The sequence below is a fragment of the Tachyglossus aculeatus genome, chromosome X2, assembly GCF_015852505.1.
Source record: "Tachyglossus aculeatus isolate mTacAcu1 chromosome X2, mTacAcu1.pri, whole genome shotgun sequence".
NCBI lineage: Eukaryota > Metazoa > Chordata > Mammalia > Monotremata > Tachyglossidae > Tachyglossus > Tachyglossus aculeatus.
Window position 1 is genome coordinate 19,251 of NC_052100.1, and position 136,718 is coordinate 155,968.

A 136,718-nucleotide genomic window follows, 5' to 3' on the forward strand; every position below is an offset into this window, starting at 1 on the left:
AATGGGTTATGGGTGAGCATTTTCTCACTCCTCCTGAGAACTGGTGTGAGAATCAGAATGTCCAGTTCTTCCTTGCTGGGAAACCTCCCTTTCTTCCCCACAAGTTTTCCTTCCCTCGACCCAACTCCGAATCTGAGCTGTTCCTCTATGGCTGAATGGGCATCTTTAGGAAATGGGCTACTTTATCCTTTGGTTCTCCACAGCCTCTGTACTCAGTCCTAAAACTATAGGTCAGGATAGAAGGATAGGGCAAGGTGGGATCTAATCTCACCCATCTCCTCACCCTAGGGGCCTCTGGGTGGCCGTTCTGGCTATCTGGTACGCCCCCCCTCCCCTTACACCCCAGGGAAGAGGAAGGGAGGAGAGAAGAGCAGGAAAATACTAAGACTCCAGGTCAGCCAAAATCTGCCCCCATAAGGAAAGGCTACTCATGGTTAATAAAGTTAATAAAGTGTTATTGAGGTGCCCTGGGAAGCTCACCAAAGGGACAGGAAATCTTTATCTTTAAAATCCCTAAAAGTCTCTGGAGTGCCAGGACCTAGTTAAAAGGACCTAGTAAGAACCTTTCATCTTGGTGGGATAGAAAAAGAGGAGGGAGGGGTTAGAATAGCCTTAACAGCCTCCACAAAACTGGTTGATTTACATACAATAGAGAAAGGGAAGAGCCTGTTTGTTTGACTTTACCCAATTACCCATCCCAAGGACACTGTAATCAGAAAGGGAGGTAAAGGGCCTCCAAAGGAGTTACTATTGATCTACAGGATCTCCCAGCCCCATGGGTTCATTCATAATCTGCTGACTGTTTCGGATGCTAGCTGGGGTTCGACCACCATCCATTCATTCAAACGTATTTATTAACTGCTTACTGTGTGCAGAGCACTGTGCTAAGCACTTGGGAAAGTACGAAACAATCAGAGGGCTTGGGAGGAGGGGTGAAGGTTAGGAAAAACTGGTATGAAATGTAAGGTGGTAAAATCAGATCTTGCTGTCACTGGTATACGATCAAACCCTCTGTTCCCCAGATAACTGAGGCATAGAGAAGATAAGTGACATGCCCAAGGTGGCACAGCAAGCAATTCGCACATCTGGGATTAGAACCCAGGTCCTTCTCACTCCCAGGCCTGTGCTCTCTCCACCTGGCCAAGCTGTACTCTTCCAAGCCCTTAGTACAGTGCTCCGGACATAAGAAGTGCTCCATAAATGCCTTTGATTCCTTGTACACTCCCCAAATGCCTGGAACAGTGATCCGCACTCAATGGATGCTCAGGAGATACTGTCGCTATTGACACTGGATGGTCTTCTCTTGGCCTCAGTGGGGCCCTAAGGAAATGGGTTGTGGACTGGGCCCTCAGCAGGAGGCTGGAGGTTAATTTTAATGAAATGATTCATTTAGTGAAATGATCAGGGGTTCATGATCAGGGCCTGAGACGATAAAGGAATCCAATGAGGCAGTTGGAGCAGAGAATTCAAGAAATTCAGTCTGATATCAATGAGAAGTGAGAGGCGGGACAGAAATTCTGGGTTTGGACGAGCCCAAAGACTGTGGGTTTGGGTTTCCAGGGAGCGCTGGGGATTCTGGGAGTATGGCCCAGAATCCTGGAGAACGTGGATTTGTCAGCTGGGCATTAGCTTTCACGTGAAGAAGCAGGGAAGCTGTGGGAACAGACCCAGGGTCTTTATTAAAAATCCCACTCTGCCAAAATTAACAAAGAGCCATTGTCCCCTCACCTTCATGATCACCCCCCTCCCACCCCTCGTTGGCTGTCCCTGGCTCAGGGATGCTGGGAACTCTGCCCCCCACCCCCTGCATAGGCCCATGTCTCAGGCCTAGATTCCTTCTCTGAATTCTCCAGTGATCATTCCATTTCACTCCTCAGGAGAGAGGAAGCCTCAGGAGAGTCCACCGCACTGTGCAGGAAGGAGAACCCACCTCAGCCATCAGCACATATCTGTTGTCGCACAGTACGACAACCGCAGATAGGTCAAAACCCGAAGCATGTCAGTTTTGAGGCAATATAACAAATCAGAATTTGCCACTTGCAAGTGCACAGTGTCATCATTTAAATAAAATCGCTTGTAGGTGGGAAGGTCGCAAGTCTCTTCCTGAAAAAGAACAAGGTCGATATGAGATGGAAAGCACAGCAGGGAGGCGAGCTCAGCCTGGGAAAACAAACCAGGCCATTGCTATTTTCTACCCCTTGACCTTTCCCTAGGGGACAGTGGGTCTAAGGGTGACTCGATGGGGGTTGCTGCCACCTGAAATCGGGGCCCGTCCTTGTGGGTGTCGAGTCAGAGACCTTGGGAGCAGGCAAGCAGAATGAGGATGGGGAGGGAAGAGTCACACACAGCTCTTCCAATGAGTCACAGTGACTAGGGAAGACTGAATGAAACCATTCTAGCTCTGATGACACCAGGTGACTGGAGGAATGGTGTGCTGGTTCTCCCCTCTGGAGACCTGCTCTCATGATTAGGGAAGGACCATCCCACAGCTCTATTTCTCCCCTCTCATTTGTGGTCAAAAATTTCATTACGAGGATGTATAGGGAAAAGTGGGGAATCTGAGCCCCACTTGAACCTTTTAGAATCCCTAACTTTCCTTTAGTTAAATCATTATGGAATTATCACCCATGCATTTATTCAAAGCCTCTTTGATACTTTTTTACCCATAAAAGGTCCTCAGGTAAAAAAAAAAACTGTCTCCTTAGCACTTACTATTTAAAGATGGACCTTCTTTTGTTTGACTTGGAGCTAACATCCTCAAGCTTCATTGGGTCACTTTTCCTCCAACTGGTCTGGTATTTGGTTACAATTCAGTATTTATGTTGCTCATACTCTTTCCAATGAAGTCAATTTCAGTACTGGCTCTGGAACCTGCAACATTTGAGCCTGAAAGATCCTTGCTTCTTTGATCTGCCCTTATAAGAAAGCTTCTCTATTCCCCCTGATCATCTTGGTGGTCCTGGCCTGTATCTCCGCATCTATTCCAAATCTTCCAAACACCAAGTTCCAAACAAGTCTATTTATCCTGATCCCGCTGGTTGCCAACAATCCAATGCATTTATTTTCTAGGGATAAGTGGATGAATGGAGAAATATTTGCACATTTTGGTTTCACTTTTGGCTAATCGTTTGACTTACTGCTGATTCTACATCAACCCTTCTCCATTCCAAATACAGTAGCCTCCACCTTTTCCTGGAAATGTTCCATTGAGTTAATTCCAGAGACCCTCCTCTTCCTTTAGATCTACCATCCCTAGGCCTTCTTATCTGGTTCAGATAAAAGAAGCAGCATGGCTTAGGGCATGGGACTGGGAGTCAGAAGGGCCTGTGTTCCAATCCCAGCTCCACCACATGTCTCCTCTATGATCTTGGGCAAGTTACTTCACTTCTCTGGGCTTCAGTTCCATCATCTGTTGAATGGGGATTGAGTGTGAGCCCCATGTGGGATGGGGATTGTGTTCAACCTGATTAACTTGTATCTACCCCAGAGTTTAGAACAGTGCTTGTCACATAGTAAGCACAGAACAAGTACCATAATTATTATTATTAACTATTATAAGATCTGACCCTGAGGACCTCTAGGGTAGAGTGTACCCACATAGACACATGGCTCTTTCCGCTCAGTATTTTGGCTCTGGACAAGTGGTCATTTGGTTTTCTGCTCCTGGCCCCACCAGGAAGAAGGGCAGTGTCACTGGCCTTCAGAGCCACAGACCAGAGCTGGAGGGAAAGGTTGAGAACTCAATGAGGATCCTTACTTTTCTCTTCAATGATGCCAGAGGGAAGCCCAGCCCAGGCAGTAGGAGGAGAAGCGTTCAGGTTCCGAAATGAGAAAGAGAGAGAGAAAGAGAGCAATGACGGCCGGTGTCTCTGTCTACATGACGTCATCATCCCCAAGAGAAGAATCCCAAAGGACACCCTGGGGCCGGTTCTAACTGCCTAGGCCCCACTGCCCCAAATTCTCCTTGCCTGAGTGTGGGCATTCTGGGCAAACCCTGGTGTAGGGGCACAGCAACCAGAGCTGGGTAGGCCCTGGCAGGGATGGGCAGGGACAGAAAGTGTCATTTGGTAGAGGCCAGACTGTGCAGAGACCTGGGATGATAATAATAATAATGATATTTGTTAAGCGCTTACTGTGTGCCAAGCACTGCTCTAAATGCTAGGGTAGATACAAGGTAATCAGGCTGTCCCATGTGAGGCTCACAGTCTTAATCCCCATTTTACAGATGAAGTAACTGAGGCACTGAGAAGTTAAGTGGCTTGCCCAAGGTCACACAGCAGACAAATGGTGGAGCTGGGATTAGAACTCCCATCACCTGCCTCCCAAGATCGTGCTTTTTCCACTAAATCACGCGGCTTCATCACCCAATGTCAGCTGGGTTATTCTGGGAAGACCTCTGGGTTGAGAAGAGTGTGAGCAGAGTGGGAGGAGGGGGTGGGCAGGTGGGGCCTGAATAGCCCAAGAAGAAGGAGCCGGAAGGTCGCCCAGGTTGACCAAGTCTTGGCTGCGGAAAGAGAAGGTTGCGAGGAAGAGACCATGCTGGCAGGAGAGGGGGCCACAGTGGGAGCATCTATGAGGATATTAAGGGACAGAGGGAGCCATTAGAAATCTCCACAAACCCTTACCCATCCCAACAGACAGATCTGCCTCCCTATAGACTCCTGGACCCTTGCTTCCACAACCCAACCTCCTTAACCTCCCTTCCCCAAAGCAACTCTCACTTCACATCTCATAAGCCTGCCTCCTTAGGCACTTAGGGCAGTTGTGAGTATAGAAGTGTGTTGTGGAGCACCCTGCCCCCAGCCAGCAGCCGGCCCTGGGCAGGACTATCACCTTCACATAACTCTGGATTCCTTGCTCCAGCAGAAACAGTAGGCTATAGTAATTGAAGACACGATGGGGCACAAGTCCAGGAAGAGGGAGGTCCTCAGAAGCAGTTATCCAGGCTTGAACGAGGTCTAACGCACTCAGCATCAACTGAGGCACCTGCAACGCCATAACAAGCAGCACTGAACTCATTCCATGTCCTTCCCCAAGGCCTGGGCTACAGCAGAACAGAACATACAACTCCAAAACTGTTCCCCCAACCAAGAGTCTCTCTCTCTCTTTCTTTCTCTCTCTCTCTCTCTCTCTCTCTCTCTCACGCACACACGCGCGCGCGCGCGCGCGCGCACACACACACACACACACACACACACACACACACACACACACACTAGTGCAGGTAAGAAGACCATCCCCCAACTCCCTCCCAGATCCTCCCCTAAGTTGGTAGGGGCAGCTCTAGAACTTAACATGCTGCGTGAGGGGAGAATTGCCCTGTTCATCCCCAGGTGTGTTTACAGGGTCCATTGTCCCCCATGATGGAGCATTTCTGTTGCCTGTCTCCCCTTCTAGACTATGAGCCCATCGCTAGGTAGGGACCGTCTCTACATGTTGCCAACTTTTACTTCCCAATCGCTTAGTACAGTGCTCTGCACACAGTAAGCGCTCAATAAATAAATATGATTGAATGAATGAATTTCTGCCTTCAGACCAGAGCCCATGAGGATGGGTGTCTAGAAGGGATCTAGTCTAGTGGTGTCTAGTCCCACCTCTCCCGGTGCCCCTGCAGGTCACGGATCAGGACTGACTATGGTCTCACCTTCCTGGGAGGTTACTCTCCATCTGGAACTCCCAGAAGATGTCGCTTCCTGGCCCAGAGCTGCTCCTGCCATAACCCCTTGGGGCCCTGAAAGACCCTCCATCGAGCTGGAGCCGAGAGAAATGAGCCTCAGGGTGATCTGACTGACCGAGACAGTCCGTCTAAATGGCCACCTCCTCCAGACAGAGTGGCCGGGTCTGGAGAGCGACCCCAGCCCCATGTGAAGAGAAACCGGGATATCTGATTCAACCTTCCAGTGCTAGAGCTCGGCTGGGAGCCGGGAGACTTACAGGTGTTTTTGACACTTCATCCACAGTGCGAGGATGAGGAAGGCCTGCAGTAACACACTCTGGAGGCACTATCTTTTTCATTGTGCTCAAATGGTACCGCTGCATCTGGGAAAATAGCACAAGCACACACAGAAATTTCAAAGATTAACAATATCATACCTGCACCGCAGATGAGAGCTCTTAGTTGTGCTCAAGTCTGTACCCTGAAACAACAGTGCAGGGTCCAGTTTCCCGGTGTCCCATCCCAGTGCAGGAACTGGACCAGAGACATTTGGTGAGGCTGGATAGGGTGAAGTCTAAACTTAGAGAAGTCGTCAGTGGGTCTGTTCTATCTCCCCATTTAACTGCAAGCCCCTTGCAGGCAGGGATTGATGCCTGCCTGTAACCCAGGATCTAGTGCAGGATTCCGTACTCTAGAGGATCAGTCTATCCTGTGACACTGCCCCTGAACGGGATCCAGGAGGATTTGGGTTCCCTGCAGGGATATGCCCCTTGTCCCATCACATCAGGTGGACCTACACACCCAGACAGATATCAGGCCAGTCCTTACTCCCCAGGTCCCTCTGAGCAGGGGATGACCTGATCCCAGATCTGAGAAACCCAGTGTTTCCCCAGACTGCAACCCCAGCTCTGCCCACCCAGCATGAGGCTGTGTTCTCTCCCCACTCCCACTGTTTGGAAGGATTTCAAGATCTTAGACTTGAGTTTCTGACCACACACTCTACTCAGGCACTTACATACTGATCATAGATATCTTCTGAAGCAAATGAAAGCATTGAAGCTACATGCCACATGAAGGAAAACATGTCATTAAAGAGTTCCGTTTCTGCTTGCCGAGGCAGAGTGGTCAGGGTCAGAGCGAGGAGTCCCGAGGACAGGTCGGACCCTGTGAATGAGAAGAGAAACCTTGCCCCGGCTGGGTTGGACAGAGAGTCGCGGACCCCTTAGGCAGAGTGGAGATCCCGGGCATCCTGGGAGACTGAATGGAGGAAAGGAGCCAGGGAACCAGGAGTCGTTTGCTCCTCGGGGGAGCTGTCAGAGAGTCCTCTGGATGCAGGACAGAGAAACACGTCTCCTCCCAGTGACAACATGCTAAAACTTCTGCCTGTTTCCCCACCACCCCCAGAGTTGGAGCTGGGAAATGGGGAAGACAACACAACTGCAATGTGTCCCTGAAGGGCTGTGGAGTGGCAGATGCCCCATCGGCTGGAGCCTGCAGACCGGAGCCCCAGGGCCATGAACCCGGTCCCAAAGGCCTCCTTGGGGCCTTGAGTCCAGTCCTGGATGCCTCCCCCGGAGCCATGGGAAACACCATTCAGGCAGAAGAGCAGTAGATAAGGGATTGTATCTGTTCCACCACTGCCCAAAGTTGGACACTTAGGTCCATTCTGACATCTTGTGGTTGGAAGGACAGCACCCCCTTAGCCTGATGGTCCAGGAGGGCTGGTCACCCTGCCCCGAAGTTCAGTGTCTCCTCCAGACACATCCTACCATCTGGGCCGGTGAAATCATCAGTATCAATTCTTTCTCCCTCCATGGTGCTCCCGGAGGGAGCCCAGTCACCTGGCTCCCACTTGGCTGTCTGTATTCCGGTCCCTTTACAGCTCTCAGCAGTCAGCCCCAGGACCTCCTAGGAGTTATCCTCAGCCTGGGAAGCCCAGCCCACTATCCAGCCATGGTTCCAAGATCCGGGGTTGAAAGTCTCACCCTGGGTTGTGTGGGGACCCTGTACCCCTAGGCCTTGAGCCCCTAAGCCCACTGCAGATACTGCAGCTACTGCTGATGGTTCCCACCACTGAGATGTGGTCCTGCAATCCCCCACCCCCATCAGCATAGCACTGACCCCCTCGGGTACTGTCACAAAGGAATCCAAACACGTCTATCTAGGAAACATTAGCGACTGAAGAGACAAGAAGAGGCAAAATTACTATGTCCTGGGAAGCAGCCACATGCCACCATGGGAAATGCCAGGAGCACCAGGAACTCCATCCTGGAATCAACTCAGAGAGAATCGTGATTCTGACAGACCCGTCTTCCTTCAGGAGCAGATCCAGAGCTGAATGAACAGAAGGGAGATTTTCCCTTATATCCTGGGAAAGCCTCAGGAGGGCCCTCCCCTGGAGGGCAGGGAATGGCCCAGGCCATGCTGCCAGAGCCAACGCTAGGGATCGGAGTGGCCCTACGGTTCCATCGCACCTGGAAAGGCAGGGAGGACCCCAGAATCGTGCGTGAGGGCAACATCTACACAGTCCTGCCACCATGCCCCACTGGGGACACTAGGGCCCATGGGAGCGAGATGAGATGGACGTTCAAGGAACCGGAAAAGATCGAGAAGGGAGGAATTCGGACCATTGGATAACAAGACGATTAATCTGTGGCCATGGTCACCCCAGCAAGTGTTCCCCGAATGAGTCCCTCCATCCATAGCGTCATCCTTAATACTGGACTCAGAGGCAAATTTGCCGGTGGGATTGGGGGTGCAGGGGGTTGAAATAATCGGCGCAGCCCAGGGGTCTCCACCACACATGCTTGCAGGTGCACAGACCTTCACGTGACATGCTCACATGTTTCTTGTTAGTACCACCTGGCCCTGTTATGAATCAGTCATCTATTGATAAATCATGCTTAATGAGTGCTTCCTCTGAGCAGAGCACTGCAACCGTTGTACTCTACCAAGAACTTGAGTTTAGAAACTCCTTCAGGGTAGAGTGTACCTGGAACGTGCAGAGCATCAGTACCCTCTCTCCAGCACCAATGACCACTTGGACACCAACCCCTTGCCTGGGCCTGCTGCACACAGCACAGTGAAAATGGGCCACCGACTGGAGGACCGAGGTCGGCAGGGTGGACACTGCCCATCCCCGATCCCAAGTCCCAACCACAACAACCCCTGTCCATAGAGAACTTTTTTGTCTCGATTGGCTGGACACTGCATTCCCGAGCAGCGGCTTCGCCCCCGGGATCAGCTCTCCTGGGCTCCTGACCAAGTTCATGGTGTCTCGGCAGTTGGGACAGCAGGTGGGGTGACGGACGGTGGACACATGCAGAGCTTGGGCCATGGAGCAGGTCCAGGCCTGCAGAGGGTAGTCCCTGTCAGCTTCCCAGATAGGAGAAAGCAGGAAGCAGATGCTGGCTAGGAAGTGAAATTCAGCAGGGTGGGCTTCTGAGAAAGGCCCTGAGACCAGAAGAGTCACTAAGGAAAGTATAAAGGGCAGTTGCAGGAGGTGTTTTCCTAGCATTCAGTAGTATTTACTCAACACTTACTGTGTGCAGACACTGTATGCATTTAGGGGAGTACAAAAGAGCTCAAAGACACAATCCTCACTGCCCCATAGAGTTTACAGTCTGGCAGAGGAGACAGATACTGAAACAATTGACAGGAGAAAAAATGAAGGTGGATATGTCCATGACAAGGTGGATATGTCCATGACTGAATGCTTCAGGAAGTTGTGGGGAATAAAACTAAGGACCTTTAGAGATTAATCAGGGAAGGCCGCCTAGGGGAGATGCCGTTTCAGAAGGGCTTTGAAGATAGGGAGTGCTGTGGACTGATGGATTTGAAGCAGTGCTGGACCGGTGAATTGCCAAGCAAGGGGAAGGGTGCGAGCAAGAGGCCGAAGGCAGGAGAGGTGAGGATGAAGTCCAGTGAGTAGGTCAGTTTGAGAGGAACAGCAAATGTGAGCCAGGGTGTAGTGGGAGAAGAGAGTGATTGGAGCCCTCGGAAACCTAGGGGAGACCTCCCCCACCATCCTGCCCCAGAGTCTGGCTCTGGGGCTTATTAGTCTGACTGCCCCTTATAACCCTGAATGACAGCCATCAGGGAGCCATACCCAGGCTCCCTTACCGTACAGGGAACAAGGCTTGCTCAGCCCTAACTCCGGGGAGGAGACCGCTTGGAGGGACAGAAGAGCGATAGGGCCAATGGGACCCACCTGAGGCTAGGGTGCTCCCTCTGGGGTTGGGGGCTGCAGGGTGAAGGGTAGCAGTGATGGGAGAGAAGTGCTTTTTTAATGGTATTTGTTAAGTGATTACTATGAACCAAGAACAGTACTAAGTGGTGGGATGGATATGAGTTAATCAGTTGGGACACAGTCCGAGTCTCAGTTTTCATCCCCATTTTACAGATGAGGTACCTGAGGCCCAGAAAAGTTAAGTGACTTGCCTAAATTCACACAGAAGATGTGGTGGATCCAGGATTAGAACCCAGGTCCTTCTGACTCATAAGGTCCAGGTTCTATTCACTAGAGTGCATAGATAGGGGGCTGCTTCCTCCCAGGATCCCTGCCTTCTCTTCTCTTCTAAGTCCCCACTCAAGAAGAAGAAGAGACTCTGACTGAAGTCCCAGGGGAGCAGGAGAATCTCTCTTCTCTATGTTCTACCGAGCCACACACCATGGACCCCTCAAGATTTGCTCCTGGGATTCCCAATAGACTGCAAGCCCCTCAAAGGTGGGGAGCACAGCTCTGCCCCCCATTTCATGCTCCCCAAGTGCCTAGAACAATGCTCCACTCAGTCGATGCTCCAGAAATATTGTCGCTATTGATAGTGGATGGGAAGGCTCGGTGGCCTTCTCTCAGCCTCTGTGAGGCCCTGAGGGTCTGGGCTTGGAGGTTGCCTTAAGTGAGATTGTCTGGAGGAAATCAGGTCTCCCAACCTCCAGACTCTCCTGCTCCAACTGATACTGCAAGCTGCTGCTGCTGGTGCCGCAGCTACTGCTGCTACTAGACATCTCTTCTTTCTGACATGCCACCGATCCATATCTCTCCTCTCCTCCAAACCAACCTCTGGCTTTCTGTGTCCCTTCACATCAAACAAGAATTCCTCACAGTCATCTTCAAGACTCTACACCATGTGCTTACCCATCTGCAATCTTCACCCGCTAGTCCTCAAGGCACTGTCTTCCCTCCTCCCATGGCAAACTTCTAACTGCTCCTCGCTCTCGACTTTTTCACCTCCACCACTTCACTGGAGCTGTGTGCCAGCTTGAAACATCCCCCCTCCTCATAACACACACACCAGGGCTTGCCTAAGATCTCTCACTTCTAACAAGGCTCCCCTGACAATTTCCCAGCATCTAAACACATTAATCAATCTTATTTCAGTCGATCATATTTATCGAGTGCCGAATGTGTGTAGAGCCCTGTACTAAGCGCTGAGGAGAGTACAATACAACCGACTTAACAGATGAGTTTCCTTCCCACAACTAGCTTACAGTCTAGAAGGGGAGAACTCATTAGCATTTACCCTCAGCACTCATGTATATATATATGTTCATTCAACTATATATTTTAGAACCCTAGTTATAAATGTTTTCATGTTTATCTTCCCAATTAGAGAGTAAGCTCCTTGAGATCTGGGAACACTTCACTTGTTTATTCTGTGCTTCCAAGCACCCAGTACAGTGCACTGAAGCAAGTAGGCATTCAATAAAAGTCACTGCTGCTGATGCTGCTATGACTATGACAACTACCACCACCACCACCACCACCACCACCACCACTACTACTACTACTACTACTACTACTACTACTACTACTACTACTAATACCGAGGTGATGAAAGGATAGAATGAAGCAGTAAGGCTCCAGGAAATTCTGTCAGAGATATGCAACACCAAAAGTCTGATTCTCAATCAGGAGGGAAGCCTGAGACTGGGCTAGGTTTTCTGGGCAGTGTGGGGAATGGGGAGAACACCCAGGAATCCTGAGGAATGTCATTCACCATCTAGGACCTCCAGTAGTCAGCGTTCCTCAGGTACACCTCAACTTTCTCCATGTCCTTCTATAAGCAATACAGCTTAATTGCATTCCTCATCTGCACCTCCGGCGGTGTCATCTTCTGAAAAGTGGCCATAGTCAATGCTGTTGTAGTTAAGGCGAAGGAGCTGATGTAGAATTTCCTGGAAGAGGAAATGGGCAGTGTAACGGGAGAGTCCAGGGGGCAGAGCTTGGCCTGGGGGAGTCCAGGATGCAGAGCTCAGCCTGGGAGGACCACCCAGATGTCCAGGTGCTGCAGTCACCTGAGCCAGCCCACACTTTGTTTTTAATAGCATTTGGTAAGTGCTTACTATGTTTCAAGCACTGTTCTAAGCACTGGGCTAGAGACAAGCTAATCAGATTGGACACAGTCCCTGGCCCACACAAGGTTCACAGTCTCAATAGAAGGGAGAACAGGCATTTCATCCCCATTTTAGAGTTGAGGAAACTGGGGCATCGACACTGTCTGTCCCTGATCCCGGATCTCATCGTCAGCAGCTTCTGCCCTTGCCGTACCTTTCTGTCCTCATCAGGTGAATGCCGTGCCCTCATCCACAGGTCAACATTTTGGGATCCCAGCCAAGGTCACGATGTCTTGGCAGTTGGGCCCACTGGCAGAGGAACAGATCTTGGTCATGTCCCCTGTGCTTTGATGGCCAGGCACGGAGGCTGGCATTGTGGTCTGGAATCTCTCCTCTCGAACACTAGTCTGCCCTGGTCAATGCCTTGTGACCAGTAGGGTGCTGTGGGATTGTGAGCGGGACTTGGCGTTGGCGAGAGCAGAGCATTCCCTCCTACTCCTGGGGAATTCTTTCACTCGGATCCTTCATGAAGAATCTTGGAGACCATCGTTTCCATCCTGATCCACGGCTGGCTGGAGTCCACCAGATGGTTACAGTTGGCCATTCTGTGGCAGAACTGGGGAAGTGTTCAGGTCACCCAGAGAGCTCCGATCTTGGCCTTGAGAATGATAGCGAGTGGTCAGTTTCGGGGGTGAGGTTGGGGGGTGCCCATGCTGAAAAGTGAGCATGGTTCCCAGGGATTTTATGCTTAGGGAAGCATGTTGCTTAATGGATAGAGCATAGGCCTGGGAGGAAGAAGGACCCGGGTTCTAATCCCAGCTCTGCCATGTAATAACAATAATACTAATAATAATGGTGTTTGTTAAGCGCTTACTATGTGCCAAGCACTGTTCTAAGCACTAGGGGGGGATACAAGGTAATCAGGTTGTCCCACATGGGGCTCACAGTCTTAATCCCCATTTTACAGATGAGGTAACTCAGGCACAGAGAAATTAAGTGACTTGCCCAGAGTCACACAGCTGACAAGAGGCGGAGTCGGAATTAGAACCCATGACCTCTGACTCCCAAGCTTGTGCTGTTTCCACTGAGCCATGCTGTTTGACCTTGAGTGAGTCACTTCACTTCTCTGAGCCTCAGTTACCTCATCCATAAAATGGAGATTAAGAGTGTGAGGCCCATATGGGACAGAGACTGTGTCCAACCTGGTTAATTTGTATTTACCCCAGCACTTAGGAAGTGCTTGGCACATAGTAAGGAGTTAACAAGTACCATAGTTATTATTACCTTGGGGAAGTCATTTCACTTCTCTGTGCCTCAGTTTCCTCAACTCTAAAATGGGCATTAAATACCTGTTCTCCCTAGTAGTTGGACTGTTAGCCCCATGTGGGACAGGGACTGTGTCCAATCTAATTAACTTGTACTTACCCTTGCATTTAGAACAGTGTTGGACACATAGTATGTGCTTAACAAATATAATTTAAAAAAAACTAATAGGGATGCTCTAATCTGCTCTTGCTGTGGCTCTCAGAGCCTCTGGGAGTTAAAACTTTTTTAGGAGCCGGTAGCAGTAAGGCCTCTTCTTTACTGACACAGTGGTAGTCATTGTTTAGCCTGCAGTCTCATTTTGACTGCCACACTCCATCCCAGCATGGAAAAATCCAATTCTGAGCAAAACATAGCCTTTGCCCAACTTTGTATTCTAAAATGTTACAGCTACTTGGGTCACATATATTACATATTTAACTTTATATTTTTACATTTACTGTCCTTTCAACTCTCTCCTTCCCAAGAAGCAGAATTGATTATTTGTGTATTATTTCCCAAGAAACACATACCCTGCCAAACTAAAAAACACCCAGTCTGCAGGAGAAACATTAAGTTCTCTGGTGTAATTCTGTAATGGATTTGCCTTTCCCAAAGTCAAGAGGTTGTGCCCATTCCCCACTCCAGGCTGCTGCTGCCCGCTCACACACGACCATCATTATCAGTAAAAGCAGTGCCCACGCGAGGCCGAGGTACCACAGTGGCTGCCCAAAACTGAGGCACCACAGTGCCCACCCGAGACTAAGGTGATGAAGATGATGATGGCATTTGTTAAGCGCTTACTACGAGTCAAGCATTGTTCTAAGGACTAGGATGGATACAAGCTAATCAGGTTGGACAGAATTCCTGTCCCAAATGGGGCTCACAGTCTTAATCCCCATTTTACAGACGATGTAACTGAGGCCTAGAGAAGTGAAGTGACTTGCCGAAGGTCACGTGGCAGACAAGTGGCAGAATTGGGATTAGAAGCCGGGTCCTCCAGACTCTCAGGCCCAGGCTCTATCCACTAGGCCATGCCCACCCGAGGCAGAGATGCCGCAGTGCCCACTCAAGGCTGAGGTGCAGCAGCACCCACTCGAGGCCAAGGTGCCATAGCCCCTGCCTTGCCACGGGAGTCATTCGTTAGAAGCAGCCAGGAAGGGGGGAAATGACTCCAGGTAGTTCATCCTCCCCAGGACAGGGGACCAGAGGCGTGGGTGGCCTGGGCCAGCCCCCAATGACAATCAACTAAGCAATGACAGCACTGGAAAAGGAGGGAGAGAGAGTGGCCTAGTGGATAGAGCATGGGCCTGCGAATCACAAAGACCTGGGTTTCAATCCTAGCTCTGCCACTTGTCTGCTACGTATCCTTGGACAAGTCACTTCACTTCTGTGGACCTCAGCTACCTCATCTGTAAAAAGATGAAAACTAGACTGTAAGCCCTATGTGGGAGAAGGACTTTGTCCAACCTGATTAGTTTGTATCTACCCCAGGGCTAAGAAGAGCACCGGGCACAAAGTAAGCACTTTAAAGATACCATTAACAATAAAAAGGAGGGTGAGCCAGCAGCGCACAGCAGGAAGGGGAGCTAATTCACTGAAAGCCTACAGTACACAGCAATTGGAGAGTTCAGTAGAAGTAAGAGACACAGTTTTAAGTGCCCTCTCACCTTCCTCTTCCTTCTCCCCTCCTCTTCTCCACTCCACTCTCACCTTCCTTTTTTTCTCCTTCTCCCTTATTGCAAGGCTTCCAGGGGTTGGTGCAGTGAGAGGGGAAGGGAGGCATGCCCCCCCGAACCCCATGAAGCTGGGCCATAGAGGAGCTGTGCCCCCCGGGACTACCCTCAACCCCCCACCCCAAACTCCCATGGTTGGCATCTCTACGGTGGCCAGCAACCACACCCCCACCTTTCCCATTTCACTGGGCCCCGAACCCCGGGCTGCATGCCCACATCTGTTCCAGGGGCCGACTGACTGGCTGATCAGTTAGCCGACTGGCAGGCGATGCACCCCAACCAGTGCCCTGCGCGGGAAGCTGCTGATGTTCTGCTTGGAAAGGTTTTTCTTTTGGTCCAGTGACTACGCCAAGTGAAAGAGTCCATGCTTCACTTGAGTTTTTCCACAGTGCACTCCACTCCGCAGAAGGGTGGAAACAAGAGTTTTTAGGAGGAGAGAGGGGGTGAGACCCAGGACCCAGGTAAGCAGGCAGGGTAGGTCCCATGATGGCATTTTCTAGAGGGTCCCAGCAGGCGCTGTTTGGGGCTGGGCTTCCGAGGCCCGTGGGGTCTTCAGGCACCAGGGGATTGCTGGGTGGGAGCTCTGGAGTAATGGGATTGTGGAAGCCATCCCAGGGGTCAGACGTCCAGGTCAGAGGTTCCCCATTCAGGGTCATCTAGACAGTCCCTTACAATAGCCACTGTGGGATCCTCTAGCAGGTAGCAGGTAACCTGAAGCAACCCCCGACCCAACATCCCCAGGCCTGTCAAGGCTTTCCCCGCAAGAGCTGAGCACTGGGAAAACCTGCCACTCCCTTGCAATTCCCATTAGACTGGAAGCCCCTCGAGGGCAGAGAGCATGACTTGGTCCTCCCAGTGCTCCAGAAATACTGTTGCTATTGACAGTGAATGAGAAGGCTCGATGGTCTTCTCTCAGCCACTGCAGGACCCTGAGGGAATGGGCTGTGGGCGGGGCCCTTGGCAGGGCCCTGGAGATCACTTCAGGTGAGATGATCAGGAGGAAATCATTGCATCAGCCTCCACACTGGTCTCCCATCCTCTTGCCTCACCCTGCTCCAATCAATACTTCCTGTTGCTACTGCTGCATGCATCTTCTTCCCTAAACGCCCTCTCCCCACATCTCTCCTCTCCTCAAAATCCTCCACTGGCTCCCCTCGTCTCTTCACATCAAAGAACTCCTCACAGTCAGCTGTAAGTTTCTACACCGTCTAGCCCCCCTTATCCATCTGCTCTCCTCATCCTCTACTCCCCAACTCGCTGCCTTCCCACCTCCCTAGCTGATGGATAATCCAGAAGGCCACCAGAGGAAGAGATGTGGCTCCTTCAGACTCTGGTATCTTGCTGGATAAGCTCCGCTAGGCCTCCGGTAACTAAGTCAAGGCCACATACGTATACAATAATGTCTTTGCTAAGCAGACATAATCATGTAGCTTGTCAATGCAGAAAAGTAGAAACTGAATTGATTAGGAAAGAGAAACCTAAATAACCAGTCAATGAAAGAAAGCAGAACGTGTGCTCCTGCACCTGACTTGTGGATTTCTCTATGGAACACAAGATGGCAGCCATTGGCTAGAGGCTTCATCACTTTCCATTTAACATTGTCCAGAGTCCCCGAAGGGACGCAGTGATGGAGTGCCCACTAGGGATTGGACTGGGGGATTGTTGCTGTTGTTGTTCATTGCCTGGTTTTATGCGCACTGGACTAGATCCAGTAGAGAAGAGCTGTTAGCCCCTGAAATAAACCCTGCTAACCCAAACTACTGCATCCAGCTTTCTTGGGTTTGAGCAACCAGAGATTTCCTGGATCAAGTTTTTGTTTGTTTGTTTGTAATTTTACTTGTTAAGCATTTACTGTGTACCAGGCCCTGAACTGAGCGCTGTGGTAGATAGAAGCTAATCAGGCTGATCAGTCTATGTCCCATGAGGGACCCACAGTCTTAATCCCCATTTTACAGGTGAGGGAACTGAAGTCCAGAGAAGTGAAGTGACTTAACCAAGTTCACATACCAGACGAGTGTCAGAGCAGAGATTAGAACTCAGGCCTCTGACTCCTAGGCCTGTGCTCTTTCCACTAGGCCACACTGCCTCCCAGAAGACAACCCGTTCAGAACCCAAGCCTTCTAGCTGCCCCTTCGCTCTCGACTCGCCGACCTTCAACCCCTTTCCCGTGCCCCAGACTTGGAGCTCCCTCCTTTCCCACACCAGACTGACCACAGCACTCTAACTGAAAATGGATGAGTGCTGATCTCCCCGGTTTGAATGCAAACACCTTGAGGACGGGGAATGTGTTGTTTCTTTATTCGGTACTTCCAAGTGCTTAGTCCAGGGTACTGTATCGGGTGGGTGCTCCATGAATGCTGCTGCTGCAGCTGCCGCTGCTGCTCCTGCTACTACAGCTGAGGGGACAAAGACAACCAGTGAGGCAGTAATGGAGGAAATCAGGAAGTTTGTCTGGGATCAGTGAGGAGGGGGAACAGGAACCCAGAGACTGTGGGATAGAGTTTCTGGGGAGAGATGGGTGATGGGGAGAATCTCCTGGAATCCAGGGGAACGTGGGATAGTCATGCAGGAATTGACTTTCATCCTCACTGCAATAAACGTTTCCCCAAACTTAACAGTATGCCGTGAACAAATACTCCTCAACCTTCTTCATGTCTCTCAGGAAGCAGTGCAGCTTAATCGCATTCTTCAACTGCTCCTCATGGGTGTCTTCTTTTAAAACAAAGTGGCCGTAGTTGTAGCTGATGTCATCAGGAAGAAAGGGTTGCTCGAGAATTTCCTGGAAGAGAATAAGAGTGGTTAAATGGAGGTGTACAGGGGGCAGTACTCAGTCGGGGAGGGCCACTTAGATGTCCAGAGGCCGTGGTCACCCAAGCCAGCCCACACTCGGAGGAAGTAGGGAGGAGAAGCTCTAGAAGAGGCTACAAGAGGAGAAAATTCAATTCAGTGAGTTCCGAGCACCATCTCCCTGAAGGAAGCCAAACTAACAGGGATGTTCATGGTACCTTTACCTGTAGCAAGGAAAGGAAGAGGTGTTTGGGATGGGAATTTAGTTTTATTCATTTCCTAATTAACACATAAATAATACTGTCATTTCACCTATTTAAAAGCTATTATAAGCTCTAACCTTTGTGTGTGCCGGGGTGAGTGCTGGGGTAGTTGTGGGATGCTGGGGAGATGCGTTTCCTTGGGAATAGGCAGGATGGGGGGCCAGGAGAGACTGGACTCCCCCAAGAGGGCTGTGTGAAGGTAGGGGACAATTGGGGAGGGTCAAAAGGTGGTAGTGGGGGCAGAGAGACGGGTGGCAAGGAAAGCTTGGGGCAGGATTGAAAGGAGAGAAAAGACGGGCAACTTGGATACGTCTCTGAACGGACCATGGCTCCCTCCGCAGTTCCCCAACACACCTTTCCACCCCATCCAGATTCCACAACTTCTGAGCACCTCTTCTGGCCAAGGGCAACTTCCCAGCCTTGTCCCCTTGTTGGCCAGCCCCCCACCCACCCCTCTCTCCTTCCATCCCTCTCTACCTTCCTCTTTCCTTCATTCTCTCCATGCCACCGTTCCGACTGTCTCCACCAGAGACCTCCACCTCCTCCCCAAGGCCCTCAGCCCTCCCCAAGCCCAATGAGCACAGGGACGGTCACAGGGACCAGCCTCCCTCTACCCCTCTCAGGGGGCACACACAGCTCTTCTCTCGGCTCTCTCTTCCTCAGGACCAGATGGCGGATCAGGGAATTGGGGTTAATGGCCCGGGCCTCTTGCGACTCCTCCCAGCAAATACCGAGGAGCCGTGTGCACAGAGCAGCTTGATCCCTCCCTGCTCTGGCCCAAAACTGCCCTTATCTTGCCTTGTGTGCCGCTCCACAGCCCCTACTTCTGCTCCCCTGGTCTGGCCTCCTCACCTGCTCTCTCCTCCCCTCGGTTACATGTCCTTCCCCACCCTGAGCCCTTGGCTTCCCCGAGGCCTCACAGAGGGTCGCAGGGGTCCACACCATGAGTCCCCTTCAAATTGACACCCAAAATCCTGGGGCCTCAGGGAATGGTCCCACCACTGCTCAGGGAGATTGACGGCTCAGAGCGGATTTGGTTTCTCCTACCTAGAGAGGCGGCCAGTGGCCACCACACCCCACCCCAGTCCTCCCAAACACAACTCTGTTCCCTCCAGGCAGGACGATTACCTTGAAGTACAGAATGATTAGTTCGTACGCTTCCCACAGGAAGTTATAGAGCCTTTCGTGTGGATTAATTTCGGGTCCATTGATTCCAAGGTGCATGGTAGCGGGAACCCAGGCTCGAATGAGTTCTGCCGCAAACTTCAACAGTTCAGCTGGCTGAAACGGCAACAAGCAACAAGCTGAGGTCTTCACTGGCCCCAGGAGAACAGAACAGAGCCTGCACACACATGTCTATCAATCAATAATAAGTATTTATTTGCTTATTAATTTTAATGGCATTTAAATGCTTACGTTGTGCCAGGCACTATATTAAACACTGAGGTAGATACAACCTAATCAGGTTGAACACAATCCATGACCCCCATGGGGCTCACAGTCTCAATCCCCATTTTACCAATGAGGTAGGTGAGGCACAGAGAAGTAAAGTGAATTGCCAAAGGTCACAAAGCAGACAAGTGGTTGAGCCAGGATTAGAAGCCAGGTCTTCTGACTCCTAGATCTGGGAATTTTCTGCTAGTCCATGCTGCTTCTTCTTGAGCCTTACTGTGGGCAGAACGCTAAACTAAGCACTTGGGAGAGCACTTGGGGTAGATATGCTCCCTGACCACAAGGAGACCCTCCCTCTTCCTCCCTCCTCAACCCTCCCCCGAGTTGGGTGGGGGCACCTATAGGAGCTAGTGTGACAGTGTGAGGAGAGAATTCTCCTCAGACATGGGCTATGTAGCTGTTTGTTCCCCAGCATGTTTATGAGGTCCAAAGCCACCCACTCAGATGGAGCAGTTCCACCTTCAGATCAGTGCCCTTGAGGATGCATGTCTGGAAGGGAAGTCCTACCTCTCCCAACACCCCTGCTGGACACTAACCAGACTGGCTACGGTCCCACCTGCCTGGGACATCATTCTCCATCCGGAACTCCCTGCAGACTCTGATTCCCGGCTCTGAATTGCTCCCACCGCATCCCCTGGGAGATCTAACTAATCATCCAGAGAGCTGGAGTTGAGAGGGAAACAGCCGCTGGAGGCCAAGACAGTCCAGGAAGGTCTGGCTACGTGGCCACCTCTCCAGACAGTTTGGAGCAGTGGAGCACAGCGTCCCCCTCTGATGAAGAAAAGCAAAAGCAGCATAGCCTCGTGAATAGAGGACAGTTCCGGGAGTAAGAAGAACTTGGGTTCTAATATCCTTCTGCCACCTGTCTGCTGTGTGACCAAGGACAAGTCACTTCATATCTCTGAGCCTCAGTTACCTCATCTGTCAACTGGGGATTAAAACTGTAAGCCCCATGTGGGACAGGGACTATGTCCAATCCGATTTGCTTGAATCGATCCCAGTGCTTAGTAGAGTGCCCAGCACATAGTAAGTGCCTTTTATTATTACTCAACCTCCGAATTCAATACCGTGGTATGAGTGTAACCCGGAGCGTGGGTACTTACAGGCTTGGCTCTGATGACTTCTCGGCTCTGAGGATGAGGTAGATAGGCGGAGTTACAAAATGGATACGTTTTCTGTATTTTTTCTCTCAAAGAGTGTCGCTCTGCCTGGGAAAATATCAGAGTCCAAGAATTAGCATTACAGTGCCGGGATTGTGGGCAAGGGCCTCCAGCCATTTCCCCTTGTCCCTGACCCAGATGCAGAGATTTGACCAGGGGCATGACCATAGGGCAGGAAGGAAATCCCTGTGCATCTCTCACAGCAGGGGTTGGGGATGGCTGGACTCCATGGCCCCGAGACCAGCCTCACCCACCACCTAGGGTGTTGTGTCCACCCTTCTTAGAGTCCCTCTGAGAACTGGAAACTAGCCTGGTGCTATCTGGATCCTGTCCAGGTGATTCAGAGGACCCCAAAACTACCCCAAATCCTAAATTCCTGCAATTCTAAGGATTTACCACCCTCTCCTCCCTGACAGTCACCGCTCTGGTCCAAGCCCTAGTAGCCTCCCAGCTGGATTACAGTATCAGTCTCCTCTCTGCCTCCTTCCTCCAGCCCACTCAACCCCCTTCAATTTTCCCTGTTCTCTGCTTCCCAGATCACATTCACAGATCACTCTCTTCCTGAAAAACTTTCAATTGTCCTGCATTATTTCTCCACATCAAACAGTTTCTGTGCTCCATTTCAGGACTCCCCACCCTCTCTCTCTCTCTCTGTGTTCTGTTTACTTTTCCCCTCTCCTCTCCCACTCTTTCCCTCTTCCATGAGAACCTTCTTACTGAGCCTCACTCTAAGCTCTCTCACCTCTAGCTTTCTCCCTGAGCAATTCTCCCTCCCCTCTCAAATTAACTAAACTGTGACCCCCACACCTCCTCCAGCAGGCCTTACCCAACTATTCCCTCCCTGTCCTGGTCAGGTCCTCCCATCAGCACTAACTTGGCTATCAATTTGTTTTTTCCACTCATTTATTCTTTTTACCTCACTGTCAAAGTGACTAATTGTAGCCATGTTACCCTTTTCTCAGGGGATATGTACTCCCTGGGTAAGTAATTCTGTGCATAGCACTGCTGTGCACATTAAGTCATTTGTTACACTTAACAGCATTTATTCATTTTGATTGCTACCAGTATATTCATGTTTTCCCAGGCCCCAGGCCTGACACCCACAAGGTCTTCCCTGGCTGAAGCCCCCTTCCTGCCCAGGCAATCTGGGTCTGTCCCCTCCCTCAGTCCCTACTCAGGTGACATCAGGTCTAAGGTGTTAGACTTATTCTTGGAAGACCCCCCCACCCCACCCAGGAGCAAGGGATGGATCTGAAAGGGCTAGAAGATCCCAGATTACTGATTCCAGGTGGCATTGGGTGGCCAATCATCCTAAATTTGGTTTCACTCAAAATGTCATCTCCCACAGAAAATGTGGAAAGAAAGCCAGAGATCCATGAGAATAGAGAGAGAGGAAATCAGGCATTCAGTTTTCTGGGAAAGGTTCGGGATTTCCCCCTCTACACTGTAAGCTCCTTGTGGTCAGGAAACATCTCTACCAACTCTGTTATGGTGTATTCTCCCTAGCACTTAGTACAGTGCCCTACAGAGTGTAAGCACTCAATAAATAGGATTGATTGATTGAAAGTATTGTTTAAGGGGTTCCGGAACTGCATAAACACCAAACGGAGAAATTGAATCTTTAGATTTCAGAACAAACTAGTAGGATTCTTCCTTTGGTCCTTGCCTTCAGGGCTGAAGTAAGGCCATGGGAAGACTGTCCCGAGACCCTAGAAGGGACTGTGATCTTTCCAAACTGCAAGTTCAGGCAGGCCTCAGGAAAAGACCCAGAAGGAAAGACTTCAAATTTCTACCCTGGAATAGGTGAAGAAATGTTAACTTTGATGTGACTATAGTTAGAGATGGTAAAGGCTAGGGCTCGGTGGATCTAATTAATATGCCTTTCTCATAATGTCACCATCACCAAGAAATGCCTAATTGCTCTGTGCAAAGAATTTTTAAAGTTGGCTCTATTCAAACCAGAATGTTGTGTGTTTAAACCAGGAAATTGGCCCAGGCTTTTGGAAGAGACAAGCTATTGTTCAGTATCCAAGGAGTAGGGGATGTTGACCCCAGTATCTCTGAGCTACCAGTGACAGTACCCTTCTAAGAGTTGAGATTTTTTGTCAAATATCCCCAGACTTTGCTGGCCACTGAGGGCTTTATTGGCAACCTAAGGTGGTGGTGCTAGTGGTGAATTTGAGGGATAAAACTGGAGGTTCATTTTAGAGGTGGGGAGACTTCCAAAGACGGTATGCCAAACCCTGAATTCTGGGAGGAGCACAGAATTCTAAACTGAAAGTTCGTTGTGGGTAGGGAAAGTGTCTACCAACTCTGTTATATTGTACTCTCCCAAACTCTTTGTACAGTGCTCTGTACACAGTGAGTGCTCAATAAGCATGACTGATTGAAGGATTGAACTCATGACCACAAGTCCTATTTCTAGGGGATCTTGGAGTTCTTCCATGGGGTGAAGAGCTGAAGAATCACTTACATACTGATTGTAAACCATCTTGGCTTTGCCTTTGAGGGTGGTACCCATTTTCCACAGATTATTCAGCAACTGAGTTTCAGATACTGCAGTTGTCTCCCCCGGCCAAGGCAGAGTGGACAGGGTCAGAGCGAAGATTCCCAAGGACAGGCTGGACCCTGTGAATGAGAAGGGAAACCTCGAGCCGGCTGGGAGGGGTAGAGAGCCATGGATCCTACAGGCAGAGGGGGGATCCTGGACAACGTGGGAGACTGAATTCAGGAGGAGAGTCGGGGAATCGGGAGCCATTCACACCTCGGGGGACTGCCAGACAGTCCTCTGGGTGCAGGAGAGAGAAAGCGACAACATTCAAAAACTTCTGCCTCTTTTCCCACCACCCCCAGAGCTGGGGCTGGGAAACAGGGAAGACCGCAGCTGTAAGGTGTCCTCATGGGACTGCAGAGCAGCAGATGCCCCATTGGCTGAGCCCCAGACTGGAGCCCCGGGGCCATGAGCCAGGCCCTGGTTGCCTCACCAGGGGCTGGAGCTCTGGAGCAGCCACGGCACAGCAGCAGGCAGGAGTTAAAGGTTGGGAGCCAGCAGCAGTAACATCCATCCGCCTGCATGGACACATCAGAAAAAGCCCTTCTGGGCTGCAGAAGGACATTTTTGGGGTGGCCGTCCACTATAAGTGACTTCACCAGCATACTGGCAGGCATCATGTCTTTAATGAGCTCCTGCTGAATGCAGTGCTCTGTATAAGCACTTATGAAGCACAGTGCTGACACAACAGCAGTGGATAAGGGATGTCCAGTGCAGTACAGGCTTAGGTCTTGTGGCTGGCATGACAGAACCCCCTTAGCCTGACCACCAGAACCTCACTGGGGTGCATGGTAACCATTCCCCGAGGCTCAGTATACCCTTCAGATCTAATCTTCGTTCTGGGCCTGGAGATTCATCTGTATCAATTCCTTCTCCCTTCTGGGGTACCAGAGGGTCCTGGTCAATCTTCCTTGTCATCTCTGTCCCAGTCCTTCTTTACTGCTCCCGGTGGATCAGACCCAAGAGCTCCTAGAAGTCGATCTCAGCCTCAGTGGCCCATCCCGCTGGCTGACCACATTTCCAGGGACAAGGAAGACTCCCTGGCTGGCTCAGGAGCCCCGGGGCCTTGAACCCCCAGCCTACTGCAGCCACTGCCCATAGTTCCCACCCCGGAAATGCAGCCCTATGGTCCCCCAGCCCCAGGGGCCTACAGACCCAGGGACCTTCTGCACCCCAAGATACCTCCCCAAGGGACCCCCAGTGTGTTCAATTGAGGAGAACTTAATGAACATAGAGACAAGAAGAGACGGAATTACTTTGTCCCAGGAAACAGCCACTTGCCATCATAGGAAAAGCTAGGAACATCAGGAACTCCATCCTGGAATCACCGAGTGAAGAGGGAATTGAAGCCTCAACAGACACGTCTTCCTCGAGGAACAAATCCAGAGCTGTGGGAGCCAAAGGGTGATTTCCCCTTATATCCCAGAAAAGCTCAGGAGGGCTCACCCTAGGGAACAGCCCAGGCCGTGCTGTCCAAGCCAACACTAGGGATCAGAGCGGCCCTACAATTCTGTCATCCTGGAATCATGTGTATTGGAAACACCCACGTAATCCTGCCACCATGTCCCCGCTGGACTTCCTGGGGTGTCCAGGCTCATTTGAGCAAAGTGGGAGGGATAGAGGAATCGGGAAAAGGAAGAAGAACCCGGACCACTGGATAACGAGATAATGGATCTATGGCTATCATTGCCCCCGGCAAGAGTTTCCTGGACCAGCTCCTCCCTGCATAGAGTCATCCTTAGTACTGGACAGTACAGGTACAAAGGTGCAGGTCCATGGTTTTAGACTTCTTTCTATCCAGGACTTCGTTATCTGCAATTCTGTCTTGCACTCAATGAAGACACTTATCAAACTGCTCCAGAGGCCTGATATGTATCTGTGGGGCTTCGGGCTTTCCCAACCATAGAGAAGTTGGAGAGCACTACTTTCCTGGAGACTACCAGCTTAGTCTGGATCCAGGTAACCCATTGCTGTCACAATTCATCTGACAGTTTTCCCAGTGACACTGCCTCTTTTAATTTCAAGGTTCTACAGTCAGCAAAATCTAATGGGAACAATTCCTATTTGTCTGACTCTTTACAGAGTGAATGTCTCCCAGGACATGCTGACCCCACCACAATATTTAAGCAGCTGCAATGCCAGGACAATAACAACCCTGCCAAGAGTCAACCAGGGCTTGCTGATGATGCCCAGGTTTACCTGGGAGAAATGTTGCACCAGAGAGTAACCCACTCTCGGCATGCAAGAACTAGGAAACGTCTTTATCTGTTTACATCACTGAAACCTCCCCATTGGCAAACAAGTAGAGTCCGGGGTACGCATATCACACACAGACACACACAAAGGAGAAACAAAGAGAGAGAGAGAGAGAGAGAGAGAGAGAGAGAGAGTGATGTTGGCCACAGACTGGGCTGGGACCTAGGTGCATTTGTGGGATCAGATGAAGGAAAACTCAGATGAGCCTTGATCTGGGATTTCAAGGTGGAGAGAGTCTTGGATGGTGACTTAGCTATGGACCTCTGCCACTTCCCATCTTGGACTCTCTGTTCCTCCCAGCTCAACTCTCAGTCTGCCTCCTTCTGGACTCTGCTACCTCTGACTCCTTGCTCATGCCTTCCCCCCACCTAACTCCTCAATCTAACAGGTCACAGCTCTCCCAACTTCAGAACCTCCTGAAATCCCACCTCTTCTCCCCAGACTCACATTCTTCTCCCCAGGAAACATCCTCCAAACTTCTATCTCAGCCCTTTAGCACTCACAGTATATTCAAGTTTACATATGCTACTATTTATGCACTTAGTCAACCAATGTCATTTTATTAACGCTTATGGCATCTGGAGCACTGTACTAAGCTTTCGGGAGAGCATAATACAATAGTTAGTAGATACATCCCCTTGCCCACAAGGAGTTTACAATGACATCCAAGTCAATGCTTGGGGATCAAAGTGGCCCTACGGTCCCATCACCCACTGGGAGTTCAGAAGGCAGGGATCCCACTGACTCTCTGTTCCCCGACACCTGGAGCAAATATTGGTTCTATGACTCACTCTCTGGATATCATTTTCCTTCATATTCAAAGATGGCACTCCTGAAGCTGGGGTTTAACTTTGGATGTGAGTCTGGCCAAAGACTTGAGAAGCATCTTAAGAAACAGTGTGCCTAGTGGGTAGAGCTTGGGCCTGGGAGTTAGAGGACCTGGTTTAATCCCAGCTCCATTCTTGTCTGCTGTGTGACTTTGGAAAAGTCACTTAATTTCTCTGTGCCTCAGGTATCACATCTGTAAACTGGGGGTTAAGACTGTGAGCCGCACGTAAGAGATGAACTGTGTCCAACTTGATTGGCTTGTATCTACTCCAACGCTTAGTACAGTGTGTGGCAGATAGTAAGTGCTTAAACACATACCATTAAAAAAAACTGAAAGGAAATGAACACTCCTGACTATGCTGCACTCACTGCCACCACCCCAGTTATCTCTGCAATAATGATGATGATGACAAAATAATAAAATATTATTAGTAATAATAATTCAATTTGTTAAGTGCTGGCTATGCCAAACACTGTACTAAGTACAGGAAGATATAAGATAATCAGATAATCAGTTCAGACATAAATCAATGAGTGACATTTATTGAGAGATTACTGTGGGCAAAGAACTGTACTGAGTACTTGGAAATGTAAAATACAATAGTCCCTGTCCCACCATAGGGGTCAGAGTCTAAGGAGGAGGGAGCCAGGGGACCCTGCCTAGTGTGTGACCTTGAATAAGTCACTTAATTTCTCCGTACTTGGTTTCCTCAACTGCAAAATGGGGATTCAATGCCTGTTCTCCCTTTTACTTTGACTGTGAGCCCATTGTGGGACCTGATTGCCCTGTATCTACTTCAGCACTTAGTGCAGTGTTAGTACAGACACACTGTAAGTGCTTAACAAATACCACAATAATTTTTATTGTTATTACTATTTATGGTTAGGGATAAGGTTAGAAGTTAAAATTCACATTAGGGTCAAGTTAGGCTTCAGGCTGTGCTTAGGATTCAATTTAGGATATGCGTTAAAATGACTTCAGGGTTAAAGACAGGTTATAATCAGGGTTAGTGATAATGTAGCCTTCCATCAAGGATTTCACTGACTCTGGGGTGGGGGAGACCTTATTCTTGGATCTAGTTTGAGATTTGGTTGGACAGTCATTGTCGCTGTGGAAATCCTTAATTAGGTTAAATACTGGTTATCTGCTCAGAAACAACCTGGGTATCCAACCCAAAGAGTGACTGGAAATATCACAGGCTTCAGCCCTAAATGCAACCCTACAAATATGGCCTTTGTACTGGACCAATGTGTGGAATGACGCAGGGATACCTACCAGGAAGCAGTGCTGCCTAGTGGATAGAACATAAGCCTGGGAGTCAAAAGGGAGTCAGCAGTCACTTGTCTGCTGTGCAACTTTGGGCATGTCACTTCACTTCTCTGTGCCTCAGTTACCTCATGTAAAATGGGGATTCAGACTGAGCGCTTTGTGGAACAGGGATTGTGTCCAACCCGATTACCTAGTAGCTATCCCAGTGCTTAGTATAGTGCCTGGTACATAGTAAGTGCTTAACAAATACCATTATCACTATTATTTCCGTAGATATTTGCCATCATTTCATTGGGTATCATCACCTGTACTGCTTAACCCCTCTGCCCTCACAACTCTTCTCCCCACGCCTTCAGATCTTCCACCTACCTAAACCTGTTTTTATTTATTTATTTATTACTATTTTTATTTATTTATTTATTACTCTATTTATTTATTTATTTATTTTACTAGTACATATGTATTCTATTTATTTTATTTTGTTAATACGTTTTGTTTTGTTCTCTGTCTCCCCCTTCTAGACTGTGAGCCCACTGTTGGGTAGGGACCGTTTCTATGTGTTGCCAACTTGTACTTCCCAAGCGCTTAGTACAGTGCTCTGCACACAGTAAGCGCTCAATAAATACGATTGATTGATTGATTGATTGATTGTTTAGGGGTTCAGCACCAGGGGAGTGTCAGGCAGTAAGGAAGGGTTGGTTTCGCCACCAGAAGGCGGTGTCAGTTGTCAAAGACCTTCGCCACCAGGACCCAAGCTGGAAATCCGATTATTATTATCATTATTATAATTATTATATTAGTTAAGCTCTTACTATGGGCCAGGAACTGTTCCAAGCGCTGGGGGCGCTGGGGTAGGTACAAGGTAATCAGATTATCTCACGTGGGGCTCACAGTCTTAATCCCCATTTTACAGATGAGCTAACAGGCACAGAGAAGTTACGTGGTTTGCCCAGCTACACACAGCAGGCAAGTATCGGAGCTGGGATTAGAACCCATGTCCTCTGACTCCCGAGCCTGTGCTCTAATTGAGCTGGTTGAGCCGCAGGCCCCAGTCCACCCGCGAGATTACCCTGTCTGCTCTGCCCCTTCTTCTCTCCCTCCAGCCCCACCCCGATCCCGATGCCGGCCTCATCTCACCATTCCTATCAACCTTTCTAGCCCGACTCCCCTCGCCCCAGATCCCGGCATTTCCAAACTTCCTTCCCAGGTGGTTTTTACCGGATGTCCCTGCGCGCCGCGGGCCAGTCAGCGGGCTACAGGGTGGGAAAGGGTTAACCAAAAGCTGTTCCGGACCTGGCTCCCGTGGGCTAGGGATAATAACAATAATAATGGTATTTGTTGAGTGCTTACGATGTGCCAGGCCGTGTACTAAGCACTGGGGTAGATACAAGCAAATTGGGTTGGACACAGTCCCTGTCCCACGTGGGGCTCACAGTCTCAACCCCCATTTTACAGATGAGGTAATCGAGGCACAGAGAAGTGAAGTGACTTGCCCAAGGTCACACAGCAGATAAGTGAAAGAGTGACGATCAGGTCAGGACACTTCCAGGCCCCCTTTCCGACCAGCGGGCCTGACTGCCCACCATGCCACACCCTCCACGGTCCCCTGGACTGCAGTGAGAACGTTGTTGGGGGGAGGGTCTCAGAGCCTCTGGCGTTTTCCACTCTGGTCCGCTCGTCCAGTGTGCGACAGGGGTGCGATTTGCATGACAACCGTGGCTTTGTTCTCCGAGGTTGTTCCCACGCCCCATCAAACCTACCAACCTGTCGCCGAAAGTGTTGAAATTACTCTGCTACGCGGTACCGCCTTCCCCCCTCCCCAGTCCTGATATGATCCACGCGTGTCACACGGTGCCCGCTTCCACCCGCTTGCCGTCTTAACGCTTGGTAGAGAACACTACAGCAGGATTGGTGGGCAGGTGTACATATTTACTATTCTATTTATTTTATTTCGTTAATATGTTTTGTTTTGTTGTCTGTCTCCCCCTTCTAGACTGTGAGCCCGTTGTTGGGTAGGGACCGTCTCTATATGTTCCCAACTTGTACTTCCCAAGCGCTTAGTACGGTGCTCTGCACAGAGTAAGGGCTCAATAAATACGACTGAATGAATGAATCACTAAATCCTGTCGGTTCGAACTTCACAACGTTGCTAAAATCCACCTTTTCCTCTACATTCAAACTGCTACCATGTTAATCCAGTCACTTCTCCTATCCCACTTTGATTACCATACCACCCTCTTTGCTGACCTCCCAGCCTCCTGTCTCTCCTCACTCTAGTCCATACTTCATTCTGCTGCATGGATCATTTTTCTACAAAAACGTTCAGGCCATGCTTCCCCACTCCTCAGTGGGGAACCTCCAGTGGTTGCCCATCCACCTTGGCTTCAAACAGAAACTCCCTACCATTGGCCTTCAAGCCTTCAATCCCCTTGCCCCCTCCTACCTCACTTCGCTACTCTCCTACTACAACTCAGGCCGCTCACTTCACTCCTCTAATGCCATCCTTCTCACTGTAGCTCGATCTCATTTATCTCTCCATGGACCTCTCGCCCACCTCCTGCCTCTGGCCAGGAATGCCCTGCCTCCTCAAATCTGAGGGTGACTCTCCCTGCCTTCAAAGTCTTACTGAAGGCACTTCTCCTCCAAGAGGCCTTCCCTGAATAAGCCCTCCTTTCTTCTTCTCCCACTCACTTCTGCGTCGCCCTGACTTAAACCCTTTATTCCTCCCCTATCTCCCTGCCCTCACTTCCACCCAATCTGGATCGCCTCACTAGACTTTCACCTCCAAGCCCTGCCTCCCTCTCCCCCAGCGCCACCCCCTGCTCGGAAAGCCCAGCGGCCTCATAATTTCAACCTTGCAGAGATCTGGTGGGGCGACTCCATAAACTACTGCTTACTGGGATCATCTTGAAGGGTCCTGCTTCATTCACATATCAGATAACTAACTCTGGGAAAACATCTTAGAACCCTCGATTCCAAACTGACCACAAGGATGCCAACTCGGAGGCTGATTTCTTCCTTGGGAGCAGGAGGGGCAGCGGCAGACGGCAGTGGCTGGCACTGTATAGGAGATTGGGCACTGAACTGGGGGGCTGGGCTGAGCTGGGTTGGGAACTGGTGTAGGGCCTGGGAAGCTGAGGCACTGGAGGGTGGCTGGTGGCCGGGGGGCCTGGGGAAGGACAGCAGAGGTCAGGGGGATGCCTGGTTTGGGGAGGACAGATGGTTATAAAGTCAATGGGACAAACCCTCTGGAAGAGGGCAGAGCAAGAAATGGTCAGTGTCTTAGTGCCAGCTTTGTCCATCCCTCAGCCTGTCAACCTGACCTCCCAACTCCACCGGCAAAATCAATTAATCAATCCATCAATTAATCAATAGCATTTATTGTGTGCCTTCCATATGCCTTAGACACTTGGGAGGCGGCAGTACACTTTGTAGACACGATCCCAGCCCCCAAACTAAATCATCTGACCTGCCCATCCTGTCAAACCTGAGGAAGGGGTGCATGTGGCAGGTGGAGGCTGGTGGAAGTTGGAGAGGGTTGAAGGAAGAAGGGTATGGGAGGCTGGGGAGGAGGGGGTGGGGGAGGAGTGAGTTCCTCTACCTGGGTCCCATCCCCCTGACCCCGGCCTTCCTGAGCCTCAGTGAAACACTTTTTCCAGGTATGAGTTCAAGAACATCCCGGTGGGGTCCAACTTCTCCCGGATGGAGCAAAATTGCCGGAAAGCAGGATACATGATCTCAAAGTCAGCTCGGGTGCACGTGTGCGCCTGCCGGGACAGAAAGTACCCTGACTCCTGACCTCTAACCTCTGTCCCTTCCACAGAGGAGCGGGGAGATGTGTGAACACACACACACACATCTGTACACAGCTACATGCAAACGCACAACCGAGACAGGTGGTCAAACATCATAACCAGGGGTCTGGGTGTCATGCAGGACAGTCACCTATAAACATGTGAGCAAGGGCAAAGGGTCACATATGCATCACCTATGCACATACACACCCACACACAAGCTCATCTATGTACCCATGCACACACTTGCCCCCACCCAGGGTCACTCTTGCCCAGTCATAGGGGTCCCGGAAGTTATGGGACTGGGAAGGGACCCCAGTGCTAAATTTTCTCTGTGACCCTTGTGTCCCTGCAAGGAGGTGGTTTCAAGCCACAGAGTCCTGTAGCAGACCAGGGTGTGCTGGGACCCGGGCCCCCTCCCCTGATACCCCTTCCCACAGGGGGCTTTGTCTGTCCAGAGAGGGGTGGTGATGCATGAAAATGTTCCAGGGGTCCCTCCGTCCCCAGACTTGGAGGGAAGGGGCCAGTCGTACCTTGGCCCAGTGCGGCCTCCCTCCGACCTTCTTCATGATCCTCTCATATGCCAGCCAATAGTGCAGCCGAGGAACGTCCTTCCCGTAGGGCCTGGCGGGGGGGGCAGCACACCAGGTTAGTGCATGGCTCCGTGTACAAGAGAGCAGTGTACACAGACCAGAAAACAGTTCCATGCACCAGAGTGCAGTGTATACAGCCTGGCCCCTGGTCTTGTGCATCAGAATGCAACGAACACAGCACATAGCACAGTACACCAGGGTGCAGTGTACACAAACTAGCAAAAGGTGGAGTGCACAGAGTGCACAGTGTACAGACCGTGCACAATGTATACAGATCAGCATATGGTACCGTGCAAAGAGAAAGCATCACACAACACATCAGAATACACACAAAGTACGAAACCCAGCACCCCACAAGGGACACAGAGATTCCCCAGCTCAATGGAAAGCCCAACGCTCAGCTCAGCACAGCATAGAGCTGAATGCACCCCCAACCCCACAACCCCTGGTCCGGTGTCCAGCCAAATTTCCCGCAGTCTTCAGGGCAGGGAGGACTCCCTAGCAGATCATATGTAGGTAATAATAATAACAATAGTACTTAAGTGCTTACTATGTGTCAAGCACTGCTTTAAGCTCAAATTAATCAGGTTGGACACAGTCCATGTCCCACATGGGGCTCACACTCATCTCCATTTTACAGATGAGGTAACTGAGGCACAGAGAAATGAAAAGACTTGCCCAAGGTCCCACAGCAAACATGTGGCAAAGCTAGGATTAGAAACCAGGTCCTTCCGACTCCCAAGCCCATGCTCTAGCCACTAAGTAATATGGCTTAGTGGATAGAGCACAGACTTGGGCGTCAAAAGGACTTGGATTCAAATCCTGGCTCTGTCGCTTGGCTGCTCTGTGTCTTTGGGCAAGTCGTACCACTATTATTATTATTATTATTTAATTTCTCTGTGCCTCAGTTTCCTCTTCTGTAAAATGGAGATTAAAGAGCTCTTCTCCCTCCTACTCAGACTGTGAGCCCCGGGCAGGACAGGGACTGTGTCTGTTCTGATGATCTTGTGTCATCTCCAATGCTTTGCACATAGTAAGCACTTCACAAATATCACACTCTTAATTATTATTATTATCAATAGTAAACCAGAGTGTGCATTGGTAAGGGAGAGGCTCTGACACCCAGCAGGGAGTTCTGTTCAGGACTCAGGCCAGGGGGTGCGAGAAAGTAGGGAAGAAGCAGGGGGTGGTGGGGAGGGCCTCTCAGAGAGACCTGGGGAGGGCCTCTCAGAGAGATGTGGGCAGGAGCTGGAGGGGGCAAGTGGAGGTGAGTTTAAGCAGTGTTATGTACATCTAATGATTTAATCCCCTTCCCAGCACTTTTATGTATCTATATTTATTTTATTGAATGTTCAAGCATTTATACTGGCTACCCTATTTATAAATATTTCTGGGTCAGTCTCCCCTATTAGAACAGAAACTTCTTGAAGGCAGAGAATGTGCATCTGGTGCTTCCACTGTACTTTCCCCAATGCTCACTGCAGATTCAGGAATCTGATTACCTGTATCTCCTGGAATGCTTAGTATAGTGCTTGGCACACTGTAAGTGCTTAAATATCATTTTTTTAAAATACAGTGCACACATGCTCAGCTAGCTTTCAGTAAATGCCACACCCTGTCCACCCCTGTTCATGATGATGTTCAAGAAATAACTGGCCCTCTCTCCCACTGGCCCCGCCCCTTCACCCTGGCCTCACTAACCTGTACATGATGATGTTCATGTAGCAGCTGTCCCTCTGGAAACACGGGCTCAGCAGGATGGGGTCCCCCCGGGCAAACCGGACCTCCACCGGATAGTGCGCCACCACCTTGGGATCTCGTTCCAACGCGGCCTTCAGCTCCAGCAAGGCTTCCTTGGTCTTCCCTCTGTGCCCACCGGCAAGGGGAGGCACAAGACCACTCAGGGGGTCAGCCTTGGTAGCCAACTTCACCCCCTGCCCTGACTGACCAGATCAGATCCATCAGACTGGGCTGGACAGCCAGAGGGACACCCTGAGGGGGACGGAAGTTGGTGACAGGAGGCGATCAAGGGAGGGGAGGTGGACCACAGGACCAACCTGGACTCAGGGCTTGGGGTTAAAGGTCAGGAGTCATGCCATGGGTCTCCTACATACTAGAAACCAGTGCCAGGGGCGGGGCTAAACATGAACATGGGAAAGTCCCAATCCTGCAGCCGGGGGCGGGTGTGGGAGGGAGCAGATCTGGGACTTACCGGGGCAGGGGCAGGGGCAGATCGGGGACAGGGCTAGGTACAAACAGGGGGATAGCCCAATCCTGGGGCAGAGAAGAGCGGATCCAGAGGGTGGGAGGGGTGGGATCAAGAGCAGGTCAGGGGCAGGGCTAGGCACGAACATGGGGATCGCCCAATCCTGGACATGCTGCTTGAAGCGACACTCATAGTTGAAGACCCTGTGACTGAGGTCAGTGTGCTCCGCTCGGTGGGCAAACAGGAGCCGGAAGAAGAAGCGATTGATCCAGGGCACCAGGAAGGGCAGGAATGTGCTGCAGGGAGATCAACCCGGCAAGAGATCAGGGTCAGTAACTTGTGGGCAGGGAACTTGCCTACCATCTCTGTTGTATCGGACTCTCCCGAGCACTTAGGACAGTGCTCTGTACACAATAAGTGCCAAATAAATATGACTGATTGACTGACTTGGGGGACATAATGGAACAGGCAAGTAACCAGCCCTGTTCCATCCAGCCCCAGACCCCATCCAGTCCCACCCAAACCACCTGTCCTAATTCCACCAGCCTGAGCCCCTGGGGGAGGTGGGTCCCCCAACAGGGCCCAGCAGGCTTCCAGCCCAATCCTTGATTTCCCACCCCCTACGACTCCCCCTACACACCCAACTAAATTGGGGACAGAATTGCAGGTCCTCACCCACCCGACTGAGGGGAGAGGAAGGAGGGTGGAGGGGAGGGGCAGAAAGTGAAAACACACTTCCATGACCTGAGTATGAATGGCCCTCTCCAGGCAGGGATGGACATGATGACCTCTCCAATCCCATGATTCTGGGATCCACCCCAATCAGCCCATTTCCCTCTGAATTCAGGGGATTTGGGGCTTGCCAAGTCGACAGGCCGGAGAGTAGAGTATCTCTTCCTCACCCCAACTGGAGATCGGGCCCCTGACCTCTGAGCCGAGCTCTGCCTCATCCCCAGCCAGCGGCCCAGGCTCACCTGAACCATAACAGGCACTCCAGGAGGTAGTAGCCGACGCCGTAGTCCCAGAACCAGCTGGATGAGGACGAAGCAGGCTGGAAAGGGGCAGGGAGTGACCGGGCTGTCTCTGCCCCAGGACTCACCCCCAACAATGGAAGAGGATATCCAGTTGGTCCCCTCCCCCACCAGCAGTCTGGCTCCACTGAAGTCCCACAGGAGGGAACAGGAGAAGGGGAGCTGCAGAGGGCCAAAGCAGGCACCAAACCAGGCTCCATCAGGCCTACTGGCCAGACTCTCTGCCCTCCTGTGGCCCAACCTGCATGTCTACCACCTAGGGGCACGGTGGAGCATGCCTGCGGCCAGTACTGCCCACTGGGATTTTCAATCTGGCACTGTGGGAGGGGGGAAGAGGGGGAAGGAAGAGGGGAAGAGAGAGGGGAATGGGACCTGTAATCACCTCAAGGGCAGGAGAGGCCCAGTCTACTGCTATTACTGTTTGTTCCCAAGCATCTAGCACAGCACTCTGCATTCAGAGGGTGCCCAGCATAGCACCCATCACACAATGGGTGGCCAGAACAATACTCTATATGTAATAGGCCCGTGGGATAGCACCCCGCATGCCTGGGTGCCCAAAGACAAATAAACGCCTTGTGCCCCAAGGGGCAGTGGGAACAAAACAGGCCACAGCATCACCATCCCTCAGCCGTCCTCCTGCCTCCAGGTCCCTCTAGGTGCCGTGGGAATGGACAGACATCTGTACACACCCGATCCGTGCGGTCCTGGTAGATGACGCTGACATTCTCGCTATGCGGAAACCACAGGAAGCGGAAGTATTCCGACTGCTGGAGGTGGCTCTCCAGATTGTCGAGGACCTGGCGGGTCAAAGGGCAGGGGCTGAGCCGCTTAACCCACTCAAGCCCATCGGGTCACGGCCCCTGCCCTTTCCGGCTTGCCATTCCCAGCGACCAGGGCCCCTCCTGAGTGGGCTGCAATGGGCAGACCCTTTCCCCACCGTTCCCTAGGTTGCAGGGGAGGAGCGAAGGCACAGGAGGACATTCTGACAGAGAGGTCCTTCTGCCCCTTTCCCAAGACGATGCAGCAGATCCTGGCTGGACCAAACCCTGTGAGATGGACACTGCCCTCCCGAAAGAGGAGACCAGAGACTACTTTCAGGGTGGTCCCTGCCCAGTCCCGAGGGCAAGGAGGGCGGGGCCAGACGCCCCCCCCCCCCCCCAGAAGCCAATGGGCCGTCGGTTCCACGTTCCAACCCTCTCAGTCCAAACCCCTTCTGCCTCTATCCGCAAGCCCTGCCATGGCCTCAGGAGAGCTGAGCAAGGGCTGGGGTGGGGCGGGCGGGGGATTGGCACGGAATGGGGGAAGGGGAGCCTGGAGGAGCGTGGGGGAGGGGCAAGGAGTTGGAGCGGGACCTCAGAGTCTCAAGGAGGCGGGCAGAGAACATACGTCTTGGAGGGTGGAAGGGAACGATATCTCCCGCAGGTGAAAGGTCAGGACGCACTGCAGTGTCAGTGTCAGCACCACTCCCAAACAGCCCAGATGCACCCGCACCGCCTGGAACAGCTCTGCATGGCTGGACTCCGAGCACTCCAGGGTCTCGCCCGTGGCGGTCAGCAGCGTCAGAGACACCACCTAGGCAGGGGCAGGTCAGAAATGGGGAGAGGCCCGAGTGACAAAAAATAATAATAATAATGATAGGATTTTATTAAGCGCTTACTATGTGCAAAGCACTGTTCTAAGCGCTGGGGGAATACAAGGTGATCGGGTTGGCACATAGTAAGCTCTGAAAAAATACCAACATTATTATTAGTAGTAGTAGTATTTCCTTGAGGGGGGTGGGCGGGGACACTTCCTCTGCAGATCACAGCCAGAAGCCACGTCCCCAGGAGGGGGTTTGATCTCAGTAAGAAACCAAGTCAGGGGATTGGGGGGTGAGGGGGGGCTTTGATTCCCCCCCCCAGGTCACAGCCAGAAACTGAGTCCCCAGGAGACAGTGGCAGAGGTAGGACCCATATTCATTCATTCAATCGTATTTATTGAGCACTTACTGTGTGCACAGCACTGAATTAAGCACTTGAAAAGTACACTACAGAAAGAGACAGTCCCTGCCCACAACGGACTCACAGTCTAGAAGGTGGGGGACAGACATCAATACAAGTAAATGGGCATCAATATAAATAAATAGAATTATAGATATATCCGTATGTACATAAGTGCTGTGGCATGGGGAGAGGGGGGGAGAGCAATGAGAGCGAGTGGTGGTGATGTGGAAGGGAGGGAGAGCTGAGGTAAAGCGGGGTTTAGTCTGGGAAGGCCTCTTGGAGAAGGTGCACTTTCAGTAGGGCTTTGAAGGGGGTAAGTGTGAGAGTGGCAGCCACCTCTCTCCTGCTCTCCCATCCAGCTGGTATGGCCGGATGGGGATCTGGGGGAATCTCACCTGAGTGGCCAGAATGCCATGCTGGATTCCCGTGTTATGGGTCCCGGTACCGATGACTCCAGCTGCGGCCACCTCAGATACGGCCCCCAGGCTGACCGTGGGGTCGGGGCAGGAAGACTGGTTAGTTCCCGGAGCGGTAGCTGGCAGCATTTCCTAGTTCTTCCTCCTCCTCCCACCATTTGTAGATTCCTTTTGTCTGCCTGTCTCTCCATTAGGCTGTAAATTCCTCCAGGACAGGGAACCTGTGTTTGTTCCAATTGTATTCTCCCCAGGGCTCAGTATAGACCTTTGCACTCAGTAAATGCAACTAAAAAAGTGATTTGGGGTCCCCAGAGAGTGTGTCTACACCAGGACAGAAAAACAACAACAACAACCAGAGAGCATGTCTACACCATAGTGACAGAGTTGCCCCCAAAAGCAGGCCTGCACCAATGCTGGGAGACTGTCCCTAGAGAGTGTCTACACCGGAGTGGGAATCCCAGGAGCCCCAGCTATCGCCGCCCCTTAGAATGGAGCCGTACCAGGCACTGAATACTACTACTACTAATAATAATGTTGGTATTTTTTAAGCGCTTACTATGTGCCAAACACTGTTCTAAGCGCTGGGGTAGATTCAAGGTAATCAGGTCGTCCCACGTGAGGCTCACAGTCTTCATCCCCATTTTACAGATGAGGGAACCGAGGCACAGAGAAGTTAAGTGACTTGCCCAAGGTCACACAGTTGACAAGTGGCGGAGCCCGGATTAGAACCCATGACCTCTGACTCCCAAACCCGTGCTCTTTCCACTGAGCCAAGCTGCTTCTCACTGAAGTCATCCTGCCACTCAGTAGTCAGAAACAATTCCTTCCTGCCTAGATTGGGCATGAGCAGACCCGGGGGAGGGGGAGTGAGAGGGGAGACAGCTCCAGGAAACTCTGGACCCCAGGTGGAGAGCAGACTTCAGGGTGCAGAGCGGGGTGAAGGAGCACGAACTTACTTGGAGAGGGCCAGGCCATGCTTGTCCAGCTCCGTGTTCAGGTCTGAGAGAAGAATCCCAGCTTCCACAGTGACCTGCCTCTTCTCCTTGTCCACCTGTCGGCCGCCCACCCCCCAGTGTAAAAACCCCAGCCCAGCCTCAGAGATCCCTGCCCCCCACAAGCCTAGGAGGCCCCTGCCCCAGACCTGGGATCCCCAAACCGATTAAGGACCTGGGCCTGGGTGAATAGTTGAGGCCATGGTTGCCATAAGAATCAGGTGACTCTCCTTTGGCTTGTCACTCCCCAGGACACCTGGTCCCAGACCAGAAGAACAGGCCTGAGGAAGACTCTGGTAGGCCCTCAGGTCCTAGCAGCAGGGCAGAGATCCATGCGGATCACTGATCAGAATCATCAATAATAACTGTGGTGTTCATTGAGTGCTTAGTCTACACTAAGCACTATACCAAGCACTAGGGAAAGTGACACAGTAATAAGTTAGACTCAATCACTGACCCAAATGGAGCTCACAGTCTAAGTAGGAGGGAGCCCAGATTCATAATCCTCATTTTTTCACATAAGGAAACAGCGGAAACATAAGGAAACAGTGAATTTAAGTGACTTGTCCAAGATCACATAGCAGGCAAGTGGCAGACTGGAGATTCCTTTAAGGCATTCTGGTCTGGGATCAACCTCATCCCCCTACCATCCCTGCCAAGAGATGTCAGAGTCACACAGTTCTCCCTCAACAGCTAGGGGAAACTGAAGCAGACCCTTCCTCCCCCATTCCCCAGGTTGTGGGGGAGGAGCAGAAGCAGGGGAGGGCATTCTGATCCCTGAGGCCTTACACCCACTGTCCCAGGCCTCTATTGTCCCCCACCCCTCAGTCGCCCCCCACCACAGCTTCCGGGTCCTATCGTCCCCCACCTCTGCCACAGCCTTTGGCTCTCCTCACCCCCACTCTTCAGATGCCCGGTGCCACAGCCCCTGGTTCCCATCGCCTCCCACCCCTCAGACACCTCCCACTGCAGCCTCCCGGCCATCACCTTGAGAACACGATTCATCTTCCCCATCTGGATCATGAAACCGTCGGTACAGGCAATGTCCGATGGGGAGTGGCCCCCTCCCACCACCTTCACCTTCTTGTTGCGCTGCCGAGCCAACTCCAAAATCTGCAGAGACCCCAGTCCCCACTCAGCCTCTGCCCAACGTTTGCCCGGCCTCGGCCCAGTGCTCCCTTCCTCTGCAGGTGAGGTTTCGCTGCCCACTGGGAGACCAGAAGAGACCAGCATGAGGGATCTGAGTCCCTGCCCGTATAAGCCTAGGGTCCAGCCATGGTGAGCTGGGGGCCGAAGGAGCCTCCAAGTTGAGGTGGCCTCCCCTGGGCTGGGGTGTGTGGTGGGGAGGGGGAGGAGGAAAGTGAGAAGTAGGCGTGCAGAGGGAGTATCGTAGAGCCCATCCCCATGGGCAGGTCCACCTGGAGTGGGGACCTGGGTCCTCTCCCCCCAGCCTGGACCCCAGGTTGTGGGCAGGGCCTCCAGAGCCCGACCAGCTGAGTGCTTCCCCAGCCTCCAAGTCGGACGGCACTCCACCCAAAGGGCGTCCTCACCTCCCTTATCTCCTCAGCAGATGTGGGCTGGAAGAAGAGTTCTGGGCAGCAGCCGTAGGTTCTAGCCCAGTTCTGGAACTGGACCCCTCCGTGGCCGTGGGCCTGGGCCTGGCACAGATGGAGGTTCAGGAACTTGAGGACCCTGGTGGGAGCCACATCCCCACTCCGCCTCGGCCCTTGGGGCGGGGGTCAGTCTGGCAAGGGAGGTGGGTCCGGAACCTCCAGACCTCCAGGCCTTGGCCAAGGTAAGGACAGGGTCCTCGCGCACCCAGGATGGGAGCTGCAGTTGCCCCTGCCCCCTGCCCCCCGCCCCTGTCCCCTGTCCCAATCCCCCCACCAGAGATCAGGCTCCTGCTTGGAAAGCCCCAGAGGGCTGGAGACCCCCTCGGACCCTACCATGGCAGCTGCCGGGGCCCAGTGCTACTGGGCTGTGAAGCTGCAGGCCTGTGAGCCCTAGAAATTCTGGCGCTGAAGGTCCTGGAAGCTGTGAGTCCTGGAGGCTGGGGGTCCTGGGGGCTGCGGGTCCCAGGGATTCCTACGCTGCCAGGGAGCGGATCCTGGAGGTGAGAAGTGTGGACCGGGTGGAGCGGGGGAGGCAACAGGACGCTGGGGGGCCGTGGGGGCAGTTTTAATCCGGGAGCTCGCTGCTGAGTCAGCCCTAGGGAAGGGCAGACGGAGTCGTTGCGGTTAGGGTAATGGATAACCAGCTGCAGCCCCCTGCCCAACCCCAGCCCCGACCCGGTCCTGGTCGACCCTGGGCAGCAGACAATCCCTCGGAGAGAGAGGCCGGGTCCCCGGGGAGGGGCTCCCTGGAGCCCGAGTGTCTGACCCTCTCAAGGCTGCAGATAGACTACGGGCTGGACAGGGCAGAGGCTGGTGAGGGCAGGGGGTAGGGGCGCAGGAAGGGAAGCAGGGGAGGGGATGAGGGGGAGTAAGAGAGGTGAAAACAGAGCCAGGAGTGTGGAGGAAGGAGATAGGATGCACAGCCATGGTGTGGGAAAGGCTGCATGGGAACATGCACTTGTGTGGCCTGTGTAGGTGTGTGTGAGCTGGTGTTTGCTTGAGGGAGGTGTGTGTATGCGAGTGGGTGCTTGTGAGCAGGTGTGTGCCTGCCATATTCATATGAGTAGAGGTGAGGAGTGCTTGCCAGTGTTTAGGAGCAGCATAGCCTAAGGGCAAGAGCACTGGCTTGGGAATTAGAGGATGTGGGTTCTAATCCCAGCTTGCCACTTGTCTGCTGTGTGGCCTTGGGCAAATCACTTCATTTCTCTGTGCCACAGTGACTTTGTCTGTTAAATGGGGATTACGACTGTGAGCCCCATGTGGAACAAACTGAGTACCTTGTATCAACCCCAGCACTTAGAACTGTGCTTGGCACATAGTAAGAGCTTAACAAATATTATTATTATTATTATTATTGTTATTATTATTAACTCCTCCGTGCCTCAGTTACCTCATCTGTAAAATGAGGATAAGAGTGTGAGCCTCATGTGGGACAGGGACTTTGTCCAACCTGATTAACTTATATCGTCCCCAGCACTAAGAACAGTTCTTAGCACATAGTAAGCACTTAACAAGTACCATAATAATAATTGATAATAAATGGGTGGGCGTCTGGAAGGGGAGGATCTTCTTTCAAAGGGATTGTCCTCCCCACCCCCACCCCTGGCTCAGGAGGGAGAGGAGGTGGAGGTCTCAGGGAAAGGGTTGGGGGTGGGGGGGGGGGGGGAGAGAGAGAGAGAGAGTGTGTGTGTGTGTGTAGGGTCGCTTCTGATCAGCACTGCAACATGAAGGGTACCGGTGAGGAGGGTCGTTGTCCGAGGCTTGGAATAGCAGCAACGTGGTATAGTGCATGTAGAGCACGGGCCTGGGAGTCAGAAGGTCATGGGTTCTAATTCTAGATCCACTACTTGTCTGCTGTGTGACCCTGGACAAGTCATTTAACTTCTCTGGGCCTCAGTTACCTCATTTGTAAAAAAAGGGGATTAAGAGTCTGAGCCCTATGTGGGACAGGGACTGTGTCCAACCTGATTAACTTTTATTTACCCCAGTGCTTAGAACAGTGCTTGGTACATAGTAAGTGCTTATCAAGTACCATAACTATTATTATTATTATTATTATTATTATTATTATTATTAGCCATGGGGCAGGTTTCTGGGGAAGGGGACATGTCATCCTCTGGCATGGGACCAAGAGGATCGTGATAGGAGGAGGGGAGGGAGCGGAGCCTGAGGGGCAGAAGACCCTAGCCCCAGACCCCTCAAACACTAGCGGTGAACATGGCAGGGGGCAGTGGCAGGGGCAAGTTTAATTGGGGGAGGAAAAAGCGATCGGGCCGAGAAACGGTGCCCCGGGTTCTTTGGCTGCTCAGGGCTTCCGGTGCTTGCCCAAGAACTCCCCGGTAACCCCATACCCTGCTGACTCCTATCCCGAGCGCCGCACTAGCCCAGGAGCCCCTTGATGACAGGGACAGGGTCTGCACTGGTTGTTGCAGGCCCGCGGTCGGGACGCGGCCACTCAGCGAGCAGGATTGTGCGGCCTCGTGCCCCACCGTCATCCCACGCATCGGTCTCCCAGGGTGGGCGAGGACCACAGGGGAGCCAGGAGACAGTAGGGGTGGCTCCACACCCACCATCACCGCTACTGGAACTGCAACTCAAATATACACAAACCCTACTGATTGCCAGATGCCTCCGGCATTCAGCAGGCACCCAGCATGGCACCATGCTCACAGCAGGAGCCTAGTTCAGCCCCTTCTGCACACAGGAGTCCAGTACAGTCCTATGGAAACTATAGGCACCTAGTACAGTGCTCTGCTGCACACAGTAGAGCAGGCACAGTCAATCCTGGTAGTGATGATGAAGGCCACCAGGAAGAAGATAAAGATAAGTGCCCCATCAGTTGCGGAGTTGGAATAAAAGATTATCCAGGGGAAGTGGGGTGTGTGGGAGAAGAGGAGGGCCAGGGGAAGGACTATTTGTGGCCCATCCTCAACCACAGGGGAACAAAGAGTGAGATGTCAGGGGTCCAGGTTATGTGGGGGTACCCCTGAGAAGCCCACCACCTCTTCCGAGGGAGCAAAGGTCACGGGCCAGTGGGCAGCGCCAGATTCCCAGTCCACTGCAGCCTGCCTGGAGCAAAGTCTGGGCTGGGAGCGTCAATTAGTAACATTAGTTAGCTCGTTAGTGAGTCCCATGCATCAGCAAGATGAACAGGCCGGGGCCTGGAGCCCTCCTGGGCCAATGGCAACCGTGAGGACATTAGTGGGGAGAGGGAGCCAGCCAGAGGGGTCGGGAGAGGACTGAGGGGTGGGAGGAGAAGAGAAGGCAGGAGGAGAGGGCCAAGGATTTTGGGCTGAGGGGGTGGGGTGGGAATGAGGAGACAGTGCCCCCTCATTGGGCGCCCGTTGCTAAGAGAACTGTGGGGATGGGGCCAGGCTGGACCCAGCGCCCTCTGTTTCAGAAACTCAGCAGGAAATGGCCTGCCGGGTCGCCGGGGAGGGGGGCCAGCCACTGTTGGACAAGGGGTGGCCAAGCTGAAACTGTCCATTACTGCATGGAGCCCCTCAGCCCCACCTGGACCTAAGACTTGAACTTGAGCCTTCCTGGAGGGAGGCGGTCATGAGACCTGATCAGCTCAGGTCAGGTCATGCTCCTAAGGGGAGGAATGTGGCCTAATGGATAGAGTCCGGGCCTAGGAGTCAGCAAAACCTGGGTTCTAATCTCAACTCCACCACTTGTCTGCTGTGTGACCTTCGGCATGTCAGAGAAATTGGCCTCAGTTTCCTCATCTGTAAAATGGGGATTAAGACTGTGAGCCCTACGTGGGACAGGGACTGTGTCGAACCTGATTAATGAATGAGTGAATGGATGATTACACTGCATCTACTCCAGAGCTTACAACAGTGCCTGGCACATACTAAGCGCTTAGAAAATAGAGGCTCGAGCACACGGCGCTGACGAGGCGCTGAGGGGCCCGCGGCGGACTACAATCCCCAGAATGCCCCGCGCCCGCAGCCGGGGAGGGGCGGGGCAAGAGCACCTCTCCCGCGCCTGCGTATTGTGTGCCTCTGGAAGTGGAAGGAAGAATAGTAATAATAATAATAATGATGGCATTTGTTAAGCGCTTACTATGTGCAAAGCACTGTTGTAAGCGCTGGAGGGGATACAAGGTGATCAACTACTGAGAGCTCACCTTCTCCAGGAGGCCTTCCCAGACTGAGCCCCCTCCTTCCTCTCCCCCTCGCCTTACCTCCTTCCCCTCCCCACACCACCTGTATATATGTACATATTTATTACTCTATTTATTTTATTTGTACATATTTATTCTATTTATTTTGTTAATATGTTTTGTCTTGTCTGTCTCCCCCTTCTAGACTGTGAGCCCACTGTTGGGTAGGGACCGTCTCTATGTGTTGCCAACTTGTACTTCCCAAGCAGTTAGGACAGTGCTCTGCACACAGTAAACACTCAATAAATAGGGTTGAATGAATGAATGAATTTATTACTCTATTTTATTTGTACATATTTATTCTATTTATTTTATTTTGTTTATATGTTTTGTTTTGTTTCTCCCCCTTTTAGACTGTGAGCCCCCTGTTGGGTAGGGACTGTCTCTATATGTTGCCAACTTGTACTTCCCAAGTGCTTAGTACAGTGCTCTGCACACAGTAAGCGCTCAATAAATACGATTGATTGATTGATTGATTGATTGTTGTCTGTCTCCCCCTTCTAGACTGTGAGCCCACTGTTGGGTAGGGACCGTCTCTATGTGTTGCCAACTTGTACTTCCCAAGCGCTTAGCACAGTGCTCTGCACACAGTAAGCACTCAATAAATACGATTGAATGAATGAATGAATTTAAAAGAAAAAAAAAAACCAAACTGGGCCAGCCTGGACACCAAAACTTCTGAGCGTTTGGGTCTCCTCCCAAGGCCATGCTCCTGGGGACCCAGGTTCCAACTGTGGGGGCAATGGGACAGGGGGGATCCTACGTTCAAGTGGTGGAACAGTGGGATGAGGGACCCTGAATTCCCACTGACAGAGTGATGGGGAAGGGAACCCCAACTTCCACCTGAATGGTGGGACAGGAGATCTTGGGTTCCCGCTGATGGGGCGACGGGATGGGGGACCTCAGGTTCCAGCTGAGGGGACAATGGGATGGGAAGCTGTGGATTTCAGATGTGAGGGTGTAGCCATTGCTCTCATCCAGTTGTTTGGGCCAGACTTCAGTCTTGCTCCCCTGTGACCCTGACCAGGCCTGAGCAGAGTTAAACAGGACCATTCCCAAAATGCCCTGGGGCCTCTCCCACTTCCAGCTAGGAGCCCCATACATATCTTGCACCCTCAAGGGATAGAGCCAAGCAATGTCCTGAACACAGGGCTCAGGTAGGCAGAGTCAGGATCCCATGCCAATGGAGAGCCTTTAATCAACCTATCACTCCATTACCAATTAATGACACAGATTCTGAGTTCTCAGATTCTGAGGCGAGCAGCATAAAGCCAACAAAGACACAGTTCAGCAAGAACTGTAGAGCCTGGGAGTGGTGATGGCAGCTGGGGCTTTGGGTGCTTATCGGCATTGTTATTGACTGGTGGGTGGATGGAGGATGAGTTACTGGGGTTGGTGAATGACCTTGACCTCTGTCTCCTGGAAGTGATTGTCCATCCCAGGGCTAAAACCACCTGAAAAGCTTAGGGAGGAGCTGGGCTGGATGCACCTGGATAGCCCCCTTCCCCACACTATCCCATCACAGTGTGACCCTCACCACCCCCACCTCAGCTCGGTGCTTCCCATGCCACCCCTCCCAGTGTGCTAACCCTGGGACCGTTTACCTCGGAAAAGAGGTCCCCCTAGCACTGGCCCCAGCTCTTCTGGGATCCCCAAAGCGAGGCCTTCCTTGCACGTGCCATTTATTTTAAGAGAGGCTCAGCGTGGGAGTTAGCAAGCATGGACTGGGGCAGAGAGGGGCAGGGGCTGGGTAGCGGCAGGGTCAGAGTGAGGCTAGAGGCAGGGTCCTCCCATCGTTCCTGGGCCCTAGCTCAGCTGGGGTGGGGGCTGGGGCCCCGAAGGGCCAGTTCTGTGTGAAGAGAGGGGCTGGTGTGGTGCTTGGCTGGGAAGGCCGGGTCACTGTTCAGATGTACGTGCCCACAGCCTCACAGCTTGGCGACACTGGCAGGAAGTTGCTTCAGCCACTTGGTGAGGATCTGGTTCAGCTCAGTCGGCCTGAAAGTTCCGCCCGGCCAGGAGGGCGGGAGGGGGGAGAGTGAGTTAAGGGGGCTCCAGAGGGCCACTCTCATCTTGCTTCGGGGTTGGGGGCACAGATGGGGTCCAGATCGGGGGACGCAAGCACCTGGTGGAAGTGGGGGATGCAGACACTCCAGGGAAGAAGGGGTGAGAACTGCAGGTGGAGGGATTCTGGGTTCTGTGGGGGTCACAGGGTGAAGGCGAGCCTCCAGGAAGCGTCCGTCTGCCTACCTGTCCATCTGTGTCCAGTGTCCGCACTCCTCAATGTGGCTCCGCTTCAGTTGAGGGACCTGGAACCAAGCAGCAAGGACAGTGAGGGGTAGGTCGGAGGCTGGGGGTGGGCATGGTGGGTGGGTGTGTGTGTGTGCGTGAGCACGCACACGGGGTGGGGGTGGGACGGGGAGGCTGGGATTCAGTTTCCCACCGCTGACTTCCACCTCCCCCGCCTGAAGCTCAGCCCACCAAATGGGCCCGGGAGAGCGGGCCCTCTATGCAGACCCCCCACTTCTGCGCCGGCCTGGGAGGATTCCCAGCTGGGCTGCAGCCGCACAGACGAGACCTGCTCCCGCCTCTCCCTAGGGCCCTGGACCCTCACCCATTCCTCCATGTTCCGGGACATATGCGGGGTCAGAACTGGGTCCTTCCCAGCCGTGATCATCAGCGCCGGAACCATGATCTGAAGAGAGGCCACCACGTAAGGACAGAGAGGTGAATCCCGGGGTGGAGAGGTGTTTCAGGTGGCACCGTGCAAGGGAATATCCCATGAACTCCAGGGGCGCACCTGGACACCAGATTCCCAAGGCAGAGTCCTATGTCCTAACATCTCCTCCAAGAAGCCTTCCCTGATAAAGCCCTCATTCCCTCTTCTGCTCCCTTCTGGGTGGCCTTTGCATGTGGATATTTTCCCTTTTCCACCCCTCCCTCAGCCCCGCGACACTTACGCACCTATCTAAAATTTAATGTAAAAATAGATCTAGACTGTAAGCTCACTGTGGGCAGGGGACATGTCTACCAACTCTGTTATACTGTACTCTCCCTGGCACTTAGTACATTGTTCTGCACACAGTAAGCACTCAATAGATACAACTGATTGACTGACTGACAACCCTTAGCCCCTGGCTCAACCCCTCCCCGCTACCCCATGACAGCAGCTGAAGGTGCACGACTGAGGGTGCCCAGCTGGACAGGCGGCCTCTCCATGGGACGCTCCACCTCTGGGATGACCTGGTGAAGAAGGGATGTGAGCACTCTCCCCCTCTGTCGCGATCCTGGGGATAACTGCTCCTCACTGTGGAATCAGGAGCCACCCACCCCGGTTCCCATCCCATCCTATCCTGGGAGCTTCCTCACTCACCTTCCGGCCAGCTGCAATGCATGACCAGCGCCAATTCCTCTCCACGTTCCTGTACCAGTTCAGCGGGCCCCTGGGGGTGGGACCAGGACACCTCTGGAAGGGGTCCCAGGGCACTCACAGGAAGGGGGTTAGGACACGTTCTGGAGGGCCACCACAGCACCCACAGGAAGAGACCACAACACCCATGGGAGGAGGCCAGGACACCTCTAGGAGGGGGACCACAAAACCTATGGGAGTAGACCACTCCCCTAGTGCCAGACACAACAGCCACCCACTTGCCCAGAGTTGGTTGTAGCTGCCAGCTGGGGGGAAGCCAGAAGTCCCATTACCCTTTATGTACTCTGGAGTGGGGCATGACACTGGGGACAAAGAGTGGGGGTGTAAGCTCCCAGCTCTGTCAGAGGCTGGGCCAAGCTCTCTTCCACGCCAGGTCCCGTACCTGAAGCCAGATTTCTCAAACTGCTGCACATAGACACGCAAATCCTCCTCCTTCAGGATACGGCTCGTCGGGGGAGATTCAGGCATCCCCACCAATAGCCCGCCTACACAAAGCGTGTTTCAAGTCTCACCCCATGGTGGTCACAGGCTCAGGGCCCCAACTTCAAGTCCCAGCTCTGACAAGGCTGTGTTGGATAACCCAGTCTGGTTCACACCCTTTCTGGGTTTCGGTCCCAACCCCTCTCCCAAGCCTGGGCCCCTGCTCCCTGGGGGGGCCGGTGAGGAAACAAAGGGAGCTGCAGGGTCAGCAGATTCAATCCCCGGAGGAAAGTGGGGAGACCCTTCAGGTCTAACAAACAGATCTGGCCTGGTCACCCGCTGAACAGCAGGGCAAAGTGGACCAGAGTGTGTCCAGGGATATGGCAGACCCTCACCCCCTGCCCTGAACCTCCTCACCTCTCTTCTGAACTTCACAGGTTGTGACGAAGTTCTGCAAATGACAGAAATGGTCTTAATTGTAGCCCTGACCCTCTCATCTCCAGGTTGGGGGATCCCAGGCAGAGAGACTCCTACTGTCCCGGGGAGTCGGGGGGACAGCACAGCCCATCCCACCTGCACCCATCTCCCCTCCCTCTGCCCGTCCCCCACTAGCACAGCTCATCTCACCTGAGTCCATCTCCTCTCCCTCTACCCTCTCCTGGCTGGACTCAGCTTGTCCCATCTACCCAAACGTGATGTAGGTTTTCCCACACTCCAGAATCAGACCCCCTCACCTCCCCCTGGAACCTCACTCCCAGCAGAGAACTGGCCCAAAGCAAAGCCAGAGACCACCAAGCCCAGGAAGGGGGCTGCATCATGAGGATCCTGATCAGGCCTGGGTCCAACATGCCTCCCCCACTCAGTCCCCAACTCTCCTGATCCCCCACCCTTATCTCCTCTCCTTCCAACCACAATCCACCCCATCCCCGACCCCCAAATCCACCATCCCCTGCCCAAGCCCACACCTTTTCATCACTGGCTCGGATTAAGAGTTTCAGAGTTCGGCTCAGGTCAGCCTCCAGTTCTGCCTCAGCCACCCCCTAGTCCGAGAAGAGGGATCAGACGAGTTTCCAGTACAGGGTGCCGCGGGGGTTTGGGAGAGGCAGCTATCAGAGGGGAGCCAATGGCAGAAAGGGAAGGTGGGGGCAGAGGCTCTGACTAGTCCAAGCTACTGGAGCGAGGGACCACCTTCCTCCTCCACCAGGCTTTCATCAAGACGGGTCGGAGGTCATCCTGTTTGGGGCAGGGGCAAGGGCACAGCCCAGCTACTCCCACCCCAACTACAGCAATTCTGGGCACAAGCTGAGGGGCAGAGTTGGGAGGTGTGATTCTGGCTCTGCCTGCCCCACTAATTGAACCCTCCGATGTCACTCTTGGCCAAGGGACATCAGAACAAAGTCAAGAGCAGGAGACCTACCTGATTCTAGTCTCTCGCTGCCCACCCACTGCATTCATACAGATTTCTTCCTCAAGGGCCCTGCCGTATCGCCTACTTCCATCTCCCCTCCCTCCGCCCTCCCCCAGCTGGGCACAGCCCTTCATCCATCTCCCCTCCCTCCTCTCTTTCCCCACTTCCCTTCTCTCAACCCACCTGCATCTATCTCCCCTCCCTCTGCCCATCCCACCTGAGCCCATCTCCTCTCCCTCCACCCTCCTCTGGCTGGACCCAGCTTGTCCCACCTACACAAATGTGATGTAAGTTTTCCCACATTGCTGAAGCAGACCCCCCACTTCCCCCTGGAACCTCACTGCCCAGCAGAGGACCAGCCCAAAGCAAAGCCAGAAACCACCAAGCCTGGACAGAGGTAGGTGGATGTCCAGGGGCTGGTATGTAAACTCCCGACACCCCTGCTCACCGGCTCCTGAAAGTACAGCTGGTAGTCAAATACGGGCATCGCCCGAATCTTCTCCATTGTAGGCACCGAGGGGTCTGCTGGCATGAAGGGCGTGTTCAGACTGGCCACAGCCCTAAGCATGGATATGGACTTCAGCATACACACACACACACTCACATCAGTCCAAATTCCCACAGACAGACTCACTAACTAGCTCTGCAGTTGTAAAGGAGAGGAGAAAAGGTGGGAGGAGAAAAGAGACTGAAGGTGAAGGGGAAGAATCAGAGGTTTGGTCAGGAGGGGAGGTGGAGGAGAGAAAAGGAGGCACAGGCCTTTTTCCCGCCATCATTCTGCCCCTCATAGGCCCCAGCTCTGCTCGCTCCTGCCCCATCCCTTGGCCCAGCCCAGTAGCCCCCAAAGCAACCCTTCTTGCAGGAAGATGGACACTGTGGTGGGAGACATGGGAATAAAGCTGTCTTGTGACCTGCCTCTGCCTGCTCAGATCCACCTCTTCAATCCCAACCTCCCACCTCCTCCTGCCTCCAGGATATCGAAACACAGATGTTCCGTCACCACTGCAAACTCAACGGGTTCGAAACAGAAGTCCCCATTCTCCCCCGGCACCCTCTTGTCGATTGCACCGCCTGGCTTGCGGTCAAGCTCAACTCCTCGCTGTCCTTAGACTGTCACGTGCCATCAGCGGCCAAGACCCCCAGTTCTGCCTCCGCAACATTTCCCAGATGCACCCACGCTCCCTCACCACCCAGGAAGCCGTGCCCCGGGCACGGGGCCCTGGACCAGGCACTCACTGTAGCCCAGCTCCTTGACTGCATCAGCCTGCTCTGGGACTTCCCAGGCTCTTCCCTGCTTCAGGTTATACCACACGACTGCTTTGATCATCTTTCCAAGGCACCATGAGATCCCACCCCTCCACCCCTCAAGCTCCTCCTTTGGCTACCAACCTACTCTCCTCCATATCCGGCCCAAACTCTTGACTAGCAGCTCCAAGACTCCCTCAAGCTCTCTCCTGTTAGGAAACTGACTCCCTTTACCTTCTACTCTATAATTCACACTCTTTGCTCCTTCCTACTAATCTTCTACCTAGCTCCCTCTTTCCCAATTCTCCCACTTTGGCCCATTGGCTCACCCTCTTCCCTGCACCCCCTTCTCCTTTCAACACCCCCCACCCCCCATGCCATAGCTCTCCCCCTTCAAAGGCTTCCAACCACCCACCTCTTCCAAGAGGCCTTTCATGATTAATTCCACCTCCTGGTCGGGTCATCTCAACAGCTACCCTTTCCACTTACATAAATATCAACTCAAGTATTGTACTGAATTTTCCCATATTTTTTTACTGATTCTTAGACTGGTTTTCCCAGGTTCTTGCTATGACCATGTTTTACCTCCTGGAGTCGCCATCAGGCTTTGTCCCATCATATGTAAATGGTTTACGGCTGCCTGACTTCCCCATTACACTGCGAACTCCTAGAGGCAGGGAGTTTTTCTCTTGCTTTTGCTGTATTCTCTTAAAGGCCTAAGACAGGGCTCTGTCCACAGCAGGTGTCCAGAACAGTGCCCTGCCCTGACCAACTTGTGCTCAACTGGCCCTAGGAACAGCCATGTATGGAAGAGGAGAACCTCCAAATGTCACTCACCGCACACGCTCCGGATAAAAGAGCGCCATGTTCCACACAAACATGCCGCCCCAGTCATGGCCGATAAACACCGCCTGGGAAATACCCTAGGAGAAGAAGATGGAGAGGATGGAGAGGGCAGAGGGAAGGGATGGCAGGAGCACCTGGAAATCCCCAGGGTGGAAGGAGAAGGAAGAGAAGGAAGGGGGAGGGGTGGTGAGGAAACCAGACAAAGCCTGATGATGATGTCCTTGTCTGGGCTCCAGCAGCCTAAGACCTTCGAGGGGTGGGGGGAGGGGGATGAAATGGAACCATTTGGAAGGTGTCCCTATTGTCAGCCTTGGAAAGGTTAGGGGAGGAGGGGAAAGTAAACAAAGGCAGAATTAGATTCAGGCTCCCTCTGGCCTCTTCCACATCTCATCCTACTACTCCCAAACTCACCTCCCAGCTGCCCCTCACTCTCAACTCTCCTGTCTCACACCCCACCAGGCGCCCCCCCCTCCTGTTGACGCTCCCTCCTCCTTCTCTTCCATGGACCACTGCTCTCCCCATCTCCAAACCTCCCTAAAATGCCACCTCTTCCTGGAGGCCTCCCCTGACTGATATTCCCCCCCCCCGTTTCACACATACCTCAAGTCGGGTCATCCCATGACACTTCACAATCCTGGGAGTTTTCGCCTATTTCTGCTTGATTGAGTCTAACCTACGATAGAGATGCATTCCTCCACTCTAACTTTGGGATATTTGCCAATCTAGGCCACCATCTACTTCAGACTGTAAGTCCCCAGGACAGAGATTGCATCTTTCACCACTTCTGTCTGCCCCTCCAGCAACACAGCAGGCACTGGGCATGGTGTTCCACCCTCAGCAGAAGCCCAGCACAGAGTAATGTGCCAACCCCACCACCCAGCAAACCCAAGCCTCTATAACTGGCAGCAGTGCCCAGGCAGGGCAAGGTCAAGGGACTGGGACCGGGAGCAGACAGTCCCTTCAGGATGACCAGGCTTCAGGGATCAGGTTCACAGGTCAAATCTCAGGAGTCGAAAGTTCACAGATCTACAAATGCCAGGGTCAGGACTGTTGCCCGGAGGGCCGTCTTGCTAGTGATTGAATTCCACCCAAGACCCCAACCTGGGCCCTGATCCTGACCTGATCTAACCTTAACCCCAACCTACATCCTGTCTTAACCCTTTCCCTACCTCCTGCTTGTCAACAACTGGATGTAGGACTAGAGAAGGGGAGGGAAAAGGGAAAAAAAAACAGAAGGAAGAAATGGTAGGGGACGGTGGAAAGCTATGGGGCTCTAACACCCCCGACTTGGGGAGCCAACTGGTACGATCGGGGAGGGGGGAAAGGATCAGTACTATAGCCTAGGACCCAGAATCAACCCCGCCCCAAACCAGCTCCTCTGGGGTCCTTACCAGTTTGTCTAGGAAAGTCACTGCCTCCTGCCAAAAAAAAGGGCATCAGGATTCAGACCCCACCCTCGGGCATCTACTGCCCTCCCCTCCTCCAGGCCTCCCTAGGGCATCAGTCAGGAGGTCAGTCAATTGTATTTACTGAGTGCTCACTCCATTTAAAGCATTGTACTAAACAATTGGGAGGTACAATATAACAGTAACAGTAGCGGATGCATTCCCTGCCCACAACGAGTTTACAGTCTAGAGGGAGAGACAGATATTAAAATAAACAAATAAATTACAAATATGGACGTAAGTGCTGTGGGAAGGGGGGATGAATAAAGGGAGCAGGCTCTTCCCACCTCCCTGGAGCACCGGCTCCCTTCCCTTCCCACAACCCCCAACGCCGCTCTAGACACTGGCCAGGATCTGTTCAAGCCCACTCAGGGTACAGGGGATCCACACCTCCACTATCCACACTTTGATGGCCACCCATGTTCTGCTGGACCCCAGGCAGTCCCCACAGCCAGCAGCTTCAGCTGGCGGGGGGACTGGACTCCTCAGGCCGGGGTGAACCCCCACTCCTGGGAATTCAGAGACAAAGGGAAGGTCTCTGCTGCCTACCTTGCACATCTCCTCCTGGGAATACTCCTCCATGGCTGGAGAAATAGGAAGTAGGTGAGATTCCCCACAATCCCACCCCTGCCCCCGCTCACATGCTAAATAAACAGACCAAAAGGAGTGGAGGGGGCGGGAGTTGGGGTAGATGGACACAGGTACCTCCACCAGGGTTGGGGAGGGGGAGAAGCAGCATGGTCTAGTGGATAGAGCACTGAACTGGGAGGCAGAAGGCATGGGTTCTAATCCACCACTTGTCTGCTGTGTGACTTTGGGCAAATCATTTCACTTTTCTGTGCCTCAGTTCCCTCATCTGTAAAATGGGGATTAAGACTGTGAACACCAAGTGGCCCTTGCTTGTATCCACCCTAATACTTTAGAACAGTGCCTGGTGCATCGTAAGTGCTTAATAAATACCATAAAAAGAAAAGAAAGAAAAGAAAAAGCTGCAGACCTGCATGCACTCAGACTCTACCCCTGGGGCTGACTGGGCAGGAGACACGGGCTCTGGGGAAGGTCTGAGGGAAGGCGAGTGTCTGAGGGCCTACCTGGGGCCACTGCTCATGCTCCCTCTGGTCCCTGTGAGCCCGGGGCCTGGGGGTTCCCGGTGCAGAGGAAGAGAGAGCTCTTTTATTCCACCCACCCCTGATCCCCACCCACTGCCCCACTGCCCAACTGAGGAGACAGAGATGGTGGGAAGAGGAGGGGAGCAGGGAGTCGCGCTCACCTTGGGGGGCCGAGGAGTCCCCATATCCCTTCATGTCCAGAGCTATGACCCGGAACCCTGCATCAGCCAGAGCCGGGATCTGCAGGGGACAGAGAGCCAACTATAGGATGGACCGGGAAATGGAGCATGGGACCTGGAGGAGGTGGAAGGAGGGATGAATGGAAGGGGATGGGCTGCGAGTCCTCGGTGTGGCTCGACGGGAGTTTAGATCTGGGATCCCGCTTCCCAGCTCCTGCCCCCAACCCCCTCACCTGGTACCTCCAGGAGAACCAGCTCTCAGGGAAGCCATGACAGAGACAGACAGCAGGGCCTGTTCCCGCTTCCACGAAGTGCAGCTGGACTCCAGGCTGGATGAGCGAAGGGGGTGAGCACCAAGGGGAAGAGAAGGAGGGTGAAAGGGATAGGAAGAGGGAGGAAGGGGGGGCCATGAGTGGAGTGGTCCATGTGCTCCAGCACCAGTTCCAGCCAAAAGCAGGGCTGCAGGGACTGCAGAGACTGCGGTTTCTGGCCCTGGAGGGGTGGGGGCCTGGTGGGTGTGAGCAGGGGGTGTGAGAATACTTAGGTATGGGAATGCAGCATGCCCCCGGCACCCTATGGAGAGGTGCAGACCGCCCCCCGCCCCCCCCGGCCCCATCCCCTGCACCAGATCAGCCCCCTGGGGACCTCCGGACCCTCATGGGGGGTTGCAGGCTCCAGGCCCAGCTGGCCAGACAGTCAGATCCTGCCCCAAGGCAGCCCGTGGACGCTAAGCCCTCCAGACCTTGACCGAGACTTGTCCGTGAGCAACGCTGTCCGGCCTGCAGGCAGTGAGCAGGGTTTCTTTGGGGCCAAGTGGCTGGAACAAGGAGCAGAACGATGGTGGTGGGGCTGAAGATGGGGGGGGAGCCCCGGGGGACCCAGAACCAACCCCCAGTGCAGGCGGCAGGGTCGAGGCCACAAGCAGACAGACCGCCACTACCACCACCACTAGCACCACCAGTAGCATCACCATCATCACCACCACCTTCCCATCTAGGTGCCAATGCCCTGCAAAGAAGAGGGCGGTCAGTCTCAAGTCTTAATCCCTTGATACCTGCATCCCGGTGATCTGTTCCAATTTCTCCAGTGCTGCAGCTGTGTTCTGGGCCTGGATGGTGACCAGCCCCAATTCGAGGGCTGCCCGCAGATTGGCTTCGGTGTCGTCCAAGCAAACAGCCTGATGCATGTGTGCGTATGTGATGGGGGCGGGAGGACAGGTTAGGGGCAGCACATAGGATGGGGGGAATGGCTGAGGGGGCCCCCCACAACACGCTCTGCCTCGGATCAGACCACTATTCATAATGCCCCCACCCCATTCTGAGACTTGAACTCAGAACAAACCTCCCGGTTTGGGGACTGGGGGCCGGGGGCAGGGCAGTGTCTGCTCTGTCTGAGCAGCCCCCGACCCCAGACTTTCCCCAGGACAACCTAATAGCACCTAAAGGCAAGCCCTGGGGGAGACTTTGCTGCAGAACAAACACCCTTGCCATTGCAGGAAGAAGCCAGCGAGCCCTTCTCTTCCCCCCACCCCAGGACAACGTTGGCTCCTGCCCGCCCGCGCCCCCGTTCCCTGGGGCACAGCTGCACCGAGCCACCGGGACCAGCCACGGTGTTTCCGCCCTGCACCTCATGGGGCCGTGCGCCCAGGGCCTCCAGCGCCAACAAGTAGATCGCCGGGTCCGGCTTGGCCACGCCCACACGGCAAGACTCCACCCGTAGGTCAAAATGCTTGGCCAGGGCACACGAGATCTGTGCCTGCTGGCTGCGCTCAGGGCTGTCGTCCACCCACGTGTTGGACAGGATGCAGGTCTTCCACCCTGGGGCAGAAACTTAGTCACAGCCCGGGGCAGCCCCGCCCAGACACGGTCAGCCGGTCGAGGTTCTCGGCGCCCACCGGCTGCCCAGCCCTGTGAACCCACGCCTGAAAGATGGAGGAGAACTGGTCTGATCAGCTAAAGCAGGGCCAATTAAATCAGTTAACTGGAAATGTTTACTGGACATCTGTGGAGAGTACCACTGGGGTGTGGGTTATAAGTAAAGATTTCTGCCTCAAAGACAGAATCGTCCTAGTTTCCAGTATAGGCCAGCCTCCCAGAGGTCACCAAACATCACCCTCTGAAGGCAGGGGCCATGCCATTAACTGACACTAGTGTCACTGACACTGACACTAATCTCCCCACCCCTCGTCCCTGCCACTAACTACCCCCTCACTGCTAACTGAACCCCTTTCCCCCAGCACCTACTTGGTCCCAATGCAGGCTGGAGGAGGGCAAAAGGGGGGCAGTCACTCACCCCTGTTCCTGAGGGCGATGGCTGCCTGCAGCATGGGGATGTTGATCTCTGCCCCAGAACGCATCTCGTCAAACACCCGACGGATGGAGAACGGGGTCGGGAGCCGGAAACCGGAGGCTGCGGAGTTGTCTCTACAGGCCTCATCCAGGAGAGGCACCGCCTGAAAGGGGGTCAGTGCCCAGAGGGTGACAGTGCCCAGCAGGGGCAGGGGAGAGAGTTGGCATCCAAGAATGAGACTCACTGAGACCCCCAGACAAGGACGAGGTCATGGCCCAGGGCAGCTGGCATCTGGTTTAACCACTGGACTGCCCCACCTGCCTAAAGGACTACAGGAGGGAGAGAGGCTGAACGTCCCCAAGAGGAGTCCCTGCAGATCCAGGAGACTGTCTACTCTGGACCCAGAAGTCTGGTCACCCCTAGACTGAAGGTCCTGGGGAACCCAGACCTGCCCTGGTGGATCCAGAAATCCCAGGCTGGAAAGGTGCCAAGACCTCAGCATCCTCTGGATGGGGAATGATGGACAGAAATCAGCCAGTCCTCAGAATCCCAGGGCTCTCATTTCCCTCCTCCGCCAACATGCTTGCCCAGGGCTAGGCCAGAACTGGGTCAGGAGGGGAAGGGACATGGGGCAGGGGCTGGTCCTTAGTGCAGTCACGATGACCAGCCCAGCAGAGGTCTTAGTAGCTCTTTGTAGCTCTTCAGCCATTCCTGAGAGGGGAAAGTGGGAGAAGGAGGACCAGAGGTGGGCTGTGTGAGAGCCAGTGTGGAAGGGGTCAGGGCCATGCACTCACTTGTCCCAGTGTGAGTTCTCCTCTCAGGAGGCGGGCAAAGGGGCCCTCCTGGCCCCCTTGGGTGGTCACCTTCCCAAAGAATCCGCTGGATGAGGCAGACAGACAGATAGACAGATAAACATGAGCGATTATGATTACTCCCCGTTTTAAACTTGGGACCACGGCCAGCCTGCAGCTGCAGACCCATCTCGTGGGAAGGTAGGGGGGCTTAATCAGTTTCAGGAGAAGAGGCTCCCAACCGGTGCACTGACAGGACATATCAATCCACTGGGCTGTTCCTCCTAAGGCCTCCCTGCCTTCGAGGGCCCTGAAATCTAGCAGGGAAGGCAGATGCTAAAATCAATCACTGATAAGAAAAAACAACACAGTCTAGAGAGGACAGCCAGTGTGACCCCCACTCCCTGCTTCCCCTCTCTCCAGTCTAAATTTAGTCTGCTGTCGCCACCATTCACTCATCTTTCTAAAATATTATTATGAGCACGTCTACCCCACTCCTCAAAAACCTCCAATGGTGGCCCATTTCTCTCCACATCACACAGAAATTCCTGACCCTCAGCTTTAAGGCACTCAATCAGCTCTCTCTCTACTCAATCAGCTCACCCCTCTCCCACTATACTCCAACTCACATGCTCTCTCCTCTCAAGTCTGCCTACTCACTGTGCTTGCTCTCATCTCTCTCATTGTCAAACTCTAGCCTTCCCTCTCCCTTCGCCTCTGGTGGGCTTCTGTTCTCCCCATCTTCAAGACCCTTCAAAAATCACATCTCCTCCAGAAGGCCTTCCATGATTAATCTCTCATCTCCCACCCTACATTCCTCTGCCACCTGTCTGCTATGTGGACACTGGGAAAGTCACTTCACTTCTCTGTGCCTCAGTTTCCTCATCTGTAAAATTGGGATTGAGACTGTGAGACCTGTGTGGGACAGGGACTGTGTCCAACATGATTTGCTTGTATCCACCCCAGCGCTTAGTACAGTGCCTGGTCCATAGAAAGCACTTAACAAACACCATAATTATCATTATTATTCCCCCAAGCACACCTTCAGCACTTCCACATCATCTAGTATTCACCACTCACCGTGTTACCTTCCCCATGGTGTACTTATGTACATATGTTTATACTTTATTACTTCCTTCTATCTGAAATTTATTTTAGTCCCCTTCCTCCCTGCTAGATTGTAAGGTCCTGAGGGTTGAGATCAGGTCTACTTACTTTCTTGTACTCTCCCAAGCACTTACTTTCTTGTGCTCTCCCAAAGACTTATTATAGTGTCGGGCATGCAGTAAACACCCAAAAAGTGTATTAGTGATTGTTTGATCCATTTTGGCACTTATTAAGAAATGTTTGCAGCAATTTTTTTTAATCCCAGTGTGACCCTGGGCTACCTCATTGTTGGGTAAGGACCATCTCTTTATGTTGCTGATTTGTACTTCCCAAGCGCTTAGTACAGTGCTCTGCACACAGTAAGCGCCCAAAATGATTGAATGAATGAATGATCACTGGAACAAATAAACAGAACTTTAGCCTGTATTAGTCAAGCTTCTTTAACTGCTGGCACCAATAGCAACTATTCACAAGAGTCCAGGGTTTGCTCAAGACAAACAGTCCAGGGTACAGCCTCACATTAGGACCCAAGGAGTTGAGAGGTGTTATGAACTCTTAGCCTAGATGACTCCATTTTGCTCAAGGACTTAGCCTGAGTGACTCCATTTTGACCAAGGACTACATCTTATCAGTGTTGAGCAAGAAGTTCCTGTAAACAAGACATCTTAACAGGAGTTCCTGCTCAAGCAATCCAAGTAAAAATAGGACGTTGCTGTTAAGCTGTTACATTCCCCTTGAGTTTGATTGTTTGAAGCTGTAATAAAGGCTGCAGTGGGAGATGGGATGGGGGCTGTTCGTTGCTCCTACCCCACCGGGGTGAACAGGCGGACGCTTTCCCGCCTTTCTGCTCTGGTGACTTGTCCCTTTCGAATCCTTCTTCCTTTGACCCTATCAGGGTCTTGCGACACCTATGCTCACAAACTCTGTCCTCTATCCTCCGACTATTCACTCTTACCCCACTGGGGTGAACGAACTAGTCCAAACCTCACATTTCCAACAGAGGCAATAGTTAAGATAATTTTGCTTATATGGAGACAATTGAGAAAAGATGATAAAATTAACTACCAGCCTCTGGGTTCTGCTTTAAAGTGCCCAGAAGATTGCACGTTTTATGCTAAAACTGAGGATATCAATTGAGGATATCAAGTTAATGAGCACGTGTAAAGACAGAATGATTTATGTGAGGATGAATTGGTCTGCTTGGCGAAAGCAAGTGAGTCCTCTTTGGAGAGGAGGTCCTGAGAGTAATGAGGTGTCTTTAGGGCTCTCTAGTCTTCTGATGTCTAATTCCGTTATAATAAGGAGAGAGACATGGGGTGATGTATATGTGCATGGATCTTTATAACCCATTGCACTACATTCATTCATTCAACCGTATTTATTGAGCGTTTACTGTGTGCAGAGCACTGTACTAAGCGCTTGGCGAGTAGAATTTGGCAACAGAGACAATCCCTACCCAACAACAGGCTCATAGCCTAGAAGACTATAGCTCCTCACCCTCGGCTTCAAGGCTGTCCATCACCTCGCCCCCTCCTACCTTACCTCCCTTCTCTCCTTCTACAGCCCAGCCCGCACCCTCCGCTCCTTGGCCTCTAATCTCTTCACCGTGCCTCGTTCTTGCCTGTCCCACTGTCGACCCCCTGCCCACATCATCCCCCTGGCCTGGAATGCCCTCCCTCTGCCCATCCGCCAAGCTAGCCCTCCTCCTCCCTTCAAGGCCCTACTGAGAGCTCACCTCCTCCAGGAGGCCTTCCCAGACTGAGCCCCTTCCTTCCTCTCCCCCTCGTCCCCCTCTCCATCCCCCCCGCCTTACCTCCTTCCTTTCCCCATAGCACCTGTATATATGTATATATGTTTGTACATATTTATTACTCTACTTATTTATTTATTTTACTTGTACATATCTATTCTATTTATTTTATTTTGTTAATATGTTCGGTTTTGTTCTCCGTCTCCCCCTTCTAGACTGTGAGCCCACTGTTGGGTAGGGACTGTCTCTATATGTTGCCAACTTGTACTTCCCAAGCACTTAGTACAGTGCTCTGCACACAGTAAGCACTCAATAAATACGATTGATTGATTGATGGATTGATATAGCCCTAGACATCATCCTTGATGGGGTGCACTTTGGGGCTGGCATAAAGGGCATCGTTCAGGATAAATAATAATAATGGTATTTGTTCAGTGCTTACTATGTGCCAAGCCCTGTCCTAAGCACAGAAGGTGGGCTCCAACCCTCCTCGATCCAGTCTCCGCCTCTGCCTAGCCTCTCCGAGGGGTAGGTCAGCCTTATCGCGGTGTACCGAGGGCGAGTTTATATCGGGACGGGGCAGGTTGGAACCTCACGGCCGTTGTTTCTGTCCCTCCCGGGCAGCTTGACCAGGGCTCCGGTTTGAATTCGTTCTCCCTCCCCGCTCCCTGCCATCGGCTTCAGGCCGGGGGAAGGGGCGTGAGGGCGACCCCAGGGCACAGACCATTCGCGGCACCTATGCTCACAACTCTGTCCTCCGACTAGTCACTCTTACCCCACTGGGGTGGACGAACTCGTCCAAACCTCACATTTCCAACAGAGGCAATAGTTAAGACAATTTTGCTTATACGGAGACAATTGAGAAAAGGTGATAAAATTAACTACGGGCCTCTGGGTTCTGCTTTAAAGTGCCCAGAAGAGTGCACGTTTATGCTAAAACTGAGGATACCAATTGAGGATATCAAGTTAATGAGCACCTATGCTGTTTGCCGGCCCGGGAAGGGAGACCTTTCCCCTAGAAAGGGGGCAAGGAGCCGGGGGGGGGTGGGGGGGCAGGCGGCAGGGTCCCTCCCTACCTGGGCAAGGCCAGGGCCTCCTCGGTCCGACTGAAGACCTCTCGTGGGGACGGACCTAGCAGGACGCCTCCGAGCTCAAACAGAGCCACCCGCAGCGCCATGGCCGCAGAGGACGAAGGCCCAAGCCCCGCCGGGGGACAGGCCGCTGGGGAGGAGCGTCCGCTGGGGAGGAGCGTCCGCTGGGGAGGAGCGTCTGCTGGGGAGGAGCGTCCGCTGGGGAGTTTTAGACTGTGAGCCCACTGGCCGGTAGGGACTGTCTCTATATGTTGCCAACTTGGACTTCCCAAGCGCTTAGTCCAGTGCTCTGCACACAGTAAGCGCTCAATAAATACGATTGACTGACTGATTGATTGGGGAGGAGCGTCCGCTGGGGAGGAGCGCCGGCAGCGGCTTTACCCCTGCGCGCCGACCAGCCCGCCCGGGCCCGCTCCCCCCAGCAGGTCCCGCCCCCACAATTCATTCTTTCATTCAGTCGATCGGTGTATTGAGCGCTTACTGTGTGCAGAGCACTGGACTAAGCGCTTGGGAAGTCCAAGTCGGCAACATAGAGAGACGGTCCCTACCCAACAACGGGCTCACAGGCTAGAAGCAGCGTGGCTCAGTGGAAAGAGCCCGGGCTTTGGAGTCAAGGGGTCGTGGGTTCAAATCCCGACTCCGTCAGCTGTGTGACTTTGGGCAAGTCACTTCACTTCTCTGGGCCTCAGTTCCCTCATCTGTAAAATGGGGATGAAGACTGTGAGCCCCACGTGGGACAACCTGATTACCTTGTATCTACCCCAGCGCTTAGAACAGTGCTTTGCACATAGTAAAAGCTTAACAAATACCAACATTATTATTATTATTAGAAGGGAGAAGCAGCGTGATTCAGTGGAAAGAGGACGGGCTTTGGAGTCTGAGGTCATGGGTTCAAATCCCACCTCTGCCAACTGTCAGCTGTGTAACTTTGGGCAAGTCACTTCACTTCTCTGGGCCTCAGTTACCGCATCCGTAAAATGGGGATTAAAACTGTGAGCCCCCTGTGGGACAACCTGATTACCTCGTAACCTCCCCAGCGCTTAGAACAGTGCTTTGCACATAGTAAGCGCTGAACAAATACCATCATCATCATTATTATTATTAGAAGGGAAAGACAGGTGACAAAGCAAAACATGGAGACAGGTGCCAAAATCGTCAGAATAAATAGAATTACAGCTATATGCACATCATTAATAGAGTAGTAAATATGTGCAAGTAAAATACAGTACTAAATCTGTACAAATCAATCAATCAATGAATCATATTTATTGAGCACTTACTGTGTGCAGAGCACTGTACTAAGCACTTGGGAAGAACAAGTTGGCAACATATAGAGACAGTCAACTATATACAAGTGCTGTGGGGAGGGGAAAGAGGTAGGGCAGAGGGGGGGATAAAGTTATCAGGTTGTACCACGTGGGGCTCACAGTCTTAATCCCCATTTTACAGATGAGGTAACTGAGGCACAGAGAAGTTAAGTGACTTGCTCAAAGTCACACAGCTAACAAGTGGCGGAGCTGGGATTAGAACCCATGACCTCTGACTCCCAAGCCTGTGCTCCTTCCACTGAGCCGCGCTGCTCTCAACCTTTAGTTTCCAATTTGTTTGTCCACGAATATTTTTGGGGAAAGGGCCGTTGGGACCAACGGGCCGTTGGAAACAGCCTCAGGGCAGAGGCGGGTGGAGGGTGGACTTGTCAATCCCACGGTCAATCAATCATATTTACTGAGCGTTTACTGTGAGTACAGCACCCTACTAAGTGCTTGGGAGATTACAATAAACAGCATGTAGTTATTCGATAAATAAGATTGAATAAATATGATTGAATGGAAAGCATGGCCCAGTGGCAAGTACACGGGCTTGGGAGTCAGAGGACATGGGTTCTAATCCCAGCTCTGACTCTTTTCTGCTGTGTGACCTTGGCCAAATCACTTAACTTCTCTGGGGCTCAGTTACCTCATCTGTAAAATGGGGAGATTAAGACTGTGAGCTCCACGTGGGACAACCTGATTAGCTCATACTACTCCAGTGAATAGAACAGTGCTTGGCACGTAGTAAGTGCTTAATAAATACTATAATTATTATTATTACAATTTAACAGAATAGTTAGACATAGCCCCTGCTCACAGTGAGCTCACAGTCTAGAAGGGGAGAGAGACATTAACATAAATAAATAAATTACAGATATGGACATAAGTGCTATGGGGCTGAGTGGAAGTGAATAAAGGGAGCAAATCAGGGTGACCCAGAAGGGAGTGGGAGAAGAGGAAAGGAGGGCTTAGTCAGGGAAGCCCGCTTAGCAGAGATGTGCCTTCATTACGGCTTTGAAGGAGGGGAGAGGAATTATCGAATATGAAAAGGAAAGGCTTTTCCAGGCCAGAGGCAGGATGTGGGTGAGAGGTCAGTGGCGAAATAGATGTGATTGAGGTACGGTGAATAGGTTGGCACCAGGGGAGTGAAGTGTGTGGGCTGAGTTGTAGTATGTGTTATATATTATAGTATACATATATATAATATATATATACTATATATATAGTATATAGTATACAAATATACATATATATATATATACATATAGTGTATGTAGTATATGTTGCCAACTTGTACTTCCCAAGCACTTAGTACAGTGCCCTACACACAGTAAGCACTCAATAAATACGATTGATTGATTGATAGTAGGAGAGCAGCCAGATGAGGTAGGAGGGAGAAAGGTGATCAAGTGATTTAAAGCCAATGGTGAGAAGTTTCTGTTTGATGCGGAGGTGGATAGGCAACCACTGGAGATTCTTGAGGAGAACTGGACGTTTTTGTAGAAAAATGACCCAGGCAGCAGAGTGAAATATGGACTAGAGTAGGGAGAGGCAGGAGACAGGGAAGTCAGCAAGGAGATTGATACAGTAATCAGGCAGAAGAGGATAAATTCTTGGATTATTGTGATAGCGGTTTGGGTAGAGATGAAGGAGGGGATTTTAGCGATGTTGTGACCGTTGAACCTATAGGATTTAGTAACAGATTGAATATGTGGGTTAAGCGAAAGAGATGAGTCAAGGATAATGCCAAGGTTACAGGCCTTTACCTTATCTGATTATTTTGTATCTGTACTAGCATTTAGCACAGTGTAAATACTTAATAAATTCCACAGTTAGAAGGCACCAGAAACGCACGACCCGGAGACCCACGAACACGGAGTCACGGCGACGTGCTGAGCCAGGAATCAGGGGGATACAGTGAGACACAATCCCCGCCACATGGGGGGAGGGGACGGGGGGGAAGGACGGAAGGTGGGGGCCAGTGACCCCCAGTTTCCCAGCTCTGAAGGCACTTGGGGGATAGAGGTTGGGGGAATGGGGGCCTGGAGGGGTGAGGGAAAGGGAGGGGATGGGGGGATGGGGGATGGGGGCTGAATCGAAGGTAACCCCGTCCTCTCCTCACTCCCTCTACCTCTCTCCCCGCTGCCCTTCCCTCTGTTTCCCCGGTTAACGAGGCGACTCTGACTGGCCGGTCCCGGGAGCTCCGCCTTCCCAACCCCACCCCCCGAAAAGCCATCTGAGGGGGGCGAGGGGGGTGGGGAGGGGTTAAGATTCCTGCTGAGGCGGCGGCTTGGCCAGAGGACTCGGCGCTCCACTCTCAGCCCCCCGCTCCCAAGGCCGGACGGGATCCTCCCACGACCCTCGCCTTCCCTCCCGCCACCCAGGAAAGCAGGCGGAGGGCCCGCGAAGAACTCGGGCGCCGAGGGGCGATCTCTCCTCTCCGGTGACCTGCCCAAGCCCAGGGAGCCTCGGAGCCGGCAGACGGCCCCCTCCCTCCTCAATGCCCTCAGCCCCCGGTAAGGAGCCGGGGGAGTTCTGGGGGGCGGGGGGGGAAGAGGGGACAGGACAAGAGGAGACCCTCGGAAGCGGGGGAGGAGGGGGCAGAGATTTGGGGGGGCGGAGGGGGGCAGTTGGTCCCCCAGGATGCCTGCCCCGGCTGTCCGGACATCGGACAGCAGGCCCGCCGCAGCCCCGGCTGCAGGAAGGACAATGATCGATCGCCTGATTGCATCTAAACTGCGCGGCCCAGGATGAACAGAGACCCCGCCCCCAACCCCGCCCCCTCGTCTATGTCATCATCATCATCAATCGTATTTATTGAGCGCTTACTGTGTGCAGAGCACTGTACTAAGCGCTTGGGAAGTCCAAGTTGGCAACATAAAGAGACAGTCCCTACCCAACAGTGGGCTCACAGTCTAAATGGGGGAGACGGAGAACAAAACCAAACATACTAACAAAATAAAATAAATAGAATACATATGTACAAGTAAAATAAATAAATAAATAAAGCCGACCCTCCCCCGCCAGAAACCCGGCGGGAACCCGGACCGGGTCCCCCGGCTCTACGTGTGCCCTTGGTTAGGGTCCGAGGGTCAGGAGCTGAGTATTTCCGCGTCCCTCTCTACGATCGGGTCAGCGGGAGTGAACGTGGGCCGCAGGAAGGGATGGGGATTCAGGGAGGAGGGGAGAGGAGAAAGGGGGAGGGGGAGAAAGGGAAGGAGGTAATGGATAGAACTCAGCCTGGGAGTCAGAAGGACTTGGGTTCTAATCCCGACGCTGCCTCTTATCTGCTGTGTGACCTTGGGCAAGTCATTTAACTTCTCTGTGCCTCAGTTACCTCATCTGTAAAATGGGGGTTAAGATTGTGAGCCTCATGTAGGACAGGGACTGGGTCCAACCTGATTAACTTATATCTTCTCCAGCGCTTAGTTCAGTGCCTGGCACACAGTAGGTGCTTAACAAATACCACAAAAAGGAAGAGAAAGGGGGAATGGGGAAAACAAGGGGAGGGAGAAAGGGAAGGAAGGGAGAAGAGGTCAGGGGATTGTTCCGGGAGGGGCAGCAGGAGGGTTTTAGGTTAGACTCCAAGAAGTATCTCGGAGTGGCCCGGGATGTACTCCCGCCCTCCCGAGAGGCTGAGGTCAGAGCATCGTGGGGCGGGGCGGGCGTGGGAAGGACAGGCACGGGCCTCCGAGAGCCGAGAAGCGATCCAGTTCCGAGGGCAGCCAGACCGGGGAGTCGTGGTCCTGAGGCGTCATTCTCCCCGCTGGCCCCGGGCTAGAACGCGAGGGAGAAGTGACGCTGGTGACTCCCTTACTTCTCACCCCTCGGGGCACGGGCAGCACCCAGCTGTCTCAAAGCTCATAATCAGAAGCAAAATAATAATAATAATAATAATAATGTTGGTATTTGTTAAGCACTTACTATGTGCAAAGCATTGTTCTAAGCGCTGGGGGGAATACAAGGAGATGAGGTTGTCCTATGTGGGGCTCACAGTCTTAATCCCCATTTTACAGATGAGGGAACGGGGGCACAGAGAAGTGAAGTGACTTGCCCAAGGCCACACAGCAGACTTGTGGGGGAGGCGGAATTCGAACCCATGACCTGTGACTCCCAAGCCCGTGCTCTTTCCACTGAGCCACGCTGCTTCTCTCCGTCCCCCTGCCCCATCACCTGACTGCTGGAAGCACCTGGACCTCTGCCCCGCCCCTCCAATCAGGCAGCACAGGGCCGGTGCCAGCGCTTAGAATGGTGCTTAGGACATAGTAAGTGCTTAATAAATGCCATTAAAAAAATCTTTCAGTCTGTCTCTCTCTCACGCACACATGCCCCCTCTCTCTCTCTCTCTCTCTCTCTCTCTCTCTCTCACCCAATGCCGACATCAAGCCACAGCTCTATCCCATTTGTCACTCAGACTGTCACTCATCCAGCCATGCAGCCAAGCCTGACCCCCAGGAACCACTGTCCCCCTTGTCCAGGTGGCTGTGACCTTCTCTGGCCACCGGCGGTGGGGCTGGATATCTGGGATGCAGGAGTAGAGCCCGTTCCAGGGGTCAGCCCTCCCCCAGGGGAATGAGACAGTAGAGGTGGGCAGCGGGTGGGGGAGCAGGCTGGTGGCCTACCTGCAAGGCTATTTTAGTAGCAGGAGGCCAGGCCTGACCTATACAGAGGTCTTATCTCTATGAGAGGGAAAGGAGGGGACCTGGTCCCTCCCCCAGATGACCCCTCCTTCATTTGACACACCTCTATGGGCACCCCCATCTTAATAATAATAATAATAATAATTATGGTATTTGTTAAGCACTTACTTTGTATCAGGCACTGTACTAAGCACTGGGCACTGTACCTTCTTCCCTTCCCCATGCCCTGTGTGCCTGGTTTTTTCACTCCCTCTGAAGCCCCCAGCTATGTCCAGGAGCCAGCCTGGGGCACTTCCAGTAGCTGATCATAGTCTTGGGGAGCCCCATGTGGGACAACCTGATCACCTTGTATCCTCCCCAGCACTTAGAACAGTGCTTTGCTTAACAAATGCTCTCATTATTATTATGATTATTATTGGGGTCACTGACCCCTCCCCCACACTTTCTAACAGCTTCTCCCTTCCCCCACCTCTGGCCATCCATTCGGTGATGGCCGCCTGCCTGCCAAGAATGGACACCAAGGACGACCTTCTGCCGGCCAAGGACGGATGCCCAGGTCGAGTTTGGACTGGCCCCACTCTGCCTCCACTCCAGGCCACTAGATTTACGGCCCCCAGAATGCCCTTAGCTGGGAGGATTGTGCTGTGGGGCCTGTTCCTGCTCTCATCAGGTAAGGGGATGGGAGTGGCTGCTGTATCTCGGGTGGAACCTGCCTTCATCCGGGTAACAGGACCACCGCATCACCACCACCTCCCCATGGACAGTAAGCCATCAGTCTCGGCTGGAGTCCTTTCGGAACACAGTAGGGGAGTTGGGGGTAGGTGGTGGTGGGAGGTGGACACCTGGGATCCCATATATTCCTCTACTAATCTGTGCCATCATTCCTGATTCCTTTGGTCAGCTGGACCTTGGCTCTCTGGGGGAAAAGGAACCCTCCACCAGTCTCCCCCCGAGCTAGGGCACCAGGAAGGATGGGCATCCAGCAGAGACAGAGGCAGAGTGGCCTGCTGCAGAAAGCACAGGGCTAGGAGTCAGGAGACCCAGGTTCTAGTCCCAGCTCTGCTGTATGACCATGGACCCGTCAACTCACCTCTCTGAATCTCGGATTCCTTATCTGTACAATGAAGATAAGATCCCTGCTCTTCCTGTCTCTTAGACTGTGGAACCAGGACCAGGACTGTGATGAAGCTGTTTATCTGTATTTCCACCGGGGTTTAGTACAATGCTTGGCACATAGGCAATGCTGAATCTATACCAGCAGCGTGGCCTAATGGAAAAAGTATGGGCCTGGGAATCAGAGGACCTGCGTTCTAATATTGGCTCTGCCACTTGCTGACCTTGCACGAATCACTTAACTTCTCTGTGCTTCAGTTTCCTCATCTATAAAATGGGGGTTAAATCCTACTTATACTGTGAGCTCCAGATTAACTGGTATCTACCCCAGTGCTTAGCAGAGTGATTGGCAGATAGTAAGCACTTAAGGAATACCTTAATTACACCAGGGTCACTGTTGTTATTATTATTCATTAACATGGGAAGCCCAAGTCCAGTCTTCCAACTGATTCCCCTTACTGGCTGCCAGGCCTTTGCTGATCTTGTCCCAAATTCATTCATTCATTCATTCACTGGTATTTATTAAGCACTATTGTGTGTAAAAAAATGTACTAAGAGCTTGGGAGAGTACAGTATAACAAAAAACAGACACATTCCTTGCCCACAACGAGTTTGCAGTCTAGAGGGGAAGACAGACACTTATATAAATTAATCAATTTGATGCTTTCAGTTTCAGGAAAAGTCGGGAGTTGGGAATCCAGTTGGGAGTCCTGAGAGATAACCACGGGATTGCCGGGATCAGCGCTCAGACATCCCAGCCACAGACTCCCGGGGTTCAGAGGGGGATCAGGAGGAGGGGGCTGAGACTGGTCGTGGGGTGAGGAATGCGGGGGCCTTGGCTACGGCTCTTGGGGTCTGCTCACGGTGGCCTTGGTCCAGTGGTCAAGACTTGGGGTAGGGCAGAGCCTGGGGGAGGAAGTAGGGCAAGGAAATGACCTGACACTGGGACCACGGACAGCACGTGCCCCCCCGCACGTGTCCCCCAACCCAGAGTCACCCAAAATGGAACTTCTCCCCTCCCACTCCCCTTGGAGTCAGGTCGTTGAGGGGCAGGAACCTCAGGGATGGTGTTCTCTGGGATGCGGGCGGTGTGCTCAATGGGAGGGCTGTGGCCCTGGAAATGCATACAGCTGTCCCCATCCCGCTCCCCCCTGCCCCCATCTCCTTCTTCAGGGGCCGTGCAGGGCGAGTCCCACATCCCCACGGAGTCCCGCACCCATGCGGAGGACCGCCTCTTCAAGCACCTGTTCCAAGGCTACAACCGCTGGGTCCGCCCTGTTCCCAACACCTCAGACGTGGTGATTGTCCGCTTCGGCCTGTCCATTGCCCAGCTCATCGATGTGGTGCGTCTGTAGGCCTCCGGCACTCCTCGCCCCAGGCCCAGGGCCGTGCTGCTGAGCGGTGGAGGGAGGGAAGGGGGCCTGGCCAGAACCTCAGGCTTTGGAGAAAGGTGGGGAGGTGGCTGGAGGGGAGGGGCGGGAAGGGACTTCGGCCCCTCCATCCCCTCTCCCCTCCCTGACATGTTCCCTCCTTCCCCCATCCCACCCTGGCCCGGTTCCCAGGATGAGAAGAATCAAATGATGACAACCAACGTGTGGCTCAAGCAGGTGATGACAGGCGAGGCGTGGGAGTGGGGTTCTCCAACATGATTATTATTATTGATTATTAATAGTATTTATCGAGCACTTACTGTGTGCCAAGCACTATACCAAGTGCTTCCCCTGGAGACCCTGGCCCCGAACTGAACAGGAAGAGACAACAGAAATCACTTCACCCCAATTGTAATTGTTTGCCAGAATCAGCATAACTGATTGCCAGTGCCCTCCTCGGTGACAAACTTCGACAGGGGTGGAACAGGGGCACAGGAGAGAGGGACACAGGACATGAGGCCGGGGGGGGACGGGGGGGGATGGGGGACGGGACGGGACTGTAAGATCGCCCTCTAGACTGTAAGCTCCTTGTGAGAAGGGAATGTGTCAACTCACTCTGCTGGACTATACTCTTCTAAGTGCTTAGAACAGTATTCTGCTCACAATAAGCCCTCCATAAATACCACTGATTGACCCGGGGGTGGGGGGAAGACAAGGGCACAGGAGATAGAGAGTCGGGAGGAGATGGGCACAGGAGACAGTGGACGGGGGCGGACAGAAGGTCAAGAGATGGGGGAGACGGGGGGCAGGATACAGGGGGGCAGGAAAACAGGTCACAGAAGGCACTGACTTTCCTGGTCCTGGCCAGAGCTGGCTCCAAAGCCTTGCCAAAGGGCAGGGGTCGGTCCAGTAGACGGTCTAGGAGGAGTGGATCAGTCGGCCGGCCGGGACAGAAGGCTCTAGCCGTGCCCCTGAGCCGCTCCTCCGCCCTCGGCCAGGAGTGGCAGGACCACAAGTTGCGCTGGGACCCATCCGCCTTCGATAACGTCACAACGCTGCGGGTGCCCGCAGACATGATCTGGATCCCCGACATCGTCCTGTACAACAAGTAGGTGCTGGTAGGCCGCGACGCGCCCCCTGCCCACTGCCCCCCCCCCCCGCCCCAACTCCTCTCCCCGGTCGCCGGAGTCACCGGTTAGACCGAGCTCCTCCGTCCCGGGGCCGGGGAATCAGGTCGATTCCTGGGGCCGTGCTGCCCCCTGGTGGCCGCTCCTAACCACGGCGATTCTGGGCCGATTTTCTTCTAGTCTCTCATCCTTTTCCGGCCTGCCCCCAGCCCGGGCCAGGAGCCAGGAGTCCCTGGAGGTCTGGGGGAGGGAGGGACACTTTTTTTGCTGCCATCTCCATTCACTCTAGACCATAGCGCCCATGAGGCGCTATGTGATTCGCTCAACCCTTCCCAGCCGGCCTGCACCTACCTGGAGGGAATCCCCCGGAGGAAACACAGTCCCTGACCTTGGAGACACACTGTATGATGGGGATTCAAGACGCACGTACACACACACACACACACACACACACACACACACACACACACACACACACACACACACACACTCCCCCCAGTCTGATGGTGACACAAGACCCCCCCACACACACACACACAGTAGTTATCACCAAGCCCATAAGAAAACAATTGCCTTGCACAGATGGAGGAAAGAGAGGGGTGGTCTACCTATCGTTCTGGCTCGGGCCGAGCTCCGGGTGGCCTCAGGGACAGAGGGTGCAAGCAGGAGCCCAGGTGCAAAGGGTCTTCCTTCCAGACCCGTTCGGAGGGTTCCTGGTGAGCGGCAGGCAGAGTCGATAGGAGGGGCTGAGCATGACTGGTCGGGGCCTGGGAGAACCGTGGGCAGTCCGACCCTCGCTTCTCTCCCCAGCGCCGATGGAGAGTTTGCGGTGAGGCACATGACCAAGGCCCAGCTGTCCGCCTCAGGCACGGTGCGCTGGGCACCACCCGCCATCTACAAGAGCTCCTGCAGCATCGACGTCACCCACTTCCCCTTTGACCAGCAGAACTGCAAGATGAAGTTCGGCTCCTGGACGTACGACAAAGCCAAGATCGACCTGGAGCTCCTGCAGCAGACGGTGGAGTTGCATCAGTTCTGGGAGAGCGGAGAGTGGGCCATCGTGCGTGCCGTGGGCACCTACAACACCAAGAAGTACGACTGCTGCTCGGAGATCTACCCCGACATCACCTACTGCTTCCGGATCCGCCGCCTGCCCCTCTTCTACACCATCAACCTCATCACGCCCTGCCTGCTGCTGTCCACCCTGACCGTGCTCGTCTTCTACCTGCCGTCCGCCTGCGGCGAGAAGATCACCCTGTGCATCTCCGTCCTGCTCTCGCTCACCGTCTTTCTGCTGCTCATCACCGAGATCATCCCCTCCACTTCTCTGGTCGTGCCCCTCATCAGCGAGTACCTGCTCTTCACCATGATCTTCGTCACCCTGTCCATCGGCATCACCGTCTTCGTCCTCAACGTCCACCACCGGGCACCGGGCACCCACACCATGCCCCACTGGGTGCGGGAAGTCTTCCTAGGGCGGGCACCTGAGGGGCTCCTCCTGCGCAGGCCCCGGTCCACCCCGCAGCTGCTGACAGCCCCCGGGATGGGGGCCGGTGCCTCCCACTATTGGCTGGACACGAGGGTCGACGATGAGGAGGAAGACGAGGAAGCCTGGAGGGAGCCCCTCCATCGCCACTGGGCTCACCCTGGCACTGGGGCTCCTCCCGGGTCTGGGGCCCCCCAGCCCATCACTAGTCTCCCACTGTCCAGCAGCATCCTCGAGGCCCTGGCCGGTGTGCAGTACATTGCCGACCACCTGAAGGCTGAGGATGCTGACTCCACGGTGAGTTGAAGGACGGGCGTGGTGTCTGGCTCTGGCTGGGAATACCGGGATGGTGCTAGCCTCTTCCTTCCTGATCCATCCCCAGACGGGGCTCCTCTTAGCCCCCGAGCCCACCTCATACCACTGGGCAAGAGCAGGGTGGAGGACTGACATGTTGGGAGAGCCCAAGTCGTGAAGTATGTGTGGGGCCCAGCCACCCGCAAGAGGCTGCTGGAGGAGGGGGGAAGGCAGAGCTGTCCATGGTATGGGGCCCCGGATGTCCAGCCACAGCCTTAGGTCTTGGCTTCCAGCCCCCTTCCCCTGAACGTCCCCAAGGGACCTGACACATCTTGGAGAGAATGACCCTTCAGTCTTTGGGAGATCAGGTGGGATGGGGGAAGTCTGGACAGACGTGCAACCCTGAAGCACTGCAGCCCCTCCTACTCACCCCTCCCTGAGACAGGCCGACACTATCAGGATCTGGCTTAGGCTGTATGGAAGGGTCTGGGGGTGGGGTGGAGGGGTGTTGTCCTAGCTAGGGCAGACACTCCCCACCTTCTTCCTGTGGTGACACTGCATGCCTGGGCAGGTGAAGGAAGACTGGAAATATGTCGCCATGGTCATCGACCGCATCTTCCTCTGGCTGTTCGTTGTCATCTGTCTGTTTGGTACCATTGGGCTGTTTGTACCCCCGCTCCTGGCCGGCCTGATCTAGGAGCCAAGGCTGCAGCGTCGTGGGTGGACCCGAGCTGACCCTCCCTGACCAGCCCTGGGAGCCTCAGAGACAACCCTTCTGGAAGATCCTGCCAGGCCCAGCGGATGGAGCCCATAGCCTCTACTGTGTGGCCGGCATTAACCTCAGCCTCCACGGTGCTGTCTCCCTTAGCGCTCCTTGGCCCGTTCCCACGGGAGCTGCATCATCCCCCTCCAGCATGAGAGAGGGGATCAGGTGTGCCAGCCCCAGCTGGGCCCAGGGGACGGGGCCCAGAGTCTCTATTGTACTGCTTCCCATAGTGCTCCTTTTCTTCCCCCAAGCCCCAACATGGGAGTCCCAGCATCCCCCTCCAGCTCCAGAGCAGGGAACAAGCACGCCAACCCCAGCTGGATGCAGGGACAGGGCCCAGAGCACCTACTGTGTAGCTAGTCTCAGCCTCTGCCTCCACCACACTGTCTTGCCTAGTCTTCATTGTCCACCCAGACACACATGGGAGCCCCATCACCCTCCTCCAGGCTCAGGGCAGGTCCCAGCTCAGCTCAGCTTGGCAGCTCAGCTGCCATCCCCCACCACCCCCTACATTGGCACTGGTTCTGTCCATTCCTACAGTCTCTCAGTTGCCTTTCCTGGACTCCTGCTCTGCCACCTGTGGGGGACAGGGAAGCTGGTTGCAGGAGACCCCTTCCTCCCCAAGTACCTTCCCACCCTTTGCCAGGACCCTCAGCTCCCCTGCCCTGCTGGCCCGTGAGGGCTGACCCGACCTATGGGGGGGTGAGGGGGAAGGGAGGAGGAGACCTGACCTTGTCCAGGGGTGGTGGTCAACTCGAACTCCCACCAAGATGAGAAAAATCTCCCAACAACCCAAAGCAAACGACACAGTTTTAATTCTACCACGCACGCACACATAAAGAAAGGGACAGGAGCTGTCCGACACAGACCCCCACAATACACGTTGGAAGGCGGCTACAAGCCAGAGACCCTGCCTTCACCTGGCTATGCCATGGAGGGAGACAGGGCTGCTCTGAGCACCCCTCCGCTGAGGCAGCAGCTGGACTGCTCTCTACCCATTAAATAAACTCCTTTATACACTGTACAAGCAGTGCTCCCGGGCTGCGGGCCTGCCCAGAGCCAGCCCCCGGCCCAGTGGGGCTCCAAAGGGTGACCCTGACCCAAGAACAGACAGGCCCCTTCACCTGCCCCATTGACCCCGCTGTCCCCTGAGCAGACCCAGTGAGTGAGGAAGGGGACGGAGGGTGGGGAGGAGAGCTGAGGTCACAGCAGCTTCTAGGCTCTCAATGGCTCAGTCCTCTATATACAGACACCCCCAAACATACCCTCAGCCCCCCTGGCATGACCCTAGGGATGGGGAAGAGTAGAGGGAGGTCGGGGGGGAAAAATCGTGCACAGAGTGGGTGGGGAAATGATCGGGGGAGGGAAGAACCCCAGCCACCTCTTCCTCCTCCCCTCTCCACAGAAAACTAATGTGACGACAAAGCCAGGCAGAGGCGGGGCACCGGGGAAGGAGGCTCGGGCAGGGATGGGGAGGTCAGTGGGCCGAGGACTGCTGCGTCTGGCCGAGGACCTTGGCCTGGTCCACAGCGTCCAGCAGGTTCTTGGCGTCCACGGCCAGGGTGTGGGAGGCGGCCAGCATCTGCCGTTTGCACTGCTCGCTCAGCGAGGTCACGGCATTCTGCTGGGCCAGGCGCATCTTGCTGATCAACTCCGCCAGGTCCTTGTTCAGCAGCTTCTGGGTCCCCTCGATCTGCCGGGGGACCCCCAAGGGGCGGGGCTCAGTTCAGAGGGGCGGAAAAGATGGGGGAGGGGGGTGCGGGGCTGGGATAGAGGTGGGTTTGGGTGGGGAGGAAGTGGGGCAGAGGGATGAGCAGAGACTCCTAGCTCAAAAGCCCCTCCTGATCTGGGAGACTGACCTCTGGACGTGCAGACAGCGGCAGGGTAGGCAGGATGGCGTCGACGCTCCCAATCAACTTCCGCAGGGTCAGGCCCACATTCTGGGGTGGGGGGAAAGAGCCCAGGTGAGGGACCCCTACCTTTACCCAGACCTGGAACTCTCAGAAATCTTTCGGGGAGCAATATTGGGTAAAGCTTATTATGGGAAATGCCACTGGATTGGGGGCCATGTTGGCAGGAGGTGCTTGCTGCAAAACATGGCCTATGTCACCCACCTAATTGCTGACCCCTGCTTTGGCCCAAGGACACCCTTTACGGCCCGAAGCCCTGCCTAGGGTGGAGATCTGGGGCTCAATCCACAGCTGAACACTCAGTTCAATCTAGTCCTGGCCTCAGCTTGTGGCTAGGAGGCACTGAACCACTGGGTAATTGAGCCAGGGGAAGGAGGGAGAATAGATAGGTGACAAATGGAGGGGTCACTAACCCACGAAATGGGGCTGATCTGGGAGGCCGTGGTGGGCACTGACCCACAAGGGGCAGGGATCCATAGGGAAAGTGACCATATGTCCCAATTTCAGCAAGACAGTCCTGAAATTTCAGGTTGCAGGGGGATGGGATCACTTGGGAAGAAAATGGCCAGCTGATCTAAGGGGCGGGGTGACATGGGACAAAGGCCCTTGAGCAGGGCTTGGACAGGCCTTCCAACCTCTCCACCCAGTTCAGAATTCTGTTAATGCCCTCTGCCTCCTGCTGCACACTCTTGTTCACCCTTGTTGGTGCCCCCATTGGCTGGCCGGGACAAGACTCCAGGTGGCCACTGAGGGAATGATGTGGGAGTCGGCAGGGAGTGGGGGCGGGCGGGTGTGACACGGGTTGGGTACTTTTTACCATCTTTGCCTCTTTGTCTCCCACCTTTTCTTCTCTATGCTCCCCACTTTCTCTTCCCCCTCAAAACAGCAGCTTCCTGGCAAAACCCAACCCCAGGCACAACCCAGCCCACAGGTCTCACCTTTACCACAAGGACATAGTTCTCAGGGGGCAACTGGCCCAGCTGGTTCTTGAGCTGCAGGACGGCCTTGACCAGCTCCATGACGTTGACATACACCATGTCATCAGTCCGATCCAGATTGGCTGTTGGATGGATCGACTGCAGGGTGGGAGGGGGGGAGCAGAGGGCGGGTGGGGGGCAGCGCAGGAGGGAAAGTAAACTGCCTGGCCAACTATAGCTCTGCCCCCATCCACCAGATGCTGCTCTCTCCACCTCCCGGGCCTCCTGGGTACTGAGCAAGCAGGGGAGGGCTCAGGAGCCAGGTGCCACCAGATTTTGACCTAAGGTCAGACAATCCTCTGGGCAGCCTGGTGTCCCCTGGCCAGCAGACACTGAGGGATCCATGCCTAGACCAGGAGCCCACCCCTCTCAATTCATCCCCTCCCTGCCTCCCCCCCAGCCCAGGCCAAAGCCTTCCCAAACCCTCGACCCAGAATCAGGTCTTCACCCACCTGGGCTCCCATTCGCGGGGGTTTCTGGGGAGGCCCGGTGAACTCCACTGCAGTGGGACACAAACAGACAAATGGTGATGGCCCGACCCCAGCCCCTTGCCTCAGGAGAAGGAAGTGAGAGACTCCAACCCGCCGGGACCGGGAAGAGGGGAGGAATCTCCGTTCCAACCGGGCCTGGGTCAGCCTCTCCCCAACCCCTGATGGGGCCGGGCCTGGCTCTTCTGCTTCTTCCTCGGTGTCATGGGCAGTGGTCCCCGGGCCCCTAGCCCTACATCCAGGGTCCTGCGGGATACGCGGCCCCACCCTCAGGGTGATCTAAGTGCTGTCTGGACTCCCTAGGAGCTTTGCCAGTGGTCACCATGCACTCACCAGCCCACCCCCGGCCCCCAGTTCTGCTATTCCTCTGCTCCTCCTCAGAGGGCACCTGAGGCCCAGGAGGGCTCCAACCCTCCCAGGTGGACCAAGTCCCCCCTCCCCACCCCTGCCCAGTGACCCTGCTGCTCAGCTAACTGTGAAGGAAAAGGCCAAGAGGCAGAAGGGTAGTGGGGGGACAGTGACCAGGTGGAAGTTACTGGTTCCCCTCTGCATAGGCAAGCTCCATCTGGGACAATAAGGCAGCCCAACCCGCCCAGCCTGCCCGGCTCTGTCTCTGGAAGTTGGGGATCCTGCGGGAGGAGAAGGGGATCACAGGGCAGGGGGAGATGGCCGGACTGTGTGGACCACAGGGCGGGCACAGAGAGCTGGAGGCCACATCCTGCGAGAGCAGGGTGAAGCAGGGACACTTACTATAGCCGCTCTCCTTCTCAGGGGTCTGTGGGGGGAAGAAGTGGAAGTTGAGAGTATGTCCGCACCCTTCCCCTCCCATGACCCCTCCCTCTCAGGGGGACCCTGCCTGGGCCATAGCTTTCAGCTAAGGAGCTGGCCTGGGAGAAGGGCTTCTGGGGGGCAGAAAACTGAGGGTTCTGGGGGGCAGATAGCTGTATCCTGGCAAGCACAGGGCAGCCGGAAAGGGAGCTTGGATGTAAGAGTAGAGCAATGGATGCGAGGAAACGGGGGCGACTAGAGTAATGCAAAAGGGGCTGGAGAAAGGGGACCATGGAACTGAGATGAGGGGAAATCCAGCCATACCCCGCTATGACCGAGAGCAGACCACAGGCAGGGGGACCCCAGCCACTTACCACGGGGGACTGATCATTCGCGTACACAGTGGGATCCTGCAAGAGACAGAAATGTCCCCACTGAGAACCTCAATCTCAGCTAGAGGGAGAGGCAGCCCACAGTGCACAAGTGTGTTTGTGTATTTGTTTTCTCTCTCTCTCTCTCTCTCTGTCAAACTTTCCAGTCCCAAGTGATTACTGATAAGCCCTGATTCTCCTCCCTCCCCCAGCCCCAAAAGCCATACCTCCCCACCCCCTCAAACTCCTCTCAAATTCCCAGGCTCAGATTCTGTGTTCAGAGCCCTCAACTCAGATGAGGCTGGACACAAGCTCGTGCAGAGACTAGACCAACACTGAGTAGAGGCAGAGCGTTCGGAGTCACTCACACCCATTAACAGATTTCCTTTAAGCTGATGCTGATTCCTTTTGGGGCCAGAATGCTAGTCCTCGGTGAAGTCCTGATTCCCCTTGGGGAATCCCCACTCTCTTCAGATCCCTGAGCCCTGCCCCATCCCAGCCTCTTGCCCCCTCCCCAGACCTGCCGCCCAGTGGGATCCTCAGTAGTTTGCCCATGTTCAGCCAATGCCTACTCCATCCATCCAAGGGGGAACTTCTAATGCCAGTGAGCTCAGGTTCCAGGCCCTGTGCTACAGGACACAGCCGTGCCTGGTCAGGGCACATAAGGCTGGGGGTAAATGAAGGTGGGCATACATCCTGAAGCCAGACGGAGCCCAGCCTGGGGGCTGTGCAGACCCTCCCCTGGTGCCACCCACCAGGCTCTTCTCCTCCTGCCTCAGCCAGCGGTTGTCCTCCACCATCTGCTTCTGCTGACACTCCAGGAGTTGACGCATCTTGGTCCTTTCTGCCTCCCACAACTGCTGGGCCTCCTCCCGGCTACCCGGCTGGATGAAGTCCTCCTCCTGGGGGTGGGGAGGGCATGACGTGAAGACATGCCGTGGGGGGGGGGGGGGGCATGCCGTGAGGACCAGTCTCAACAGGGGGAAGGATGGGGAGGAGCATGCAATGAGGACCAGAGCCTGAAGGGCAGAGGAGGAGCGTGCCATGAGGTCTGGACCCCACATGCCTTGAAGGGTGAACCCTAAGAGGGGGCATGCCCTAAGGATCAGACTCCGCGGGTGGGTGGGGGGGCATGCTGTGTAGGCTGGACCCTGTGGACGGGGGGCAGAGTGGAAGACTCCACCTGGACAGACCTCCTTCTGGCCTGGGGCAACTTGAGAATTTCTGAGCAGGGCCTGGCCCGGGAGCTGAGCCAGGGCCTAGGCTGGGGCTAGGCCACGGGCTGGACCAGGAGATAAACAGGTGACTGGGGGAGGGGTTAGGTCAGGCTGGGCCTGCTCCTTGGGTACGAGGGCTGCTGTTGTTGGTTGGGCCTCAAGGTCCAGAGAGAAGTAGGAGGAAATGGTTCGGTTAAGAATTGGTACTGTGGGGTTGTGCTGTGAACTGCTCCTGTTGATACTGTCGACCTTTCTCTTGGGCCTTAGTCAGCAGCAGCCCCTCCTGTGTCTGCCTTGGCCCCCATGACCTCACAAGAACATTGGCAAAGCAGCGGCAGTGAGAAACCAGGGGACAGGGATAGCTTTCCTGCTCACTCACCCCCTAAAACCTACGGCCTCATTGACCCCGCACTCCTTCACCTGCCCCACCCCCCTGCAAGAGAGGATGGAGAGTCTTTAGACAACACTCCCTACTTCCACACACCCCAGGAGCAAGGGGGAGCAGATAAAGCCCCCAACCCACACCACAGGGGCAGGACGGGAGGAGCTGGAGCTGGAGCCACAAGAGCCAGCCAAAATGGTGGTCCTGTAGAATAGGGCGGGGCACTGGAGCCGGCTCCCCACCCCCAGAAGGATGAGGCTGGAACGGTTCCTTCAGCCGCCCACTAGTTTACCTCTGACTGCTAATATGGCTGTCATAGCTGTCAATGTTGGGTGGTCCCCACCTTCATTCCTCTTCAGGGGGCCCCCGGGCACTATCTGGCTCCCTGCCACTCGCCCAGGACAGGGGCTGCGAGGTTCACCGTCCTAGGGCCTTTCCCTATGCTCAATACAGAGCTTGCAACGAGTAAGCACTTGGAAAATGCAATAAACGACAATGCGCCAACCAGGGAGAGGACGCTCCTTACAAAAGCAATGCCACCACAGTCCTCCAGGTACTCGTCGCCGTGCCAGCCAACCGCAGCACCGTCCTCCCGGGGGCGGAAGCCTGGTGGCCCGACCCTCTTACCCTCATGCTGTGGCGCTTGAAGACAGCGTGGCGCTGCAGGGGCGGGGTGTGCAGGGAGTCGGCCGGCAGCGGGTACTCCATGGGGCTGGTGAGCGTGGGCGAGCTGGCACACAGGCCCTCCGGCACCTGGGCCCAGGAGCAAGAGGTAGCAAGCACGAGGACAGGGCGTGGTACAGACTCCGGGTTAGTAGCACACAGGCTGCACACGGGCTGCACACAGACGCGCACACGGAGGCAGGGGAAGCGAGCAGGAAGTCCTGCTCTGCAGAGTGTCATAGAGCTTGGCAAAAACAACATCTGATCCAAGAATTCAGAGAGATTTCCAGTCATCAGAACTGGGCTGGGCCCAAAGCAGACATTCAATGGAGATGGAGAGAGGTGGTCCGAGGAGGAGGAAGAAGGGCAAAGGGAGGAGGGTGGAGGTAACGGGAGGAGGAAGCAGAGAGGAGGGTGGCATGAGGGGAGAGTGAGAGGGACAGAGAGGAGCGAGGGGGTATAGGACAGGGCCGGAGGTCCGTAGTCCTGGGTCATTGCCAGCCCTGCATTGCCCTGCTGGGAGGCCAGGCCACTACTCAGGGCCTCAGTGTCTCCTTCTGGACAGTGGACAGACTAACTCTGCCCTCATTTGGGAGCCCCCCACAGTCTGTTCAGAACTCAGAAAGGGCTCGCACACATGCAGGCACATGCACACACACGTGCACACTGTCTGAGGTTGGCTGATTGAAATCCAGGCGTGGCCCAGCAGTGGCCGAGAGAACATAGAAAATGGAGGGTGGTGCTTCAAGGGGAGGTCTCTGACTGCCCTTGGGAGGAAAGATGGGGAGACCCAGAGCCTCAAACATTACCCTCCCCACTCCACCCCTGCCCCGCAGGTGGGCCTTTACCTGGAACTGCAGTTTAGGAGTCAGTAGATTGGCCTGGGGCAATGGCGGCTTGCACTTGGGCCTGCTGGGCTGTGGAGGGGGAAACAGACTGGTGATTCCACGGGGTCAGGGGTGGGGGGAGGGGGAAGTGCGGGGTTCACGTGCCGGCTAGCTGGATGGACCTGGGGGACCCTGAGGGAAGGGGGACCATGATGGAGGAGAGACAATGACCCCACTGACCAGGGAGGGGAGGCCCAGGGCCTAATGGCCGAGAGAAGAGAGAAAGGCTAACCTTGGGGGGTGGCTCCTGGTAAAGTGAGGGTTCCATGATTTTTGGGGGTCGGTAACGGTTCCGCTCCTGTTCCTTTGCGATGTCCTTTTCTAACTTATAAATGTCACTGGTGGAGGCAGGGTGGGAATCGGGAAACAGTTATAGGGAGAACGTTCAAGGAGGGGCACAAGGTCGGAGTGTGGAGGAACGAGGGGAGAGGACTCCTTTTGACCACTTGGCATCGCTGCAGTGTTAACCCATGGTCACCCCCACCTCCACCTGGTTTCTCCAACCAGCCCCGGCCCCACCCCCAGCTCCTTCTCTTTCCCCCACCCCCGCCCACCAACCTGAGGCTGCACACAAGCTCCGTGAAGCGCGGGCGGTCTCTGGGCCCATAGTCCCAGCAGCGGGTCATGAGGGTATAGAGGATGGGGGGGCAACCATCGGGCTTGGGCAGCCGGTCCCCCTTCTCCAGGACCCCGATCACATCCTTGTTCTCTAACCAGAAGAAGGGCTGCTTCCCGAAGCTCAGAATCTCCCACATGCACACAGCTAGTGAGAAGGAAGCAGACAGGATGTCAGTTCCCAAGGCAAAGGACCACCATACCATCCCCTGTCCTCCAAAGAGGCCCCTCCTATCTCTCTGTGCCCCCAGAGCCATCCCTCCAAGTCACCACTGGCACCACCAGAGCCTCAAGTGACCACAATGACCTCATTGGGCTGGCCAAAAGCAACATAGGCCCCAGCCACTAGCCACGGCCCCTTGAGACCTTGTACTGCCACTGGTCTCTGCCCTTATGAATGCTTGCACTGCCACTGGCTTGGCTCCCAACCACCGTCCACTGCCCCTAAGGAACCTTGTGCTGCCAGCTCCCACCAATGACCACTGCTCCTACAGACCTTTAGCCTGACCCCAACCACTGACCACTGCCCCGATAGGGTGGGAATAGGCAGGTATCATAATGCCTTTTTGCCCATCATTGGCCATAAAGAGGGGAAGTGGCTTCAGGGGTCCGACCAGGAGACTCAACCCCAAGGAAAGACCACGGAGGTCCTACATCCCTCAATAGTGGTCGGGTCAGGTCAGAATTACATAGTCCCAGGTGTGTGTGTTGGGCAGGGGGCAGACAACACGTGGGTCAGCCTCAGGGTCCAAGGTCAATCTGGTCAGTTCCCAGTAATAATAATAATAATAATTGTGGCATTTGTTAAGTGCTTACTATGTGCCGGGCACTGTACTAAGCGCTGGGGTGAGTACAAGCCAATTGGGTTGGACCCGAAACCAGCCTTAGGGTTTGGGGGTCACAGCTCAGACCCCAAATCCAGCTGTGACCGGCGCCACCGCTTTCCATGATCCACACGCCGCCCCTGCCGCACAGCCCCTCACAATTCCTCCCGCTGCCCACTCACCAAACATCCAGACGTCACTCGCCGTAGTGAAGCGGCGGAAGTTGATGGACTCGGGGGACATCCACTTGATGGGCAGGCGGGTGACTGAGGCTGGGGCAGGGGGAGGGGGAATCAGAGGGAGCCCAGAGGCACTGGGAAAGGGTTAGCAGGGTCAGTCCCCTCCCCTCAATCCTTCCCCACCTCACCCTTGTAGTAGTCCTCATCCTCGATGTAACGCGAGAGGCCAAAATCCCCGAGCTTCACACAGTCCATGGCTGCCACCAGCACGTTCCGGACAGCAATGTCCCTGATTGGGAGCAGACCGGGGATCAGGTCAGGGTGAAGTCAGGGCAAGGGGCCGGGTGGGTGTGGCCAGGGGGCGAGGGGAGGACGTGGCCAATGTGGTATTTCTGGCCCGGCACCAGAGGCAACTCCAACTCAGGGGTCTACATTCCAACTCTGACCCCTCAACAAGAAGCAGAAAGAAGACTTTTAATCCCCATCACCAAGTCCTTCCGTCCCATCGAGGCCCCACTGGGGATCCACGGGGCATTTGAGACCACTCCACCTCTAGTCCTGGGGCTGGGGGCCAGAAGCTAAGATGAGAAGGGGGAAGAGGGACACAGGAAGGGAAGTAACAAATTCAAGTAAAAAATCCAGAGGACTGAAGGTTGAGGGAGTTTGGGGTCTGTGCCATGTTGGTGCCAGCGCAATGGAGCAACCCGGGTCCTGCCAGCGCTCTGCAGCCCTGCAGCCCTGGGACAGTCCCCCACCATTCTAGGACCCCAGGGTCCTCTCTGCGGCCAGAATTGTTTAGCCCCAAGGAGACCCCAGTCCAGAAGCCACCCTGGCCAGATGGGAGGGTTTTATGAGATCCTGCCCCCAAGGCTATATGACTGCCCCCACCAAGCCCCGGCCCACCTCCCTGCCCCACCCCGACGTCCCCTGCCCACCCCACGCCCCAGCCACCTGTGAACACAGTTGAGGCCCTCCAGGTAGGCCATGGCCTTACAAATCTGCAGCGAGTACAAGATGAGGGTTGGCACCTTCAAGGAACTCTTGTTCTGCTCCAGGTAGTGTCCCAGCTGCAGGGGGCAGAGAACCACAGTCGGTTGTGGGGAAGAGCAGAGAGCTACCATTCACTTCACCAGAGGAGTGCATCCCTCCTCCCCCACCCAACCTGGGCCTTAGGGAACAAAGCCCCCCCACCCCCCAGCCTAGGGAGTGCAACCTCACCCACCTCTCCAAAGGGGTACAGCTCCATGATGATCCATGTGGGTTCTTCCTCGATGAGTCCGATGAGCTTCACAATGTGAGGGTGATCCAGGTTCTTCATCAGCACTGGGGGGTTGGAGTCCCAGGACAGGGGGTCAGAAGTTGGAGCCCCAGGGCGGAAGGGGATAGGGTGGGGGGGATCAAGGAGGTCAGAGCCCCAGAAGGAGGGGAGGTCAGAGGACAAAACCCCAGTACTGGGGGAGATCAGAGGTCAAAATCCAGGACAGGGTGTCAGAGAGGTCAGAGGCCCAGGACAAGGGGACAGAGGTCAAAGAAGTGTCAGAGCCCCAAGATAGAGGGGTCAGAGAGGTCCCAGACCCAGGGAAGGGGAAGGTCAGCAAGACCAGAACCCCAGGCAGAGGTGATCATAGGTCCAGGGCCAAAGATTGCTGGGGGCATTATTCCAGTAACCTGGGATCAGAAAACTCTGGCAAACTCTCCTCATCCCCTAGTCATTCATCCCTGTGAGGTCCCCCAACCCCTGCCCATTTCCAGGTGACCCTCCATGGACCACACACCTTCAGGGCCCCTGCATAGCAATAATTATGGTACTTGTTAAGGGCTTACCATGTGCTAAGCACTGCTCCAAGCGCTGGAGTAGATACAAGTTAATCAGATTGGACACAGAGCCTGTCCCACAATGGGCTCACACTCTTAATCCCCATGTTTTACAGAAGAGGTACCCGAGGCACAGAGAAATTAAATGACTTGCAGCAGACAAGTGGTGGAACTGGGATTAGAAACCATGACCTTCTGACTTTCAGGCCCATGTTCTATCTACTAAACCATGTTGGTTCTCCATGCTGCATAGATCCTACCCTGAGCCCGCCCAACCCCAGCCCACTGCGCCCCAGACCACTCCGGCCTACCCGCCTCTCTCATAAACTTCTCCTTGTTGTCTGGGGCACAGTCCTCTTTGCAGGTCTTCACGGCCACGTGGATATGCTCCCCTTTCTGCAATCCAAGACACCAACGGCTCTTTCTGGTGGGGTGTTCTGGGCTATCCCTGCCCCCTCCACACCCTCCATGGGGTCAGAAATCAAAGGTCAGTCCTCTCCCTCCTACAGTCGAGGTCCAGGGTCCAGCCTTCAATGTGGGGAGGAGGGGCAGGGGCAAGCAATGAGAAGGAAGGGGCCAAAGGATGGATCTTGGTAGAGACTCACGGAATTCCGGTAGACGCCCTCATACACCTCCCCGAAGAATCCTTCTCCCAGAATCCGGCCCAGGACCACGTCCTCTCGGCCCACGTTGTACTGAACACCTGGGCAGGAGCGTGGGGAGGTCCCGGGGTCATCAGCAGGGGTCCAGCCTCACGGTCAACACAGCTGGACATCTCCACCAGCAGTGCCTCCCCCAACCAATGGTGAGCGCGCACATGTGCATGGGTCCGTCGTATCTCCCCAGTCAGCCTGGCCACCCCCTGAAGGCAGGGACCAGCTCCTCCTCCCTCTGCTCCCATCCTAGCCCCAAGCATCCAGCCTGGGCCCCATCCCCGGTGGGTGTGAGACAGATGAACCAAATGACGGATGGCAATGCCGCTGACCCTGACCCCGGAGGGAGCCACGTCCGGCAGAGAGAGGAGGCAGTTTGAGTCACCCCAGCTGGTGGGGGGGGGGGGTGAGGGGGGGGGGGTTCACAGATCCCCTGACTCCTTGGGCCTGTGCAGAGTTTGAATGGGGGAAGACACAGCCAGAACATACCTGATAGGCGCTTCAGCGCCTCGTCTGGGATTTCTGCATAAATATCCGACTCTGTAATGAAAGCCACCACTCCCACCATCAACCAGGGGACCCACCACCCCTCAAGCATCTCCTGCCCTTCCCCCTGGCCCACCACCCTCACTGGCTCGGGCCAGGGACCCAATGGGCTCCAGGGATGAATCAAAGAAGGGAGGGAGGGCCTAGGGTCAGAAAGGCCAGGGCCTAATATGGGGCTGGGAATCCTCACAGGCACTCCAGCCCCTGACTCCACCAGCCCAGGTGGAAGACAGGGTGGACAGGACAGGGTGGACAGGGCAGGAGCCAGAGCCAGGACTTACCGATGCTGCAGCTCTCAGACAGCTGGGACCGTCGGTCCCTAGTGAAGGGGAAACAACAGGAGGCCATCGGGTCAGAGACCACAGCTGAGGAGTCCCTAGGGAGGCCCGGGCCGGAACACAGCGGGCAGGGGGATGGGTGGCACCATCAGGCTCCTTGGCCCCGGGTCTCCCCTCTCCCATCAGCCTTTCCTGAAGATGCAGGCGTTTCTGGGGTGGAGCACTGTGTGCACTCACACCCAGAGGCTGGGGCTCATCAGGGCAGAGCCAGGGAAAGGTTGAGGTGAGATTCTGAGCCCGTGATAGCCCCCTCCCACCGGGACCCCCTACTCACAGAGTAGGGATCTGGGGCAGGCTGGAGCGCTTCTCGCCATCTGAAAGATCAGAAAGAGCTGGGTGGGAAAGGGGCAGGGGGGGGGGGGAGGCAAGATGATGGAAAAGGAAGAAGGGGGGTGGTGGGAAGCATAGTGGGGAGGGGAGGAGAAAGGCGGGAAGGGTTGGGACGGGAAGACAGACATGCAAGGGCTGGGTTGGGCCAGGGGCGCCTCCCCTCTCCCCTTCTGGTAGCTGCCCTCACTTTTCTGTGGGCGGATGATGAGGGTGCCTTCGATCTGGCACTGCAGGCGGCAGTAGCCATCAATCAGGTCAGCCATATTCTCAGCCTCGGCCAAGGAGCTGGTTTTGATGGACAGGGACTGTGGAGGAGGTTGAATAATGGAACGGGGCCCAGTGCAGGGTGTACCCTACCTGGGCCTCTCGAACCCCTCCCATCCCCCAGGAAATCCCCAAGCCCCAAGTTTCCCCGCCCAGACCTGGGGTGTTCCCACGATGCTCAGCTGCAACAGTGCCGTTCCCTCCACTTTGGGAGTGCACCGGATGGATTTGATCTGGTGGAACTCAGCCAGGCACGTGGACTGGAGCCGGTAGAGGAGGGAGAGAGGGTGGCTGTCAGGGGCACGCCAAACACTTCCTGCCTCCCACCGGGTGCCCTGGCTAATCCCCAGACACCCCCCTACTCTGGCCAAGTTGATGCCATGGCTCCGCACCAGCCCCTCCCCCGGGCCCCACTCCAATTTGATGCCTGGTTCCTCGCCCTCAGCCCCCGGCCACCACCATCACCATCCCTCGCCCCACCTTGTTGTCCTGGCTGGTCATCTGACGAATGCCCTTAGGCCCAATGACAAGGTCCACAGTGATGTTCCACCCTTGCTGCAAGGAGGGAGGGCAGAGGGATAAGCTGAAGAGGGATAGAAGGGAAGCAAGCCCACTCAAGGCCCTTTCCCCAAACCATCTGAAGCCTGGCTTTCTCAGGCAAGCCACAGCCGGGGATTACGCCAGGCCTCAGCTCTTGCTTACTGGCACCAGAAGAGTCCTCCACTTCCAGCAAGTCCTCCCAGATACTCTGCTGGCCCCCGGAGGATGAATCTTCCCTTTCCTTTTCCCCAGTGGCTCAACAGATACAGTAATTATTACCCTTGTCTGCCATTGCTGGTGATTGGGATGAAGAAGGCTCAGGCATTCGGGCCCCGGAAGAGGGTGTGGGATGTGGGAGGGTGGGGTACTAAAGTTGGGGGGGGTTCTAGAGGGTGCCACCCCAGGGTGGGGCATGCCTCTGTGAATTGGGTGTGGGGAGGGGTTCCCAGGAGGCTGTTACTATGAGCTCGCAGCGGTAGGTCTCCTGGTCGATACTGGCGAAGCCAGCGAGGGTGTTGAAGAACTTCATGACGCACTCTTCCTCCCTCAGAGAGGCGTACTGCTGGAACGTCTGCTGGATCATCTTCCGAAACTGCTTGGGCTGCGGAGGCAGGCGGTCAGGGGGCCCCTCACATCCCACCCCTCCAGGAATCCCAAGCCCCAGTGACCCAAGTACAGTTTGAGGACCCCAGACTGCACCGGGTGGGGGCTCCAGAATGGCTTCTTCCCACCCACCCCCGGCCGGCCCCCGGCCTCTCACCTTCAGGTTGTCCTGCATCTGCTTCGGGAAGAACAATTCCAGACCCACCTCCTTCCTAGGGACGGAGGAACCCGATGATGCCCAGCCCCTCGCCCCGGCCCCTCCCCTTGGTCACCAGAGTGGGGGTCTGAGCAGTGGGTCTCTCCTTGATCAGTGCTAGGGGTTCCGCCCCCCAACTTCTGAGACGTGAATTCCCCACCCTGTGTGTCAGGGGGCTCGGGAAGGGAAGGAAGGGGAGGGAGAAAGGTACTCACTCCAGGAGTTCAAAGTTGGACTTCTTATCAAGCGCGTTGTGAGGCATGTCCTTGTAGAACCTCCTGGGAGGGGAGGCACCATCAGCATCGTGGGTAGGGAGGATGGAGACAGGGTCTCTGGCCCTAGCCTCACTACTGCTCTCCAAACTTTCTCCATCCTACCTATCCTGTCCTCTCCCACTACAGCCCAGAATGCACACTTCATTCCTCTAACACCAACCTACTCCCCGGGCCTCTCTCGTCTCTCAAGGCCCTACTGAGAGCTCACCTCCTCCAGGAGGCCTTCCCAGACTGAGCCCCCTCCTTCCTCTCCCCCTCGTCCTCCTTTCCATCCCCCCCATCTTACCTCCTTCCCTTCCCCACAGCACCTGTATATATGTACATATGTTTGTACATATTTACTACTCTATTTATTTATTTTACTTGTACATATCTATTCTATTTATTTTATTTTGTTACTATGTTTGGTTTTGTTCTCTGTCTCCCCCTTCTAGACTGTGAGCCCACTGTTGGGTAGGGACGGTCTCTACATGTTGCCAACTTGTACTTCCCAAGTGCTTAGTACAGTGCTCTGCACACAGTAAATGCTCAATAAATATGACTGATTGATTGATTGACCACTGACCTCTTGCGCACAGCCTCTCTCCTACCTGGAACACCCTCCCCTTCAAAGCTGGCAGACCATGGCTCACCTCATTTTCAAATCCCTCCTGAAATTGTATCTCCTTCAGGAAGCCTTCCCTGATTAATCTCTCCTCTCCCCATTCTTTATTCCTAATAAGGATTACTTCAGTACTTCCTCATCACCCATGCCCCACCCCAAAACACAGCCCTTATTTACAGATCTTTCAACTCCGTAAGTTCCCCCTACGTACATTTTATTTTAGTGTCTGCCTCCCCCACTAGATTGCAAACTTCTCTAGATGGTGTCTACTCATCCCACTGTCTTCTCAAAGGATTAGTTCAGTACTTTCAACTAAAAAGCAGCATGGCCTAGTGGATAGAGCATGGGCCTGGGAGTTAGAAGGACCTGGGTTCTGATCCCAGCTCTGCCACCTGTCTGCTGCGTGACTTTAGGCAAGTCACTTCAGTTCTCTGTGTCTCAGTTACCTCATCTGTAAAGTGGGGATTAAGACTGTGAACTCCATATGGGACAGGGACTGTGTCCAATCTGTTTAAGCTTGTATCTACCCCAGTAGTTAGAACAGTGCTTAACACATAGTAAGCTCTTAACAAATACCATCATTATTATCACTATATATTCTGTCCAGAACGCTGGCTCAATCAATTTCATTTTTATTTATTTGTATTGGTGTCTGTCTCCCCTCCTCTAGACTGTGAGCTCATTGTGGGCAGGGAATGTCACTGGTTATTTCTGTATTGTACTTTCCCAAGTGCTTAGAACAGCGCTTTGCACATAGTAAGCGCTTAACAAATGCCATTATTATTATTATTACAGTGCTCTTAATACAGTAAGTGCTTAATAAATACGATTGAGTGAATCTATCAATCAAAACCACTGATTGGGTGATTGAGTGTACCTGAGTTCCAGACAGCCGAGCTGCAAAGCCATGCCCTCGCTGACCTTGCTGGCATAGCGCTGCATGTAGTCGTTCCGGAGCTGCAGGGACGAATTGAAGGTGAGAACCCACCAGGCCCAGAGAGAGAGAGAGAGAGCCCCCCCGACTCCTCATCTTCCTTCCCCTCCCTGATGCCACCTGCTGATAGAAGTAGAGCAGGGTGGTTCTGTCCTCCTTGAGCTGCTCCAGGAAGCCCTCGGGCAGGTAGCGGATCTGCAGATCATACCTGGGGGGAGAGAGGAGCCTAGTCTTCAAGGAGGGGAAGTCTCGGGGTGGGGACGGTAGCTAGGGTAGGAATTCCAGAGGAGAAGGCCTGGATGGAAGGAGGGAGAGCTCGGGAAAACTCCCAGGCCCCCTCCTCCTGGGCCTATACTCAACCCCAACCCCTGTACTCGCCCCCGGCCCACAACCCCCGTCGCCCACCTCCACTCGGCCTCCAGGTGTAGACACTGGTACTGTTCCTGAACTTCGCCCACTGTCATCAGCGGGTGCAGCCAGTGAATCTCATCCGACTTCACGTGCTTCAGCCGTAGCCCATAGCACTGCAGCAGCTGCACATCAGGCCCGATGCGCCCGCTCAGCAGGATGGAGGCGATGATCTCCTGCGCGGGGCAGACTCAATCAGTCAGGCATTCATTCAATCAAACCTATTTAATGAGGGCTTACTCTGTGCACAGCAGTGTACTAAGTGCTAGGAACAGTACACTATGACAATAAACAGACACATTCCCTGACCGCAAAGAACTTACACACAAATCCAGACATGGGAGCCTTGCAGCTCCAGTACACATAAGGGCTCCACGAGGGCTGCCCCCTCCACTCCTCCAGGAGAACTGCCTGAATGACCCCTCTGCTCCAATCCCAGGCTCCTCGGCCCCCTCGGCTTATTCTTCTCCCTCACGGTTAACTTTGAGAGGTGCCTCCAGCAGAGTCTCAACTACTGTAGAGCAGGGACATTGTCTTCTTCTATTATTGTATGCTGTCAAGCTCCCAGCACAGTGCCCTGAACACTGAGGGCACCCAGCACAGCACCCCAAACAACACAGGCACCCAGCACAGGGCTCTGCACACAGCAGTTGCCCTCCAAATGCCACCTAAAATCCTGGTCCATTTTCACCTTAAGCCCCATACCCGGCTCATGGTCAGCCCATCTCCACCAACTCCCAGGAGCTGCAGCAGGGCGGAATGGGCTAGTAATTCCCATTGAGCCCTGCCCTAGCCACCATCATCCTCCCAGTTCCCTCCCATACCATTCATAGGCTCTTGGCACTGGATGCCACTGTGAAGGGTCCGGAGGTCCAGCCCCCTGCTTCTGAGCAGCTGAGTGCTGCTCTTTCCCAAAAGATTCCAGGAATGGAGACTCCTCCCTCCCAACCCTCGCCACCTCCACATTTATCTCCCGACATCTGGGGATTCCCCCAACATCAGGGGATTCCCCCAACATCTGCGAGGTTCTTCCTTGTGTCCCTCCATAGTCTCTTTTGCTATAGAATAAACCTCCCCTCATCCCATAAAGACCTCAGTGGTCACAGAGAGCAGCTGAGCCACCAACTCCTTCCCACAAAGTTCCTCAAGGGCTTGTGGTTATGGTCTCAGACTCGCTTGCCCTTCTCTCAGTTGGACACCTAGTCCTTCAATCGTCTCTGACCTTTCTCTTCACCCTGCTGGACACCCCAGCCCCTCACCTCACCTCTCCCTCAGTCTTCTCATTCATTCATTCAACTGTATTTATTGAGCACTTACTGTGTGCACAGCACTGTACTAAGTGCTTGGGAGAGTATGATACAACAATAAACAGTCACAGTTTATTCCCTCTGCCATACTGGAGACCACCCCGTGGCTTTGCTGGAGTTGTCAATAACAGGGTGGCTCAGCTGACTCACTTCACAGCTGGTCAACTCTGATGCCCAATGCCTTCACTGCAGTGCTCCCCTTGCCCATCTGGCCCTCATCGGACCCCAGTGTTTGGTGAGACTCCCATGCTGCCCCCACATCCAGTACATTTCAACCTGCAGAACTGGACTGTTTATCTGCCTTTGTACCCCACTTCTGTCTCTGCAGGGCCAGCCTCACTGACACCCCAGATGACCTGGATCACAGCCCCCCCAGACACTTACCCGGACCTGAGTGTGCACGGTGCACTTGACCAGCTTGAAGTTCTTCCCAGGGTTGAAGCTGTTGCTGTAGAAACAGACCTTGAGGATGCGCACTTCCTTCTGCTCCACATCTGCGGGCACTGGAACCATGAGCTCCGGGGGGGCCTCGGGTGGCCGCAGGCTGCCCGCCCGGGCGCGACTCAAAGGCTCTGACACCCCCGACATGCTATGGGTGTGGCCAGGGGTTGAGCATTGCGGTCCTGCGGGGAAACAGTGTGGAACAGCCGGTTGGCCTGGGTCCTGCCGGAGTCTTCCGATCCCCACCGTAACTCTCATTGGGGTGGAGTGGGCCGAGGCAGTGGAGCCGCTGTGCCAAACCTCCGGGGACAGAGAGAAAGACAGCGTAGGTGGTTGGTGGCCATGGCTCCTCACCAAGGGAGGGAGGAAAGAAAGGCCAGTCAGTCAATCAGTGGTATTTATTGATCACTTACTGTGTGCAGAGCACTGTACTAAATGCTTGGAAGAGGACAACAATAAACAGACAACTTTCCTGCCCACAACAAGCCTACAGTCTAGAGGGGGAGACAGACATTAATATAAAAAAGTATGTTACAGATATGCAGATAAGTACTGTGGGGCTGGTGGGGGAGGTGAATAACGGGAGCAAGTCGGGGTGATGCAGAAGGGGAGTGGGAGAAAAGGAAAAGGGGGCTTAAGCTAGGGAAAGCCTCTTGGAGGAGATGTGCCTTCAATAAGACTCTGAAGGTGGGGAGAGTAATTGTCTGTCAGGCCGGAAACAGGTCGTGGGCGAGATAGATGAGATCAAGATAAAGTGAGAAGGTTAGCAGTGGAGAAGCAAAGAATGTGGGCTGGGTTGTAGTAGGAGAGAGGTGGGGAGAACTGACCACTCACTCCCTTGGGGAGCTCATATGCTCTCACAATCAATCAAGCAATGGAGCGCTCACATTGGGCAGGGCACGGGACTGAAAACCTAGGAGAGAGCAATAGCCATGATCCCCGCCCCCAAGTAGTTAGAGTCTAGCGGGGGAGAAAGGCACTAAAATAAATTACCAGTAGAGGGAAGCAAGAAAGATTTAAGACATGTTTATCCATTCATTCAATCATATTTATTGAGCACTTACCGTGTGCAGGGCATTGTACTAAGCGCTTAGGAGAGTACAATACAACAATAAACAGTCACAGTCCCTACCCACACCAAGCTTACGGTCTAGAGGGTGGGAGACAGACATTAATATAAATAAATGACAGATATATACATAAATGTTGTGGGTCTGGGAGGAGGGAAGAACAAAGGGAGCAAGTCAGGGAAAATCAGAAGGGAGTGGGAGATGAGGAAATGGGGCGCTTAGTCAGGGAAGGCCTCTTCGAGGAGATGTACCTTCAATAAGGCTTTGAAATGGGGAGATTAGTAATTGTCTGTCGGATTTGAGGAGGGAGGGTGTTCCAGGCCAGAGCTCTGTCCACACGGAGCTTACAGAAGCAGCATGGTTCAGTGGAGCGAGCATGGACTTGGGAGTCAGAGGTCATGGGTTCTAATCCCGGCTCCGCCACTTGTCAGCTGTGTGACTTTGGGCAAGTCACTTAACTTCTCTGTGCCTCATTACCTCATCTGTAAAATGGGGATTAAGACTGTGAGCCCCACGTGAGGCAACCTGATTGTCTTATATCTACCCCAGAGCTTAGAACAGTGCTTGGCATATAGTAAGTGCTTACCAAATACCATCATCATCACCACCCAGCACAGTGCCCTACACCCAAGAAGCACCCAGCACAGCACTCTGCGGGCTCCTAGCACAGCAGGACCACCTCCTCCACGGGGGCACAGAGGGTTGAGAGGCGCTCCTGGACCTGCTCCCGGCCCTCAGTGTGCTGGATCTTCACACACACACACACACACACACACACACACACACACACACACACACACACACACACACACACACACACACACACCCCCGAAAGGCCATAAGTCACAGCTCTGACTGCCTCAACTCATTGCCCTAAGATTACATGGGGTGGCCGGGAGGGGGCACCCTAGCCTCTTCAGGACACTTGGGGTTTGGCCATCTTCCCCTGGCCCTGGGCTATTCTCATCCCCTCGGGGGTGGACCAGGGAGGGAGTGGTTGTGGTGGCCAATACGGGAAGATCAAGGGTGACCTCTCCTCCCCATATCTGGAGGAGTGACCATCTCAGCCGGCCATCATCATCATCATCATGAGAGAAGTAGCATGGCTCAATGGAAAGAGCAGGGGCTTGGGAGCCAGAGGTCAGGGGTTCTAATCCCAGCTCCGCCACTTGTCAGCTGTGTGACTCTGGGCAAGTCACTTAACTTCTCTGGGCCTCAGTTACTTCATCTGTAAAATGGGGATTAAGACTGTGAGCCCCACATGGGACAACCTGATCAACTTGCAACCCAGTGCTTAGAACAGTGCTTCACACATAGTAAGTGCTTAACAAATGCCATTATTATTATCATTATTATTATCACTATCATTGTTACCATCATCAATGGTATTTATTGAGTGCTTACTATGTGCAAAACTTGGTACTAAATTCTTAGGAGAGTACAGTACCAACAGAGTACAGTACAGTACAATAGACATATTCGCTGCCCACAACAAGCTTGCAGTTTAGAGTGGGAGGACACAAGACTCCAGTCTCTCCAGAGAGGGTGGGTCAGGAGGCTGAGCCCAAAATTGGGAAAAGCCTCAGGGATCCAGACTTGGGGCTGGCTTGGGCCTAGGCCTACAACAGGTAAATGGCATTTTCTGGCTTGCATCAGGAGAAGGGCCCCCCACCCCCACCCCGGCACAGAGACGGGGAGGTCAGTAGTGAGAGAGAAGACAGTAAGTGCTTGAGGAAAATTTCAACATAAAAAGGGCACAGCAGGTTCCCCCCACCTTCCCCCACTCCACTCCCAAAAGAACAGGGATCCACCCACCCCACCATGTGCCACATCGGGGCAGACACCCAGGGCCAAACTGCAAACCCAGGGCGAGGTTCCCTCCATGCTCCCCAAGGCCACTGTGCTTGGGGAGGAGGAAGAGGCAGGGCCCACCAGGACTCTAGAGCCCTGGACCCTGGACAGGGTCCTCGGGAAACGCAGCCCTGGTGGGGAGGGGGAGACAGGAAGTAGAAGAGAAGGTCTAAAGCGGAGGGCCCAAGGCCCTGCATTGCTCCAATGCACTGGTCTTCCAGGGCTGGGACCCTCCCAGCAAACACCTCCCCACCTGCCCTGCCCTCAGTCCCTGCCCTGGCCCCTCCCCATGCTAACCACCACCCAGCACTGGCACTCTCAGCCCTAGCCCCTCACCCCTGCTAGCCCCCCAGCCCTAGTCCCTTCCCCCAAACCCTGTCCAGCATACTAGCTCCTCCCAGTACAACACTTCCCCTCTCCGCATGCCCCCCCCCGAGTTAGCCCCCAATCCCCAGCCCATCCCCAGCTTCCCCGAGTCAAACCCACAGGAAGTCAGAGCCGTTGTGAAGACCTAACCCCCCAACCTGGCCTCGCCACCTGCTCTGAGATGGAGGCTGGGGACTGTCAGTCAGAGTAGGGGGAACCCCCAGACCCTGCATCTTGCTCCAACCCCAAGTGCTGTGACCTCCCTGTAGGGGAAGGGGAAAGGGGGGAAGGGGGCAGGGCGATCACACTTAGCATTCACAGGAAGATTAGTTTAGCTACTTGTCATTATTTACCCCGTACTCACTATAGTGTGAGAGTGGAGCCTCCCTGAATCGGGGTGTGCCTGATGAAGCTGGGCTGTCAACAGTGAAGGGGTCTGACCCAAGGACCACCCAGGGCATTCTGTGAGGTGGCCAGGACCAGAAGGGATCCTGAAAATAGCTGGCTAACGTGGGTGGGAAGATGGCGGTGGCTACCGTGGCAACTGCCTGCTGGGTGTAGAGCACAGCATCGGTGCTGGGCCTGCGGTCACTTGGCCCCTCGAGTCCTGCAAGTAAAACCCCTCTGCATACACTTGGCAGCAAGCTGCACCCCTCCCTACCTGCCTGCTTGCTATTTGCACCCTGTGGCCCTGCAAAAACACAAAGGGCAGGAATAAGACAGAGTGTGCGTGTCGCCGAGCAAGTCACCAGCACTAGAATCGATTCTAGTGCTGGTGACTTGCTCGGCATCACACAAACTCTCTCTCTTTTCCTCTATGTCCTGTCAAGATTCTGGAGTTTGCGGGGCTGAGACGAAGCACCTCTGTCATTCCTGACAGGAGACTCCAACACTCTTTTACCCATTTGTGTTGACTGTTGGCATTTAACTTCTCATTCATGACTCTGGAACATGTCTCCCCCCTTGAAGACAATCATTGGTAACAATAATTGTGACATTTGTTAAGCACTTACTACATGCCAGGCACTGCACTAAGCGCTGGGATATATACAAGCAAGTTGGGTTGGACACAGTCCCTGTCCCACCTGGGCTCACAGTCCCAATCCCCATTTTACAGAAGAGGTGACCGAGGCCCAGAGAAGTGAAGTGACTTGCCTAAGGTCACACAGCAGACAAGTGGTGGAGCCGGGATTAGGACCCATAACCTTCTGACTCCTAGGCCTGTGCTCTATCCACTATATTATGCTTGTATTTATCAAGCGCTTGCTGTGTGGAGAGCACTGTACTAAGCATTTGGGAGAGTACAATTATCTCATTTCTGCTGTATAGTCTTAAGCGCTTAGTACAGCAGCCTGCACGCAGCAGACACCCAGCACAGCTCCCTGTCAGTCAGTCAATCGTATATACTGAGTGCTTACTGTGTGCAGAGCACTGTACTAAGCACTTGGGAGAGTACAGTACAACAATCAACAGACACATTCCCTGCCCACAATACAGCAGGTGTCCAGCCCAGCAGTGTAGGGTGGGGAGAAGGCCTGACCGATAGGGAGCAAGTTGAGGTTGGGTGTGGAGAGGAAGTGGGGAGGATGTCTGCAGGCCTGAGCCTCAGGAAAAGGCAGTGGAGGGAGGGAGGGAGGGAGTGGGGAGGCCGGGAAGAGCTGAGGAGTGGGGGCTGGGCCAAGGCAGAAGACGGCCTTTCTTTCTGTTTTTATCCCCATATCACAGCTCCGGTTATTCCTGGCTGCAATCAGCTGCAGTTCTAAAATAGACTAACCAAGTAATGTCTCTCCCTGAAAGGCATCGTGGAAGCGTTGCACCATGGTGTGTGTGGTGGGGTGGGGGATGGGGGTGGGGGGGTCCCCTCAATCTCACACCCACTCCTCACTCTCCCCTCAGTCCTGGAAATGGGGCTCAAACCTTGTCCAAGGGGACTGTGGGCTGCAAGTGGACTGCCCTGCCCTTCCTCTACTTTTCCAGGTCAGACTCCATCCTGATCTGGAAAAAGAATGGGGTGAGAGTGGAAATTCTGCCCCGTCATTGGGTCTGTCCTTTCCAGCCAACGAGATGAGACAATTGTGTGACAGCTGGCTTTCACTGGCCAATGGAGGGACACTCACTGGTTTTACCAGCCAGTGACAGGACACCCACCGCCTTCACTGGCCAGTGAGGGGATACCCCTATCAAGAGGAAGGCCCTCTCCCCTCTATAAGGCCAGGGGTGCCCAGGAACAGGGGGTCAGTGGGGAAGCTGCTCTCGAGATGGGGGGTTGGGGGCCCCCCTCTGTGGGGATGGAGTCACCCACAGCTATTCTGGGTCCCACCTCGCATCCCCAACCCTGCCCTGAGCAGCTCCAGAATATCTAGCTCTTGGGCATTTGTGAGGTTTAGAGCCTGTACAGCCCCGCTGGGGACTTCCAATGCATGTGCTCTGAGTCCCCACAAAAATCCCAGGAGTCTCTGGGGCAAAGAGTCCCACAGGCCCCTGCTGTGGGTCCAGCGAGAAGAACCCTATAGAATGTAAGCTCACTGTGGGCAGGGAATGTGTCTGTTTACTGTTGCAGTGTACTCTCCTCAGTGCATAGTACAGTGCTCTGCATATGGTAAGCTCTCAGTAAATACGACTGACTGATTGAAGTCCCAGCTGGGGCTGTGCCATTGGAGTGAAGGTTTCTGACCAAAGAAACTACCTAGGGCATTCCCTGAGTAGACCAGCCAAGAAGGATTCCTGACAAATAGTTGGTTGACATGGGCAGCAAAGACTACAGTGGCTACCGAGGCGCTTCAAGCACAGCGTCAGCACTGAGTTGTGGTCACTCTGGCAGTCAGTGAGTCCTGCCCAGAAAAACCGTTGTGAGCATTTTATAGCAATCTGCCCTCCTTCTCGCTCCCTGCACTCCATGCCCCAGAGGGAACTTACCAGGCAGGGGAGAGGGAAAACCAGTGGCACCAGCCCTACAGTCCACTGAGCCACGCTAGGTCTTGGGGCTGAAATCTCAGGATGCCTGTGCCCCGAAAAGCTCCTCCATCCCTACCATTACAGTCTCCAACCCCCGCCCCCCAAAACGGGGCAGGGGGTTGTCCTGAGACTGGCCTGCCCATTGCCCCAGACGGGTTTCAAGGATTTCTCTGTCCAGTCCCTCCTCTGTCCAGTGGGCCTCGTCTCTCTACCCGTCTTGGGTCAGTGTCTCAAGAACTCCCAAGATCAGGCCATACCAGGACTTGGGAGGTTTCAAAGCAGCATGTGAGGCTGTGAACTCCTTATGGGCAAGGGAACGTGTCTCCCAACTCTGTTATACTGCACTCTCCCAAGTGTTTAGTATGGTGCTCTGTACACAGTAAGTGCTCAATAAATACCATTAATTGACTGAGCAAAGCCTTGAGCTGTGGAGGAGAGGGGCAGAGCCTGGTGGAGGCTTGGAGGTGGGGACCCAAGGGGAGGGGGAAGCCAGAGGAGGGGGTGAAGCGGAGCCTTGATGGGGAGCTTCAGGGAAGGGGGCGGAGCAAGCCACAGGGAAGGGGCCTCTGTGGAGAGCCGTGGGGGTGGGCCTGAGCTTCAAGGCCTTGCCCCCTTGGACACTTGGAGACAACTTGACTCTTTGACTTTACTGCCACTGCCCCCAATCCACACAGGTTCAGGGGCTTTGGTGCGTGCAAGGACTGGCCCCCGAAGTGGACAGTGGTTCCAGTCCAGAGTCCCAAGTCCTCTATTGTAGCAGTGTCCAGGACAAGCCAGTGAACAGGCAGACAGGCCCGCAGAGCTGAAGCAGAGCACATGGGCACCAGCATCTGAGCCTCTGCTGTGGCCCCCTGTGTTCCTCCCCACAGACCCCAGGGGGTGGGCTTTGGGGGGAGGGGTGAAGCGTGGCGGGCCCAACCCCACAGGGAGAGTGTTTCCACACAATCCCTCCCCCGAGTCCTGTCCCGTGGGCTTGAGTCCAAAAGAAATGACACTCAGGGCTTAGGCAAAGGTTTGATTTGCAGGCGCTCATATGAGTGTGTGTGAGGGGGGGATATGGAGGTGTGTGGATGTTTTTGTCCAGACGTGTGTGTGTGTGCACGCGCGCGTGCACGGCAGTGTGTACCCGTATATCTCTGCATGTTTTCCAGTATGTGCAGATTTCCGTGCCCCAAAGCCTCAATGTCAGATGCTTCACTGTGGCCTGGCTCGCTGTGGGTTTCTAGGAGTTTCCCTTCAGCCCTGCTGCCAGATGTGCATGCTAAGGGCCAGGTCGGAGGCCACCCCACCACTTCCTCCTGCACTCCCGGCCCTGGCCCCACTAGCCTGTGCCTGCCCTGGTGTCTTCACCACACTAGACTTTGCCTCCCGTTGTGCCTTGGCCCCACTAATGTAAGTGTTGATGATGATGGTATTTGTTAAGCGCTTACTATGTGCCAAGCACTGTTCTAAGCACTGGGGTAGATACAAGGCAATCAGGTTGTCCCACGTGGGGCTCACAGTCTTAATCCCCATTTTACAGCTGAGGTAACAGGCACAGAGAATTTATTTTGTTAACGATGTGCATATAGCTTTAATTTTATTTGTTCTGACGATTTTGACACCTGTCTACATGTTTTGTTTTGTTGTCTGTCTCCCCCTTCTAGACTGTGAGCCCGTTGTTGGGGAGGGACTGTCTCTATATGTTGCTGACTTTTACTTCCTGAGCGCTTAGTACAGTGCTCTGCACACAGTAAGTGCTCAATAAATATGATTGAATGAATGAATGAATGAATGAAGTGACTTGCCCAAAGTCACACAGCTGACAAGTGGCAGAGATGGGATTGGAACCCATAACCTTCTGACTCCCAGGGCTGGGCTCTAGCCACTACCCCATGTGAGTCTCACGTGGGACAGGGATGGTGTCCAACCAATTACCCCGGTGCTTAGTGTCTGGCACATATTAAGCACTAAACAAATGCCATAAAAAAATAAAATAAACCCAGAGCCAGAGGAGATAAAGCAGCCCAGTGGAGGAAGAGGCAGGTAACACAGCGAGACAGGCCCCAGAAGGGCTCGGAGGCACCAAGTCAAGGCGGTCCCCAGTTGGGCAGGCAGCCCCCAGGGCTCAGGCAGAAGTGAGGCTTACAGAAACCTATGTTGTGGCATGCAAATAGAGGTACGGAGCACACGGGGGTGGGACTCCAGAGCCAAAGAGACCCACGGTTGTGCAATGCCACCATGCTGAGACCGCCACATCTTTAAGGATGTGGCATGCCCATCTCAGCCCTCTGAAGAGGGAAGACTATTCCAGCCTCAGCACCATCCAAGAAGGAATCCCAAAGAGGCAGAAACAACATTTCAGTATTCTCCCCAACAGCCAAAACTGAGAAATCCTTATGACATGTAAAGACCCAGAATTTGTCCCAACCAGTGTGTGAGTCACCACAGAAATCAAAACCATGAAAAATGGCAAAGCAACAAAACCCAACGGTAGACCCGCTAAGACCTACAAGCACAGTGGGGACACTTTAACACACTAGCTGTTCCTCAACAAATGGGCCGCTGAGGAAAGGCCACAGAACCTCAAAGAAACCACCACTATCATCATCTTCAGATGGAAAAGGACAAGATCAGATAGTGGAAATTAACAAGGTACCTCATTTCTCTTCATCAATAGCAGGATCTCAGCCAGATTAATCCTGGATCATCTACTAAAGCATATCATTGACCAAATGCTCCTGGAATCACAGTTTGGCTTCGGATCATAGAATGGAACACTGCACATGATCTACGCTGAATATCAGATAGAGGGAAAGGGCTGGGAACGGCACCGACAGCCCCACATGGTTTCACAGACCTTTCGAAAGCGTATGATATCATCAGGAGTTCTGGACTCTAGAAATGGCTTAGCAAATCTGGCTGCCCTAAAAACTTCATCAAGGTTGAGAGACTTCTTCAGATTGGCTTGGCTGGCCGGGTCAGAACCGAGGGTGCCCTGTCTGATCCATTCCCCATCGCCAATGGAGTCAAGTAGGGACATGAGGTGGGCTGGGTACTGTTCAATTTATTCTATGCAGCCATACAGGAAGAGGTAATAAGAGACGTCAATGCAGCTGTGAGAACACCCGTCTGCACCTCTGGGAAACAAAACTCATCAGATTTTCAGCCAAAGCCCTGAAGGCCATCACTCATAAATCATAGCATGCAGGTAGAGGCCTTCCCTGACTAGGACCTCATCTCCTCTTTTCCCACTCCCTTCTGCATCACCCTTGCACTTGGATTTACACTTTTTCTTCACCCTTCCCTCAACCCCACAAGCACTTATGTACCTATCCGGAAGCTGCGTGGCCTAGTGGAGGTGGTCCTAGAGCAGGGTCCTGGGAGTCAGAAGACATGGGTTCTAATCCCGATTCTCCCACTTGTCTGCTGTGTGACCTTGGGCAAATCACCTAATTTCTCTGAGCCTATTCCCCACCTGTAAAATGGGAATTAAATCCTACTTAGATTGTGAGCCCCATGTGGGACAGGGACTGTGTCCAATCTCATTAACTTGTATCTACCCCAGTGCTCAGAACAGAGTTTGGCACGTAGTAAGTGCTTAACAAGTACCTTAGTTTTTATTATATCTGTAATTTATTTATTAATGTCTGTTTCCCACTCTAGACTGCAAGTTCGTTGTGGGCAGGGAACGTGTCTACCAACTTGGTTATATTGTTACACCGTACTTTCCCAAGCACTTAATCCAGTACTCAGTAAGGGCTCAATAAATAGGACCGATTAATTGATTGATAGAGGGACAAAGCCAAGAAGAAATGCAAATAGCTGTAAACTAATTCACCAAATCAGCCAGATACTATGAACTGATGACGAGTCCAAAGAAAACTGAGTTGATGTATCTGCCTACATGGGAGAAGGCATAGGCACAACCAAAAATTGACATTGGCAAAACCCAGAGCTAAATGCTGTATGTCACAGAACAGTGTTACCAAGGTAGCTGGGGTGTTAAGGCAAGGATTGTCATTTGGAACTGTAATCTTTGGCCTTTTGATATTAGCCCCACCCTCAATCCCACAGCACTTATGTACATATCTTTAAATTATATATTATAAACTACTTTTTCATATACTGTCTGCCTCTCTAGATTGTAAGCTTGTTGTAGGCAGGGAAGGTGTCTGCTAGCTCTGCTGTACTATACTCGTCCAAATGCTTAGTACAGCCCTGCACATAGTAAGCACTCAATAAATACCATTAACTGAAAGAAGAACCCAAATCCAGAAGGCCAGCAAATCCCCTGGGAGACTGTCAAACAAAATGTGTTGTCAACATGCTATTAGGCTTCAGAGCAAACTAGCGGTCTAGAGAGTTGAAGAGCTACCCAATCTGATCTCTGGCTCCCTACGGACACCATATCTGACTCCTCGAACAGTTCCTTCAGCATCCCTCCTGGGCTTTAGGCAACAGCAAATGGCAAGATGGGATGATGGGACCCCAAAGAAATCCTGTTTCAAAGTCATTTGATCAATGGCATTTATTGAACATTTACTGTGTGCGGAGCAGTGTGCCAAGTGTCTGGGAAAGTACAGGACAACAGAGCTGACAGAAGTGATCCATGCCCACAGGAAGCTTACAATCTTCAGAGGGAAATCATGGATAAGAGAAATAGTAGAGCATAAGGATATTTATATAAGTGCTGTGGGGCTGGAGTGAGTATCAACGTGCTTAAGGGATATACAGTCAAGTACAGAGTTGATGCAGAGGGAAGGGAGGAAAGGGGAGATGAGGGTCTAGTCAGGGAAGGCCTGTAGGAGCAGATGTGATTTTAGGAGGGTTTTGAAGGTGGGGAGAATGGCAGTCTGTCAGATATGAAGGGGGAGAGAGTTCTAGGCCCAAGGAAGGACATGGGACAAGGAGTTGGTGGCGAGAGAGATGATAGTCAATCTCTTAACATGATAACCTAGTTGACCTGCTTGGGAATGCATGAGGAAAATGAACAACAGGGTATCCAAACAATTACTATATGGAAAGCTGAAACTGTGAAACCGTAAAGAAGGAAGGCAGGAAACATTTTAAGGATACAGCCAGGGAGGCAGCATAGTTTAGGAAAGAGCATGGGATGGGGAGTCAGGAGACTTGGGTTTTAATCCCAGTTTCGCCACTTGCCTACATGTGACTTTTGGCCTTCCTGTGCCTCAGTTTCCTCATTTGCAAAATGGAGATAAAGTACCTGTTCTTTCTACTTCAAATTGTGAGCCTCCATGTGGGGCAGGGACCTACCCCACTACGCTGCGATGCCTATGGGCATCATTTGGCCCATAGTCAGCACTTAACATCCTCATCATTACTATTGTTATAGTAATACAAAGACTCAAGCAATGCTGCATCCTAGCTGAAAACTGAGAGTCGGTGGCAGAGACCAGCATGGTGCACTGCAATCAGGCAAAGGCAAAGTCGAAAACTGCACCAGGTGCTGCCAACACTTCAGAGTAACGACGGGCAGTGAGGAAGTGAGTGTGTTCATGAGAGTGTGTGTGTGTGCGTGTGTGTGTCGTCAGAACCTGGGTCTCAGTCAGCTCTTCAGCCACACATGAACCCATGTGTGAAGTTGCTGTCAGTGGTGGGGGACAATTCAATATATATAGAGATAGATAGCTATGCACACCCAAATATAGATAGAAAAATGTACCTATAAACACCAACACAGAGATACATAAATATACACACACCTTCTGTGTCTGTGGGAACCTGACAGTGGTAGCCACCAGAGATAGACAGACCGAGTCAGCCCGCTTACCCCACTGCTGGGTCAGGACCTCTCCGTTTCCTCTCCTTTCCCCCACCTCCACCCCCAGCCCCCTGGAGCAGTGGCAGTTTCCCTCGGTTCCCCTGGCCAAATAAGTACAGGAAGATCAGCTGTGAGATGGTGGCGAGGGGAGAGTTCACAAGAAAGCCTGTGTTACTGTGTCCATTTTTTTTTTTTTTTGGTGTAGGACTGACCACTGCCTGGCAAGTGGGGAAGCTGATCCAAGCTCAATTCTGTCACTGTTTCAGGCTGAAACTGCTATAGGCTGCCTCTAGCCTACAATCACAGATCCATCCATCCTTCTCCCGGGCCTGGGGTCAGGCAGACCCCTGGTGGGCTCCTCACAGGCAGACCCCCAGTGTTGGGGTGAAACAACATGGCGTAGTGTGAAGCAGCAGGGCGTGGTGGATAGAGCACGGGCCCGGTGGTCAGAAGGTCATGGGTTCTAATGCCGGCTCCACGGCTTGTCTGCTGTGTGACCTTGGGCAAGTCACTTCTCTGTGCCTCAGTCACCTCATCTGTAAAGTGGGGATTGAGACTGTGAGCCCCACCTGGGACAGGGACTGCGTCCAACCTGATTTGCTTGTATCCACCTCAGCACTTAGTACAGTGCCCGTCATATTATGAGTGCTTAACAAATACCATTACTATTATTATAGTATTATTATAGAGAAGCAGCATGGCTCAGTGGAAAGAGCATGGGCTTTGGGGTCAGAGGTCATGGGATCGAATCCCAGCTCTGCCACATGTCTGCTGTGTGACCTTGGGCAAGTCACTTAACTTCTCTGAGCCTCAGTTACCTCATCTTTAAAATGGGGATTAAGACTGTGAGCCCTCCGTGGGACAACCTGATCACATTGTATCCCCTCCCGCGTTTAGAACAGTGCTTTGCACATAGTAAGCCCTTAACAAATACCGTTATTATTATTATTTCATTCCTTAACCATGGTGGCTCCTGTCCCACGAGCACACCAAGCCCAACTCTGGGGATAACATCCCCAGGCCCCCAAGCTGGCAAGTCTGAAACCTCGATTTTCGGGCCACCGTCTCGACTCCTCCGAGCCTCAATTTCCCAGGGGTGGGGGTGGGCGACAGGTTCTGCCCCTCCCCCCGCCCCCCGTTAATACCAGGCAAAGAACCGGGCCGCCTCCAGGCTGTGACTCAGAGCTGCAGTGCTGGGGCCGAGCTCACGCGCGGGCACCTGGCTTCGTGGGCCTCCGGGAAGCATAAGCTTGCCAGGGCCGAGGTCGGCGGGAGGGTTCGCACCCAGAGCGCCGGGGCCCCACTGAGCCCCTAAAGCCCGCCAGGTGTTCAGGGGGCGGCAGTCAGGGAAGGGAACTGGAAGCCACTGCTGAGCGGGATGGGTGGGAGGGGGATCAAACACCTGCCCCGGGAGCCGAGCAAACCCACCCCTCCTCCTCCTCCTTGTCCTCCTCCCTCATCTCTTGGTCCCGAACCCTGAATTAGAACCAGAGGCAGCGGGGGCAGGAGCGGGCTGGGCGGGTCGGGGGGCGAGGGAGAAGAGCGAGAGCCCTCGAACCCCCCGGCCCGGCTCTGATCGGGGACCAGTTTCCAGGCGAACCCGCTGCGGGGGCGACTGCGTTCCGCATCCTGGTCGCTAAGCAACAGCAAGAGATGAAGATGGGGTGGCGGGGGAGGGGAGGGGGAGAAATGGATTTGATCGACGGCGAATCTGGTCCAAGAAATGAGGCGCGGAGGGATGGAATTGGGGGAGGCGGCCAGGGATCGGGGCAGGTGACAAAGGACCGAGACGGAGGGAGGGAGATGGAGTCTCTTGGGCGATTTGGCTAGGGTCTAAACCCGGTTTCCGCCCCCTCGCCGTGTATCCCACTGGGGTGGGGAGAGCTTGGTCGCCCGCCTCTGCCTCTCCCCCTGAGTCCTCCCCTGGCCGCCTCCCACCCTGGCCGAAGGCGGTAGTGAGGCCCGCCAGTCCGTCCAAGAGCCCCCGCCCCCGCCCGGGGGATCAGGGTGGGTCCGAAAGGCACTTTTTTTCCAGGGGAGCCCTCCAGCATCCGGGCCTGGCCCGCGGACCCGGCCCGCGGACCCTCCTCGCAATTTGTGTGGCCCGAGTCGGGGGGCCTGAGCCCCTCCCTTCCCCTCCTTCCCGTGGCAGGGGGAAGGCTGTGCACGAGCCGTGCTAAACCCAACCCGATTATCTTGCATCTACCCCAGCGCTTAGAACAATGCCTGACACACAGTTAGCGCTTAATTTAGTACATAGTAAGCGCACGTCAAGCAGCCTGGCTTAGTAGCAAGAGCACGGGCTTGGGAGTCAAAGGTCAAGGGCTCGGATCCCGGCTCCCCCACATGTCTCCTGTGTGCCCTTGGGCAAGTCACTTAACTTCTCTGTGCCTCAGTTACTTCATTTGTAAAATGGGGATGAAGACTGTGAGCCCCACGTGAGACAGCCTGACTACCTTGTACCCACCCCAGCGCTTGGAACAGTGCTTGGCACGTAGTAAGCGCTTATCAAATACCATAGTTATTATTATTAATGATAGTAACAAATGCATTTATTATTATTGTTATCAATAAGGTGGGTGGACGGAAAGGAGCACGGAGAAAAATTATGGAGGGTCTAATCCAGGAGACCCGGCTGGGACCAGAATCCCCTCTGAACCCAAAGTGAGGGGCGGGGTCGCTGAGAGAGGGAGGGGCCGAATGCGGAGACAGGTCCACGACCCAGCCCGGACCACGACAGGCTGCGGTCCAGGGGGTCCCCTTCTCCCTCCCACAGCCCCAAGACCTCCAAGGGAGCGGCCCTTAGCCTTCTCTTCTCGGGATTGACTTGTCAGTCGTGAGGTCCAGGGCAGCGCGCACGGACTCCTCGGAGGAATCCCGGAGGGGCGCGGGACGTTTTCTCTCAATTCGGAACAACCGACGTTCGGCCCGAAGACGCTAATTCCACCTGCCCGTCCCTGGCTCAATAAATCCCACTGAATGATCAGAGCCTACACCTTTCCCCTCTCCGGTCCATACTTCACTCTTTTATCCCGAATCGATTTTTAGAAAAACCGTTCGGTCCACATCTCTTCACTCCTTAAAAACCTCCAGTGGTTGCCCATCCAGCTCCGCATCGTAAAGAAACTGCTTGCCATGGGCTTCAAATCATTCATTCACGCAATCGTATTTACTAAGCGCTATGTGTGGAGCACTGTACTAAGCGCTGGGGAAACTATACTATAACAATAAGCACATCCAATTAGCTCTCTGCTCCTACCTTACCTCGCTGATCTATTACAACCCAATCAGCCCTTTCGGCTCGGCTAACGCCTACCGTACTCTCTATACCTCGATCTCGTCCACCACTCCCCGGACCACTGGTCCACGTCCCCCTTCGGGCCAGGAACTCCCCCTCCTCCCGCATTTCCAACAGGTCACCCCTCTCCTCACCTTCAAACCCTTCCTAAAATGGCGTTTCCTCCAAGAGGCCTTCCTTGACTAAACACTCATCTCCCCTACCCGCCCTACCCTATGCATCACCTAAACACTCGGATACTCATCCCAGTCCCACACCACTTATGCAAATATCCTTATAGTCTACCATTTCCCGTATCTGTTATTTATGTTAATCCCCATCTCCCCCTTTAGACCGTAAATTCCTTGTGGTCAAGGATCGCGACTACCAATTCTATCATATTATACTTTCCCAAGCGTTTAGGACCCTTCAAGCACTTGATATTCACCCCACCCTCAGCCCCACAACACTTTCGTTCGTATCTGGAATTTATTTTAGCGGCTGTCTTCCCCTCTAGAGCGTAAGTTCCCAGCGGGCAGGAATCGTGTCTACCTACTCTGCTGTATTGTCCTCTCCCAACCTCTTAGGGCAGTGCTCCACAGGAAGCGCTCAAGAAACACCATTGACTGGCTGACTTCACTATCCCCCCTCTAAAGTAGACTCCCGGCCCCTCCCAGCTGAGTAAAGACAAGGGCAAAGTCACCTGCGAGTGAAAAGTCGAGGGCAGGGAGCGCGTGGGACAGTTTCCTGTGGGGGTGGGGGGAGCCGGAAGAGTGAAAACAGGGGACAAAAGAGGGGGAGGACTGCAGTGGTACCGAAAAGTGAGAAGGTTGCTGACCTGGGGAAGCCCGCTGTCCTCCCGCCCCCTCCCCACGAGGGACCCCACCCTCTCCGACTCCCCCAAACACCTTCCAGACCGCGCCCCGCCCCTCCTCAGGCTGGAAACGTCCTGCCCCTTCCCGTGAGGCTCCTCAACTCCCCGCCCAACCCCGAAAACCAACTCTCGAAAGTCAACGTCTTCAGACTTCCCCTTGCCCGGCCGGCTTCCCCTTCTCCTTTTCCTCCTTCTTCTCCTCCTCCTCCTCCTCCCCTCCCCCGCCTCTTACTTTGCTGCGGTCCCGGGCCGAGTTCCTCCCCCTCGGCGGGCAGTTCCGGAGGGCGGGGCCCGGGAAAACCTCTACCAGCATTTAGACTAAATTGGCCCCTGAGAGATGAAGCTCCCCTGTACCCGGAATTAGGAGTTCCCACTTTGCGAGCACCTCCCTCAATCCCAACTCGACCATAAACTCTGCTGTCATTCTGTTTAAATTGCACCTGCCTCCCGGATTGGAATGTAAACCTTAGGAGTGCAGATTCCACGTCTTTCGCTCCTGGTCGAGCCCTCACAAGTGCTTAGTACACTGCTGGGCACCACCGCAGGGGCTCAGGAAATTCTACCGATGGAACGCTTAGTACAGTGCCTGGCACATAGTGAGCGCTTAACAGGTGCCATCATTATTATTATAAGTTCCCCAACTTTCTACCATACACCTCATGTCCCCTGAAACACCTGTGTGGACCGACTCCAGCCCTAGGCTCGGTCGGGCGAACCGCTCCCCCCCAACCCCCGGACCACTTAGCCGGGTCCTGCCCCTCCTGTCCGCACCCCTGACCCCAGCACGGCGATGGGAAAAAGAGTTCTTGACTGTGAGCCCGTTGCTGGGTAGGGACAGTCTCTGTATGTTGCCGACTTGTACTTCCCAAGCGCTTAGTACGGTGCTCTGCACACAGTAAGCGCTCAATAAATACGATTGAACGAGTAGAGTCCTGTTTCCATAACAACAGCCGGGGCGGCCCCTCGAGCAGTTAAAGTCCCCACACCTCCTCGGCCCCTTCCACCGGCTCCTCCGCCCTTAGACAGGGGCCTGGCCCCAGTAGCCCCGGGGTAGGGCGCTACAGGCCGCAAAGCTTAGGGCGGGGGTGGCGAGAGGAGGGGGCTTCAGTCCCCCAGGAGGCCTCTGTTGGGGCTCAGCAGCTTCGGGAGATTCGAGAGATGTGTGAGTGTGTGTGTGTGTGTGTATGTGTGTGTCCATCTGTCTCTCTCCAGACCCTGTTTTCTCCCCCGGAGGCGGGGATCCTGCCCCACCGAACACCCCTGGGTCCACCCTTCCGCGGGGCCCCAAACCTGCGAACCCGTGCTAACCTAGCAGGTGCGGACCCACCTGTAGGCGTTGACCCTGCGGCCCGGACTCCAGGACCGGCCGGCCTCACGCGTAAAACTCAGCTTTATCCCGAAAACGGCCCACGGGCCCGGGTCGGAGGGCTGCGAGGGGGCGGGGGGTCCCTCCGCGGGAGGAGGGGGACATACAGGACCCTTTCCCGGGGCCCTGGGGCGTGGGTGGAGGCCCCAGAGTTGGGGGCCACGCCAGCTGCTCTCTCTGGTCAGCCTTGCCAGACACCCGGTGGGTCCCCTCCGGCCCAGCTGTGCCCCTAAAACGCCCTGGCAGCAATTCAATCCAAACCCCAATCCAGGCACCATTCCTCTCCTCCGGCAAATCCCTTCCCTTCGGAAGAGGCAGGGATTCTCCCCCATTTCAAGGAGAGAAGCTGAGGCAGGGAGGGCAGAAACATTGCAGCCGGTGTCCAGCGGAGAAGCCGACGCCTCAGGGTAAGGAATTTAGGAGTGCCTCTCCCCACCCCGCCCCGCATTTCCATTTTCGAGGGAGGCCCTAAGGAAACTGAGGCAGGTGGCCTGACCCCTGAGAGTCAGTGAAGGAGTGGAGGGGATCGGGACCCAAGAGAGCCCCAGGCCCAACCTACTCCGCTCCCCGGGCCCCTTTAAACGATTCCTGGATTTGGCGGCCCTCTCGCACGTGGATGCGGTGGTGAGGGGCGAGCCCCGGGCAGCCCTTGGCATCGACTCTGCCCGCCCTCCAGGCCGGGGGCGTTCCAGCCCCCAGGGGGGCAGAGACGGGGGCGCGGATGGGGGCGGGGACCTCCCTTCTCCCATATGTCCCCCGCTCGGCGACATGCCCGGCAGGAGCCTCAGCCCGGGCTGTGCCCACGCACACACTGGCACCCGGGGGCGGGCAGCGCCTGAGCCCGTGCAGCGCGACTTAACCCTTTGGTGTCTGCAGCCCCACCGCCCCCGACGCCCCTTCCTCTCTCCGCGGGACCCTCCCGTAGAGGGTCTGGAAGAAGAAATCCGGGAGGCTGGTTGGTGTGTGTGTGGCGGGGGGCGGCGGGGTCAGGGGACGAGGGTTCAGAGCGGAAGGGAAGAGCCGGGGGGGATGGGGGCCTTCGGCTTAGCCGGGTCCAACGGGGCAAGGGCGGGGGTCTCTCCGGGGTCAGGATCCCGGCGCTGCCCATAGCCAGGGAAGGAAGCTCCGTCTGTTCGCCCCGACACCCCGCTTGGCGACTTCCCCGCCCCGTGGCCCTGGGTCCCGGCCCCGGCCCAGCCCGCCCCGATCGGGGCCCCGCCGCAACTTCCCCCCGCGCCGCCTCGGCCCAGCCGGGCCCGGCCTCGCCCAGCCCCGGGGGCGGTGACTCACCTGGACCAGCCTCCCCGGGACCCCGGACGGACGGAGCCGGGGGTGGAGGCGCCGGGGAAGGGAGGGACGGCCGGAGGGACAGCCGGAGGGACGGCCGGAGGGCAGAAGGCCGGAGGGCTGCCCGCCAGCGGCCGCGTCGGGCGAGGGCAAGCGGGCCTCGGGGCCAGCAGGTTACTGGCTCATCCGCGGAGCCGCGCTCGTCTCCCCACCGCCTCCCCACTTTCTAACCCCGCCCCGCCGCGCCACTTCCTGAAAGGGCTGGGGGCGTGCGGCCGCCTCTGGGTATCGGTGTGGGGGCTGTGAGCGTGTGCAGGGGCGACAGCCTCTTTGAATTCACGCTCTATTCCCTTAGTATGGGAGTTCGCACCATTCACCCAGCGATTACAGGGTGGCCGGGTGTCGGCGGGCACATGCGAGTGTGGGCACGAATGTGTGGATCGCACCGGGTTTGCACTGCGCCCTGGGCTGGGCGGCTGGAAGGCACGAAACCAGCAAGTGACACCTTTCCTGCCCACCGGGAGCTTCCATTCTAATGGGGCGACAGATATAACAGCACCTACGGTAATTCAAAAATGCGAGCGTAGAACTGAATAAATGTGGGAGCTGAGGAGAAGTGTAAAAAAGCTACCCAAGTGCTACTCACAGGCAGGCAGGGCCATCACTATGTTTGCCCGTGCGTGCATGCGTGCGACTGTATGTGACTGAATGTGCGTATGCACTTGAATATGACTCACCTCGAACGGTAGCAGGCAGTGCCGGGGAAGTCCAAACGGGGAACCGAGACTGAGAGGGAAATTCGTTTCTGCCCGTGACCCGTACCCTGTTCCTCCCGTCTTTACCCGCGACCCGGACCCCTTCCCCTCCCCTCCCGTCTCGCGTGAGGCTGTGTGGTTCTGGGCAAGTCACTTCGCCTCTCTGTGCCTCAGTTCCCTCATCTGTGAGCCCCATGTGGAACAGGGATTGTGATACGGACCCCGCCCTCCCATTTCTGCCCATACCTCGTATCTGGCTTCCTCGTCTCTGTCTCTAGACTGTAAGTTCGTGTGGGCAGGGCACATGCCTAGCAACTCTCTTCTACTGTATTCTCCCAAACGCTTAGTACAGTCCTCTGCACTCAGTAAGCGCTCGATAAATACTACTGATGGATTGATTGCCTGTGATCCGGACCCCACTCCCTTCATTTTCGCCCGTGATCCGAACCCCCTCGATTCTTCTCCCTCTTACCCCTCTCCACCCCTCAGCATGGTCCCCAGACAAGGGTCCTGGTGTCTTTTGTGCTTCCCTCAGTGTTTCCGACTGTAAAACGGGATTATCGGTCAATCAATCGAATTTATAGAGCACTTACTGGGTGCAGAACACTGTACTAAACGCTTGGAAGAATACAACAGAGTTGGTAGACACGTTCCCTGCCTACATGGAGGCTTATCGTCTAAACTAGCCCATTACGGGGGGCAGGGGGCCAGCCAGAGCCGGAACCACCAAAATGTGAAGGGATCCCGAAATCAGTATGTGTCCCCTCCCACACCCTGGAGTCTCACAGGACCAGGTGAACAACGCCACTCTCACACACACGTACACACACACACCGCCAGCCCCACCCCACCCCGACATAGGCCACATCGGAATTGCACACGGGCCCGAGATGGCTGCAAGAGAAATAAAATGAGGTACCGATCCCAGCGCTTGATTCTGCAAAGAGGGCGAAACCCTAACCCCATCGGTGGTTCCTGCAGGCGGGGCTTTGCTCTTCCCACACTGATCAACCCACCAACCCCAGCCCCAGGCCAAGGGGGAGCTGGGCCCTGGACAGCCACATCACACTCGAGACCCTTCGGGGCCCAGATTCGACTCCTCCATCCCCCGCCCATTAGCTTCACCAATGACGGTTCCACTGGAGGAGAGTAAGGCAGGGAGAGTGAAGGACGGAGGCCTTGGGACCCAGCCGGGGGGGACGAAGGACTGGACGGAACCTGGCGTCCGGGGCGAGGAGGGCGGCAGGGGAGACGCGGGAGATGAAAAATCTCCTTCATTTTCAATTTTTATTTTTTTTCTTTTAGACTGTGAGCCCACTGTTGGGTAGGGACTGTCTCTATATGTTGCCAACTTGTACTTCCCAAGCGCTTAGTACAGTGCTCTGCACACAATAAGCGCTCAATAAATATGATTGATTGATTAGAGAAGCAGCATGGCTCAGTGCAAAAGAGCATGGGCTTTGGAGTCAGAGGTCATGGGTTCAAATCCCGGCTCCGCCAATTGTCAGCTGTGTGACTTTGGGCAAGTCACTTCACTTCTCTGGGCCCCAGTTACTTCGTCTGTAAAATGGGGATTAATCCTGTGAGCCCCCTTTGGGACAACCTGATCACCTTGTAACCTCCCCAGCGCTTAGAACAGTGCTTTGCACATAGTAAGCGCTTAACAAATACCATCATTATTATTATTATTATTGATTGATTGATTGATTGAGGAGCCTCCAGGTCGAGGAAAGGATGATGAGGGTGGGTGCTGCCACCTTGTGGGCACTGCTGAGTTGTGCGCCGTTCCTGACCACGCGACAATGGAGGCCGGAGGAGCCCCCCGCCCCCCGGAACCCAGTTATAAGGGATGAAACCTTCTCCTTCGTCCCCCACAACAACACCCCGCAGCTACATGGGCTAGATTTCAGAGGGGGAGAATGTTGGATCCAACTTTAGGTCTGAGATTTCGTCCCAAGCAGGGGTCTAACTTCCTGCCGGCTCTGACCACTCGGGAGGAGAGCCGGGATGAGCCCAAGGGGCGAATGGTTGGGGAGTGGGGAATGAACGCCCCACGGGAACCCTCAGGAAAACCCTTACCATTAATTCTGCTGGACGAGGGCATGGTTAGAGGGGAAGAAATATGGCAGAGTGGATAGAGCACGGGCCTCATCCCGACTCTGTCACTTGCTTGTTGTGTGGCTTTGGACAAGTCATTTCACTTCTCTTAGCCTCAGTTCCCTCATCTGTGAGCCCCATGTGGGACAAAGATTGCGCCCAATCCGATCTGCTCGTATCCACTACCAGCACTTAGTACAGTGCCTGGCACATAGTAAGAGCATAACTAATAATAATAATAATAATAATGGTATTTGTTAAGCACTTAATATGTGCAAAGCACTGTTCTAAGCACTGGGGGAGATACAAGGTGATCAGGTTGTCCCACGTGAGGCTCACAGTCTTAATTCCCATTTTACAAATGAGGTAACGGGCACAGAGAAGTTAAGTGACTTGCCCAAAGTCACACAGCAAAGTGGTGGAGTGGGATTAGAACCCATGACCTCTGACTCCCAAGCCCGTGCTCTTTCCACTGAGCCACACTTATTCTCAAATACCACAGTTATTATTATTATTATCTTTGATTGATTAGCCTGAACCCCCAAGAACACTCTCCCCCTGCAGAGATGTGCACGGATGTGGGGAGGAAGGCTGGGGAGCCCAGACACCTCTACCTTCCCCCAACCCAGAACTGCTTTTAAAGGCCGTCCCCGACCCAATCAGCACCAACCAGAACAGAACCAAAGCCTCGAGGTTCGGACTGAGCGGGGCTGGGGCCCGGCCTCCTCGGCAGGCCCGGGCAAGACGGCCCTCTGGGACTTCCCAAGCGCTTAGTACAGTGCTCTGCACACAGTAATTGCTCAATAAATACGATTGATTGATTGGGACTGCATTATTATTATTATTATTGCTGTTATGCAGCTGAGAACCAACCCTAGCACTAGTGTCTCCAGACTCTGGGGGGAAGGGCAAGGTCGGGGGGCGGCATCGGGGCCGGAAAGTGGCGGCACCTCCCCCTTTAGTCTGACGGTCGGGGGTGCGGCCCGGGACCAAGTGGGGGCTCTTCGAGACGGATGCGGAGGCCAGGGCAGCCGTACAGACTGGGCCGGAGGCGGGGGCGAGGCGGGACGGGGTCGGGAGGGAGGGAGTCCGACTGCCCACGTCCTCCCCCGGGCCTGGAATGCCCTCCCTCTGCCCATCCGCCAATCTAGCTCTCTTCCTCCCTTCAAGTCCCTACTGAGAGCTCACCTCCTCCAGGAGGCCTTCCCAGACTGAGCCCCTTCCTTCCTCTCCCCCTCGTCCCCCTCTCCATCCCCCCATCTTACCTCCTTCCCTTCCCCGCAGCACCTGTATATATGTATATATGTTTGTACATATTTATTACTCTATTTATTTTACTTGTACATATCTATTCTATTTATTTTATTTTGTTAGTACGTTTGCTTTTGTTCTCTGTCTCCCCCTTTCAGACTGTGAGCCCACCGTTGGGTAGGGACCGTCTCTATATGTTGCCAACTTGGACTTCCCAAGCGCTTAGTCCAGTGCTCTGCACACAGTAAGCGCTCAATCAATACGACTGATTGATTGGGACAGGGACACGGGTCGGATCGAGCTCTCCAGCCCGGAGCAGGCCGGGGAAAGGCGGGACGGGTCTGGGCGGGGCCCGGGGGGCCAGCAGGCCCGCGGATTGGCCGGGCCCCCCGTCTCTCGGGGCTGGAGGAGCCGCCGGTCGTGAGTCACCGGCGAGCCCGCCGGGGCCCGGAGTTGGCCGGCACAGGGCCGGGCCGGGCCGGGCCGGACGGAAGCGGAGATGGACTTGGAGCCCGGGTCCCCCGCGCCGCCCTGCCCGTCGCCGGCCGCCTCGGCCGCCCTGAAGGAGGAGCTGCTGTGTGCCATCTGCTACGACCCGTTCCGGGACGCCGTGACCCTGCGCTGCGGCCACAACTTCTGCCGCGGTTGCGTGAGCCGCTGCTGGGCGCTGCGGGGGCCTCCCGCCTGCCCCGTGTGCAAGGAGCGCGCCTCCCCGGCCGGCCTGCGCCCCAACCACACGCTCAACAACCTGGTGGACAAGCTGCTGAGCCAGGAGGCGGAGGGGGCGAGGAGGGCCGGGGCCGGGACCGGGGCCGGGACAGGGTCCCGCCGCCACTCCGGCCTCTGCCGCCTGCACCGAGCGCCGCTCAGCGTCTTCTGCCTGGACGACAAGGAGCTGCTGTGCTGCGCCTGCCAGGGGGATCCGCGCCACCGGGGACACCGACTGCAGCCCGTGGAGGGCACGGCCAGAGACTACCGGGTGAGGGAGCGGGAATCCCCGCGGGGCGGGGCACGGACGGGATAAGGGAAGGGGCTTCCGGAGGCCTGGGCGTGGGGGGAGGGAGCTCTTCAAGAGGCAGCGTGGACAGGGGGCCCGGCACTGAGGGGGGCGGCAGCGACCACCCGTCCTAATAATAACAATGGTGGCATCTGTTAAGCGCTTACTATGTGCAAAGCACTGTTCTAAGCGCTGGGGGGATACAAGGTGATCAGATTGTCCCGCGTGGGGCTCACAGTCATCATCCCCATTTTGCAGATGAGGTAACTGAGGCTCCGAGAAGTTAAGTGACTTGCCCAAGGTCACACAGCAGACATGTGGCGGAGCCGGGATTCCAACCCATGACCTCCGACTCCAAAGCCCGGGCTCTTTCCGCTGAGCCACGCTGTTTCTCTAAGCAGCAAGGGCCCACCCAGCATATCCGAAACCTAAGGCCCAGGGCAGGGCCGGGGGAGGGAGCGAAGGGAGAGTCTGGCTGGCTCCCCAGAGTGTCAGGCCTGGGCTCGGCCCATCTTCAGCCCCGCCCTTCTCTTCCACCCCCTCCTCTCCCCTGGGGCAGGGCACAGGGGTTTGGGCCGCGTGAGGGGCACGGCCCAAAGTTTCTGCTCCCCACCTCGGCGCTCCGTAGGCAAAATGTGGGCCAGTGAGCTGGTGCCAGGCCGCTCCCAGCGGAGGCAGGACAGAGTGAGCGCGAGAAGCGGCAGCGGCCCGGCCGTGGGAGCTGCCCAGAGAGGGGATTGGGAGCCGCTAGAACCCTTCCTCGCCAGCCTGCCCTCCCCCCGCCCGCGGGGGCTCAGATCCCGGTTCCGCTGCTCTCGGGGCTGGGCCGGAGAGGGAAGGCACGGTCGCGATGCCCCGGACCCCCGGTTGCCCAGGGGCACTGCTGTCTGACACGAAGGCAGAGAGGCAGGGCCGGGACTCTGCGGGAATAGGGGCCTGTTCACGCTGCCGCCAGTTGGCAGGAAGTGGGGAAGGGCCTGAAGGCAGAGGGGCGGCTCCTCCTAGGCCCGAACTCGTCTCGTCGCGTCTCCCCGGGGTGGGTACGCACGCATGCATACGCGGTGAACACGTGAGAGCCGCGCGAGTGAGTGAGGGTAGGGGCAAGTTTAAGCCGGCGCTGAGGGCGCCCAACGGGAGGAGGCTGGGGCGGGCCGCTGGCCTCCGCTGCTTGGAGGCGGGGCTTGTCCCGGGCCTGGTGCCCGGGGACCCCGGGGCTCCAGAGGAAGGGGAGGGGGTGTTCGTGGCACGATCTGACCAGGTGGTCCCAAGTTTGAGGGTCCCCATCAATGGCTTCCGGGACTTCTGGATTCCCACCTTCCGGGGGGATGAGGCGGGGTTGGCCTCGTTGTGAGGGTGGGGCGGGGGGAGCAGCGCCCGTGGCCGTCTCCGTCCGGCCTCTGTCCAGCCTCGGACCCCCTCTTTGCTGGTTCTCTAGATGTCCCCTCCTGGGTGGGGACGGGACTGTGAATTGGGTCCGGCTGAGAGGCTGCACAAGGGCATCCTCCCGGCCACAGGCTCAGCAGCAGTAACAGCAGCTGAATCTGTAGGGGAAGTAGCTGGGAAGGCCACAGGCTCAGCAGCAGTAACGGCAACTGCATCTGTAGGGGAAGTAGCTGGGAAGGCCACAGAAGTGGGGGGGGGGGGGCAGGGGAGGGGCCCCCTGGGTCCCTCTGCCCGATTCTCCTTCTGGGACCACCTGGCACCCCTGAGAGACAGTCGGTGCGCCTCAGCGGACACACACGTGTCTGAGCTGGGTCTCACCTGGGTCTGGCCAGCCTTCCTTTTCACCTTTCTAATAATAATTATGATGCTGATGATGATGGTGAGAAGCAGCATGGCGCAGTGGAAAGAGCACGGGCTTTGGAGTCAGAGGTCATGGGTTCAAATCCCGGCCCCGCCAATTGTCAGCTGTGTGACTTTGGGCAAGTCCCTTCACTTCTCTGTGCTTCAGTTACCTCATCTGTAAAATGGGGATGAAGACTGGGAGCCCTCTGTGGGACAACCTGATCACCTTGTAACCTCCCCAGCGCTTAGAACAGTGTTTGGCACATAGTAAGCGCTTAATAAATGCCATTATTAGTATTATTAGTATTATGGTATTTGTTAAGCACTTACTGTATGCCGAGCACTGTTCTAAGCGCTGGGGTAGATGGAAGTTAATCTTAGGTTGTCCCCGGGGGCTCACAGTTTTAATCCCCATTTTACAGAGGAGGTAACTGAGGCACAGATAAGTTAAGTGGCTTGCCCAAGGTCAAACAGCAGAGAAGTGGTGGAGCACAATTAGAACCCACGTCCTCTGACTCCCAAACCCATACTCTTTTCACTAAGCTACGCTGCTTTCTCTGACCTGCCCCCAACCCACCTTGACCAGGGGAAGGGAGGGGCCAAGAAGACAGCAGGACTGGACCTTCTGATGGCCGAGGGGAGCGGCAGTGGGACTCCAGGGCCCCGGACAGAGATGGCCGGCTGCCTCCTGAAGTCCCTCCCTAGAGATCCCCACCCCCACCTCCCCAACGCCGTGTCCTGATGACGCTTCCTCCCCCAATTCCAGGCCAAGTGCCGGAACATGGAGCACTGCCTGAGGGAGAAGGTCAAAGAGTTCCGGACTGTCCGGCGCTCCTACGAGTCCATCGTCAAGCACAACCAGGTCAGGGTCCGGCCGTTGGGACTTAGGATGGGAGGGTCGGCTGGCCTCACGGTCACCTCTTGGTCTGAGGAGGGGGCAGCGGCTCCAGAAGGAAAATTTGGCCCCCTGCCATGATCCCCGCCTCAGCCACACCTCGCCCCTGTGCCCCCACCCTCCCGATACCCTCGGCCCCGGCCCCCTCATCCCGTGCCCCTCGGCCGCCGCGTGACACCGTGACCCCTGGCTTGGCCTGGTCCCCAGGTGGAGGCAGCCTGGCTGGAGGACCGGATCCGGCAGGAGTTTGAGAAGCTGCGGGAGTTCCTGGGGCTGGAGGAGCAGGCGGCGCTGGCAGCTGTGGCGGAGGAGAAGGCCCAGAAACAGCACCGGGCAGAGGAGAAGATCAAACAGCTGGAGGAGGAGGCCGAGGCCGTGGCCCTGGAGATCAAGCGGCTGCAGGCAGAGATGGGGGAAGATGATGTCTCGTTCCTCATGGTACACGGCCGGGGTCCGTCTGTTGGAGCTAGTATCCGGACTGGGAGGGGGAAGAGTCCCTGGCTAAATATGAACCCTCCCCCCTCACACACACACATACACACACACTTGCTGGTTCTGGCCCTGGCCCTTCCAGAGTCCCCACAGACGGGGGGTCAGTGAACCCTGTAAAGCTTGAGATCACAGAATCAGTGGAGAACTCCTGCTCCCCGCCCATCCCCAAGCTCCTTCCCAATCCACTCCCAGGCTGGGGGTTTGGGGCAAAGGGAGAGTAACGGCCAGGCCCAGGCCACCCCCATCCCAGGCCCAGGTCCCCGGGAGTCTATGGGGGTGGAAGGCAGGGCCATGACGGGTAATGGACTGGAGCCCGAGGCAATTCCAGCCACCTGTGTTTTCTCTCTTTTCAGAAACACAAGAGCCGCAAGCGCAGGTGGGTAATGATCGCCAGGATGGGGGTGGGAGTGTTCGCTTGGGGCCCCCAGGACGGGAGTGGGGGCAGGAGTCCCTTTCCTTGTGGGGCCCTGGGTCCCCAAGCACCTGGCATCCAGTGTGGCCCCTGAGACTGGCTACCCCTGGCCTCCAGGCTCACCTGCACTGCGGAGCCCGAGCCCGTCCAGCCGGGCTTGCTCATTGATCTCAGCCAAGCCCTGGACTCACTGCAGTTCCGTGTCTGGAAAAAGATGCTGAACATCGTGGAAGCAGGTGAGGGAGGACGGGGTGGTGGCCGGGTGGGAGAGAGGGAGATGGAGACCTTGTCCCCTACCCGCATCCGGTCCCTCCGCCCCCCAGCCCAGTGAGGATTCTTCAGGGATCTAGAGGGAAGGGGAAACGGGATGTCCTGCTGGTCCCAAGAAGAAAAGGATGAGGGGAGGGCAGCAACTCAGCCCACTCAGGCTATTCTGACCACAGAACTGCACCCCTCTCCTGTCCTCAGCCCCAGAGTAGTCCCAGCCTTGCTGACTGCTGGGAGCAGCTTGTCCTAGTGGATGGAGCACAGGCTTGGGAGTCTGAAGGAGCTGGGTTCTAATCCTGGTTCCGCCACTTGTCTGCTGTATGACCTTGGGCAAGTCACTTCACTTCTCTGTGCTTCAGTGACTTCATCTATAAAATGAGGTTTAGGACTGTGAGTCCCATGTGGGACATGGACTGTGTCCAACCCGATTTCTTTGTCTCTTCCCCCAACGCTTAGAACAGTGCCTGGTACAGAGAAGTGCTTAACAAATATAAAATTAAAAAAAAGAAAAAGCTGACACGAAGGGTCGGGGGTGAAGTACTGCCCCTTTCTGTCCCCTCTGCCCCGGGAGAGGTGGGCTGACTGGGCCGTGGGCCTCTCCCTTCTCTCCTACCCCCAGTCCCCTTCAGCTTTGACCCCAACACGGCCGGCGGTTGGCTGTCCGTGTCCGACAGCCTCACCGCTGTCACCAACCAGGGCTATCGCGTGCCCGTCGAGAACCCGGAACGCTTCTCCTCCGCCCCATGCCTGCTAGGCTCCCGTGTCCTTGCGCATGGTGCCCACACCTGGGAAGTGGAGGTGGGCACCCTGCCCAGCTGGCGGGTGGGCGTGACGCGGGCCGTCCCAGGAGCCAGACCCCTGCAGAGCACCGCCCACGACGCCCGCGCTGGCTTCTGGTTTGTGGCACGGGCCCGAGGCCTGGAGGGAGACCAGCTGGTGGCATCGGAGCCAGCGGCCGCCTCGCCGCTGTGCCTGCAGCTCCCTCGTCGCCTGCGCGTGGAGCTGGAGTGTGAGGATGGGGAGCTGTCCTTCTATGACGCCGAGCGCCGCCGCCACCTTTATACCTTCCATGCCAGCTTTGGGCCTGTCCGGCCCTACTTCTACCTAGGTGGCACCTGTGCCCTCGCCGCCCCTGAGCCCCTGCGCCTCTGCCCTCTGCGCATCCAGGTCCGGGAGGAGCTGGAGGCCTGATGGCCAGCGGGGATGGGAGGGGGCTGGTAGGGGGCTCCCCAGCCCGGGCTGCTGCCACCTCAGGCTGGGGGAGGGGGTTGACCAATAAAATAATCTTCTGTTCCTGCCAGGCACAGCGTCTGTTCTTATCTTTGGGGAAGGAAGGGAAGGGGTTCCCTGGGAGGATGCTACTTTGCCCGACCCTGAGTCCCAGCAGCAACTCCTGCCCTGAACTGACCACTGGAGCGGCCATGACCCAGGAGTGCAGGGGTCATGGCATCCATATCCCTGGCTTCTGGCCTGGCGGAGCTGTGACAGCAGGAAAGCAGGATCCCCACGCTGGGATTTAGGGGTGGATCTAGTTGGCCCAGTGCAGCCATGGCCCTGCAGGCTGGGACCCTCCCTCTACCTACCCTCCAGCAGCCAGGCCAGTCTGGGTATGGACTCCCTGCTTACTTTGGCAGGAAATTGCCGAAGGTCAGCCAGGCCCCAATGTCTTAGTGTAGCCAGGCCCCCCTCTCCTTGAGTAATGCAAATCCCTCCATCTTGGCCTGCTTCTACCCACACTGGCTTCTGGAGGTCCTGCAATTGCTCCCCGAGCTGTGTGCCAGACTCCCTGGCACGGGCAGGGCAGTGGTAGCCCAGTCCCCGCATTGGTGCTGGGAGTGGAGGCCCCAGTGAGTGGACCTCACTGGGATCTGGGTAGAAAGATGCTGGGCCTGCCTGGACCTGGGTAGGCTGTTGTGGCCGCAGGCAGGGGGATGGACTGCATGGAGGCAGGCAAGTACTTGCTGCTGCTTGGCCCGTCCTGCAGGCAGAGCCTGGACCTGCTGCTCCTGAACTAAAAAAACTCAGAGACCTGCCAGATCCCTCCAGGCCTTCACCACTCACATCTGTTCTACGCAATTGCCCAGCTTTGGCCCAAAATGAGAAGACAACACTTTCTCTCTCTACTGGGCACTAGTGACAGCCAGAAACTTCACCCCCAAAACTGCCCCGACAAAGACTTCTAAAGCCTAAAGCTTCTCTGCTTATCCCAAGTCATAAACCCCTACATCTCTCCCCCCTCCCCTTGATGCTAATGTCCATACCTTCAACACTGTTCTTTGCAATAAACTCAACTCCCTCTTCCCCTCTGCTGATCTCGCATCACCAGCCTCCTTCCCTGGATCACGCACCTCGCGCCGGCTTCCTCCACTCACACACGTGCAGCCCAAAGCAGCTGGCAGAAATCCAAGCACCAGGCTGACTTCTGCCACGTCAAATTCACTGACCTGCTGCCTCTTCTGCTTAACAACATTACAGTTTTCCCTCATCAAATCCCATGCCCCCAGAAAATATTCCAAACCTTCAGCGCCCTCTTGAAACCCCTAGAGTGAGGGCTGAAAGGCAACAAGGAGCCAAGGATCACACTGAGGTGGTGGGTTCTGGGACCAGGAAGTTGGTGGGGGCTGACTATAGAAATGGGAAAGTTAGGAGGAGGGGCATTAGGAGGGAAGATGAGGAGTTAAGTATTAGCCATGTTGAGTTCCAAGTGCCAGTGGGACATCCACATGGAGATGTCGCAGAGACAGAAGTCAATCTGAGACTGAGGTCAGGGCTGGAGAGGCGGATTTGGGGATCACGCACTTAAGGGGGCTATCTGAAGCAATGGGAGTAGATGAGCTCCTGAAAGAGTGAATGCAGTCCTATTTAGACGGCAAGCCCCATGTAGGACAAGGGCTGTGTCCAACCTGATTATCTTGTTTCTACCCCAGCGCTTAGTACATTGCTTACATAGTAAACGCTTAACAGGCACAGTAATTATTATTAAAGGCATGATCTCTCCCAACTAATGGGTTCTGTGGCATTTGGGGTTCCCCCCAGTGCCCAAAAACCCTCGGAGTTTTCTCTTCCCAGACAGGGCGTGTTCCACAGAATTTCTCTCAGCATCCCCCCCCCCCCCCCCCCCCGCAGCCCCATCCACCCAAAGCTGCCATCGACACCTTGATTTTTGACCAGATGCCCCAGAAGGCCAGGGGATTCTTTGGGGTTCAACCAGTCCACCCCGCCCTGCTTCTGGGGTTGCTGCTGCCTCCTCCCCTTTCCTCAGGAGCAGACCTCTCCCCCACCAGCCTAAAGCCACTTTAGAGAGGGAATGGAGGGGGAAACCGGGGTGGGGGAGGGACAGGGGGACACAGGGGAGACCTGTGGAAGGGATTATGGGTGTGGGGAGGGGGGAGAGCAAGTCGGCAAAAGAGGAGGAGGGGGAGATGGGAGAATTGTGTTTGGTATGGAGCGAGCGTAGGAGGAGAAGGAGGGAAGAGAGCCGGGAGAAGCCTTGTCTGACAGGTCTGAGCGGCCTTAGAGGCTCTAGATTTATGGTGGCAGGGGAAAGCTTCCCTCAGTGTCAGGGCGAACTCCGATTGGTTTCTGTTGATGGGCATGATGTCATCACCCTCCAATCAGAACCCAGTTCCCCTTCCCAGAGTGGAAGAGGATAAAAGCAGCAGCTGATTAACCCCTCGAAGGCCGCAGGTGTGTCCGCCCTCAGTGGTCACAGCTCGGGGTCAGACACACTTTAATGCGGGGCGGGGGAGAGAGGGAGGGGGGGGTGTCCGTGCCCGAGTCCTTTTCCGTCCCGCATCTCTCGGATGACTAAGGGGGACAGCTAGGAAGGGGTTTAGGGGAGCGAATAGGCGAGGAAGATGGGGACAGTGCAGGGTAGGGGCAGGGGCAGGGCAGGGCAGAAGCCCGGCTGGGAGAGGGCAGGGCCAGGGCCGGGGCCAGAGCGGGGCCAGGACAATTTCCAGTTTCCTGGTCAGAACTGGCTGCTACGGGAGATGTGACCAGACCAGATCCGCGTGTCCCCCTCCCCAAGGCCAGGCCTCCGACTAGGAAGACGGCGACCTCCGACCTTCGTCTATGTCCCGCTGTGCCTTAAAGGCGGCAGGACAAAGCTGGGGGAGGAGATCCCCATCACCCCCACCTCAGGGACCCACCCTCCCCCCTCACCGACCACCCCCACCCCTCAATCTGCCCTTCCAGCACCAGTTAGGCCCCCAGGATAGAGCCCCCCCGCCCAACCCCTCCGCCTAGCGAACCCCTAAAATAGGTTCTTTGGGTGACATCACCCCCCCCAGCCCCCCGCCCCCGGGTTATCCCTGCTCCTCCGGAGGTGCCGTCCAATCCCAGCCAGCCGCGGCGGCCAATGGCAGAGCTTGGCGGTGATGTCATGCCACAGCCGGCGGGGCTCATGTTGAGAGACGCTCCAGACCCCAGTCACCGAGCGACACATTGACCACAGGTCCTCGCGCGCCGTGTTGGGTGAGTGGGAACACCCACCCACCCGTCTCTGGGACGGCTGGCGGGGTTGGACTGGGGGGGCTGCGGGGATGGACTGGGCTGAGGCTCGGGATGGCGATGGGGTCTAGGGCTGGGATGGAGCTGGGGACTAGACAGGGGCTGGGGATGGAGATGGGGATGGGGCTGAGCAGAGGATGGGGGGCTAGGGTTGCGCTGGGGATGCGGGCTAAGTCTGGGCTGGAGATAGGGGCTACAACTGGGCTGGGGATAAGGATGGGGCTGGGGGCTAGGGCTGGACTGGGACTAGGGACGGGGCTGGGGGCTAGGGCTGGGCTGGGGATAAGGATGGGGATGGGGGCTAGGGCTGGGCTGGGGATAAGGATGGGCATGGGGGGCTAGGGCTGGGGTAGGGCTAGGGCTAGGGCTAGGGCGGGGGTCTGGGCGGGGCCTAGGAGCTAGGCTGGCGTCGGGCGAGGGAGAAGATATCTGCCCCTCACCTCTCCCCACCCCATCTCGGAGCTGTCCCGTTCCCCGTCCCCCAGCTGGCGCCCCGCCCCACCCCGTCCGGCAGCGGTCTGGTCGCCCGTGGGCACTGGGCTCCCCCCGGCCCCGCAGGACCACCCCCCCCCCCCCGGCCGAGGGCTGTGTCCGAATCGGGGGCGCTACGGACACACGTGCTTCTGCCTTTGTGTGTCCCCGGCCCCCGTGGATTCCGGGCTAGCCGAGAGCGCGGCGAACGGGCGCTGGCGGGGAGCGGGGAGAGGGGCCGAGCTGAACCCAAGGCAAAGCCCTATTTTTCTCTCCTGATCTCATGGTCAAGAATCCGGCCCCTCCAAACCCCCGGCCCCCCTCAGCGCCCAGTTGGGCCAGACTCTCGAACTCACACGGCTGCCCCCATCCTCCCATCCCTCCCGAGTTCAATCCCCCAGCCCCCGCTTTTTCCCCGCTGTCCAAGGGGCTCCATCCTTATCTCCTGCTCTACACCGCACCCCAACGTCTTTCACCCCGCTCTTCCCCACCGAGTTCCTCCCCCCGGCCCGACCCCCTTGCCCCGAGCTAGATCCTCCTTGCCCTGCCCGACCCCAGGAGGAGCTGTCCAGCAAGGGGCCTGTCTGACTTCCTACAGCTTGAGAAGGTGAAGACCCTCCCCATCCCACTCTAGCCCCCGAACTCAGGCCTGAGGAGAGGGGCAGGGCAAGGAAGGGCAGGGCTGGGCTGGACCCCGCCCCATTCCAGCATTCTGGCCATGGGGTCAGCAGGGTGCCCGGTCAGGATAGTCTCTGGGGAGGACGCGGGGACGGAGTCAGGGACCAAGGGAAAGAGGGAGGGAGGGAGGGAGGAAGGAAAGGAGGGAGGAAGAGAGGGCGGGATGCAGGGGATGAAGGGAAGGATGGAGAGAGGGAGGGAAAAGGGAGGGAAGGGAAGGAGGGAGGGAAAGGGGAGGAGGGAGGGAAAAGGGAGGAGGGAGGGAAAGGGGAGGAAGGGCAAAGAGAAGGAATAGAGAGGAACGGGGAAAGGAGCAGAGGGAGAGAAATATCGGCTTAGTCAGGGAGTCGGGGAGGAGGAGACTCGGCGCAAGACAAAGGTAGGGGGAAGATAGAGAGACGGCATGACAGAGAGAAGAGGAGATAAACAGTTCCAAAGAGAAACAGAAATAGGGAAAAGTCAGGAGAGATGAGGGGAGACAGTGAGTGATAGAGATCAACAGGGAAATACAGAAAAAACCGAAAAACAGAGAAAACACTGAGGTTCAGAGCTGGGGAGAACTAGCCAAGTAGAGACATAGCTAGAGGGAGACACAGAGGAAATGGATGGAGATAAGTATAGAAAGACAAAGATGGAGGGAGACATAGCGATCTAGAGACAGCGACACACAGGGACGAACACGCAGTTAGGGGGACGGAGAGAGACAGACACCGCACGACTGAGGCGCCCTTATCCAAGGGGACCTTTTCCCAGGTCGGACCCGGCCCGGACTCCTGGCCGCTGGTCAGGCGAGTCGGAAAAGAGAACCCGCGTGGCCTCTCCCCGTCCCCCGTCCCCTCCTCCCCCGGCCGAGCCCCTCTTTCCCTCCCTCCCTCGCTCTCTCCCGCAAGGTGGGACCTCTGTGTGGCTTCTCCCGGTCCTCCTCGGGCCCCCGAGGGGCTCAGCTCGCCGTCGTAGTGGCTGCGGCCACTCGGCCGCCCGCTCGGCCCCGCGGCTTCTCGGCGGCTGCTGCTCGCGCGCCCCCCAGTGGCCTCGGCTGGGAGCGCTCTCTAGCGCTCCCAACCGCCCGGTAGAGCAGAAGCGACTTGCGCATGCGCGGATCGAGGGGCGACAGTAATACTAATAATAATGGCATTTGTTAAGCGCTTACTATGTGCAAAGCACTGTTCTAAGCGCTGAGGAGGTTACAAGGTGATCAGGTTGTCCCACGGGGGGCTCACAGTTTTAATCCCCATTTTACAGATGAGGTAACTGAGGCACAGAGAAGGTGTGACTTCTCTCTTCACAGTCTTTTAGACTGTGAGCCCACTGTTGGGTAGGGGCTGTCTCTATATGTTGCCAACTTGTACTTCCCAAGCGCTTAGTACAGTGCTCTGCACACAGTAAGCGCTCAATAAATACGATTGATTGATTGATTGTGACTTGCCCAAAGTCACACAGCTGACAGGTTTTTTTTATGGCATTTATTAAGCGCTTACTATGTGCAGAGCACTGTTCTAAGTGCTGGAGAATTTACAAGGTGATCAGGTTGTCCCACGTGGAGCTCACAGTCTTCACCCCATTTTACAGATAAGGGAACTGAGACCCAGAGAAGTTAACTGACTTGCCCAAAGTCACACAGTTGACAAGTGGTGGAGCCGGGATTTGAACCCATGACCTCTGACTCCAAAGCCCGTGCTTTTTCCACTGAGCCACGCTGCTTGGCAGAATCGGGATTTGAACCCATGACCTCTGCCTCCAAAGCCCGTTCTCTTTCCACTGAGCCACGCTGCTTCTTATTCCAGAGCGGACTCGGCTTGAGGGTTGGGGAGTCCGACCATATCGGGCGGAATGTAGGGTCAAAGCGCACTAGGAAGTTGGGCTCAGTGAACCAACCACGAAGGTCTCAGTCATTGCCACGGACTGATCGATTGCTTGACTGCCCTAGACTGTAATCTCGTGCCTACCAATTCCGCTGTATTGTACCCTCCCAAGCGCTTAGGACACTGTTCTTCGCATAGTAAACGCTCAGTAAAATACCATCGATTGATTGCTTGATAATCCACTGCCTGCTAAGACTGTCCCTACCCCTAACCCCGCCAATCATCTTACTCCCCCTAACCCTGATTCATCCCTTGACCCCCACCTGCCTGGAGTTCGGAGTGGCCAAAGGGAGAGGTCGGAAGTCTGGGGGTTTGGGGACGTCCTCGTCGTCCTCGCCTGCAGATCTGAGCAGGGTCTCTTCTGCAGGGGGTGGGAGTCAGAAGCCCTCGGGAGGGGCAAAGAGTCAACTGGGATGGGGTCGCTGGTAACAGGAGATGGAAAGGGCGGGGGTGACCGGCATGGGGCTGCTGGCCGTATACATGCCCCCTCCTCCACGACCCCCCCCAACCCTCCCCCAGTTGGTGGGAGCTGCTCGAAGGATCCTCCTGCCCAAGGCCAACCTAGTCCTCCTCCTCCTCAGGTGGGCACGATCGCCAGTTCCCTCTGCTCCAGGCCTATCGGCAACCCCAGCCCCAAAAAGTGATAAAATGACTCTCGCAGGTAAGTGGCTACAGACCCCAAGCGGGGGCGGGAAGGGTCCGTGTGGGGTCAAAGTTCAAGGAGAGGACCCAGGAGTCCTGCCTCCCGGATCCGCCTCGCGGCTGGGGGAGGGACCCTTGGCCCGGGAGCTCTTTGGAAGGGACTGAACCGATTCTCCCCCGGGCCCGAGAACAAGATAGAAACGTGGGAGCGGGTCCGTGGCGAGAGGTAGCCTCGGGCCGGGCCATTCCGGTGTACAGGGGGAGGAGAAACTCCGGGAAAGCTGGCTGGAGAGGACCCCTCCGGGCCGCCCCGGGCCCCCCACAGCGCCCCCGGCCCTTCGCCCCCCGCCCCCGCGCGGCCGACTCTTCTGACCCCTCTGGGCCGGGCCGGGGGGCTTTGCAGCGTACAAGGAGAAGATGAAAGAGCTCCCCCTGGTGTCTCTCTTCTGTTCCTGCTTCCTCGCTGACCCGCTCAGCAAGGCCGCGTACAAACAGGAGGGTAAGCAGGCTTGCTTCCTCCCTCCCTCCTCCCCTCTTTTCCTCCCTCCCTCTCTCCCTCCTTCCCTTCTTTCTTCCCTCTATTCCTCCCTCTTTCTCCCTCCCTTTCTCCCTCTTTCTCTTCCTCCCTCCATCTCTCCCTTCCTCCCTTTCTCCCTCCTCTCTCTCTTCCTCCCTCCTCCCCCTCCTTCCTCCCTCTCTCCCTCCCTCCTTCCCTCCCTTCCTTCCCCCTCTCTCCCTCCTTCCTCCCTCCTTCCTCCCTCTCTCCCTCCTCCCTCCCTTCTTTTCTCCCTCTCTCCCTTCCTCCCTCCCTTTCTCCCTTCCTTTCTTCCTCCCTTCCTCTCTTCCCCCTCCCTCCCTTCCTCTCTTCCCCCCTCCCTCCCTCCCTCCCTCCTTCCCAGCCCAGCCCCCTTAGAGGGAAATCCTCTGCTCCCAGAGGCCAGGGCTAGGGCCTGGAGCCCGGCGGGGACCCCCTAGTGTGGACTGCCCCTGCTGCACACTGGGTGTCTGTTGGATGCCGGGCACTGTGGCGGGTGCCTGCTGGGTGGGGGCGGGGGGACGCGTTTTGGGGAAGTTGGGGGCACCCGACACTGTGTCGGCGAGGAGCCCGCAGGCACCCCCCATTTGGCAAACCAACCCCAGTTCAGAGGGAAGGGCATGGTGGAAACAAGCAGAACCCATCCAGAGGGCTGAGGGTATTTGAAGAAGGTGAGGGCGAACCGGGAAGGTCTATCGGAAGGGGGTGTCTGACTTTTAGGAAGCTTTGAAAGGGGGAGTTGTGAGCGAGGGGTTGGAGGCAGGCCGGACAGTGAGGGAGGAGCCAGAACTGAGAGCTGGGAGGGTGGAGAGAAGATCGGGGTGAGTGGTGGCGGACCAACAAGGGCGAGGAGTTTCTGAGACTCGGGCCCTCTAGACTGCAAGTTCAGTGTGGTCAGGGAACTTGTCTACCAACCCTGTCGTATTGTACTCTCCCAAGCCCAGAGTACGGTGCTCTGCACACAAAAATCGAAACTCCAGCCCCCACTGGGGTCTCTCTAGGTCCTCCCAACCTGCCAGATGCCTGGGCAGGACCGTGCTGGGAAAAGGGGTGTTCTTCCCGAGGCGGTAGGCTGCTGGGTGGCAGGGAGGGGTCTCCTACTGACCTTCGCCCCCATCCGGCAGCGGACACCGTGGATCTCGCCTGGTGCGTCATCCCGGACATGGAGGTCATCGAGCTGAACAAGAGAGCATCGGGCGAGTCCTTCGAGGTCATCCTGAAGCCCCCCTCCTCCGACGGGGTCCCCGAGTTCTACGCTTCCGTGCCCCGGCGCCGCGACCCCTCCCTCGAGGAGATCCAGAAGAAGCTGGAGGCGGCCGAGGAGCGGAGAAAGGTCCGGGCCGGCGGGGGGCCGGAGGGGAGAGGGGAAGGGCACGAAAATCCCCGAGGGAGGGGCGTGCTGTGGGGCAGAGCCCGGCGGGTGGGTGGGTGGCAAGGGGAGTTCCAGGGGGAGAGGGGGCCCATGGAAACCAGGTCGGCTTTGGTCGGGTTCCGGGCAGTGGGGGAGGGAGGAGGCTATTCCTTTCGGCAGGGGGACCACCCCCTCTTAAACCCGGGGGCTCTGAGGAGACGGGCTGGCCCATCCCCCAACTGCCCTCCTATTTGGACCAGATGCCGGGTGAAGGTCGGAGGGTCGGGGCTGGGGGTCCCAGGGCTCCTCGTTCTGTCGGTCGGCGGCTGAGCCCCCCTCGTCTCCTGCTTACCCCAGGGCCAGGAGGCCGAGCTGCTGAAGCAGCTGGCCGGGAAGCGGGAGCACGAGCGGGAAGTGTTGCAGAAGGCCATCGAAGACAACAACAATTTCATCCGTGCGGCCCAGCAGCGCCTGGCTCACAGGATGGAGACCAACAAGGAGAACCGCGAGGCCCACCTGGCCGCCATGCTGGAGCGGCTCCAGGAGAAGGTGAGAGCCTGAGCCCGGACCCGGGCGGGGGCCGAGGGGCCGAGGGGCAACCGCAGCCGGGGAGGGGGCAGCCCTCTGCCCTCTGCGGGCCGGGTCAGGGGGAGAAGTGAGGGGAAGGGGCTGGCCATTTTCCCAGGGACCCATGACCTGATGACCCCTCGGTGTCCCCAGCTGCCCCGTGGGCTCCCCCCTCCCCACACCCTCTCCCTCCCACCCTCCTCCCCCCACCTTCCTCCCTCCCTCCCTCCCTGCCTCTCCTAGGCCCGGCCCCGCCAGCTCCAGCTTCTGTTTCGTTTCCAGGGGCCGCCAGCCGCTCGGTGACACACCGGAATGGGTCGGTGGCCTCGTCCCATGGTGAGCAGCCCGGCCCCACCCAAGTCCCGCCCCATCCTTGGCCCCCCCCAGCCCCTCCCAGGCCCTGCCAGACCCTGCCAGGCCCCTGCTCAGCCTTCAAAGGCCTTAGTGCCCCTGCCCCAAACTCGCCCAGGGCTTTTGGAGAGGGAGGGCAGCCCCGCTCCTCGCTAGATAAGTTCAGAGCTAGGGCCTGACTGCGGGCCCCTGCCCCGCGACCCCCCCTCCCGATCCCCCTCCGGCCGTCCCCTCTCCTCTGACTGGTGATTCCTGTCTGCAGGACAAGCGCGCGGAGGAGGTGCGGAAAAACAAGGAGCTGAAGGAAGAGGCGTCCAGATAAGGGCCCCGGACGCGGCCGGAAGCTTTGGACGGTCCGGCAGGCCCGGCCAGGCCGGCGGCGGCGGTGGCGGCGGCAGTGAGGGAGGCGTCGTCGGCAGCTGCCCCAGCCAGGCCGGGGACCGAAGGGGCCGGGCCGAGCCGGGCCAGCGCTGTCTCTGTTGTGCTGTGAAGGAGCCATCATGGTGCAGTGTTCAGTGTGCAGTGGTTGGGGGGTGGGGGGGGGACGAGGGGCGATGGGCCGGGCCAGCGCTGTCTCCATTGTGCTGTGAAGGCCCCATCAGGGTGCAGTGATCAGTGTGCAGTGAGGGGGTGGGGGGGGAGCATTGTCTCAGTTGTGCTGCGAAGGAGCCATCATGATGCAGGGCTCCGTGTGTGGGGCGGGGGGGCGGAGGGGAAGGGGACGGGACCCGAGAGAGGAAGGGGGCACTCTGCACCCCACCCAGGGTGAAGCTCCTCTGACCACCACCCCATCTCTGCAGGGTCTTGGGATTGGAGGGGAGGGGGAACGGGGCAGAGGGAGGGAGAAGGGGTGTGGGGTCCTGGGTCCAACCTCAACTGGGTGGTGCTGGAGGCTGTTCTACCTACCGGCCCCCGGGCTGGCCCCCGCACCTGCTCGCGCACCCGCCCACGCGTATGTGTGTGTGTATGTGCATCGTCCATTTGCCATTACAAAAGGAGAGTTTCACCCTCGTCTGTGGCTCGTTTTTCGGCCTCCGCTGTCTCCCTTCACCCAGCCTTGCCCGTGAGACCATCAATCCCTTGAGGCCTTGGGAAAGGCCCTCTGTGTTAGGGTCCCAGATCTCCCAGCTCGGGACTCTGTCTCCAGCAGTGGCACCAGGACGCTGGGTGGAACCATGTGCTGTTCGCCCACATGGACACCCACCCTCATGGTTAAGGATAGATCATCCAACCCCCCGCCTCCCCCCGCCCCATCTCTGACTCTCCCCCAGTGATCCAGCATGGACCAGACTCTCCTCTCTCCATCCCTGACTCCCCCAGTGACCTAGCACAGACCATCCAGCATCAGTGACTCTTCCCTCACTATCCCTGACTCTCCCTCCAGTGACACAGCACGGATCATCCAACACCCCAGATTCCTCCATTCATCCCTGACTCTTCCCCAGGACCCAGCATTGACCATTCAATGCCGTAGACTCTCCCCTGTCCATCCTCCACTCTCCCTACTCTGTCTCTGATTCTTCCTTGTTATCCAGCATGGGCACGTCTGTGGGTTTAGCCAAACCTCTCTGGACCCGCTGGGGTTTCCAGCTGTTTACCTCCCTGTGAGAATGAGTTCCCTTTTTCACCCTCTGCTGGAGGAGTAAGTCTGCTTCCTCTATCCTCTACCTCTTCCATAATCAACTAGTGAGTGTAGAGGTATTGATTCCGGCAGAACCCAGCACTTAGGAAACTTCCATAGAGTTGGAAGACAAATGCAAACAGTCTAGCAGTGGAAAGAGAAAAAAACTAAATTTCAGCTAGGAGGACGCAGAATATAAAGATATAAACACATTAGGGGTAGTGAGTACCCAAATCTAACGTGACATAGAAGTGCTGAAGTGAGTTGAGGGGAATCCATAGGGCATGAAGATGAGGGATTAATCAGGGAAGAACTTCTGAAGTAGATGTGATTTCCAGAGGGTTTTGAAGATGAGGAGAGAGGATGTGAAGGAAAAGATTATTCCTGGCATGAAGTGTTTGGGTTTTTTTAATGGTATTTGTTAGGCACTTACTATGGGCCAGGCACTGTATTAAGCACTGGTATAGTTACAGGATAATCAGCCCACTGAAAATAGCCCATGTCCCACAAAGGGCTCAAAGTCTTAATTCCCATTTAACCGATGAGATAAATGAGGCACAGAGAAGTTAAGTGACTTGCTCATGGTCACACAGCCGACAAGTGGCAGAGCAGGACTAGAACCCAGGTCCTTCTGACTCCTAGGCACATGCTCTATCCATTAGGCTATGCTGCTTCAGAACGTGGAACTCAAAACTCAGCTTTGAGGTATATTCACAGTTAGGGAGTGGGGAAGAAACAATGGAAGAACTTGCAAAAGAGCCTGAGAAGGATTGGCCAGAGACCTTAGAGGAGAACTAGAAGAGAGCTATTAGAGAAAAACTGAGGTTAAATAAGTGTTTCCAAGAGAAGGGGGTGGTCCACAGAATCAAGAGCTACTGAGAAGTTGAGGATGATTAGGACAAAGTCCATTAGATTTGGCAAAGAAGGAATCATTACTACTATCCTTGAAGAGAGTAGCTCCAGTGGAGTAGAGAGGATGGAAGTCAGATTGAAGAGGATCGAGGAGAGAGTTGGAGGAAAGAAGTGGAGACAGTGGGTATAAACAACCGGTTCAAAGAATTTGGACAGGAACGGGAGGAGGCAGATGGGGACAATAGCTGAATGGTGCAATGGGGTCGGGAGACATGGCCAAGGGAGACATGACCATGGACGAAGGCGGAGGGGAAAGAACTACCGAGAATGAGTGATTGAAGATGGCAGTCAGAGAGTGAAGAAGAATGGGAGTAAGTGTTTTTAGAAAGTGGAGAAGCAGTGGGGTGACAGGAGCAGGTCAAGAGGGTAGATTTTGAAAGCAGGAGGGAGGTCACTGAGAGAGAACAGAGAAGGATGAGACCTTGGATGTGGAAATGGGAGGAAACCTGGGGAAGGGAGAGGCCGGGTGGAGGTTGGGGAGATCACAACCAGGAGCATCACCCCTCTCCCCGACTCCCTCGAACCTGCCCTCACCTGCATCCAGGCCCAATCCCAGAACCGAAAGGGGTGCACATCCCTGCCCCATCAGACAGAGGTGCCCACATCTTGCCTCTGACATCCTTCTCACCCATTACCCCCAGGCCCATCCCCGCTCCAGGCTCCATCGCCCCATCCCAACCTCAAGCCGCACTACCCATCATGCCCATCCCCACCCCATTCTCCAGACAGGTCAGTCCACAGATCGTCTTTATTGAGCACTTACTGTGTGCAGAGTACTTACTAAGTGTTTGGGAGAGTACAATAGAACAATAAACAGACAAATTTTCTGCCCACTACTAGCTTACAGTATAGAGGCGAGTCAGGGCTAAGCTTCCCCAATTATTTTATTAAATTAAATTTATTTATTTATAGTTTGCCCATTAGACTGTAAGTTCTATGGGGTCGGAGACTGTGCCATCTCCTATTAATAACTATGATACTTGTTCAGTGTTTACTGTGGGCAAATCACTGTACTAAGTTCTGGGGTAGATATAAGATATGCAGGTCGGACACAGACTCTGTCTCACAAGGGGTTCACAGTCAAAGTAGGATGGAGGAGTGCTTAGTACAGTACTCTGCACTCAGTAGGTACTCAAAAATTACTATTGATTGATTAATCAATTGGAACGGGCCCAAAGTAGGGCTTCAGCAGGCCAGAAGGTCACCTGCCAAGTAGGGGAATAGGATCCACCCTGCATCACCAGTACCCCCTGTGGGCATTCTGCCACTCTCAACAAGAGCTAGCCAGCCCTCTACTGCCCCGTTCCTCCCTCCTGCCTCCAACCCCTCCCCACAACCCCCAAACATACACAAGGCCCACCTACTCTGCCTTCTGAAAACTGACTGGCTTAAAGTGGGGCCGCAGGCCCAAAGCCAGGGAGAAAAGCTGAGAAAGCACTGGCAATGGGAGGGTGAAGGGGTGGGGCCTCACCTTGCAGACACAATTGCTACTCTGCCCTGAGGTCTGAGTGGGTAGCCGAGTCCAGTCAGCCTGGCCAGCCACATCCTGACCACTGGCTCAGTCAGCTCCCTCCCTCCTACTTAACCACTCTCTTCTCTCATTAAGCCCCAGCTCACACACTTTACTTCTCTTAATCCAAATTGCTCACAGTAGCTCCATCTCATCTCTCCTACCTTTGACCTCTTGTTCACATTCTTCCCCTTCAAAACCACCAGATCACAGCTCCACCTAACCTCAAAACCCACCTCCTCCAGGAGGCCTTCCCTGGATCATTTCTCCCCTGACCCAGATTTACTACCACAGGGACCCCCGCAGAACTTTATGCCGACCACACACTTATGAACTTACAGCCTCCTATAGCACTTTGGCCTACCCCCATACTGAAACACTCTCCCAAGTATCCACTTTCCTTCTTCCTCTGAACTATAGGTTATTTTTGTTTCTGTTTCCCCCGCTAGATTGTAAACTCTTCCAGGACAGAGGTCATGTACACTAGTTCTACTGTACTGTCCCTGTTGGCTCCACCAGGAGTCACTGGCTCTGCCCCCACTGGTATTCTCCATTGTGCTGGTGCCCTTGCCACAGAGCCAACACTGCTGCGCTGCCCCATCCAGCCCCTCCAGGGACCCTGGTGGGGCAGTGTCCAAGGAGAGGATGTGGGTCAGCCAGAGGAACGGAGGCTCTGGGCCAAGGCCTGGACCAGCTTGGTTCTCATCGGCCAACATCCAACGGGGGGTGGGGGGTGCCCGGGATGAGGCTGGGGGCTGAGGGACTGAGAATGGGACAGGGGCTGGGGCTGGAGCAGACCTGGGGCTGACAGCTGAGGCTGAAGTTGAGGCTGAAGGTTGAGGGCGGAGGCCAGAGCTGGAGGCTGAGCGCTGTGGCTGAGGCTATGGGCTGAGGTCTGAGGCTGGAAGCGGAGGGCTGAGGTTGGGGTCTGAAGCCTGGAGTCGGGGATGGAACTGGGGCCCTGTCACAGGGAGAAGTGAGGCCGGAAGGCCCGGGGCCGGATCATCATGGTGGTCTTCTTCAGGGAGTAGTAGTCTGTGTTCTTCCACGGGAACCACACGATGCCGTCAGGACCCAGCCCTCCCTGGCTCTGAGCTGTATAATGACCGCCCTGAATGCACAGGGAGGCAGTAAGCCTGGGGGCCAGACAGGGGCCAGACGGGGGGGAGCAGGGGTGATCTGGGGCTGCTAGGCCTCTACATGGGGAAGGGGTGCAGAAACGCTAGGGTCCTCAAGTGGCCTAGCAGATAGAGCCCGGGCCTGGGAGACAGGACCTGGGTTCTAATCCCAGCTCCGCCACTTGTCTGCTGTATGACATTGGGCAAGTCACTTCACTTCTCTGGGCCTCAGTTCCCTAATCTGTACAATGGGGATTAAGACTGTGAGCCCCATGTAGGACAGGGACTGTGTCCAATCTGATTATCTAGCATTTACCCTAGCGCTTAGAACATTGCCTGGCACATAGTAAGTGCTTAATAAGTGCCACAGTTATTATTATGAGAAGTGGCATGGTGTAGTGGATAGAGCCTGGGCCTGGGAATCAGAAGGTCAGGGGTTCTAACTCCAGCTCTGCCACTTGCCTGCCATGTGACCTTGGGTAAGTCACTTTGCTTCTCTGTGTTTCAGTTACCTCTTCTGTAAAATGGGAATTGAGACTGTAAAACCCCAGAGGACAGGACTGTGTCCAACTTGATTTGCTTGTATCCATCCCAGTGCTTAGTACAGTGCCTGGCATATACTAAGTGCTTAACAAATACCATCATTATTATTGTGTCCCCATCCAAGTGACCTACGATCAGGCCCCC

The 136,718-nt window shown here is 55.2% G+C and overlaps 9 protein-coding genes across 18 annotated transcripts in view; 3 read left to right on the forward strand and 6 right to left on the reverse strand.

Moving 5' to 3' along the window:
• Positions 1-1,654: 1,654 nt before the first annotated feature.
• LOC119949681 (somatotropin-like) lies at positions 1,655-7,988 on the reverse strand. Of its 4 annotated transcripts, none has more exons than XM_038771591.1 (6): positions 7,863-7,988; positions 6,672-6,820; positions 5,935-6,033; positions 4,834-4,986; positions 3,758-3,763; positions 1,655-2,103 (listed from the first exon to the last, which is right to left on the reverse strand). In XM_038771591.1, the coding sequence occupies exons 1-6, from the start codon at positions 7,921-7,923 to the stop codon at positions 1,939-1,941; spliced, it is 633 nt and encodes a 210-aa protein (XP_038627519.1). In that variant the 5' UTR covers positions 7,924-7,988; the 3' UTR covers positions 1,655-1,938. The 4 variants fall into 4 exon arrangements, with proteins under 4 accessions (XP_038627519.1, XP_038627516.1, XP_038627517.1 ...); XM_038771588.1 differs by having other exon boundaries at positions 5,935-6,039; XM_038771589.1 differs by lacking the exon at positions 3,758-3,763 and having other exon boundaries at positions 5,935-6,039.
• Positions 7,989-17,305: 9,317 nt separating this feature from the next.
• Positions 17,306-24,656, reverse strand: LOC119949096 (somatotropin-1-like). Of its 2 annotated transcripts, XM_038770569.1 has the most exons (6): positions 24,500-24,656; positions 23,166-23,320; positions 20,636-20,740; positions 19,209-19,361; positions 17,675-17,809; positions 17,306-17,426 (listed from the first exon to the last, which is right to left on the reverse strand). In XM_038770569.1, exons 1-6 carry the CDS (start codon positions 24,558-24,560, stop codon positions 17,421-17,423), a joined length of 615 nt encoding a protein of 204 aa, XP_038626497.1. In that variant the 5' UTR covers positions 24,561-24,656; the 3' UTR covers positions 17,306-17,420. The 2 variants fall into 2 exon arrangements, with proteins under 2 accessions (XP_038626497.1, XP_038626496.1); XM_038770568.1 differs by having other exon boundaries at positions 17,306-17,809; positions 24,500-24,655.
• Positions 24,657-30,961: 6,305 nt separating this feature from the next.
• Positions 30,962-40,755, reverse strand: LOC119949373 (L-gulonolactone oxidase-like). Its single transcript, XM_038771107.1, has 12 exons — positions 40,558-40,755; positions 40,162-40,269; positions 39,599-39,724; positions 38,576-38,670; positions 37,599-37,689; positions 36,608-36,793; positions 35,911-36,018; positions 35,165-35,241; positions 34,337-34,486; positions 33,686-33,850; positions 31,925-32,015; positions 30,962-31,364 (listed from the first exon to the last, which is right to left on the reverse strand). The coding sequence occupies exons 1-12, from the start codon at positions 40,558-40,560 to the stop codon at positions 31,236-31,238; spliced, it is 1,329 nt and encodes a 442-aa protein (XP_038627035.1). The 5' UTR covers positions 40,561-40,755; the 3' UTR covers positions 30,962-31,235.
• A 5,302-nt stretch (positions 40,756-46,057) lies between these two features.
• Positions 46,058-61,763, reverse strand: EPHX2 (epoxide hydrolase 2). 2 transcript variants are annotated; one of them, XM_038770893.1, is made up of 19 exons: positions 61,485-61,585; positions 57,555-57,639; positions 56,764-56,923; positions 56,098-56,288; positions 55,526-55,648; positions 55,214-55,288; positions 54,705-54,800; positions 54,454-54,532; positions 53,733-53,767; positions 53,130-53,156; positions 51,730-51,815; positions 50,096-50,207; positions 49,205-49,279; positions 48,657-48,690; positions 48,202-48,304; positions 47,763-47,832; positions 47,004-47,084; positions 46,640-46,698; positions 46,058-46,387 (listed from the first exon to the last, which is right to left on the reverse strand). In XM_038770893.1, exons 1-19 carry the CDS (start codon positions 61,583-61,585, stop codon positions 46,318-46,320), a joined length of 1,662 nt encoding a protein of 553 aa, XP_038626821.1. In that variant the 3' UTR covers positions 46,058-46,317. The 2 variants fall into 2 exon arrangements, with proteins under 2 accessions (XP_038626821.1, XP_038626822.1); XM_038770894.1 differs by lacking the exons at positions 46,058-46,387; positions 46,640-46,698; positions 47,004-47,084 and adding an exon at positions 47,091-47,632 and having other exon boundaries at positions 61,485-61,763.
• A 5,127-nt stretch (positions 61,764-66,890) lies between these two features.
• CHRNA2 (cholinergic receptor nicotinic alpha 2 subunit) lies at positions 66,891-74,629 on the forward strand. Of its 2 annotated transcripts, XM_038770936.1 has the most exons (7): positions 66,891-67,074; positions 67,902-68,119; positions 69,736-69,905; positions 70,125-70,169; positions 70,931-71,040; positions 71,870-72,842; positions 73,411-74,629. In XM_038770936.1, the coding sequence occupies exons 1-7, from the start codon at positions 67,058-67,060 to the stop codon at positions 73,534-73,536; spliced, it is 1,659 nt and encodes a 552-aa protein (XP_038626864.1). In that variant the 5' UTR covers positions 66,891-67,057; the 3' UTR covers positions 73,537-74,629. The 2 variants fall into 2 exon arrangements, with proteins under 2 accessions (XP_038626864.1, XP_038626865.1); XM_038770937.1 differs by lacking the exons at positions 66,891-67,074; positions 67,902-68,119; positions 69,736-69,905; positions 70,125-70,169 and having other exon boundaries at positions 70,969-71,040; positions 72,006-72,842.
• Positions 74,398-111,137, reverse strand: PTK2B (protein tyrosine kinase 2 beta). 2 transcript variants are annotated; one of them, XM_038770934.1, is made up of 31 exons: positions 110,954-111,136; positions 92,084-92,322; positions 90,390-90,568; positions 90,105-90,192; positions 89,928-90,007; positions 88,387-88,449; positions 88,133-88,187; positions 87,833-87,973; positions 87,313-87,387; positions 86,991-87,092; positions 86,756-86,873; positions 86,513-86,552; positions 86,182-86,219; positions 85,844-85,894; positions 85,307-85,404; positions 85,013-85,097; positions 84,109-84,209; positions 83,838-83,953; positions 83,075-83,175; positions 82,890-82,979; positions 81,827-82,031; positions 81,501-81,606; positions 81,230-81,298; positions 80,346-80,471; positions 78,875-79,021; positions 78,123-78,158; positions 77,731-77,755; positions 76,945-76,991; positions 76,454-76,591; positions 75,465-75,545; positions 74,398-75,298 (listed from the first exon to the last, which is right to left on the reverse strand). In XM_038770934.1, exons 2-31 carry the CDS (start codon positions 92,285-92,287, stop codon positions 75,083-75,085), a joined length of 3,021 nt encoding a protein of 1,006 aa, XP_038626862.1. In that variant the 5' UTR covers positions 92,288-92,322; positions 110,954-111,136; the 3' UTR covers positions 74,398-75,082. The 2 variants fall into 2 exon arrangements, with proteins under 2 accessions (XP_038626862.1, XP_038626863.1); XM_038770935.1 differs by lacking the exon at positions 80,346-80,471 and having other exon boundaries at positions 110,954-111,137.
• A 4,389-nt stretch (positions 111,138-115,526) lies between these two features.
• On the forward strand, positions 115,527-121,161 carry TRIM35 (tripartite motif containing 35). The gene is made up of 6 exons (XM_038771041.1): positions 115,527-116,032; positions 118,602-118,697; positions 118,938-119,168; positions 119,576-119,598; positions 119,752-119,870; positions 120,521-121,161. The coding sequence occupies exons 1-6, from the start codon at positions 115,553-115,555 to the stop codon at positions 121,090-121,092; spliced, it is 1,521 nt and encodes a 506-aa protein (XP_038626969.1). The 5' UTR covers positions 115,527-115,552; the 3' UTR covers positions 121,093-121,161.
• Positions 121,162-124,324: 3,163 nt separating this feature from the next.
• On the forward strand, positions 124,325-131,396 carry STMN4 (stathmin 4). 2 transcript variants are annotated; one of them, XM_038771208.1, is made up of 7 exons: positions 124,325-124,377; positions 128,006-128,085; positions 128,470-128,565; positions 129,726-129,934; positions 130,310-130,501; positions 130,802-130,855; positions 131,133-131,396. In XM_038771208.1, the coding sequence occupies exons 2-6, from the start codon at positions 128,073-128,075 to the stop codon at positions 130,820-130,822; spliced, it is 531 nt and encodes a 176-aa protein (XP_038627136.1). In that variant the 5' UTR covers positions 124,325-124,377; positions 128,006-128,072; the 3' UTR covers positions 130,823-130,855; positions 131,133-131,396. The 2 variants fall into 2 exon arrangements, with proteins under 2 accessions (XP_038627136.1, XP_038627135.1); XM_038771207.1 differs by lacking the exon at positions 130,802-130,855.
• A 3,549-nt stretch (positions 131,397-134,945) lies between these two features.
• LOC119949528 (angiopoietin-related protein 7-like) overlaps positions 134,946-136,718 on the reverse strand; it is a 3,689-nt gene continuing 1,916 nt past the window's right edge. The window contains exon 4 of one of the 2 annotated variants that reach the window (XM_038771378.1): positions 134,946-136,024. In XM_038771378.1, coding sequence (XP_038627306.1) covers positions 135,878-136,024 — 147 coding nt within the window. In that variant the 3' untranslated portion in view covers positions 134,946-135,877. The remainder of the gene's footprint in view (positions 136,025-136,718) is intronic. The other variant, XM_038771380.1, reaches the window with a different exon arrangement.

Excerpts from the sequence above, each read along its gene's own strand:
- PTK2B (XM_038770934.1), bottom strand. The coding sequence starts at position 92,287 with ATGTCGGGGGTGTCAGAGCCTTTGAGTCGCGCCCGGGCGGGCAGCCTG. Across the intron at positions 86,874-86,990 it reads GCATCGTGGGAACACCCCAG|TCCCTGTCCATCAAAACCAG; the intron begins GTCTGGGCGGGG and ends CCTCCTCCACAG. Across the intron at positions 86,220-86,512 it reads CTGCCCCAGATCCCTACTCT|GGACCGACGGTCCCAGCTGT; the intron begins GTGAGTAGGGGG and ends CCCCTTCACTAG.
- LOC119949681 (XM_038771588.1), bottom strand. The coding sequence starts at position 7,923 with ATGGAGTTCCTGGTGCTCCTGGCATTTCCCATGGTGGCATGTGGCTGC. Across the intron at positions 6,821-7,862 it reads TGGCTGCTTCCCAGGACATA|GGTCCGACCTGTCCTCGGGA; the intron begins GTAATTTTGCCT and ends TCTCATTCACAG. Across the intron at positions 4,987-5,934 it reads ATGAAGTGTCAAAAACACCT|GTGCCTCAGTTGATGCTGAG; the intron begins GTAAGTCTCCCG and ends ATGGCGTTGCAG.
- LOC119949373 (XM_038771107.1), bottom strand. Across the intron at positions 37,690-38,575 it reads CATGGCCTGGCCCTCTCCAA|CCTGGGGGCCGTATCTGAGG; the intron begins GTAAGTTCGTGC and ends CCCCACGGTCAG. Across the intron at positions 32,016-33,685 it reads ATGAACATCATCATGTACAG|GCCCTACGGGAAGGACGTTC; the intron begins GTTAGTGAGGCC and ends CCCCCCCGCCAG.
- STMN4 (XM_038771207.1), top strand. Across the intron at positions 129,935-130,309 it reads CGGCCGAGGAGCGGAGAAAG|GGCCAGGAGGCCGAGCTGCT; the intron begins GTCCGGGCCGGC and ends TGCTTACCCCAG. Across the intron at positions 130,502-131,132 it reads TGGAGCGGCTCCAGGAGAAG|GACAAGCGCGCGGAGGAGGT; the intron begins GTGAGAGCCTGA and ends TCCTGTCTGCAG.
- EPHX2 (XM_038770893.1), bottom strand. The coding sequence starts at position 61,585 with ATGGCGCTGCGGGTGGCTCTGTTTGAGCTCGGAGGCGTCCTGCTAGGT. Across the intron at positions 56,924-57,554 it reads GAGAACTCACACTGGGACAA|GCGGTGCCTCTCCTGGATGA; the intron begins GTGAGTGCATGG and ends ACCCCCTTTCAG. Across the intron at positions 53,157-53,732 it reads CCCAGGAGGAGATGTGCAAG|GAGGCAGTGACTTTCCTAGA; the intron begins GTAGGCAGCAGA and ends TTTTTTTGGCAG.
- CHRNA2 (XM_038770936.1), top strand. Across the intron at positions 68,120-69,735 it reads CCTGTTCCTGCTCTCATCAG|GGGCCGTGCAGGGCGAGTCC; the intron begins GTAAGGGGATGG and ends CTCCTTCTTCAG. Across the intron at positions 70,170-70,930 it reads CCAACGTGTGGCTCAAGCAG|GAGTGGCAGGACCACAAGTT; the intron begins GTGATGACAGGC and ends GCCCTCGGCCAG.
- LOC119949096 (XM_038770568.1), bottom strand. The coding sequence starts at position 24,560 with ATGGAGTTCCTGATGTTCCTAGCTTTTCCTATGATGGCAAGTGGCTGT. Across the intron at positions 23,321-24,499 it reads TGGCTGTTTCCTGGGACAAA|GGTCCAGCCTGTCCTTGGGA; the intron begins GTAATTCCGTCT and ends TCTCATTCACAG. Across the intron at positions 20,741-23,165 it reads AGATGGTTTACAATCAGTAT|GCAGAGCGACACTCTTTGAG; the intron begins GTAAGTGATTCT and ends ATATTTTCCCAG.
- TRIM35 (XM_038771041.1), top strand. The coding sequence starts at position 115,553 with ATGGACTTGGAGCCCGGGTCCCCCGCGCCGCCCTGCCCGTCGCCGGCC. Across the intron at positions 116,033-118,601 it reads GCACGGCCAGAGACTACCGG|GCCAAGTGCCGGAACATGGA; the intron begins GTGAGGGAGCGG and ends CCCCAATTCCAG. Across the intron at positions 119,169-119,575 it reads ATGATGTCTCGTTCCTCATG|AAACACAAGAGCCGCAAGCG; the intron begins GTACACGGCCGG and ends CTCTCTTTTCAG.